At 40.8% G+C, this 137,134-nt stretch overlaps 1 protein-coding gene across 2 annotated transcripts; it reads left to right on the forward strand.

Moving 5' to 3' along the window:
• The first annotated feature begins 20,473 nt into the window (after positions 1–20,473).
• On the forward strand, positions 20,474–99,007 carry SEPTIN7 (septin 7). Of its 2 annotated transcripts, none has more exons than XM_058821123.1 (14): positions 20,474–20,763; positions 38,867–38,965; positions 72,172–72,278; positions 78,232–78,332; positions 78,933–79,067; positions 81,988–82,105; positions 83,740–83,832; positions 85,056–85,152; positions 87,195–87,246; positions 88,159–88,284; positions 92,348–92,368; positions 94,649–94,784; positions 97,337–97,476; positions 97,990–99,007. In XM_058821123.1, exons 2-14 carry the CDS (start codon positions 38,956–38,958, stop codon positions 98,027–98,029), a joined length of 1,176 nt encoding a protein of 391 aa, XP_058677106.1. In that variant the 5' UTR covers positions 20,474–20,763; positions 38,867–38,955; the 3' UTR covers positions 98,030–99,007. The 2 variants fall into 2 exon arrangements, with proteins under 2 accessions (XP_058677106.1, XP_058677098.1); XM_058821115.1 differs by lacking the exon at positions 20,474–20,763 and adding an exon at positions 36,163–36,179 and having other exon boundaries at positions 38,863–38,965.
• Positions 99,008–137,134: the final 38,127 nt, after the last annotated feature.

Raw genomic sequence — 137,134 nt, forward strand, 5'->3', positions numbered from 1 at the left:
TGCTTCTGTTGAAGGAAGGTTTCAAATAGAATATAAAATATTGGATATAGAATATAGAACTTATAGAAGATAGAATAGAATAGTTCAGCTGGATGATCAGTTTAGCTCCCATCCAGGAGCTAAAATTATCATCTTGTCCAACTGCCTGACCACTTCAGGGCTGACCAAGGTAAAGCATGGTATTAAGGGCTTAGTCCAAATAAATGCCTCTTGAACACTGACAACTGTGCTGCATCAACCATCTCTCTAGAAAGCCTATTCCAGTGTTTGACCATCTTCTTGGTAAAGAGATGCTTCCCAATGTCCAAACCAAACCTTACCTGCTGTAACTTTGAACCATTCCCATCCGTTCTATCACTGGATCCCGAGAAGAAGAGACAAGCAACTCCAAGGATATGCCTTCCTGTCCTCTCACCATCTTTCGTGTACTCTGGACACATTCAAGGATCTTCATATCCTTTTTAAGTTTTGGGGCCCAGAACTACACAACATACTGAAAATTAGGTTGCAGCAGCTCAATACAGTGGGATAATTATTCCTCTTGGCTGGTCAGTTGTGCTGTGTTTGATGCACTCCAGGATGAGGTTTGCCCTCCTGGCTGCCAGGGCACACACTGCTGGCTCCTTTTGAGCCTCCAGTCAATTGGCACCCCCAGGCCCCTTTCTGTGAGGCTGCTCTCCAGCACTTTATACTTGTACCCAGCAGTATTCTCTCCCAGGTGCAGAATCTGGTATTCCAGGTGGCTAAATTTCATCCCATTAATCATAACCCAATGTTCCTGTCTATTCATATCTCTCATCAAGGCCACTTGTCCTTCAAAACAGTCAACACTTCCCAGTTCAGTATCATCAGCAAACTTACTAATGGTGCATTCAACTCCTGCGCCCAAATCATTGATAAATATATTGAACAGAACTGTTCCTAGGATTAAGCCCTGAGGAGCACTGCTGGTGACTGATCTCTCTCTGGATGTAGTCTCATTCTCTACAACAGTCTCAGTTCTACCCTCCAGTCAGTTAAAGCTTGAGTAAAAAATGTGCACCTTGCCATCTTTTTGAAAAAAGCAAGCAATGATTTGCATTTTGAGTAAAAAATATGCACCTTGCCGTCTTTTTTTTTTTTTTAAAGCAAGCAATGATTGCATTTGTTTTTCTTTGCCAGATGAATTTCTGCAGTAGATGTGTGTTCTTCACACTCTGTCCCCTCAACTGATCTGAGCTTCATTTCAATTTTCAAGACAATTACGTCATCCTCTTTGAGCCAAGTATCCCTGGAGTGGTAAGGAGGGAAATACAGTCATTAATGGGGTTAAACCCTATCCTGCAGAAAGCCAAAAAGAAAAAGATCATTGTTCTGGCTTAAAGCAGTTGAATGGGGAATCACTAAGCTGCAGGGAGACATGTTCTGAGCTGTATGTATTTGCCTTTGCAGCTCAAGAGATGCATAGCTGTACAGTGGACTGGTTAATGCTTCTGAAAAGCTTTCTGGACATTTCAAAAGATAGAACATTCCCATCTTCCATTTTAGAAACAGATACAGGGATAAATGCCCCAGCCCCAAGAAGCAGGTTGGATTAAGATGGAAGGTGTGTAAAATGGCTTCATGGGTGTTCAAATCCTTATCAGAATTAAGTATTACCTGGGTGCTGGTATTCTTGATACTCTCTTATATATAATCTCTCCTTAGCAACTGATGGAAGAAGGGGAAAGTCGTGATTTCCTTGAAGTGCTGTACCATCTGTCAGCTCTACCCATCTTTTCTTCAAACTTATTTTGAGACAGCTTCTTTTCTCCTTCTGACATTCTCTATTCCCAGGCTTGGCTATAGCTGGATGATTGTTATGTTCAATTACAGATTATGAGATACATACAACTGTTCACTTGAGAAATCTGAGGTAGCTCATCAAGTGACATCCCATTGACACAAATGTTGACAACCAGCTTTCCACGAGGGGATGTGAAGCCAGAAGATAACCAGCATGATTCTTTCAGATGTTTCTGCAGGGAGTGCAGATATAGCATGACCCCATTGATCCCAGATAGCTTCTGTAGACAAGCAGCCAGATCTGAAGTTCATTTGTGTGGGGAGCTGATGATAAACCTTGCAGACTTTCACCAGAGATAAGAGGATCATATTCTGCAATGGCCATAAATCATGCTAAGGAAGGTTTGCTTTCCTCTGAAAGCTTTGAATTACTGAAGCTGTTTTTTTCATATTTTTCTTGAACTTAAAAAATACAGTGATTATGCAACACAATAAATAGATTCTTTTCTATTTAAATGTGATTCTTTCATTGAGTAATATCTGGACCATGTATGAGGGAAGAATTTATGCATCTTTTAAAACTCTGAGTCTGTTCTGGTAATTTTAACCTTGCAAAGACTGGTTTTTGCTTTTAAATTTTCTTCCTGCTGTTAGTAGGACTTTATTTAGGGTTTTAATTATTTTACTTGCCCTCTACAGTCTCTCCAACAGAGCATTAAGGCAGAAGAAGTTAAAATGACAAAAAAAGGCACATCCTTATACATTCAGGATGCTAAATCCAGCTGAGCAAAGCAAGCAGAGTGCAGATGCAAGACAGAAATAAAATATGCAGCAGATTCAGAAGTGAAAGAATAAAGAAGTCAGTGTGGCAGACAGTGAGAAACTAAGCAAACACTGAAAACACAGCCCATGAAAGAAGCAAACAGGCACCACGTATAATGAGGAAGGAAAAGTCAGGCTCAGGCCATCCCCACTCACTGGCAACACATGAGGAGAGTCAGCAAATGCAAGCTGTATGGGTTTCTCTGAAAACAAAGGCTTGATTTTCAGAAATGGAATTTTCTTCTTCCCATGAAGCAGCATATCACTTTGTAAAACTCAGTCCCTCCAAAAAGTCAGTGTGAATAACAGAAACTGGTTTAGGGTTTTGTCTTCTGGGGAAATGTTTATCCTCACTAACTGGGGGTAATTGGAAAGGACTGATTATAAATTATCTGTGGAACTTTGAAATTTATCTCTTGCATTGTGTCATGTTCTGGCAGTAAAGTGAAAGTAAGTCAATGCTGGTGCTTCCAGAAAAAAAGCTGGAACAGGAAATATCAGGAAAAGTGAAGGCAGTGAGTAAGTACTCAAAGCATAATTTACAATATGTGGATGTTACACACATACCTGGAGCAAGATGTGCACATGTACACCTTTGCCATGCAGACACTGAGGCAAGAGGCAGAAAGACTGAAGCAGAAAACAGCTTAAGCACTCTGAGCCCATGTCCACACGTGTTAGACCTCTGTCCCAAGCCCACCCACACTGAGCCCTTTTTGTTCACTCTGCTAGTCTTGAAAAATATGATGAAGAACCCTGGCATGTGGGAAAAAGCCAGTGGTTTGCTAAAGCTCTTATGGCTTTGTCTGCTTTTTTAATCCTTTGTTAAATGTGATTGCAGCTCAGAATTCATCCTTTTTTGTGTTTTGCAAATTGAATTAAAAATAAATAAATAGCTAAAAGGAGCTTTCTGGCAAATTTATTTTATGTCTGTGTTGTTATAATTCAGCTAGCAAACACCAAGTTCTTCAGAGGAAAACACCCAGGGCTCATGGCTTGAAAGATCAAAAAGCAGAAAAAAGGGAGAAAGGAGCTATATCCTTTGCTAACCAGCCCAGCATCCATTACTAAGATTTTTATTATTAAGTTATACAAAGGCAGCAGTGAAAAATTATGAGCTCAGGAAGATCTCATATATCACATTGATGGAACTAACAAAATTTTAAAATATGTGTCATTTTAAAGGGCAATGAATAAAGATAAATGTGTCTTGTTCCATACTCCAGAAATGAGCAGCTATTCAGAATGGGGAACTGAATAAACCTATCGTTTCACATCACTTTCAATTCTTCCACCATAATTTTCACAGCCAGAATAACTTAATGGGAAAGTGACACAGGTCACCGATGTAATAAAAAGCCGAACGTCAGATGGTGAGAAAAAATCCTCAGTGGTTTTAACAGTATGAAGAGTATCAGAGCCTGCCTTCCCTGAAGCCAGGGCTATCTGCAGCCAGCTCTCACAGCAGTTGCACTGGGGGAACTGCTGGTGCAAAGCAGGCAATGCAAAATGAAGTTCAAGTAAAGACCTGCTTCTGAAAGGTGGAAAGGTCTGGGCACAACAGATGCCTCAGCTTGACAATGTAAATTCTGTAAGGACTCAAACAGAAAGGGGCAATTACTGCCTTATGCTCAAGGTTTAATCTTAAATTATAGGATAGTTTCCTAATGAGGGGGAACACTGCTGGAGACAGCTGTGGTGGATGGAAGGGAACCCTGCTGTAATTACAGATCCTTGCACATCAGTGACAGACAGTCCCAAACTCCAAGGGGAAACACCTTCATGATGTTTGTTTTTACAGAATCAAATACCATTCTAAGTTTGCAGTGGAATGGAAACATTCAAGGATGGGAACCTTAAGACTGGATTTCAGCCCTACATGATGCATGTTAGGAGCTGGGCTGTTTTGGCAGTGGTGAATTAGTGTGCTGGGATCTTAACTTGGGCTTGGGTATGATAACAATGGTCAATTAGAGAAATGCAAGATTTGTTAGTGGCACTGGAGAGGGAGAAAAAAAAGAAAGACAGCAGACAAGTCTTAGGCAGAACATCTGATATGGCATAATCAGAACAAACTTGTTCCCTTCTTTCAAGATGACTGCTAGCAGCAAGGGTGTTGAATATTTCACACGCTTTCTTATGCCACAGAGCACGTTACTGGACAGACTGAAAAAACGATTCTTGGTTTAACACTTTTTTTTTTTGCCTTTGTGAGCTATACAGTCATAGACAGCAGTCTAAAACATGTGGTCTGCAGACTCCCAGGGTTCCACAGATGACTTCCAAGGGCTGCAGCAGAAATAACTAAAGAACAAGTTGTTGTCTCGTCAGTGTTCAAGGATCTGCATGTCTCCAGTAAGGTTTACAGTGGTCTACAGATGAAGAAAGCTTAAAATCTGCATTTACACTATTACTATTACATGAGAAGAAATGGATGATATTTTTCCAATTAGTACTTCCATGGATGACTCGGTTCCTACTAGCATGATACACAACTTTATTTTCAGAGTATCTTTGCTTCAGCCAGTACACAGAACAAGGCCTGATTATGTAATTAGCAGCTGTTCAATGATTTGTGTTTTACTGGTTGTTTAATGGGGCTTTAGACTTTACTTTGCTGTATTCTTTTGTAATGAAGGAAGGATTTTTTGTTTCCCAAGATGCTTGTTTATTGGCATTTAACAGTATAAAATCTGAGTATTTCACAAATATTTTTTAAGAAAACCTATGAGTGGATAAAAAATGTGGGGAAAAATGGGGGGAAAAGTAAAATAATCTTGGCAACTAATGTGAGATATTAAAACCTGATCCTTTTAAGCACTTAATGTTTGGGATTTTTTTTTTCATGCACAAAAAACATAGCCCCCATTGACTTTGGTTACAGCTCTGAACACAGCACTTTCTCACATCAGGAGTCACACTGACCACTAGGGAAATTAGGAGCTTCCGGGTAAACATATACAAAGTTTGCCTGGAATGCAAGGAGTTCTGGAGCAGTGGGACAGAGTCCAAGGCAGTATTTAAACCCCAGGGGCCATTTATCCATACCATATCTTCTCTTTGCCCTCAGCTTTGAGTCCTTTCTGACTGATCCAGTCCTTACCTCCACGCTGTAAACTTCCCACCCAGTCCTAATCTTCTTGCACAGCAAAACCTAGGCCTTACTAAATCCAAGATTAATGGCCCACAGACATCAGCCCCATGTACAGCTTGTTTCTTGGGCCAGCACTGTTTCCCCTCTTCTTGTCTCAGCATCAGTGTTCCCACTGCCTTCCTCCCTTTCTCCTGTGTCAACTCAGCCAGGTTCAACCACAAGTTCTCCTTGTGGGTATTCCCAAGCTCTGTTGGTCCCTTCCAGCTTCTGCCTTGCACTTTACTTCATCACCAGTGTTCTCCCCCATCTCTCATTCTGGTCTAAAACTTTCATCCTTCCTCCTGCCACCTCCAGGATCACTTTCCACTATTCTGAGGCTTCTGCTGTGCAGCAGCTTCCCCTTTCCTCCATAGTGCTAGCCAGGGGAAGCTGGCTGAAAACCAGGCTGTGCCCCTCTCTCAGTTCAGATCTCAACATTAGGTGTGACCTGACACAGAGCCAGCCTTGTAACAACTATACTGGGGGAAAAGTTATCTTAAATTTGGATTGGAATGTGCTCAGGGAAGACAAGTCATCAGGGAGGTTAGCTGCTGTTTCTGTTGAATATTTGTGAGTGGCAAACCTTCAAGGGCCTCCCTCTGACTGAATGAACTGTAGCTGTGTTTGCTGAAGGAGTGTAAAAGAGAGAGCTCTTTCACCAAGACCACTTCTCCCTCCTCCCCTCAGCCCTCCTGATGGCAAAGGCCAAATCTCCACTCCAAATGCCTTTGACCTGACCAAGCCTTCCAGGCTGGATCTGAAAATTACAGCCAGGCGTATGTAGGTGTATCCCATAGAGCCAGACAGCTCTGAACAGCTCAATTCTAGGAGCTGAATTCAGAAGGAATTATAACTGGCTGCAAACAGGGCTTTGTGAGGTGTTCGGACAATTTTAATAATACCTGGAGCCACCAGACTCACCTACAATAACTGATTTCATTTGAAGAAATCTATACAAAAACTGTTTTGGTACAGCCTACAGTAAACAAGCTTTTGTTTTATCTTCCTCCTCCCCATGTTAATTGTGACAGATACAGCCTGACATCATTGTAATCTGGGAAACAGATAGTTAGGAAAGGAATTGCAGCCACACTAGCACTTAGCTTTCATCTGACTTCTTTCTGCTCTTTGATCTCTTAGCTGGCTAATTAAGAAGCTTGAATCAGCACCCTGCCAAAATAGGTTGTGCCTTTTTTCCATACCTGTGACCCTCAGAAAGAACAACCAGTGTACTCACGTTCAGTGAAAGAGGCATTGCTTATGAGTCTTTCAGCTCTGCTCATTTAGCTGACCATATAAATGTGTGCTGTGCTCTACTGTGGACCCTCCTCTTTCTGCATTTCCTATTCAAAGATTAATTGAGGGTGAAAAAATACAAGCATTGACATCACATTTTGCAAAGGAAGCAAATGTGCTCCTCCCTACATCTAAATGAATGGCCTTTTAAGGTGACTGCTGAATTAAATTCCTGTATGATGAAATCAACAGGCATGAGAAAGTTCTTATTTCCGAAAAAGAAAAATGCAGCAGGGGAGGAAAAAAAAAAAAAAATCAGGCAGTATGTGATTGCAGGGCTGAGAGCTGAATAGGAGCTGTTTACACTAACTCAATAAAGATACTTTAGTCAGCTTTGGTAGTAAGGCAGCTTCACAGGCTGAAGGGAAATGGGGATATACATACTCTGAGCCTGCTAAGCTTCTCTAATGTAAGACATGTGCATTTCGCTGAAGTCCTGAAATACCTCACTTAGAAGAAAGATGATTGAAACCCCAAGCCCATCTTTCTGTTTATCATACATTACATATTTCTGACATACTTTGAGCAGTACTGTATACAACCAACACCAGTCTTTATATATATATATGCCTGTAAGGTATGCAGCTAAAACTTAATTTCTGTGAAGACCTAAAATACCCTTAAGACAGAGTAAAAATAATCTCATTAGGGGAAAGGGGCACGTCTGGACATTCTCAGGAGAGAAGCTCTACCCAAGCACAGCCTGTCACTTTACCCTTGCAGGGGGAAATCACAAGGAACCAAACCACCATGAAATGCAAAAATTAAACAGTCTCCTTGAAAAAAAGAGCCAGAGATCTCCACGAAGGCCATAAATTTTGTAGCACTCAGGAGGTCACTAATGGTTAATTAACACTACTGAAGCACTTTTCTCTCATTTTTTACAGTAATATTGCAGAAATATGAGAATACAATGGACATGAAAATCTGGCTCCAGTTTTTCACCTCTCTTTATACCTGCTGCCCCAATGTAACCCTAAAACTTGGGTCCTTCCTCCACATCTTCCATTGTTGGGATTTCTCCTGTGGCTGCGTTGTTGATAGAAATAATAGCTTTGGGGCAGAAGAGGTCCTTTAAGGTGTTGTTATTTTTATTATTATTCCATCATCCAGGCTTGCATTAAGTAAGGTTAGACCAAACAGTGATAAAACACTGATGCCTTATCTTAACTATTCTCAGTGTTGCTACAGGCAATGGTGCTACACCAGAGATAACTGAATGTTAGGGGAGGGTGGCTATTTTAGACAAGCCTACATGTGCAGGAAGGAAGGGAATGTGACACCTCGTTACAGATTTAGTTTTAAGATAAATGAAACAGAAAGCAATGATTTTCCTTTTTTGAATGCAATTCCTCCTCCTATCACAGATTTACAAGTGGTAAATTAATTACTTGGGCAGTACAAATAAGGAACGGAGAAGGAGCTGAGTGATGGATTGAAAACCTTTCAGAGGCAAGTGACTTCTATCACAACAGGCAGGGAAACACTGCAGTCAAAGCTACTTTCTGTGTCATAATCTGGAGCTACACCTGAACTGGATGTCTCAGCAGGGGACATGACAGCACTACACCCTTTTAACTTCTCCTGTCTTCTTTGCTCTCTGTCTACTAAAAGAATGAAATATGAGTTCTGAACCCTACATATATCTTATCCATAGCAACCACAACACTTCCCTCAGATTTGCTAAAATGCAAATCTTGAATTTAGATGAAAGAAGATGGATCTTGCTCCGATACTCTAATTCTGAGCTTGACTGAAATTGAGAGGTAAACATCTTTGTCAGCATCAGGGCTTCCTGATGGCCCTTCCCATCTCACAGCCTGCAGACTCTGGCTTAGCAACCTATGACCTTTGCTAGCAATCAGTGGGAAAGCACTGAAGAAAAATTGCTGAGTGATGACTCACTCTACCAGAGCTTGGTTGCTCTATCATTTTCTAATGCTGCTGATGGGAAGATATTTTCTATTGTGAGAGGCTTGTTTTCCTGCTCCATAGGAACAATGATCCATAAGGATTTCCTGAGGAGTGACTTCTCCTTAGAATAAGTCTGATTGTCTCTTAGCCTCTGGAAGGCTAACTGAATTACCCATTACCCAGTTACTTATAACCCTCCTTTTCCCTCCTGTGTTTTCAACACCTACTTTAATGTAGAGGATGACTCCTCATTGGACACAGGCACTGGGGAACAGAGAACTAATGAAAAACTTCTATAAGTTGGCAGAGGAGGTGGAAACATGTAGGACCCCCAAGAGGAATCAGAGGACACATGTGGAATACAGCATGGAGGATTGAGTTGAGCAACACAGTTCTGGCAATGCTGGAGTATGAACTCCAGCTTGGAACAGCTGACCCTGATGAGGGTCATGGCAGCAGATTTCTTTCTTCTCTGATCAAAAATAGCACTTGGGGCTTCTTAAGAAAGCAAAGGCACAACAGCAGTCAAAGTTTATCTGCTTGGGCAGAAGTCCCAAAGCCACTACATTCTTCCCCTTTTATTTACAACCTTTGGTGACAACTCCTCTCCTCTGATGGCTGCAGACTGTAATGTTTCACTGCAAGCACAGCTGGCTGTTTGGGGTGGCTGACACGCAGAGCTGCACCTGCTAGAATAGATGCTAAGAAAAGAGATGTGTTCTGTGGGATACAAAGGCATTGTCTGACCAGTGACCGACTGCATGGGCAAAAGAGTTTGTTAAGACCATCCTGTGTGACCTCCTGCATTGACCAGCTGCTGGCTCCTGGCTGGGTGACAGAAAGCCTTTCAAGATGCTACCAAACCTATAGAAATTACTCTGATTTGATGGTGAGTATTGGTAAATATGTGTGTGTGTGCCTTTAGATTGGAAGAGATGTCAGTCACACTGCATAGCTCACTATTGTCCCTTTTTCTACTCCCAGGAGGCTGGGAGAAGCAGCTGTACTGCAGAGATGCCAACCACCAGCAAAATACAGCAATTGTTTTATGAGTTTAATGCTATTTATCTTCTAATTTATTTACCAGAGATACATGAAATCTCAATGCTCAATGAAAGCCAGTTTGCTGAGGAGAAAAGTCTTTAAAACACCCTTCCATTTGCTAATGTACTTTTCTTATTAAATAGATTGTTTTGTTTGTTTTAGAATATTTAAGCATCATAAAAAAAAAAAAAAAGAAACAAGCAAGTGAGGGTGGAGAGCTCAAGCTGAGAGAAGATGGGAGCAGGCAATGGAAAGCAGGCCAGCCAGGTCTCCTCTTATTGTTGCGAATTTCTTGCCCTACCAAGGACAGGGTCCCCATTGGCCTGGAAGGGTTTGGTGCCTGCTTCAAAGGCTCACAAGCTTAGGGGTGAATGGTCACTTTGTGCAACTGTGTCTGAAGGAGCTCACTCTGATCTCCAGACACATGTGAGAAAGTTGCTGGCTTGGTATTTGCCAGCACAGGTACTGCAATCTCCTCTGTGTTTACCACAGGTATTTGTAATGGCTGGGAGCACACTGCCAGCCTCTGCACCACGTGGAATTTATGGCAGGATAGAGGCCCACGGCGGAACAGATAAGGGGGATCTAGAAAAATGACAGAGGCCAGACAGCATGAGATTAATGGTGGTGAGAAAGCCTGCATTAATTGCAGTAATGTAGCTGTGTTTCCTGAAATGAGAGCAAGAAATTCCCTAGTGTGGATACACTTCTTGTTGGCCAAAACATTCTGAATTCCTCAATAATCAGGCAGGAAGTGGTAAAATCCATCAGACAAAATGAACAAGATGTTATTTTTTCTAACATTAAAAGTACATTTTAGGTCATAACCATTACAGAAAAAAACATTTTTATGGTGAATCAGATTTATTTTTTCTGCCATACTTAATTTTTCAGTGATGTACAGCAAGTGGAATTTCTGCACACAAAGATGTGTTTTAGGAGCTTTGTTTCCATCCAGATCAGTACTTTACCTAATAGGTAAAATTCAAAAGTACTCACTGCTCTTTCAAAAATTTGCTCAAATAGAAATTATGTTTTAGTAGCTTCTCAGTCAAGTAACCAGAGAGAAAAGCAGAATTATAAATGCCAGGAGTTTTGTGCTTTGTCTAAATAGCTGGAGGTAGGTAATTTCGGATTTATTTTTGTCACTTTGTGTGATTTTGTCTAGTTTGCACCATGACTGAAGTCAGTGTTGACTCTGTACCACAACAGATCTACAGCCTTGTACCTACCTTGCCTTGGCTGGCTGTTCTGAGAGCCTCCTACCAAGATTTCGTGTTGCCCCCATTTTAGAGCAGTTCTGTCTTTTCTCCAATGAGTGGAAGTCAGTAAGATCCAGCAGATGCTGCTGCCTGAGTTCAGTCAGCAGAGTAACACTCTGATTCCTTCCAGCTTCTCTGCTTGTACATCAAGAGGAAGGAGGATGCTAACTTTATAACTTCTCCCCATTGTGCCCCAGAGGTTAGGCACCTTGCCATACACAGATGTTATCAAAAATGGAATCATTTTATAAATAAACTGTGAAATAACAACGGACTACATAAATGTATGCTTTGGTTCAAGACCACGTATTCCATTCTTTGAGAACGTTCTCTAAATAAACTGAATGTTTTCACTTTATACTTTGTTATGATTTATCACATTGTGGTTTATTTAAGACTTTCAATGTTCTCTCTTCCATTTGCTGAACTTTAGATATGGAATTAAAATACACTTGACTGCATGGTCTTCCTTTATATTCAAAGAAGAAGCCATGTAGCTATCACAATGGATTAAGACATCCTACATTAAAACCCTGTCACTTTTGCAACTGCATTTATGCAAGAAGACAACAGTAGCTAATGGGTCCATATAAGACATTGAGTTGAAGGGACAATTTTTTCATAGCTGTGGTAATCATGAATACTCTGAAAAAGGCTGCTTTGCCAGTTATAGCCCAAGAAAATTGAATACTGTTCTCTTGCAAAAAATGCTCTGCAAGTATTCAGCCATCTTATTCCATTACACGCCATTACAAAAAATTGTGATTTGTTTATTCATTGGAAGTTCATGCACATACACTACATCTTTTGACAGTCCATAAACACTGCTTTAGCCTGCTTTCTGTCAGAGGCACAGGCTCAAGCTAAGAACCTTTCTGAAGGATTACTTCTCTATTTGTCCACGATGGACAGACCATAGCACTAATAGATGCATGACCCCAAAATTAAGTGATCCACATTCCAGCTGTGCTGTCTGGACTCAGGCACAACAGAGTTATGGGGTGATCCACCCATCTGCAGGGAAAGCTTTTCTTTTGGGGGACATCCCCCAAAACATCAGGATCAAACATTCAAGTCTGTCCAAACCAACTCTTTCAAGAAGTAGGGGTTTCCAGGAAAAAAATATTAGTGGCGTTGAGGTATCTTCACAATAAACTCTTTCTGCTGTTTCCAAACCTATTGACTTCCATTTGGTATTTAGCTATGCCTTAAATAATTTATTTACTGTCTTGTAATGATTCATATAACTATATAGTGCTGCCAAGTGAATTCCATTACCACGGGGACATTTGCAGACATTTTAAATAGTTGAGATAAATACAATAAACTAGAAAAACCACCAAGAAATAAATTGATATAAAATGGGAGATCATTGGCTCTTGGAACCAATGAAATACACCATGAAATACCAATGAACTGGAATGAAATACACTACATTTTTGAACCAGCTAGCCAACTCAACAGTAACTGCACAAGCTGCTTAACAATACACTACAGGTAGAACAATACTACATTCTTTCTGCAATAAAGCAGGCAAAACACTTTTTAAAGAAAGGTAATGTGGACAAGTATCTGCTTCCTACACAACTGAACCCTCTTTCAATAACATTCAATTTTTCAGCTAGGTCTTTTAGGGAAATAAAGAACACACAGGAACTGGCATGTACATGTCAGTTCAATAGACTATTTCTATCACAGTATCTTTGGTCAAAGTGAGTAATATTTGAAGACAGTCATGGCCATTACAAATACTACTAAATTCATAAAACATGAAGTCATACATCTAAGCATTTCTGGTCTATCTATCTATCTATCTATCTATCTATCTATCTATCTATCTTTTATTTAGTTTATTATATAACAGAGGCATTCCCATGCACTCTAGGAGCACAAGATTAACTACCAAAAAGTACTATCAATTTAAAACCAAACAGTATATGCTTCCCATATATTTGACCAGTTTTTTTACCATAGTTTTTTACAGAACTTTGGGCATTACATGGGGCTGTTAAGGGGAAAGGAAAAAAAAAGCATTGGCAAGGAACTTGCCAACTCATCCTGTGTAGGAAGAGTCCATGCTGCCAGTTTATCCAAGAAAGACACTTAATGAGCGCATGACCCAGAAGTTGTTTCAAAAACATGTATTTATGATATTATGTAAAAAACCCTAACCCTTATTTTTCCACACTTCCATGCAGATTATGTGTTTTGCATTAAAATTTACACACTGTAAGGAGTATGTCTGAAGTCTGGCTCTGTAACAAGCACATAATTTCTTCAAAAACTTTCTTACATGCTAACTTTCTGTTATTGCAACAACACAAGAACTTTCCTTATCTGGAAGAATAAGGATAAGTTTTGGGTTATGCTAATGGATCTACTTTGAAACAAGCTCTTGAAATATTCTTGGCTTATATAGTGTATTCATCATCAAAAAGACCGTCATCTCCCATTATGAATCCCAAATGTCTATGTAACGGATTCTTTCAGAACTGTGCTCTATTTCTAGTATTGCTCAGTCATCATAGAAAAATCACTCAGTATTTTTCTCCTTATGTAAAATAGAAGTTCAGAATGTTGCAATTCAGAATATAAACAGAAAGAAGTAATCTGAATTAAGTTGCAGCATTTTCCTTGTTCTATGTTTCTAGGGTTTTTTCCACATTATGCACCAATAATTTAACTAAGTGGATTGAACCGTAATGTATTTTGAGTATTTCTATAATGTTATATTAATATTTTACCAGTTTGTGGTTTTCTTACAAAATATAGTTTTGAGATTTTTTTCTGTTAATAGTGAGCTTTGATTATTCAAGATTGAATAAACCTTAAATTGCAAAATTCCTACTATCACCAATGGCAGTAGCATTCAGTCAGGCCTACGTGTAATCAGATGCCAACTGTCACACATGGTTTAATTAAAAAATAAAAAAGAATTTGCTTTTTACTTATTGCTAAGTATTTCATGTCACCTTTTGTTGCAAAAGACAAGTGAGTAGCTCTACTGGATTAACTGGAGCTATATGCATTGGTGTGTTCAGCTTAATGACTGTCACTAAATAAACTATCAGCAAAGCCCAAAAGACAGGTACAAATAAGTCATCTGCTGACAAAAGCAGGAGACAAAACCAAGCAGTGACCTATAAAAGCTTCTGTTCATTGATTCTAGCCTAGGGGTTCAACAGCTGGGTTTAGGCTGGAACCTAGAGATCACATGCATAAGGAGTACCTGAAATTTGCAACTGAGTGTCTGAAAAGTGACTTTCAGGAGGTTTTGTAGGGCTGATGCTCTGGTGCCAAGACACCAATAAATTTTTTCATACACAGCAGCTACTCAGAAAACCCAGGAAGGATGGTCTGACTACCTTGGATAAATGACACGTGTTTGTGTGCTAGATTAGACAGGAGTGGTGGTACAAGTCCTACTCTGTGTGAAATCCTTCGCTCCTAAAGGTCGTGCCAAGCAATTAATTTTATTTAATCAATTCATTGAAGTGCCAGGTGCAGTCTCCAAGGCCAGATCTGGGAGCCAGATCACATGCTAAGTAAGCACAGTGGCAGAGTCCAGGCTGGTCCAGCCTGAGGCACAAAGGGAGAGACTCGTCACTTCAGAATGAACTTGGAGAGGATTCCAGATTGTAGGCATGGCAGTAACTATAACAGAATCTACAGTCACATTTTTACAGGTAAAGGAAACAGAATGAAATGACAAAGTGATTAAAATGCCAGTAAGTGGCACAATCTGCAACACTTGGCTTCAGCTGTTCCGCTTTTCTACCCAAGGCCTTGATGTGCATACTGCTACCTCAAGTCTAGCGTCAAGAACTAGATGTACTGCTGCTTTAGTATGTGCAAAGATAAAGCCTGATTCAATGCTCCTAGGCTGATACAGATGTCCTTTAATCAAAAGGTGACAACTACAAAACACAAAGCCAGACTGCTGGGGCCACAGTGGCACAGGGTACATAGTACTTGTTTCCCATCAGAACCTGTCATTCACTTTACTTTTTATAGAAACAATGTCCTGATATGAGTAAAGAGAATAAATAGCTGACTACTGTACATACATAATTGATGTTTTAATTAATTATGTAATATTTGATTTATTATCTAATATTTTTCTTCTGTAATTTGAAAAAAACCCACCGTCTAGTGTTTATGCAGGAAATTAATTTTTAGCTCATTAATTCATTTTAAGAAAAAAAACCCTTTTCTTTGGGAAAGCATAACTCCTTTCCTGAAATTAAAAAAAAAAAAAGCAATAAAATGTCACATTGCATTGCATGTCTAAGTATTTTTTCCCCCTAATCGAATATGCAAAGTGTGACAGCAGCACCTTATTCCAGGCTGGGAAGCAGTTGCTAATGTAAAGAGGCAGCGAGCCCAGCTGCCCGAAGGCCTGGCTCTCTCAGCAGTGGCAGCCTGAGCAGCCCCTCCTGTGTGCCCTGCTCAGACACAGCAGTCCTCAGCCCGCTCAGCTGCAGCGCTGCTCTGAACAATTGCACAGCTGGCTACAGGGAAAGCCTCCCAAGGATCTACCCAGACCTGCCCAGCCCCAGTGGGGTTTACTTATTAACAGATAATCAAAGGGAGAACAGGAATTACAGGACACGTGGCACACACCATTGCCTTGCTGTTGGTCATACAAGCAGCAGCTGCTACCTGCAAGCGGAGGGGTGGAAGGGCGAGAGGGGCCTTTGCTCAAGGCTCTGATTCCCTGGAGTAGGAAATGTATTTTTCAATCTGTCAGCTCACCAGCTTGCATCTGTGACTCTTGTACAAACAATACATTAGATGGTGCATTTTTCAAATAGCTTAACACTACTGGAAACCTGCTATGTCTCCCAAGACAGGAGTCTTTCACATGGATGAAGGAAACTGCCATGAAGGCTGTATCTCACCTCACTTAAGGAAGTAATAGTTGTTAGTGTGTGGGGCTAAGAGTTAGGCTGCCTTCCTGCTTCTACGGAGCTATATTCCCTGCTACACCACTAGAACTGCACAAAGCAACCATTTTCTACCTTAAACAATAAGTGCATGTGTGTGCCTCTCACAAGGATCACATCATTGGGTCGTAATCTATCAAAGCCTCTTTCTTTAGATAATTGAAGTAATGGATGTATACCAGGACGATACAGTAAACACACTACAAAACAAGAGATGTTGTATTTTTCCTGTAGCAATTGTTCAATAGAAGCCTGTGTTCATAACTTTTACAGCATTCACTTGCTGGTGAATGTGGCTCTTTCCTATTGCTGCAGAGCACTTTTTAAAAAAAGCAAATGGGAAAACTTAAAACGGGAGCAAGAGGTGCGTATCTGCAGAATAATCTTATAGGGGGCAGCCAAAGATGCCAGTCATGATGCAGCAGTAATGATAGGATAGAATAACAGAATGGCCTGGGTAGAAAAGGATTTTAAAAATCATCTAGTTCTAAACTGCCTGCCTTGAGCAGGGACATCTTCCACTAGCCTGGGTTGCTCAGAACCCCATCCAATCTGGCTTTGAACACTTCCAGGGATGGGGTGGCCACAATTCCCCTGGGCAGCCTGTTCCAGTACCTCACCACTCTCACAGAAAATAATTTTTTCCATATACCTAATCTAAACCTAGTTTCAGTTTGAAGCCATTCCCCAATGCTCCAGTGAAAAGTGCATCTTCTTCCTTGTAGGCTCCTTTCAGATACTGAAGGCTACAATCAAGTCACCCTGAAGCCTTCTCTTCTCCAGGAAAAAACCCAATTCTCTCAGCCTTTCCTTGCAGGAGACGTGCTCCATCCCTCTAGCTGGTTAATGTGCTGCTTGTGAGTTTGCAAGGGTTGTTTTATGACAGCCCTCCTCCTCTGAGAACAGAAAAGTGCCATAAATACAGGACTGACTCTGGAAACATTTATTCAGGCAAATGACCATACTGACTTGGTATGTTCACAAAGGACAGGGTCGAGGGACAAGACAGATGTGACACCTGATGCCTCACATTACTGTTAGCATTTGTATTACTGCTGTTTCTTGTGCTAGAGAACAAAGCAAAATGGCAGCATTTACAAAGAGATCATCCAACGCAAGGGGCAACAGGTGTCCAAGAGGCAACACAGTACAAGGACAAGAGACACTTCTGGTCAACATGACAAGCAGGGGTCAAAGAGTGGTCAAGATGCTTGTAGGCATTATTCCAAATCTGAAATTTAAGCATGGGTTTGAAGGAGGATGCTGTGCTCATTATTCCCCACTGAGTATCCTCAGCCTCCTACCTTGCAAGAGTTAGACTGTAGACAGGAGCAGGAATTTGGGACTTCACCCCGTTGCTATAAAAAAACTGTTGTTTCAGCAAGACATTGCTTGGTCCACAAAGATCTGTCACACTTGCACAGCAGCTCCAAAGGATGCTGCATACTTTGGACTGCCTGAGCAAGCATGATTCAGTCTGGAGATGCACCGTGTGCCCTACAAACCCAGGAGGGACTGGAGTTGCCATGCAGGAGCAAATCAGCACACTACAAGCGCAGTTATTCCACCACATCTCCTGCTGGAGCTAATGCTGTGTGCAAATTCACCTAGTGAGTCACGTCTGCTTGCATTAAAAGAAAGACAAAAACAAAATAGTCTTCCTATGTCTCACTGGTAAGGAGAGACTGAAACTGGCTAGGCTGGTTGGGAACCAACCTGGAGGCAACCCTAGTTAGTATATTTTCTAAATGTGGTGAGTAGCTTTTGTTTCTGTATCTGAGGACAAGAGGGACAGAGATGAGGGTTGAGTTATGGCAGGTAGTGTCCTGCATTTAATTTAGCAAAGCTTTTTATTAATTTCAAAAAAAGCAGTCACAAAATTGTACCTTCAATATTTGAATCAAATAAACACAATTGACAGAATCCTGAAATTTACTTGAGTTCAATTTTTTTAAAGTTCAATGACATATCTAATGAAGGCTTTGCTTCTGAAGAGGAGCAGCAGATCACTACAGGAATGGAAAAAGTTTGGCTTTTATTATATTGTACACAGAACACAGTATTTTTCAAACCTCAGGGACCCATTTGCATTTGCTTTGTTTCTCAAAATGAACACAATTTTGCAGAATCTTCCGAAGCCTGTGAATTGCTGTATGAAAAGAGACACCCCCCACACTGCTATTCACAACCCAGAAAAATGGGACATTAACCTCACATAAAACCCATTGGCTTGCATCTTGCTTCCTCATTAACCCTGTGCCAGTTTTGCAGTAGGTTTCAAAGGTGCAAGCTCACTTTTGTTTTTCCAACAATCAATACAAAGTAATGTTTTACTTAAAAGGGAATTCCCCAAAATCATTATTTCCTACTTGAAGATATCCCCTTCAGTTACATGCTATTTTCTCAATATTACATATCTGAAAACCAAGATAAATATTTTTAAGGAGTGTGAAGCCCTTACTACAGGAGAGAAAACAAATATTATTCGTACTGTTTGTTTTCCCACAATGTATTTTTATGGGAGAGCTGTGGGGACTATATTTTGCATTCAGTGAACAACTTCTGTGGTGTAAAATGTCTCTCTTTGGTACTCGAATAACCACAAAAGCAATGTAGCTCTATCTCATTCCCATGGTCATTACCACCTAAACCAACCAGAATGAAAGAAAGGTTATTTCTTACCTCATCCATTGTGAAAGACATGGATTTACAAGATAACATTTGGCAGTCCTGTGACCAATGATAATAAAAATCTCTTTCCCTTGGGCACCCAAGAACCACAGCATATTGTAACATTTCCAGTTCTTAAAGAGTGCTGAACCACATTGTGAAGGGCTGCATACCTTTCTGAAAAGATTATGCATTTTCCTAGTTGTCATAAAAAGTATTTGTTTAAGTATTTGTTTATCGAATGGGCAAAAAAAAAAAAAAATACACTAGACAGGAAAGAATTGGATGGAACGCTGTGAGAAACAAAGGCAAACTTTGTGTCTTCATTGTTGCTCCTGCCTGGCTATGAGTGCATACAGAAATATTGCATTATTGAAAATTTTCCTTTTGCTGCTGAAATGAAAATTGCTATTTTCATCCTCCCAGTACCAGGGCATGATGTTAAGATGTACTTTTAATAATGGCAGCAACAAATTATATAATAAACAGTAAATTAACGTAGTTTTACCTTTTTGCTAACCACCTTTCCTCATAAGAGAAATACACCGTGCCTCATGTGAAAGAAAAGGCCAGGAACGAACCATACTTGAAAATCTCCAACACAAAAGAAAGTATGCTAAGTTTCAAATCACACATCATAAATACAGCTCTCCAGTATTCCAGTTTGGGCATAAATATCCCAGATTTTAAAAGGCTCTTGGAACCTTTGGATAGATACCCGTCCAAAAAGTAAAATGGAAATACAACGTTGAGAGCTCTATGTGAATAGGAAAGGCAAAAGGCATGTTTCTCCCTCTCTTGGAATCCATGTGTTCTGTACTGCAGTGGACGTTTCTCTCGGCTGGCAGCAGCATTTCCGAGGAGCCAATGCAGGAACTCAGGGACGTACAGGACAGAGCAGCCCAGGCGCAGGGCTTGGGCACTGGGATTCCCAGGGCACCCAAGCATCCCTTCGGCCCCCTAGAAAAATGTTACCTAGCGCCTGCCAACAGCTGCGTTCAAATGCTTTGGTTGTGTTTTGGTGTTTTCTCACCGTGTCCTCATTCATTACGGGGGACTTGGGCACCCAATCGTGACTATGTGGGGGGAGCAGCGAGTCGATCGCCGCAGTGCCGCAGCCCGGGGCTCCCCGGGGCTAAGCGCGGCTGAGGGCCTCGCTCGCTCTGCCCATGCCGGTGCCGCTCTCCCGCCGGCCTTTCCCTACGCCGCCTGTGTGGGCGGCCGCGGGAGGCGCAGGGGCTCCAGCCTGGCCCACCCCGGGCCCCGCCAGGCGCGCACGGAGCGGCGCCGTTCCGAGCATGGCCCCGGCGCAAGGCGGGGGCGGCACGACCGCCTCGCCCCGCGCGTCAAGCCCGGCGGACATCTTTGATCCGGGCAGAGCCCGCCGTGCGGCCTGCGCGCTCCCGCAGCGTGCGCCCGGTTCCAAAATGGCCTCCGAGCGCTTCCTCTGTTCTCCGGCGCGGCGCGGGAGGAAATAACAGCGTGACCGACCCCGGGCTGGGAGGGGCGGGCGAGAGACGTGGGGACAGCGCCGGGCGGAGGGGCTGAGCCGGAAGCCGCTGTGTGCTCGGAGAGGCGGGCGGGGAGCGTGTGAGGAGCTGGGCGGAGGCGGCGAGGGAGAAGGAGGAGGAGCAGGCAGAGGCGGCGGCGGGAGCGGAGCCGCTAAGTCCGTCCGGCCGCGGGAGCGCGTAGGCGCCGTGTGCGGAAGGGCCGCGGCCCCTCGGCGGAATCGGCGTAGGGGGCGTTGGAGAATCGCCGCCGGGTTGGCTGGCGGGAGGCGCTCGGGGAGGAGGGGGCGGCCCGCTCGGTGCCGCCGCGGCTGAGGGAGGCAGGGCGGGAGGACGAGCAGCCAGCCGGAGCCCAGCGTCAGCAGCGGCAGCCGCACCGCCGCCGGCCAGCGCCATGGGTGAGTCTCCAGCCCGGGGCCGAGGCGTGGCGGGGGGGCCGTGACAGTGCGAGCCTGCGGCCGTGGGGTCTCCGCGATGGGTGGGCTGAGAGGCGACGCGGGGAGAGGGGAATACAGCGGGCACCGCCGAGGCTCCCATCCCGGCGGCCCCGCCGCGGGGCCCCCCGTCCCTTTGACCGCCCCCCGCCTTCCTCGTCCTCCTCCTCAGATGCGGCTCCAGCCCCCCTCGCCGCCGCCTCTCCCCCCCACCCCCCCAGTCACTTCCTGCCTCGCCGAAATTGTATAATGCCTGCGCGGGGCTTGGGGAGCCGGGCGGCGAGAATGCCGGAGATATTTCTTCTCCCTAGCTTTTCTCCCCTTCCCCCTCCATCCCGCTCCCTCCTCCCCTTTTTTTCCTTTTGCGCCCAAATTTGGGAGGGAGGAATTTGCTGCTGCAGGAATTAAAGCAGCCTTTCGAATATGCGGGAGAGGAGCGGGTGGGACTGGAATCGCGGGAGGAGGGGGAAGGAAGGAAGGGGGCGCCCGTGCGCGGGTGGGAGCGTGTGTGGCAGCAGCGGGAGCCCGCCAGCCTCCTGTCCGCCTCGCTTGCTGCCTTCTCCTGCCCTTTTTTCCCCCCTTTTTTTTTTTTCTTTTTTTTTTTTTTTTTTTTTTTTCTTCTCTAGAGCATTTTCTGGGGGGTATATCTCGCTTGGGTCTGGATTTTAGTGGCCCGCCCGCGCTGCCCCGCCGGCCCAGCCCGTGCCCCTGCAGCCCGAGGGCTCCTCGGCCGGTCGTTCGTAAAAAAGAGAAAGTAGACATTACAATTTTCGAGCAGCTGCCCCGGGAGTCTGTATGAAACGCGTTTTTGAGCAGTTTCTGTTTGATCCGCTCGCTTAGCGAACCAGTCTTGCAGAATAAACTGGAGGGGTGCTTCGTGTTTCAGGAGGGTGACTGGGAAAAGGGGCGATTATGCACGAAGATTGTTTTAATGGGCGACTTAAGGAAAAGCAGCTAAACTTATTTTAGCGTGAAGTTGTTGGCTTCACGCTGAACCAGTTATGTGCAAATGTAATTCCAAGAAAAGGCAGCGTTCAGGAATCTTCTGCGTGCAGTTTGTGTGCCGCCTCCTGCAGATGAAACATCGCTGAACAGAAGACTGTCAGAACTACCCATTCACTGAATGTTTTTTCCTGGCCATTGTAATCTCCCTCTGACTGACAGTGGCTTCAGGTTGGGCTCAGTGACAGAAATGCTTCTATATGCAGAAATACCTATGGTCTGTATTAATATCATGACCAAAAAAATGTCAGTTTATGTAATATATGCAGGTTTAGTTCCCATGAAAGTTAGATGGGCCACTGCAGTGTATCTGCACTTAGAAGGTAGACCATACCTTCTTATGGAAGTGAGATTTTTTTTTTTTTTGGTAGTAATAGCTGCTCAGTGCTAAATGGTAATTTAATTTATGTCTAGAACTTTCACTGAGGTATCAAACTAGTATTATTTCTTCTTTATGATTCTCTATATATAATATATATAATAAAGTTTTTACCTGCTGAAATGTTAGGAAATAAGGAAAGATGTATTTTTGTGTAGTGTTTAGCATCTTTCACTTGATACCTGCTTAGTTTGTGGGATTACTAGCATTTTTAGCTGTTGATTTGTGAACATAAGAACAGTAATTCAATCTGACTTTGGATGACTGCATTTTTTTAAGCTGACTCGAGAATAACAAAAATCAATAAATAGAAATTCTTTATCTTGGGAGAGTGGGTTTCAAGAAGCCATTGCTCTAAAGGTTAATTACTACCTTGTCTGTGTTGAAACCTGAATTGGAATCCAAGAGTGTCACCTGTTCTGTGTTTGCTACTATGGCAGAAAGGGTTGTTACCTAAGTCATTTTGAAACTGAAGCAGATGTAACAAGAACTGTGCATCTCATCCATGCACTGATAATAACTCACAGCATTTCCCTCTGCTTACCCATAAGGACAAGTAACTGGTCTCAGTTAAAACAGTGCTTCAGATATGTACTCGGTGCATGTGTGTTTCTGTGTGTATGGATAAAAACTTGATTGTTTATCTTGTGCAGGAATTAAAGGTCAGTTTTGTCTGCTTTGTAAGCTAAAATACAAGAAGTTTTGCTTTTTTTTCTTGCATAGAAATGTCTAAATGTGCACAGCATATTTTTTTTTCTTTCACTGGCTGTCAACTTAGTGGTGTTTGGTCTCTTTCATGGGGCAGGCTCATACTTTGTGTGCTTTATTTTTTTTTATTTCTAGTAACTCAGTGCTGCTGTGGTGGTTTTTTTTTTTTACTACCTTAAAATACCCATTAAGACAACAAAGATTTACAAATACAATGGCTGCAGTTTCAAAACCTCATTTTAAGCATAAAATCAGTGAAGGAAAATTTGCCTCTGAGAAGGTGTAGGAGAGAGGACTGTAGTATGACACCCATTTTTAGCTTCAATTTACTGCCAGACTGTTCACTTAACCTGTCTAGACCAGAGATGTGTATGTATGTATGAGTGACGTTCTGTTTTCTCTAAGTTGGTGCTCCAGCTCCTGAAATGAGCTAGTTAATTGCAAATGTGTGCTCTGTAATTAGAATGACATTTAGGCAACATTTAAGTAGTTTAGTTAAGCCTCGTTTAAATTAGTAATTCAAATTTGGGGTAGTGTTAAACTATAGGCAGTCGCAAACTATTCCCTGGGAGGGTGTGAGAGGTAGAGTGTGGAGTAGATGTCTTGCAGAGGTGGGGATGGTGGCACAAGGAGGTGAAGGCATTTCTCAGCTGCAGGGGCCAGGAGCTCAGCTCACAGAAACCAGTGATTTCCTGTTCGCCTTGCTAGAGTGAGTTTCACGTATGTCAGGGATGAGTCAATTTATTTTTTTTTCAGCCCTGGTTTAATGGCTGCACATGGATAACTCTGTAATGTCATCAGGCGGCTCCTTTCTATTATGTGGGGGTTTTAAATAGGAAACAATCAGGTCAGTATTTACTTTCATAACTTTAGTTTAATGCAGCAGCCCTGTGAAACCAGGTACTGGCTTCATTGTGTGGATGTCGCTGTGAAACTCCTGTAAGGCATGGCCTCCTTACTTTACATTAAAAATGAAAAAGTAGCCAGTAGGTTCACAAGCACTTCAGAAGCCAGTATGTATCCACTTTCCTTTTGACAGAGTTTGAGTTAGAGCAATGTAAAACACACGCCTGACTAAACCTTGCTCTGATGTATGTCCTGGACTTCCTTCCCCCAAAAGCCACTTAATCTGCTTTTTGTGCATCAGTGCAATCCCACGCCTCAGATGTGCCTTACAGGAGCCTGCTGGTCTCAGGGGCTGGCAGGGCTGCTGCTCACAGTCACTGCCCAGCAGCCCTTCTTAAAGCCACTCATGGGGAACAGAGTACTTCTGTATCTTATTTTCAAATGGCTCTTTGTGTGACTGTTTTCACGCCACATTTCAATCATTTAACGCAGTGATAGCTCAGTACGCATTTGAAAATAATTTTGGAAGCAGGATTGCTGAACAATATCACTCTGGGTGTTACATTCAGAAGCACTTAAACTAAAATAGAACTGAATTATTTCTTAGTGGTGCAGAAGATTTAGAAAATTTTTTTGGTCAACATTGAAAATAACAGCTTTTCTTAATTGCATTTATTTTCTTTTTTTGCTTATTACTATTATTGCTCTTATTACTTAAAACTATTAATAGTTGGTGTGCTTCTTATTTTTTAATCTGAATACTTTAGATGTTGACTTACAACCAGGGGGAGGATTGATTGAAACTTGAGGTAGTTGCTTCCTCCCATGACCCATTGTAGCTCTAGAGGGATCAATATTAAGATACAGAACATAGTTTTGGTCTGACACTTTCAGAACAGAGCTTTTTTAATGGGAAGATTGCATCATACTCACAAAAGATGTGAGACCTGAAGAAAAGAAAAATTACTTAAACTGCTCTTTTGTGTGATGAAAAAGATCAGAGGATGACAGTGGTCTTTAGAAGTGTACTCTTAAAGTAGAAAATACTCCATATGAGGCTTCTTTCTAGTGCTGTGGGGTAAAGCATGACAGGAGAATGATCAGAAAAACAGAAATACAAACTAGGTGTATGAGGTGTGCTCTTCAGCGTTGTTGGTGCATGATGAACTACGAAGTAGTAGTTTATCAAATTCTAATCAAAGCAGTCTCAATATATGCAGAAATCAGCCTGTCATACAGTGATGTTATTACAAAGAAACCTTTCAGAAAGGCAATTGAAGTCCTTGATGGCAGAATTTCTGGAGTGACATTTGTCTGAGGAAGCATTGTAGGTCATTGGAGTTGATGCTGAGAAAAATGTAAGATGGCATGAATGTTGGTACTGCTACCAGTGATTGTCACTGAATTATGGGCAGGTAGATTCTTAAAAGAATAATGCCTGGCTTTATATCTTGTACATTTAAAAGACCATTCTTGTAATAATTCATACTGAACTTTAAATAAAATGAAACTTAACCTAGTGAGGTGGTCAAAATTGCCAAGAATACTTAAGTTAACATTAACATAAATCTTAAATCAAACCTTTTCCAGTGTTGGCCAGTTGCCGTGTTTGAATTTCATTTATGTGTAATTCTGTTACAGTGTGCTGGAAATTCTAGTGTGCCCAGCAGTGTCCTCTGCTTTCCTTTTTGTTCTTTTGTAAGAGCCTTACCATATGATTTTATATCCTAGACTGATGTGTTACTGCACTGCAGTTGAAAAATCCTGTCTTGATTGAATGTGTTTTCTGTGCACAGTGTATGAAAACTTGTGTGTTCATATGGTGGTGTGATTAGATGAGCTTGCTGATGTAATGGAAAGTTAACCTTACAGCAGAGTAGTTTTCAGCTGGGTGTGTGAGCTAATCTCACTTGTTCGATGTGCACTTATCAGAACTGATAGGTGGAGAAGTTCCTGGGTGAATCTAGGCCAGCTGCTTGAAAGGAGGCAGTTCTGCTGCTCTGCCCACCCTCCTGCCTCTTCAGCCCAATAGTGAGTCAGTTCAGGGAGCTCAGCTCACAGGGTCTGCCTGTTTTTCTTCCTCAAAATGGGTTTTCTTTCTATTAGTTGAGCTCCCTGAACCTTTTATACCATGTGATCACAGGAGTGTTGGCATGGAAAAAGAAATGCAGGTGGGGTTGAGGCAAGAGCTGGAGCTTGAGCTGACCACTTGGGCCGTAGAGAGCTGCGTGCAGCCTTGGTTTAGTGTGTGCTTTGGGCTGGTGAGACACGGCAAAGAGAGGAAAGCTCAATTTGCTGTTCCCACCCAAACACTGAGTCCTAACATAGGCTGGCACTTGCTGTGCTGGGGTGCCCAAGGCAGCAGGGATATGTGGTAGTTGGTCTCTTTGTACAACTTGTTTCTTTCCACTCTGCCAGTGGTTGAGATAGGGAAGGAGGAAGACTGTATCCTCCTGTTGGAGCAATTAGTGCTCGTGGTTGAGAGTGTCGTACTCTCCCCTTGGTGAGAGCTGGTGACTTACCCCAGGATAAACACAAGTGGGCAAAGTTTAATGGCTTTGGTTTCAGCTCCTGTCGCTCAGTCCTTGATCACTGATTGGGTGAGGTGAGGCTTTTTATTGCAGGCTGTTGAATCATTGCCTGTGACATTTATGGTAATATTATATTGGCATTAGGACTTTTCTAGAGTGATTTGCAGAACTGAGGCCTTCATTAGTGATGGCTGCAGAAATCTCACAGTACAGAGGGTCTTGTAGTCATGACCAGATCCTGACTGTGGTGGTATCAGAGTTTTACCTGACTTCCTGTTATAAAAGGAGAAAGAAAAAGAAAAGGAAAAAAAAGCAGTTTTGAGGCATTAAAAGCTGTTGCTGTAGAAATGTAATTCTCTGGAAGCTTTCTGACAGCAGAGGCTTTCCTGAATGTGTGATCTTAACAATATGCACTGTAGTAAAATTCCAGATGCTGGCTTAAATGTTTTACATTTGGGACAGTGAAAATTTCTGAAGTAGACCGATGCAAAGAAACACATCCTCTTGTTCCTCCCCATCCCTTGCTTCTGGGAGCAAACATGTCCTTATTGTAGTTAGTAAAGGTGTATTAACAAACCAAGAGATTCAAGATTATCTTAGTTTCTTCTTGGGAGGCTTTGCCAGATGGTGTGAAATCAAGGTCTGAGTAATCCCTTGATGATGGGTAAAGGGAAGGAAGCCATCCTGTTGCCTTCTGTGTTCTTTATTTTTGTAGCTCTTAGCTGAGGTAGAACTTAGAGGAGAATGGTCTGCAAACTGCTGCAGTATGGTTCTGAAGTTTGCAGTCACCTCCTACTGTTCAGCTGTGCCAAATATTGACCTTCAGTGCTCTTATTTGCAATTCTGTGGGCATCTGCAAACCAGTAAGTTCTCAGAGCAGAGGAAAGAACCTGCAGTTTCTGTCTGAGAGACTGAAACAATGAGGAACAAAACCTTAAAGAGACTGGGGCAAAAACCATAATATGTGGTTGTTGTACAGTTGAGGATTGTGAATAAAAAAAATCTCCTTTTCAGTCAGTTAAAAAATGGCTAAATGTTGCAAGTTCAAAACAATGCTGAAGACTAGATGCTTGAAGGGAGGAGAAGGTCGGGGTAATGAGCCCCACTCCCATAAAAATTTGGCTAGGAAAGCTGGGAATTTCAGCCGGGAGTTTTTCCTTACCAGCAGTTTCAAATTTAACAAGTTAATTTTTGAGCTGGGTGGTGGTGTTCCTTTTCATGTCTTTAACAAGAGGGACTCTATAAAAGGTGTTTTGAGGTTTATTCTGTTTAGAATTCCTGAACAGTTGAAATTTGCAGCTGGGGAGGTCAAAATCATATTAATATTCAGTATTTTGTGCAGACCCAAGCTAAGTTATGTGAATGTCATTATATTGGTAATATACTGACAGTCAAATGTAATATACACTATTATATACAATATACATTAGCAATGAAGGGTCACTGATGTGTTGTTTGTCCAAACACATGCAAGAGTTAATTTGAAGAAGACTTTGATAGTGATTAAGACACAGCTTCTGCAAAGGAGTATTAATGGATGGCCTCTAACCTGGTTGCTGAATGATTTTCAGTTGTCCCTGGCCTTGTGATCAGCCTGCAAGGCATCCAGTGTCCCCCTAGGTAAACATGACTGGTTTTTGGTATGTTCAGTTCTTTGTGGCTGTGGGCATCAGGAAAGATCCTGGGTTTCCTGTGCTTTGAGTTGTGTTTCTGGCTGTGCACCTTGCCTGCTGAGTACTCTGGTGTGGCAGCAAGGTGTGGAGAGGATTTAACTCCCACTTGAAAATTTGGCAGGGCTAATCATGCAGGGTAGCTGCTCAGCTGATGTACATGTTGGACCATGTACACCATGCTCTTCACAGCCAGCTTCCTCCCTAAAGCCAAAACCAAAAGGATTTGGGAAGTTGAGAAATCAACAGCTTTGGTGCTGTTAATCACTGGGATGGTTTGCAATCCAGCTGTGGCTTCACTCCTTACTCCTCTTTAGTTCTGTCATCCAAAGCAGTTTGACTGCTGGTGATTTGGTTGCTCTCAGATGTGTTGCCTTCCTCTTTGAAAAACATAAGCAGTAAACACCAAGTTAAAAATTAAATCTTTGATGTAGAATAAATGACATAAATCTTTAGGATTGCAAAATGCCAAACTATTTTACAGATGAATGGTAGTTTTTTCAATTATATATTGTAATTTATTAAACGTGGATGGTAAATTTTACTGTAGATATGGGCCATTCTTTGTATCAGTTGCCATTGCAACTCACAGGGAAACAATCTTAACTTTTACTTACTATCTTCCTTACACAGTAATTATAATGGGAGCTATCTTTCTGTGGTATCTCTCTAGCTTAAAAATAAAGATAATTAAAAACAATGCAGCCAGCCAGCTGTGTTTCATAACATCTAAATTTAACACATGAAGTGGTTTTTAATACTTGACTTGGCATAATTCTTTGAAATAACACCTGGGTCTTTTTTAAATCATCTTGGTCTCATTAGAATTCTTTATATTCTAAAGAGAGAACTCAGTGTGGAAAGTTAAAAGGGAAAATTCTCCAAGTATTAGTAATGTTATAATATCCCTATGGACTCCTCAAGGTTTGATGAACCTTGTATTACAAGAATTGAAAAAAAAATATTATTTCAACATATCATGGAAATTGTAATTAAAATGCCTAAATTCTGTGTTTTGGTATCATTAAAATATGCTGTTATAGGGGGAACAGGGACACGTGCCTTATAATTTTAGCTCAAAATACCTGCCATGGTGAAACCAGCAGGACTTTGGAAAGCTTCTCTATGGCAGAGGGTAAGGAGTTCAGCATAGAAACTACTATAGGAAAATATGAATATACAGAAAACCAGGTGACTTCCATATTGGAATGATTTGCACCCAGTGTACAGAAATGTGTGATAAAAGCCCTTCACCCTAGTTACTTCTCAAAGGAGAATTGTGCACGTTAACAGAAGAATCAGGATGAATAGTGTAATTTCTCTCTTTAAGGGGAGCACACTTCATTTAGACTATGTTGAATGTGCTCGAGTATTTTTGCATGAATGATTCACCTCTCATTAGCATTTCTGCACCTACATGTTCAAGAAATTTTACTAGATCTGATAGTAACCCTTTGGGCTGGAACTGTAATAATGCTGTTTCTTGTCCTGCCATCCTTACAGCTGCTTGATGAGGAGGCAGGATGGGATGTGCTGCTGGGGAATTCACTTCTGTGGGGATTCCAGGCATTGAACAGAAGGAAGTGCAAAGTGCACACCTGCAAATGCCTTTTTCAGAGTCCCTTGGTTGAAACCTGCCAGCTGGATTGCAGCAATCTGCTCTTCCTGAGAATCTGACTTCTGTGCTTGGGCTAGTGTGAGATACCTGTGCTGTTGCTGCTGCTTCACCCAGAGATTGGGTGGGGGAATCAGTTGGTTTGGATTTGTTCTTGGGTTGTTTTTTGTTTTTTTTTTTTTTTTTTTTAATTTTGTCGACTTTTTTATCATCCCCTGCTGAATCTTTCAGTTAACTGATCCATCTGTCTGCAAATTTTGAAGGAAAATGCAATGTTAGGGTGAACATGAAGGAACTGAAAAAGGATATGACAAAGGAACTAAATGGTACATTGTGGCAAGGCATGTTAGTTTGTTTCTCAACACTTACTGTGCTTTTTTCCTTCTGTTTCCAGTGCTAAGTGAGACTCGAAATGGACTCCATGTAGAGGTGCTGACCTACTTGGGGGAGAATATCCATTTTCTTAAAAATGGCATTTTCAAAACCATAATTTAGTTGATGTCATAGGAGACGAAAGTGTGAGATAAAAGTGTCTGAAAGATGCTGCCGTTTTGGTATTGATTGGTAGGGTTTTTTGGGGGGGGGGTTAAAATTATTTTAAATATTTTTATTTACTTGTCTTTTGGGAAATATCCACAAGCTAAATACACATGAGACATGTTAAATATGAAGTTGAATAGCAAATAGTTTGTTTTCATTCTTGCTGGAGTTGTTTGTGTTCAGTGGTTTTTTTTCCCTTGGAGGCTTTGTATCCTGGGATCTTCCATACTTGGGTTTGGTTTTTTGGTGTTTTTTGAATTTATTCTTTTTCTTTTGTATCTTTTACCTTCAGCCCTTGGTTCAGTGTTTGTGTTGGAAAAAATATTTAAGGACAGCAAAACTGAGGAAGAGTTAGGGAGGTTAATGGTGGTGATTGATGCACCAAGTGATGTGTGCTTGGTGCTGTTCCTGCCACGAGGTCCCCAGCTGCCATTTCATTTCGACCCTGACTTTATAGAGTGGAAGATAATCGGTCACTTCACTGTCAAATGTGATTTCTAGTCGGTCATTCCAGTTGGATGCAAGTTGCTGTGTGATGGTGGTTTGTGTGCTGCTCTCTGCAGGCAGACTAAGGGTTTTTTTAAAGCCAGAATAAAGGGGAAAATACACACTCAAGCAGCTTTAAAATAGTGGTTTTGTACTTTAAAATTCCATCTAAAATGCAAAAAAGGTTTACTTTATTTTCAAGGAATTAATTGCCTAGCTAGTTGTAGTGGAGGTTGAACTATTAAAAAAAAAATCAACATGTGTGGCTGGCCTGAATTATTCTGTAGTTATTGTGGGTAGAACTTTTTAATACTGGATGTTTTAGTTATACAGGCCTGCTTTTATAGTTTAACAACTTTCCTCCTTCTCTGCCCCTTCTATAACTATAATTAGTTACTGCTTAACTGGCTTCATTTTCCTGTAGTTGTCAGCTTTCTTGCACTTTGGCTGCTCAAAGAAGTGCAGCACTGGCTGTGTTGGCTGTAGCTGCTGTGCATATTTATTGTACACTGGCTCTGAAGTCTCTCATATTTTTTTTTACTAGAGAACTTAAGCTTTAGTAGTGTGCCTGTAGCTCTACAGACAAATTATACTGTCTGCTCTTTCTAGTGCAGAGTCCTTTTGCTCTGTATTTCAGCACTATTTTTAATTAGCCAGATGATGGTGTCTGATATGGGAAAAAAAGAGGGAAGCCTAAAGCTCATTCTTCACCTGCTCACTCACTATGCCCAGTGTGATTTTGAGGAACAGTGAAATTAGCGCATTCAGTGGATCAGTGCTTGAAATTAGTACTTACTGACTTCTTCAGCTTGCTACTAGAGACCAAAAGAGATCCTCATTTCTTAATTGTGGTTATGCATTGAAAGGATTTTCTTTTTTTCAATCCTTTGTGGAAATATTTTTTATTTTTTCTAATGTAGGCCATGCCCTCAGTTCACACTTGGAAACCAAGTTGTTGCCTTGCAAAGAAAGGCTGCTGCTGATGTCTCTTTGAGGGAATAGAAGTGCTCATTTCCTTTCCATCAGTGCTAGACTTCTGCCATGCAGATTACAGCAGATGTTACTGACCCAGCAAATATTTTTACTTTATTTGAATAGTGAAAGGACAAATGTATTCATAGATGCTTAGCTTAAGTTTAACTTTGCAAATAGATCTGATGAGTTTCCCTTTTATATTGTTATTTCCATACTTTGTTCTTTTGTTATTTGGATTTTTTTGTTAGTTGTTTTTTTAATATGGATTGTGTTTATTTTAAGGGGTTTTGCAGACAAAAAAGTCAATGCTGAGGTACTACATATTATCTTAATGAGTGCCCATGGATTGTAGAAGCATTATTACACTAAATACTGCTACCTGAAGCCTCTATTTTAAGAATGCAGTAACAAAAACTCTAAGTTGCAAGGTTTGCAGTTGTCTCCGAGATGTGGGAGGACAAGATGAGGAGATGTCTTACTTGTTTTATGTATTGCCTCTATATTGACAAGTTGAAAAAATGCAACGTTAGATAAGCTGTAGAAAATTTGAAGATGTTGGTAAGGCTTTCCTGCGAGTTTTGGAGGCTTCTCTGTATTGATGTGGACACTTCAAATAACTAGCAGTGTTAGAAAGAAGAAAATAAAAAGTTACCGTGTCAGGGGTAGTGGAGGAAATATGGGTAAACAATGCTTATAGACCAGTTGTTATGCATAGAACCAGAAACTGTCAAACTGGTCATACTCACAGCACAGTGGTAGGATATTGCATAGAAATATTGTGGCTAAAGGATTTGCAGAAATTCAGCTAAAAGTTCTAAAAATACTATTTTAATTCTTCATATCATTGTTAGAGCAAGTGCAAATTCTTGTGTCTTAGCAGCACTGAGTAAAGTAAATTGTATATAAAGAAAACTTGCCCTACATCTAGTTACCTTACCAAAATAAATTGACACCATAGCAAATGTAAATTGTAGAAAAAATACCGTGTTCAGAGGATGCTCCTGGTTCCAGCTGTGTGAAATGCGTGAAGAATGATAAGCTTTTCTTTTCATTGTTGATGACAACAAACATTGCTATGCCAAATGCAGAGGGTATCTGCCCTTTCTAATATCACTTTGTGTTATGGTCAGATTTCAACAATTTTTGGATTTTCTGTGATTTTCTGGATACTTTTAAAAGCAGTATTTCCTAGGAGTGACTAGAGGAAAAATAAGTATTTCTTAGAGTAAGTTTGATTGAGAAGTGCTAAAGCCAGCTTTGATTAGAAAGGACAGTGACTCCTTGATGTCACACTGCTTTTCTGTTTGCTCATCTATTTTCTGTCCAGCTGTCTTCATTAATATTTGCTGCTAGTTTGGCTATGTCATAAATCCTCAAAGAGTTCTCATAACATCCTATTACAGGCTGTTGGTTGCTACCAGTGCATAGAAGCTGCACTTACCTGTGTTGAGTGTGAGCTGAACTCTCAGAGGTAAAAAATGGCTTTAGCTCACCTTGGAGTTCTGTCTCCTTTTTGTCAGAGAGATAAGGTGTGCTCTTTTATCAGGCACTGGACCTTAGGCCAGAGGCTCTCATCTTTTGGTCCAGATGGTAATATGTGAAGAATGACTTTAAATTTATCATTCCTGAACACAGTCATTCCAGAATAAAGGAGAAAGGTAAATTACAGTGTCTGTGCAATAATGAAGATGACAGACTTATTTAAAGAGAAACTACTTTTTTTTTTTTTAATATCAGTGATCTTCTTTAGAACTGCTTGGGAAGCCACTGATGCCTTGTTTCTCTTTTCACTCATTTGCATAGTTAGAGTAGTTTGCTGCTTGCTATTAATTCATTGATTCTGATGATGGATCCAAAAACACCACCAGCTCTGCAGCTGGTTTATGTGGGCTGTGACATTTTGCTTGAGGGAGACGTACATTAAAGCAACATTGAGTACACAGAGTAGATGCACTGAAAGTCATCTGAGGCCAAGTTTATAATTGTATTGCTTGCCTTCATTTGTGCTGAGTTAGATTGGAGATTGCTGACAACTACAAGAAGATGAAAATATTAGAATACTTGATATACAATGATAGCTGGAATGCATCATGGATGATTGTAAAATGATACAAATGGACTGCTGTGCTGTATGCTCAGTGACAAGCTGTGAACATGTTTTAGAGCTCAGGAGTGAGGTCTTGTGTACAGTTCACAGTATCATCAGCTCAGTGCTTGGAAGGATTCAAATACGTTACATGTTGGGAATTGATAAAAGGGTGAGAGTAAGAGATAGCACATGATCAGACATTGGATCTGTGTTTGCCTCTTGGACACTGTGTGTAGCTCTTGCCCTGGCTTCGTCAGAAGAGTACAGAGCTAGAGAAGAGTTATGTAAGAGCAGCAGGAGCAATCAGAGACATGAAATGGCTTCTTTTGAGCACAGTACATTAGATGATTAGGGCTGTTTTCCAATGAAGATACTACTGTGCTAACAGGAGGTAATTTTGAAATGATATTCATCCTTTTAACAATGTACAGGGGCAGTCCTTGCTAGAGAGACTTTTGTGGATGCTGTTTGTGATTATAAGAGTGTGCATGGAAGAGAAATTGGTCAAATGCTGTTTAAGTGAAGAAATAGCCCATCCTAAATGCTTGCGAGGTGGATCTTTGGTGATTGTGGAGGTGTTAAGAGAAACACTGCTCTGTTTATTCTGCTGTGTGTGCTACCTTAGATGTATGTTTCTGGCCTCAGGTGAAGGCAGAACTTCGGTGTGACCCATGTGGCTGTTCTTGCTGGATGATAGGATTTCATACTAGTACTGCTTTTGTCCAGGAAAGGAGGCGCCTGTGTTCACTCAGTGAACTAGTGCTTGATGATGTTACCCTTCTTTCACAGTTGAAAGCAGTGATGTGCTACATGATACCTGATAGTAATGTATTACTTAGGGTGGTTGATATTAAAATCTTGGAGTACTGGGGCTGCTGTGGGATCTGCAGTATCAGTTATGTTCCAGGCTGCACAGCTCGCTCCAGTTCTGCTTCATATGCATCTGTCTTCCTCCCAAAACAAAGGGAGCTTCCTCCCAGAGCATCTTGTGCCACCTTTCTGCGAGGCACAGAGAAGGACTGGCATTGATCCAGCAGTGCTTTGCTTTTTTGTCCTTTCAGAAGAGTACAGCAGCAGTGTACCCAATGTGCTGAGCTAGTATGGCTCTGGGTGCTGATAGACCATGAAGGGGGCTGTGGAAACAGAAAGCTTATATTGCATTACATAGACAAGCAGAAGGAGACTTCAGTGCCACTTTGAAGTGCAGTTTCCATCACAGTGTAGAGTTTCTAAAAATAAATTCAAACTCTGGAACTATGGGATTGATTAAAAATTAGGTATTAAGATGCAGAAGCATCTTAACTGCTGGCCTAGAATTTGCTATTAAGATGGGGTTTTTTACTTACTTTTTTAGTATCTATGTATTGAAATACTCAAGCCTGGGAAGATGTTTAGTGACAAACAGGATCTTTGTGATACAACTTTTAGTTAAGGTATTGTAAGTGGTGTGTTGGAGAACTGTTGTAGACCTCTTATCACGCACAGAGTTAGATGTTGTTGAACAGACACGTAGCTTGTGTTCCCTGCTTTGTTCTTTATTTTCTGGCTGTTGAACCATGACACTTGTGCCCAAGGTTGCAGCAGTGCTCTAATGCTCAGTGTTGCAAATGAAGTGAATTGACGCTGTTCACTGAATGTGTAAAGTGACTTAGAAACACAGAATCCTGGAAGATATTTGTGAGGATGATGGCTTTGGTCTTTGTACCTTTTCCAGACTAAAATAAAGATGCTGTGTAGTAGTGTGGTGAAATGAGATTGCATATTCTAGTGAACACCTCAGAAGAAGAAACATGCCTGAACCCATTACAGGTTCAGATAGCATATGGCAATCAAAAATGTGTTGAATACCTGAAGTAAAAAGAGCTATTGTTTAAGCTGCCTGTATTGATGATTAAATGGCTGGAGTTTGTGTAGTATATTACCATGAAATTCGGTTGTTTTATGTATAATCCAAACTAAATTAAGGTTACTAACAAAGACAATTAAGGAGGCCTGCAAGAAAGGTGAAGAGGGATTTTTAACAGGAGAGGACGAGGGGAAATGGCCTTCAGCTGACAGAGAATAGGTTCAGATTAGCTATTGGGAAGAAATTGTTTATTGTGAGGGTGGTGAGGTGCTGGAACTGATTGTCCAGAGAAGTTGTGGATGCACCATCCCTGGAAGTGTTCAAAATCAGGTTTGATGGGGCTTAGAGCAGACTGACCTAGTGGAAGGTCTCCATGCCCATGACAGGGGGTTTCGAAGTAGATGTTCCTCCATACCCCTTCCATCCCAAACCATTCTGTGATTCTGCTTAAAATGCTGCATCCTAAGCATAGTAGGTGGAAAATACTGTGAGTTATTTTGATCAAATGTAAGTAACGTTTTCTTCTTTTCTTTTCTTTCTCACACTGCCCCTCTTCCTCTCTCTGGATTGCGGCTGCACCTGCATGGACTCGTTGCTGCAATGGTTCAAATTCATCATTTTGCTGGACTACTTCTGGATCTATTCTCCTGATATCTTCAATTGTGAAAATGATGGAAACGTGTTGTTTACAAAGTAGCTGTAAGTATTACCTTGATGCAGATGTTTTACAGCTAATGTAGGAATAGAGGCAGCATGAGGTTTTTATTAGATGAACTAAAATTGAGCTTAGGTAACAGCTGGTTGAAAATCAAGAAGGGGTAAAAATTAAGGGGAAGGTATTGTAAGTATTAGAAATGTGAGATCTCATTTGGCACCGTGTTCAAGACAGTGGAAGTCAACTCTTTTACCAAAAAAAGTACTAAGTTCCTTTAAAAGCTGTTGCAGGAATTAAAGAAACTCAATTCCTAATTTGTTTTGGTCTCTTTAGAAGTGGCAAATTATGAACAAAGGCAGCCATTTAAGAACCAGTATGTTGAAATCTTCAGTTTTAATTGGTGTACCAGAAATCGGAATCTGGCATCCAGCTGCAATTTTTTAAAAGGCTTTTTCCTACTGAGGACAAATGCTCACATTAAACACAGCATTAATGCCCAATGTAACATTTGATACATCTTCATCTTTCTGGTTACTACCATTTTTATTTCGTTATCTAAAATTGTGGGTGTAATTAATGTAGACCCACTTAATAAAGCAAACAACCCAAAATTTGCCATCTCTTCTTTTTTAGCATTTCATACTGAGTGATCTAGAAGTACAGAGGGGTAAAACTATCTGAAGTGTGGAGCCCTTTATAAAGGGGAAGAGAAATAACTTTAGTTCAAGACCAGAATTATATGGAAACCCATTCTTTTAAGCAAAAGAATTAGCTAATGAGGCAGTGAGGTGTTTCTGGTAAACATGACACACATTAAAAGGTATGTAGATACTAAAAAATGCAGGTGACTGACAAGTAAAACTATTAGGAGTGCCTGACTGTGATTAGATATTTCATATCTGGTAGGATGAATAGGAGTTCCACATCCTTAATGGTTATTAAGGACCTGCACTGTTAAGGAGCCCTTTAATATCTTTAACAGCACTGACCTGCATGTCATGTAATATCTCTAAAGCATTGGCTCCAGCTCAGGGTTTCAGATTGTGATAAATTCCATTCCTTACATGCAGTAATAGATTGGAAAATTAAAACAAATATTTGGATTTTAAATTCCTGGCAGATTTTTAAAATACTTTAAAACCTTTCAGATGAGATTATAGCTGCACCAAAGCCTATATTGAAACAAAAAGCTTTAAAGAAGTTCCTTGATGACACAACACAAAGATTCCTACATTTAGGGAAGTAACAACATTTGTTGCATTATGATTATTTAAACTGAAGCCTCTAACTTAGTCTTTGCAATGGTGTAGTTTTGTTTGAGATTATTAATAGTTTATTTGCCAAATGGAGAAATCAGTTGGGTGACTTAAAACACAGAGTCCATTTATTGACTAGTGCTGTTGGATTGCCAAGAGGTTAGTTCTTGCATTCAATGCTTTAAAGGTGATAGTGGTTTTATATCCTTGCTTTAATTGAAGAAATATTTTTAATTTAAAAATTCTGAGTTTATTACTGCTTTGAACTTATTCTGTCAGTTTTAGAAAGAAAGAATTTCAAAATAAATGACTCAACCACATACCAGACTTGAATTAACCAAACTGTATCCCATACAGAGAAGTTCTGAGCCAAGAGTGCCTGCAAGAGAAAAATTTTTTACAAATTATTTTTTAGAATTCCTCTCTTCTCATAAAGATAATTTTAGGCAGTGGAATTTGAACTTGTAGACAGCACTTCAGCTGTGTGGGTATGTACAGCTCTCAAACTCTGAAACTGAGGCAGTACCACCATCACATGACATCCTCTCAACTTTGCATGGACATAACGCCTAAAGGCTGAAATCACTGCTCCGTGACTAGCAGTGCCTTGTGTTGCTTTTAGTAGACAGTTTTCTCAAGAAAGTGTTTTCAGAATCTTTGTAAAATATCTAAATTGCCCAGTCTCATAAGACAATCCTCAGAGCTGCTGCATTAATAAACAAACAGTTGTAGGATTGTGCTGGAAGAGTGGTGTAAAGGTAGCACAGTTGAACTTTGAAAGATTGCTGGGTCTAGTACAGTGAGGAGGAGGCATTTTAAGTACCTCCAGCATTTTCATTAATGTGGTGAGAAGAAGTAATGGCTAACATCCAGAATTCTTCTCTTGTTTCACAGTAGGCACTATTTTGGGTAAGTTTTGCAGAGTACAAGGCAACTGAAGTTTTGCCTGTATGGAGAGTTTATGCAAGGCATGCTGCATTAGTGTAAGTCTGGGTTTGACATGAAGGCCTGCAGTTGAATGACACAGAAGCAGAGGTCTCAAGTTGATTCCCTTCATGTTGAGGCAGTACCACCATGACTTGGAAATACAGGAAGGGTGCATTCATACTGCTGGCCTGTGTGTCAAATGGGCATTGGTACCAAGTTGATTATGTTTTAATTTGTTTGCACATGCTCACTGTGCAGGCATAATATGGCAATTGCATTTGCCCAAAATACTCCTAGTGTACCTGAGTTTCTGTGCCAGTTTTTCTGACCATCCAGACAAAAAATTGTTTTTTGTATTTTTTGCTGCAGTTCATTATACTGTCTTGAATGTAGACAGCTTGGGCTGTTGAGAGGTTGGGTAGATAGCGCTTTTCTACAAATGTGAAAATGAAGTGAACATTTCATTAACTAAGAATACAAGCCAATTAGGAAATTACTTGCTTTCCTTTTAACTTTTTCTTTTCCTAAATATCTCTTGCTTTAGCAACAGAAGAACCTTGAAGGATATGTGGGGTTTGCAAATCTTCCAAATCAAGTTTACCGAAAGTCTGTGAAGAGAGGATTTGAGTTCACGCTCATGGTAGTAGGTAAGTTTCCCTCTTTGTTTTGAGTGTTGATAGTTAGAAGTATTTTGACATAGTTCTTAAAATCTGTGATGATGATGTAAGTATGTTTTGCATGATCTCAGGAGAAAACATGGATCTTCCCCTGCTGGACTGATAAATTTAATGAGGAGACAAATAAATGATGAGAACTATGTACTTCATATGGTCTTAGGAAAACAGTTTGGTGTGGATCTGGTCTAAAATGCTACTTGCAAGTATGACTGAAGTAATTTGAATTTGATTGTCATTTGAATAAAAAAGAAATTTTTGTGGTTGAGTGCAACAACACGGCAAACCTCGTATATAACCAGGCAGTAGGATCCTGTCTGTCCTGCCCTTCTGTGGCCACAAAACTATGCTGCAAAATCAAAGCTTTAATTTAAACAAACCTTTCTAGTTTGTATGGTTGCAGAGAAAACCAAATGTAAACAGTTTGTTCCCTATGGACTGCAGTAAATGGGAAATTATTGTTAGTTTGAATGAATAATGCCATTCAGAGCAGTTCATTTAGGCTTCAGTGATGACCCAAATTTGTCATCTTTCCTGCTAAGGAATCTCATTTCTTTCTTTTTTCTTGCTCTTTTGAGTACTTTTATGATAATAGACTGTTAGTAAAGTTGGGTACATTCACATGTAACTGATGCTACTGGATATGTGACCTTGTTTTGGCATGCCAATCAGCAAAATAATAATAATAATAATAATAGTTTAGAAAGTGTTTTATAATAGCCATCTGTCACTTTGTTATCTAGTTCTGTCTTTTGTAATTTGGCTAGCTTGTAGTGCTTTGTTTTGTCATCAACACAATAGATTTCTTGTGCAGGCTTTATGTGCATGTAGCATAACAGTACTATTGACAGTTAGAAATCAAGGGCAAATTGGTACAAACTCATTGTATAGGTCATGTATATTTTTCTTTTGATTACAGAAGTGAGCTAGAATTTTAAAACTTGAGGGTTGTGTTCTTCTTTTGGAGCTTGATGACAGGTTCCTTTACAGTCTAGCATCCAAGTACATATTTAGTACAAAACTGTTCAGTCTAAAGTAAAATTTGGTTTTCTGCTATCTACAGAAAATAAAAAGGAGGAAGGGATGAAACTGTCCTCATAAGTGGTAGATGTAGGGATGTGATACAACTGGAGAAAGTCTGCAAAATTACCTCAATATTCTCTTGTTTCCCTGTAGTATAGTTTAAAGCAATTACATTTAGGAAAGTTGTAGAAGATGGAAGAAGAGGAATTGTTCCAAAATTAGATTGAAAATGAGATGTTGACTCATTTTTATAGTTTTACTAAATAGTTTTACTATTTTTTTACTAAGACTTCATTTGTTTGCATGGAAATTTGTGCCACTGTCTGGAAGCTTACTAGGAGAGGTGGCAGTATTTTCCTAAATTAAAAATGCCACTAATTCTCTTCTTTTGACCCCCAAGTATTGAAATCAGATACTTGAAAGTGAGTGTTTAAACAAAATGGTGGCTGATCTTTTAGTACTCTGGAGACATTTGGGGAGGGGTGGGTTAGGGAAATTTTTTTTGTTTCAAAGTTAAGTGCCTGGTAATAGTATGCCCTGAAAATATGTGTTTGTTTTTAAATATGAAGATGAAATAGTTTGTGTATTACTGATCACTTGTGTTGGTAAACACTGTAATGTAATCTGCAAGTAGATTGTTAGGATTGTAAATACTTGTTGCTGTATTCATCCTGTGAGGTAGTGTACTCTAATGTGGTTTGAAGTCTTTAGCTGACATAATGATACAAATCTGTAATAGCAAATGGAGTTATCTATAATCTACTTGATAAAGTTTAAAAGTCAGAATGTAGTGTTTATCTGTGTATGGTCAATGCTGGGAAAATAAGAATACTGAATGTATTTTCTCTTGGAGATTATCTAAAATTTTCTCTTGGTCTTTCTCCTACTAAGAGTTGTGTGTGTGTGGCTACCTTTTACTGCAGATTGCACAACTACTGGTCTGCTGGCTCTGCTCTATTTGGAGGTAGTTAGTGTGTTACCCATTTGTTCTGAGAGGCAAAAAGAGAAAAAATATGCTTGTGTTTGGTAAACAGGTACAACAAAGACAACAAATCCTATTTGGGATCTGTGTCCAGCTATTTTCAGGTGTCCATGAGGTTTGATATTGCAGCTAATGCATTTGTATAGAAACTGTTTTCCTGTTGTACCTCTAGTCTGGAATTATCAGTTAAACTTAATAGGTGTGCATAGTGGTATATCTGACTTTTTGGTCTTTGGAATGTGTGGTATGAAAATTGACTAGAGCAGTGTTTGGGGGGAATTTGCCAGTATGGTTATACTATTGTGTGTGTTTCTAGTGCTGTAGAAACAATTCTGTTTTCAGTTTAACAGTGTAAGATTTTTGTGACTGAGCAAAAATCAGTAAGTACAGCATCAAACAGATCTGTTGTTTCCAGTAAGAAGTTTTGCAGGTAAGTAGATTAATTTTGCAGAACATTTCCTGTGCCTAAAGCATGAATGTGAGTACATAAAATGCCTATTTCCCCAGTTATTGTCCTTGCCCTGGAATGGTGGAGCTGCCCATAGCAGTGTGTGGTGGCTTCCTGCTCTCCTTTGTGCCAGGGAAGTTAGACAGTGGACTTTTAAACATGGGCATGCATAAGGCCTAGAAGTTGTTGAAAAGCCTAGAGAATGGTTTCTGGAGCAAGTTTTCTCCTCCTGAGCTAAGTTGGTTGGTGGCATTGCTTTGGACCCATGTGGACAATTGTCTGTCTGTAACTTGCTCTTTTGAGTTAGGGCTTGGTAGGATTGATGTATCTGAGGCTTGTAAATGTTAGTGAGCTCTTTTCTAAAAAGTACAGTTGCTGATTTCCAGATGCTATAGTGTTTACTTTAAATATAACTAATAGGTAAAGTGATTATGAACTACCCACATACAAGTATAAAAAGAGGATTTCAAAATACCTTTTTTATATCAACTGTTTTAAGAATCATTGAAAAGTAAACCTTAATAGAAACTGGTGTTACTCTATAATATTTAGCCACAATAAGCATTTTGACATTTCTGTCTCTGTTTCTTTTCTCTAAATTGTATTGATTCTTTTGTTAGTGTTTATAAACTTTTCTTGAGAAGCTGAAGACTGAGATAGCCTTTTGTTTTCCTCATTAATCAGTTTTCATTGATTTGTCCTTCATCTTCATGAGAATTTCATATCAGTTATATTCTCAAAGGCTTAGCAGTAGTTTTCATCATGCTGCTTCTGCAACGAGATGGTTTTGCAGAATGAAAACTCACAAGCACCTTCTCTCAGGATATGGCATAAAGTGAGCAGAAATATACATTTAACTGAGCTCCATTCTTGATTCTTTCAATGTAAGACATTTAAGTAGTGGTTTAAAGCAACTGGTTCTGCATCTGAAGCATTAAAGCTCAGCAGTGGAAAAAATGTCAAGTTTGCCTTGGTAGCCTGCTTCCTTCATAATCTTGTGTAATTTCTTCCAAGTATAAGACATTTGTTGAAACACTTGAGAACTCGGCATAAATATTTAGTCTGTCTGAAATCCAAAGAGTATTCTCTGTATTTCTCTACTGTACGGGTTTTTTGGAGGAAAGTACATGTTTAAGTCAGATGCTTAAGAAAACAAAACTTCCAGAAGCACTACCACTGTGGTTAGTAACTCACAATTAAAGAAAGTCTTAATTGTGGAATTGTAGTTCTGTCTGTTTGTTAATATAATTACACTTGCTTAAGTAGTGGGTGTGTGTTTTTGCTTTAGTGTATATGAGGTGTGGAACAAATAGTTATTTTTCAGCATGTCTTCCTTCTAAACTCTGAGTCAGGAAATCCCTCTTTTGTTGTTGCATTGAAATGACGCTGGAAACGGGATTTGAACCAATACCCAAGTAGATACAAGGTCATAATTCTTAAAAATTCATTTCTCCTGTAGACCTTATGTACTTAAGAATATGTATTTGTGGTGACTTTTCCTAGAGCTGTGTATTTCAAAGTGTTCAGGCTTCATGAGTCGCATTAGAAGATGGACTTTCAAGTTTGGGGTTTTTTAAAAGTGATCTGATTTCCAAAGTCAGAACACTTAGAGTTGAGTGGTTTCCACAGGACCTTTCTGCGCAGTTCCTAGTTCTTGAGCAACTGTTTGGTAGCTGTGACTTTGAAAGGTGTTTTGAAACCTCTCCCATAGTAAATTGCCTGTTTTGTTTCCAAATTGTTCCTTTAGCCTTGTTGATCACCTGTAGATTACAGCTGGAAGGAAAATGCCATGCAATATTGTTGGAGTCTTTCATTTGTAATTATATGCACACTCAAGGGGTTTGGTTTAAACATGGTTTTTTGGCATGGATGCAAAGAAAAGGACTGTATTTTGCAAGACTTGAAGTTACATTAAAGAAGCAGCACACCGTAATTTTAAAATGCTTTTATTGTTCACTGGAGAAAGCTGGGACTGATTTAATACTTGTATCTTCTGGTGATGGGTCATGTTCTAATCAGAAAGGGAACAAGTGAAGGGGGTAATTCTAAAGAAATTTATTTATCAAACCAACCAGTAGTACTAAGACACTCAGCTACTCACAGATACTTATTCTTTACTTGCTGTCAATTTTAATGCCAAGAACAAAACCATTTATCACAGGATAGAAAGAATAATTAAATTAAAAGTAACCTGTGTGTGGGCAGGTTACAACTAAGTAGGAAGAGTTTTGGGATGTTGCCAGTTCTTGTTGATCTACTGTGATTTGAAATGCTCCTAGTTAAGGTTTCAGTCGTGTCTCTACCACAGTATCTGAGTAGGTGTTTGGCCTTTGGTGTCACCTTCATTACCTGGCTGGTGAGGATCCTGCTCTGCCCTTGCTGAGTGTGCAGTGCCTTGTGCATCCAGTCAGGGGAGTGCAGGACTGGAGTAGTTCCCTCTTGTTTTTACAATGAAGCAGCATGTGATGGAAAAGAACTAGCAAGATTTCTTGCAGGTATCCTGCCTCCACTCCCCTGTAAGTTCCTTTCTTCAGAATACCTGAATTCCTCTAGTTCTCTCATCCTCTGAAAACTGCTCTGTGTGCCATTGGACATCTTTGGCTGCAGCCCCTTTTGGGCTACTTGCATGGGGACTGCCTGGATGGTGCAGCTGTGCCAGTGGGCTAGGGCTGGGTTAGGCAGCACTCTTCCAGTTCTCAGGGGACTTTTTCTATAACGAGATGTTGGAGGCTGCCTTCAAGTGTTGTGCTATAACCCAAATAGATCCTTTAGAAAACTAGCTAATAAATAAAATAAAGTTGCAGAGATTCTATTCACAGGATTATGAGGTTTCCCTGAAGTATACATATAGAAAAGGTTGTTTCTAAGGTTACTGAATTCTTTAAAGAAGTAATTTATTGTATTCCCTCGATGATGCCTACAAAGTATAAAAGTTGATGGCTGAATATGTTAACATGTACCTGATGGGGATGCCAAAGCAAAATAGGTTGAACATAGGAGAATTGGCAGAGGTAAAACCCAAAGAAATTGGTGGAACTCAGAATGGAGCCAGTGTATGCCCACAGATGACATGCTCCTCTGGAGTAATCTCTGTTTTGGAATAATGCCTCATCAGTTGCCTATTACTCCTTTTTGTGGAAAGGAATAATTTTTTGAGAGGGCAGAATAGATGAATTCTGAAAATCGTTAATGAAGAAATAAGTGTCTCTCCAAGATGTGAAAGATCAGCAACTTAACAGTGAGTTTACTGGCCTGCATGATTTTCCAGTGAGTTACTTTCAAGTGGGAGCTTGAGGTACATTCATGTGAATACTTGGCTTCAGTTAGAAAATTTTCTCTCATACTTTTTTTTGCTTTATGGATGGATTTTTTTCTTTTTTTCCCCTCCTCTTTCTTTTGTGAACTACAACTGGCAACAAACTTGCTGCTTTCACCTATTTTGTAGTGTTTTGCTGTTTCTTTTTTCTGTGGCTGGGAAAAGAAACCTGCACAAGTGTATAACCTGATGGAAAAGAGGAACTTTTTACAGTGGGTTGTTGTTGAAACTTATTGCCAGGGAAATGCAGCTAATCAACCTATTTGAGCTTATCAAATAGTTTCAAATACTTTCACAGATTGCTTGTAGCATAGTGGCTTTTAATTGCTCAATAGGAAAAAAAAAATCTTAATTTTTGTTAAGCTCATTTTAAACATTTTTCCTCTCTGTGCAGTAGCTTAAAGGTTCTAATGAACAGAACTAAAGTTGGCATTTAATAGGATTGGTCTTCAATTCTCATTTTTAAATTGTTTGCAATTACAACATTAATTGGAATTGTAGTGCTTACTGGATAACTTCTAAAGAGCCTTTGGATTTTTGTTTTCTTATTAAGTGTTTGGATGCAAAGCTTCTTGAGTAGATTATATGAAAGCCAACTACAGTAAGGTACTTTTTATTAGATGCTTGCTGTTACATGACTCAAGTTCTGACAACTAACCTTAAGTACCAAGTATTTGTATATTAAAATATTACTTGGAAGAACAAGGAAAATGGTTTTGTAAAGCACTGGTGATTGTAAGTTTCTCATGTGGCAGTATTTTGGTCAGATCTTAATTTATCTATTAAAATTCTTTGTTTACTGGCAAAGTTTTTTATTGAAAGAGACCTATATTTCAAAGTGTCTGGATGTGAACCCATAATTTGGCAAAAATCTGCCTGTAATCTAAATGGCTTTTATTTGAAAAAAAAAATGATGATTCTGTTGCAAACAATTTTTTTTCTATTCCATAAATTGGTTTTTTGTCAGTCCCATAACAAATGCTGTGGATTATTTTACTGGATCTCTAATAGATGAATTCAGGAAATTTCACAGAAAACATCTAATGAGAGATTGTGCTCTGCATTGTGTAGGTGTCATTTTCAATTTTGAAGCTTTGTGGATTTTTTTGGTGGTTCTCTGCATCAATCCTGTCACAATACTAGCTGTCTTCAGGCCTTCTTTGCTATATTCCTAACTGCATAAATATTTTTTCAGCTTTTATTTTCTTCTCCTACCTTTTTTTGTTTTATTTCTAAATAAAAATGTGCTTGCTGATTTTACACATCCAGCTATGTGTGCACATGCGCACAAACCCACAGTTACTCTGCTGATATTTAGTTTTTTGTAGTAAGCTTGTTCATTATGGTGAGATCAGCATTTGAATTGGTCCTTGTTGTTGGTGACAGGTCTGTAGATCACAATTTAGCTGCAATGAATGTATCTGGCATTTTGATATTAGAATAAGGATAATTAGCAATGTGTGAAGTTGAACACATCTTAGAGAAGGTACCAAACGAATGGAATGTTTTATTTCTTAAATTGATTATCAGGTGGCCAACACTTGGTTTGATGCTACTCCACAGATTGTCCTGAGCTGTCACATGCATGAGCAGAGTGTGAACTAAATGTTGCAAATCTTGTAAGCAGTGACCTGTTAGAAGTCACATTAATACTGTTTCCAGTTCCTTAGCCCAGGATGATCAGGTGACACTATACTGCAGCACTGGTTTTTGAAGCCATCATTGCTACAAGCCCAGAGTGAGATTCAAAGTAGGAGCCAGTTTTTTGTACAGATAAATATGCAGTATGAATTTAAAACTGCTTCTCATTCTCATTTCTTGTTGGCTGAAAATATTAGTCTTGCCTGCTGTATCAGGAAATGCTGACAACTTTTCCAAGGAAGAGGTTCATTTTGTAAACAAAATAATATTCTTGGATGGAGTATTTGTGGTCTGAATATCCAGTTGTAGTAAAGCCTATGTGACCCATTAAATGTGATTCAATGTGATTGTTTTGCCTCTGGCTGATTTTGCAACAGTCAGTTCAGATCTTCCCTGTCGATCCATTTGAAACAGTTTTTCTTCCTTTTCCAGTTTTTTTCTTTATGTAGTATGGCTGTTACATGCAACTGTTTCATTATGGGTTTGGATATTTTTCTATTGAGGTTCTGAGCACATTTATTGATAAATTAGAGTTTATACCGTATTCTTGTCTTGAATTTCTCTTATTAAATAGAATGAGATTCTTCTAATTTTTTTTCTCACTTCTTATGGTGTATCTGATGGTATTTTCTAGTAATTTTTACCATAATGCAATACTTTAAACAGACTGTTTAGATTTATCAGTATCTGGAGGGGGGAGAAAGGCTGCTAAAGCTGACTGTTTAATCAAATTACTTTTTTCTGTTTGAGTTCTTGTCATCCTTTACTTTCATCCTGATTTTTCTCTGTAGGTAGTTTACCAAGAGAACAAATTTGGGAACTTTTACACTCCATCTTGGAATAGTGCTAATTTTCTCTCAGTGTTGATTTAAGCTATGTTAAGTTTGTAATGCCATTTGGTATAGTTCCTTCTTTCTGTTAAACTTGAAGTGAAGGGGTTTTTTGAGGGTCCTGGTTTCCTAATTTCACAGTAATTTCTGGCTTTTTATCAGTGAAACTTTGGTTTTGGTCATAGATGGAACTGTAAGTCAGAATTGTGCTGATATCTTCAGACTGGACCCACGTGTCTGTCAAAGTTAATGCAGAGTGCATCATTCTGGTCCCTCTCATGAAGCTTCTCCTTTGAAGCCCAAACAAATGTGTTTCATGGGGCAGAATCTTCCTCAGAAGGGCAAAAATGGTCTGTGATTTGAGGGGATTAAACTCAGCCTTCCGTGGAGTGAGAAGCAATGCAATGGAAGGACACAGATAAATGTGGGCTGGATAAAAACATCAAGTGTCAGTTCTAACAGCATCTGGCTACGCTGTTTTACTGCTTGGGATTTGTGAAGTGGTTTTGCTTTCTGTGTAAGGTGACAGCTTGTGTTTTTGAAAAGAATCTGCAGCATTCCCAGGTGACGTCTCAAACTGCAAGCAGCAGTGCCTTTTAAAATAACAGTCTGAGGTCATCATATGTTGAATTTTGAATTTATGGGCAAATCCAGAATTTCGGGTCCATTTTCTGTTGCTCGGATAGGGATAAAATAGTAATTCAGTGGTCTGAAGTGGAAAGAAGTTGTTGAATGATTGTGGAGCACTTTTTAGTACAGAATCATGAGCATTGTGTTAAAATGAACAACTGTGAAGCAAACCACTGCTGAAGTATATAATTATCAGATAAGCAGTTGCTGATGCTTGATCAGATCAAATGGCATGGAGTAACAAAGGGCATTCACTGCACACTTCCATCGGTTGTTCTTGCCTTCATGCACATTACCTGTGTCATCTGTCTTTCAAAATAGAAATGTTATGTGTTGAATTCACAAGTATGATAGGGAGGAATCTCAGGAATATTCCAAGTTTTGCTCATGAAAAATATGAGTGGTTCACCTGGGATGTAATAATCTGGTAAAGAGCTGGTTGTTATTTCATCTGTAACTGTCTCCTTGGACCCTATGCTGTAAATCTGTAAAACGTTTACTTTCTCTCTGTGTTAAACTGTGATCCATTAATTTGCCTTCACATCTACATGATTTTTCTGATGACAAGATATTGTTAAAGTTTCTGTCCCACGCTGCGGAGTTTAAAGGGAGCTGTAGGTTTTCTGAGAGGCAACTTCTTTGTCTCAAAAGTCAGCAATTCTCGTTTTACCATCTGTTCTTCCTTGGTTTGATGGATGGAGACAGTTTATTGTCAGTTTCCGGTTATTTTTTGCTCTGCTGTTTTCCTTATTAGCTATTTTCATCTGACATTGATGAAGATTATTTGGTTTGTTTTCTTTTTGTCGTCCAAGAAAATGCCTTACATGACGTTAGCACAGTCTGTCAAAGAAGCCTTTGAGCAATTAATGTAATACCCTGCAGTAAAAATATCCTCTCTTCATGTAGGACTGAATAACAAAAATAACACAAGGAGATTTTTAAGGACCTGAAGATGAGTTTTCTTGGCTCTTGGATGAAGTGTGATGGTGCTTTGCTTGATAGGTTAGCAACATAATGTTCAAGTTTACTGTAATTATTTTTAAGGGGATATCCCTTCTGAACACTTTGATCACCAGATTCTAACCTTGTATCTTCAGACTTCTGGCCAAAACCTTTGATGTTTGCGCTGTTTTATGACTAACCATTCTTCAGTGCTCTCAGCAATGGTAGTTATGAAAACAAATCATATGATCTCTTTGTATAGGTCCAGTGTATGACATTCCTAGCTCTGAAAAAGCCAGAGGTAATTTTGTTAGTATGAATCTTCCAGTGCAGAAAAATATAGCTTTAAACAAAATCACAGCCACCTTGTTTCCATGTGCTCTGAAGCCTGTGAGGGAACTGGTGCAGAGGTTGGTTTGAGCAGGACAAAAGAAGCCGCTTGTCCCACAGCCCACCTATGTCCCGTGGCAGCATTTGTGATGCATTGGTTAACCTGAGTGAAACTCCAGCCAAGTCAAACCTTGAAGAGCATGATCTTAGTTGCTCTGTCAAAACTTCTCCTATATGTAGGTTACTGTATCAATAAAAATAGCATTTTACATTTCCTTATTCTGTAAAGTTGTGCCGGAATTTTTCAATCTTTATTCTATTACTATCTTAGAGTGAGTAAAATTTTTATTTGAATTTTTATTTCAAGGATATATATTGTCTCCTATTTCTTTCTGAGTAACTGAAACTAAAAAACTAAACCAATTGCCACTGCAGGGCAATGTCTTCTGTCATTGATTTTGCAATACCCACTTCTGCTTCAATGCAGGTAGACCTTAATCCAATAATGCACGGTGCTTAGTAATCCACGTAATAGACTAACACTGTCTAGTGGTTAAAAAACTGAATCCACATTCTTAAGAAGAAAAACATGCTGTGTTTCTGAAATACTGTTCTTGGTCTGTACAATTTGATCCTTTTAGCCGCTGTTGTTTAATAGTGAAGTCATTCTATAATCAGATACTTTTTAGTGACTGAGTGCAGAGAAATTAGTTGAGACTTGGATGGTTGTGTCACATTTTACATTTAAATATTCATCAAATTTAAATAGTTTGGCTTGAATTATCACAGTTATTTCAGTCTAAAATAAGTAAAAGAATGTGATTTTTATATGCTGTTTGGCTGTGGTTTGAGCTGAGGACAGTGTCCAGATTTTTGACTGTGAATTTATCTGCTGTGGTTGATTTGTGTCAAATGGCAAGCATTCAGATAGCTGAATAAAATAAAAGTGACTCAGAGGAAGTATTTTATGAGCTTTGCAGATACTTGGACGGTTTGAGGTTCCACTCAAAAACAGCTTCTGCTTTAAGTAACAGTAAAAGCATTTATTCTGCAGCTAGTTGTATAACATTTTTATATACCTGTCTAATTAGAAAGGAGTTGAGACCTACCATTCAAGGCAGCAGCTGTGCTATGTAATCAACAGACAAACTTCTAGGCATTGTGTGTATATATATGTATGTATTCATTCTTATTCCCTATTTTGGCACTCATATGATGTTTTCTATTTGGTCTTTTTTCTAGAAATAAATTTCATTTATAAGAAGTAATTTGCTTTAGGGTGCAGTGTAGAGTGCTATAATTGTATTTCTAGTGCCTATTAAGTGGTGTTGAGTGGCAGACTAAGACCAGGCGAAGACACAGACAGCAGGAGAGGTAGGAAATGGGAAGGAGGATCATCATAATGACAGTAGCTGAAATCATGTCATGGTACTAATTTGGAGAAAACAGCTCTCTGTAGAGATGGATGAAGAGGTCTCCAGTTTCGTGCCTCCTGCAGTTTCTTGACTCTTCATCTGTAGAGCCCTTTTAAAAGGCTTCAAAGTAGCCCTCCTGCAAATAAATGTTAAGCCATTTTGTGCTTGAAGTTTGTGCCTTGCTGAAGTCTGTGCCTTTGGTTTTTGAGAAACAAATTTTGAGTTTAATAGTGTGTGGGCATGGCTGTTGATAGTTTCTTGTTTACTATTTATAACTTTTCAAAAACACATGTTGTGAAGAGGTCAAAATAAAGATTACTGTAAACTAGCACCATAAAGTTAGGGAGGTAAGTGATATTTCAAGGAAGCACCACTGTTTGCTTGCATGCCTTTTTACAGAATCACAGAATGATTTGTTTGGATGGAATCTCTCAAAAGTCATCTGGTCCAACCACTGTTCAAGGCACTTTCATGTGGTTTCTCTTGAACATCTGCTTTTGTCCACTCTCAGGAGGAGGGTGCTGGATTGGATAAAATAAGCACAGTCCCATTTTGGAGTCACACTTGATGATAGTGGTCTGGTGTCTGTTGCCTTCTTGAACTTGTGGTGAAATGTAGGCTCTCTAGTCTGATTATTAAAATTACTTGACAAATGTTTCTGTCAAATCAGTCCTTAAACTGATTAAAGTCCAAGCCTTTCCAGAGACAACATTGTCATGTAGAGATTCATCATGTGGGTGAGATGTTGCAAAGGTATCTTTGCCATTCAGCTTTGTCACTTTACCACTGAGGTCGTTTGTTTAGGCTCAAAAAAGGCTGAACTGCAAAAATGCTTTTATACCATTTCAACCAGAAGCAGAACTCAGGAAGATGGAAGATGTTGATAGCTTTATAGGACTCTGAAGTCTTTGTGAATCTAATACCTTTCAGATTTGGTCTGTAGTTAAATTTGTGTCCTGACATGCTTTGCAGTCGCTAATCAGGTGAAGTTAGGCCACTCACAGTATTGGGTTAATGAGAAAGTGAAAATATTTTACCCCAAATTAGATTTTTTTAGCCAAAGATGAAATTGAATTGCCTCAAAATAGATGAAAATTAGTAGAAATTAGCATTTGATTAAATAGCATAAAATGACAGTTCTTATTTGAATTACACTAATTTGAATATGCAGATTGTGAAGATCTTTCAGTTGATTATCTTATTTTTCTACCATCTTAAAACTGACATGTTGTTGCATCTTTTCTTGCATTTTTTTTTTGTGTTGCTGAAAAGCAGGGAGACAAAGGCTTCCCTGTTACTAGCAAGGTGAACTGCTGGCAGATACACAAAACTTTTTCTGCTTACTCAAATAAGGCTGTTTGTCAATATGTGTACTTACCAGTTTCCTTAAAATTCTTGCTGTCAGCTTAAAAAAATCCATTTAATGCATGTTGAATGTGATTAATATTTAAATAAGTAAATTATTACAATGAAAGACTAATAATATGAAAAAAGCCCAGTAGCCATGCTTCACTACTTCACTAAACATGTTGTGTTTTTTTACCTGTTTGCATATTTCTTAGTGGTTTGATGTAGATATATCACATTAAAGTCAGGATAGCCTCAATTTGCCAAATGCAAAAATAAGCACTCAGGTTCAATCTCTAGCCCCAGTAAAGATGATTATTTTCTTACTGCATTCAGTGGTTTTGGGGAGACTTTTCTTAACTTCTATGTGCTCTTCATATTTGTGCTTTACAGAACGCTTTTATGGATTGTGCTTCTTCTTGAGAAAGTGCCCATATCCAAACATTAATAAAGTGATGGGATTCTTTTTTTTCCTTGCTTTTTTGATGCTGTTATTTGTAGGTTTTTAATATGGAGCAGGATACTGCTTCCTAATTGTCCAGCTGCTGGGAACTATACCTCTGCAAGTAAAGTAGAAGAGTCACATCCTAGAGAATTGTCACATCTTAAGCTGCTTGTTTTTGTTCATACACAAAAAACCCCAAATGTACTGTTCTAACAAACCTACCATGTGCTTCAGATGAAGCTCAAGGCTGGCTCTTCTGGTAAGAAGAGAGAGCCTCTTAGCACTTTTAACTCAACTGAAAGATAAAAGATGAACTTTGACACAGAAATACTGCAGATTGATATGTCTTTTAGAGAAGTGGGTGTATGTGCCCAATTTAGATTGGCAGTAATTGCTGCATATTTCCCCATAAAGTATCCATCCTGTTAAAACACCTGGGTTTTTTCATGTCAGATATGGCTGTCATAGTGCTATTCATTACTATATGAATAGTATTACCTGAGTGACATGGACATCTCAGTTAATGTTACCTGTTTATTACAAAGAGGCATAAACATGCAGTTTCTCTTGCTTGTGATAATCTGTAGCCTCAATTTGATGATTGGCCTTTTTTGGCTTTTGTAGATTAAGTTCTGTGGTGAATTCTGCTATGTGGAAGTGCAAAAAGATGTAAACTCAGATGGGTTTTCTTGATACAGTGAGAAGCTTTTAAATGAAGTGTCATTGAAATAATTATTAAAAATAAACCTAAAAAAATGGAGTAATTTTTATTTTTCAGCTAAGACCAAGATAACTATAGAGACAGTTTTTGGTTTTTGTAGATATTCACATGTGATTTCTTTGTTAAATTGTATCTTGAATATGTTTATGCTTCCAAGATGGAAGATCAAGGGCTGTCTCTTGTGTGCCTTTCTACCTGTTTGGTTCAAGCTGCTGTGTCATAGCAGTACTGTTGAGTGTATTTAGCATTCTTTCATGCCAAATAACTTGTAGTGCTCTTGTTTCTGATGTTTCTGGCTGCAGCTTTTTTGTTGATGCACTTTGAACCTTTTCCGGAAGGCTTTTTATTACTTACTGTTCAGAAACCATTTTTAGCTTTTTCCACATCTTCTGACAAAGTGACTGCATATGTCAAAACATATGTATAGCTTCAGAGCTATCTGCTTCTAGCAGCAAGCAAAAGCTGTGGTTCTTTGAGCTATTCTTGGAGAAAGTGAGGATGTTATATGCTGGGTGTGAAGGTGGGAAAGTACCAAAGGGGAAGGTGAAAACAGGAGACATAGGAAACTTTCTGTATTGTTCTTGAGATGTAAATTTTGATTTGCAAAAATAATTAGTAATTGAATTTCCATGGATAAAAAGGTGGAAAAATGTGACTGGGACAGATATACCTGCTGTGTGCTGCTCTCTTGTTTTGAATCCTGTGATTCAAATTTAGCACTGGGTGCTGCTGAGGAGCTGGAAGCCATGTGACTGGCTGGTGATAAGGTGGGCAGGAGCAGTAGAGAGCTGTGGCTCATGGAGAGCCTTCTTCCTTGGCTGAATCTGCTAACAGGAATTTCTGCTCAGCCTCTGGCAATTTGCCAAAAGAGGTTGTCAGATGGTACCCCATGCCCCACAAGGATTTCTCTTATCTTCAATCTGCTGAATACCACAGCATTTTTAAATCAAACTTTGATTTTGCAATCACAGACTTGTATGAAATAGAGGTGGTAGGTTCCATGTTTCCCCTAAAAGATTAGGAAAAATGAGTTGCCATTTAACAGGTTGTTACAAAGCAAGAAGGGGAGGCTTGTGACCTGTCTTCAGTCAGGTGTGCCTGGGACATTGTGCGTAGACACTGTTCAGAATTAGTGCAATTCCCTATATTGTACTTGAGCTTTTTGGAAGTGCTCTGAATATTGTATCACGGGGAATTTTTGAAAGCATGAATTCTCTCTACCCCTTTCATCAGAAGCTTTTTTTTGCTGCTTTTGTTACATGTGTGCTGGTGGGTGTTTTGAAGCCTTAGATGAGTTTTGGTCCTGCCCTTTCTGTCATCAAGTATCACTAAATCCACTCAGTAATCCTTGGGGTAGCTCTTCATCTGACTCATGTGATTCACGTCTCACAAAGACAGGCCCTGTAAAAGGTTAAGTGCAGAATTGGTTTTGCACAGATTGAGTGATCTGTTGGCTCATGGTCATTCTATGGATGTGTTGGCTGCTGCTGTTCTGAAGGGCTTTCTCACTTTTTGCTTTGTAACTCACTCACAAGTTGGTTCAGTTTACTGCTTTCAAAGGGTGTCTGGATCTGAAATCTGTCTAAAACTACAGATGGCTGAAAAGAATGCAAAAGAATGTATTAGAGCTATTCTGAAGCTCTTTGCCCTCATTAGCTCTCTTGACACGTGTAATCCCAATCTCATTTATTTATAAAGTCCCTGAGAGCAGGATCTGGATTTTATATTTTTTTTTAATAAACAAAACCTGGATATGGAAATTATGGTTCTGTGTTTTGGCTGTTCTTTAAGAGTAACAAAGTAGCAAAGAAAATTTTAAATACTTTGTTGGTAACCTTTTTAATGTAAAGTTTTGCTCAAATGCAGTAAAATCTTTCCTTTTTTACTTGCTTATATAAGTTGTTGTGTAATGCTGTTTTTGGGTGGTTTTTAGGATTTTTTTCAGCATGACTCCATTTGCTCTTGGGCATATTTGAGTTTATGCATAATGACTATGACTTGTACTATGTTGATAATTTATCTACTCAAGCTTGTCGAAACTACTCTAGTTTGCCTTTCAGAACAGGCTTTTTAATATCTCTGTTCTAATCCTGCTAATTAGTAGTCAGTGTTGACCATAAATCAAAACTAAGCACTATTGTGTATGCTCTAAACAGGATGAAGTAAAAGAGCTTTCTGCCTTGTTACAGGCATGTTTTTCTTGGCACTTCTTGTTTGAGGATATACCAAATGTATTAGTTGTTTAATGTTGATCCTTCTCAGTTAAATGCACTGAAGTTGTAAAACAGTGTTTCTCCTATGCTCTAAGTCCAACAGTGATTATGGAAAGAATCAAGTGAAAAAGATAGATGACTTAAAAGCTGCACTGTTGTGGGAATTGTTTATTTTTTTCAGTAGTACTAATATATTTACTTTTATATAAAACTTGTATGCAAAAGGGTACTCAAACATGTTGTTTGTTATGAAGTTTCGTGAGATCTGTTATATAATGATGCATTTCATGTAGGAGTATGTTTGCTATATATTCTGTCATCCTTCTTTTTCCAAATTTTAAGATCCAGAGGTACTAAATTCAGTTTCTTTTAAGACATTCATGCGTTATTGCCAAAATACTACTGAAAATAGCCTAACTATATTCTGCAGCATATTGCTGCCTGGGTCAATGGACCAATGTTAGAATTGTAAATAAAATGTATTCATTGGGCTATGAAATCTCTGAGGGTAGAAGTGTGGTTGCAAAAATTGCATAATTTTATGTAGACTCTTTCAGGTTTATTTTATTGAGTGGGATTCATTAATAGAATGGAATAGAACTAATTTCTCATCCCTCCCTAATTGCAGAGTCAATGGGTGGCTCCCAGTAATTACATTCCAAGGCACTCATATTAGAGTTCTCAGCTTTGGCTCTGGAAGGGAGAGTATTCTGCTGTTTTGTGTGAATGCTGCTGCTTTGGTTGGCAAACCAGCACTGGTTTTGGTGGGCTCAGTGAAATATCTTTTGACTCACTGGTGGCTGCTTTAGGCTGTCTGAGGGTTGAGGACTAAAAAGTGCTGTTCTGCTTTAGATGAAACAATGCTTCTGCACCTGTAGGGAAAAGAAGTAAACAGCAGCAGCAAGGCTCCATGCAAGGAAGCTGGAGTCAAAAGCATTAATACAGATATATATGAAATAGAATATAAGGAAAAAACTGTTTTGGGTGTGTTCCTGTTGGGTTGAATAAAGCTAACTTCCTCTCTCCCAATTCTGGGTGTGGGAAGACAGACCCTAAAGTTTCGAGGAAGAGGGGAGAAGGGAGGTTTGTTTCCTTTCTGGATTGTATAAATTATGCCCCTAAAATTAGATACTTTATCTGTGAAAAAACTTTGAGATAACTAAGGCCAGCAACAGTGGTCATGCAAAACAGCTCCTTAAGACTGGGGAAGTATTCTGCATTCAGGTTTTAAAATTACTGCTTTGATCACCTAATTCAGGATTATAGATGTTTGTGTGAAGTACTGGAGCTGTTTTCTCCCTGTACGTTTTGTCTGGTACCAGAATACTTGTTGTTATTATTATGTTACTCCTTATTCCTTGTGGGTGGAAGTCAGTGGTCAAGCTGCCTGTTCTCAGATCCCTTCTATTCTATTGCCTCTTGATGGCTCTCAGAGTATTTAAAATACTTAAATACTTGAAATACTTAAATATTTAAAATATTTAAATACTCTCAGAGTATTTAAAAAGGTGCTGAAGATTAGAAATGTCAGATAATTACATGGATGCTGTTACTGCACATTTTTTTTTGTAGAATTGTGTGACTTTCCCTGGGAGAGAATATAAATAAGCTTTTTCTATTCTACACTTGATGTTAGTTGTACAATTAGCACAAGTGTAATGGGCTAGCAAGTCTCACTTGTGTGCTAGATGGTTGCAATGCATGCAATTCATTTTTAGCTAAGATGTAAATTTATCTTTTAAGTAGATCTCTCAGTTGTTCCCATTTACTGGGATTTCATTCATATCATGGCACAGCCTGGCAGCATGTGAACCCAATTTCTTTCAGAAAAAATATTAAATCAGAAGGTCCTGTCAAGGATTACAGGTAATAGGGTCAGTTTGCTGATTAGAGTTCAGTCCATCTGCCTTGAGGCTTTCACCCAGAAAGATAAAGAGTTAAGAGGGCTTAAAGAGGAACCTGTGCTAACTGCTTGGGAGGAAGGGATGGCCACTGATGTCTAGAAAACTTGGTTTTGTCAGTTGTGGAATAACATGTGCAATAATAGAATTTATAAACCTTTTTATAAGTCTATATTTGCAGTTAAGCCCATAATAAGTGCTTACAAATGAGGGCAATTTTTCTGGGCATAGCTATTTCCAGTAAAAGTGTAAATGTGGCCTTAGGTGTAGTAGTAAAGTCTTAGTTCCTGTAGTACAACTTTTCATGCAAATTTTGCAGTGTTTGGTTCTTCTTGTTTGTAGGAAGTAGTTTGTATTTTCTGTTAGGTGAGGGTGATTTCTTTGAAAGGATATAAGGAAATAAGATGTCTAGGACAAGCTTTAGAAGTGTGGGGGATTTTTATGTGTAAAAACTCTGAGAAACCATGAAAGCATGTGACATGTTTAACATGCAGGGTGTAACCTATAACTGGAGCAATTGAAGTTAGATTGAATTAGCCAATGCAGTTCTGACTGCATTTTATTAATAACTTACTTTCTCAAGTGTTGCAAACCTCTCAGTGGTAAAAGCTTCAAGCTTGTTCATCTTAATTCAATAAATGTCAAGGTGTTTAGCATAAAACAGGTTAACACTTCAAGGTTTGCTATGGATTTGCTGCATTTGCTTTTCCTAGTGAGGAAATAAGGAGCTAGTCTCTCAGATGGATGGTGGGATTTTAATGATTGCCCCAATCCCAGGTTGTTCCCTTTTGTTTCAAGACTGTTGAGTAAGCATGAAGACAGATGCAGGAACATAGGTGTGGTGAGTCTGTAGAAGGCTTGAGGAGCTTACAAATATTTTTAAAGTAATATTTGTATAGTCATAATGATCTGTAAGATAAAGAAATTGATTCTGACAGAAAACAAAGTCAGTAAAAAGCTCTTAAAAATCTAGTTGGTATTAAAAATAAGACCAGTTTACTTTGTGCTACTGTACAAATGCTGTGAAATGAATGTAGCTTGGAGTAGATCTGATCTGATTTGAAATAACAAATTTAATGCTAAAAGAGTATCTTGTATCAGAGTCACTATAGCAGAAAATGACTTTTCCATTTCTTCCTGTGCTGCAGACATCACTGTTGTTTATCACATTAGACATCTTAATGTAGCTTATTGTGGGCTATTTATACTTAAATAAGAAGTTTAAAAAAGACATACTTTGGGACTGAAAGATCACTTTGTGGTTTCCCCCAGTCATGGTAATTATCTCTTTTAATCATTGAAATGAAGCTTTTCAAGTTAACACTGTGGGCCCCTCTCACCAAGAAAAAACAAACCCAAAATATACCCAACCTGGGGAAATGATTTTGTTGGAGTACCTTTAGTACACTTGGTACAAGGACTTCAGAAGTAGTAATTGAAGTACTTTATTTTTCAAGAAATATTTCAGTTTAAATCTTCATTGCTTATCTTTTAAAAGGCTGCTTTCAGAGTCAGAGCTGGGTAAGTTTTAGGAAAAAATTTGATGCAGGAATACGCCAGCATTGCATCCAGTCCTTCAAAATTGTTTCGAGCAGCAGAAGAGGCACAGCTTGTGGTCATGATGGGGAGGACAGGAATGCACATCTCATATTGTTTTTGTAGGGAGCTAGGGACCCCCTGGATGTTCTTTTTCCAGTAATTGGGCAGTCAAATAGCAGAGAAGGATAGTTTTTACTTCTTTTTGAGTTAACTGGTATGTTTGGAAGAAACAATGCAGCATCCTGATAGAGATGACAGCCCTGCCTCTCTGACTGAGGGGGTAGAACAGGTTGTGAAATGTAACTCTGGTGTACAAGTAGCAAGTTGGGGCCAATTACAGATAACTTCTGTCAGTCACTTCAGTGCCTCAAGTACTTCTGGAGCAATTTAGGCCTATAATTCAAATGAAGCATTATTGCAGATTAGTGGGGAGGAAAAAGTAAATCCTAATGGAAATTGGGAAGAAAATACTATGTTTTGCAGGGGTCATAGTGCCAACCTTGGTCTTTATTTTATAGACTAGGAGAATTACGTTCAAACTGTAAAAAGTAGTTAACCTGAAACGCATTATAGAAAGAGGAAATTTGTTGAGGTTGTTTATGGTGAGTTTATTTTTGGAAAGAATGCTTTTGGGAGGAGAGGGGTTATTGTTGCACACTGATGTACACAGCTCAGCACAACATATTTTTGCTGAAGTTTGAATCTTGCCTAAAACCATTTTCCACAGCTTTCCAATTGATTTTTCTGCAGGACTGTCTCGCTGCAGCATGTAACTGGATGCTGGTGTGACTGATGCTGATCTCCCAGTATTATATTCAATTTGGGACTCTGTCCATGTTTTTTCTCTGACCACTGTGCATGACTTAGATGCTTCACTGTTGAGAAGTCTTGTTCAGAAGCAGATAGGTTTGGGCTGCCTATGTGTAACTACTGTTTTCAGATATAGTTAGCAGTTTATTTTTCAGTTTTATTCAAACTGTCTTGTACTTTTTGAACACTTAGCAACTTTTTTTTCTCACCATTCTCCTCATTCCAGCCCCAGGTTTTCTGTTGATTCTGGTATTTGCCTGCATGCTGGTTTACCTTTGGATGGGTATCTATGTTTGAGGCACCTTACAGTGCAGCACAATGACTGAATCTACTGGCTTCATCCTTTTAATTCCCTATCCTTTAGGGTGCTTAGTTACATTTTCATTTTTGTGATGCTGACTTGGCTGTTGTTTTGCCTGTACTTTTGAGAATGGAGTTCCCAATAGCACTATAGGTATTCAAGTACAAGAAACTATGCTGTTTTTTTTATCATAGTAAATTTGAACAATACCTGATGTTACTGAAATGGTAAAAGCCTCCCTATTCCCCACTCTTTTTATAAGGCTGTTATACTACTAGTTGATAGCATTTGGAAGTGACTAGGAAAACTTCAGAACTGGATTTTCCTTTTCAAAAATATTAAATTCAGCAGAAAGTCCTTGTCAGTCAGTGCTTTAGGTGCAACTCTGTTTGGAAGTTCTCTGTGCCATCTGGCTGCTTTTTTCTTTTTAGTATCAATACCTGTGGATTTCTTTGGCATGGCTGTTTTTTCCACCAACTAATGGGATGGTGGCAAAGGCCTCCTTCAATCACTTCAATGTTGGTAAATCTGTAATGTGACCAGCATGAAGTTACCACTGGAAAATAAAACAACCAGAGCTGCTGGGTCCTTTGAGAGGTTTCCCATCAGAACGTGGCAAGGATGTTGAGCATCACAGATGTTAATGGATAAAACACTGTGAAGAAACAAAACCACTTTTTTATTGTGGCACTGGGCTCACTGTTAGACTTGTCTATTTCAAGGTCTGTGTTCTTCTCAGTTTCTTCTAGCTTTTCAATAATTGCACATCTTAAAAAACTATAAAACTTGGATGCATATTTTCATTTAAGTATCATGTGCTTGTCAGCTGCTTTTCCTAGACCACGTTATGGTGGCTTTTAGGAAAATGAGACTTGTGTACTTTCCTTGCCAAAAGAACTACAAAACCAAAACAAAACAACAAAAAATACAAACACCACACACAAAACAAAAACAAACCCACATAAAACCACCCCAAAACATAAAAGGTTTGCTTGTTTAATGAAAACCAGAACAAAATGAAGGGGGGAAAAATTATACTATACATGCCATATGTGGTCAGCCTCCTTTTGACTAGTTCTTCTGTAGAGCTTTTTTTTTCAAGTCCCCGATCTTTTTTACAGATGCTGGAATTCTCTTTTTATGCTGTTTATTAATGCAGTGGACAACTGTTTAAAGATGCCTGGATGGGAAAATTGAGTTGATGTAGAGGGTGTCAGTGGCATGAGTAAGAGAATGGAAATGATTCTTCATAATTTTTAAGTACTGGAAAAATCATAATATCTTCAGTGGCATTTATAAAATGTCCTTCTGGTTTAATTAGAAAAGCTGTGATCCAGCGATAGCAGCTGTTCCTCTAGGCTGAAGTTCAGATTTTAACCTGGCCTAAGTCTGTGCTGCTGCTGGAAGAACTAATAGCACTTGGCCTGAATTGGATTAGTGTGCAAATCCAGCTGGAGTGTTTTCTGGGAGCTGCAAGGAACGTTAGTCTTCAGTCTGCTTGCAGCACAGCAAAGGAAAATCTTGGGTCAGCACAAAGGAGGAATGGCTTCGAGGCTGGGATTTAATTTTTTTTTCAGTGGCAGTACTGGTTGATATAATAGTCATATGAGGCATTTGTTTCAGAAAGTTGTCAAACTGAGCCTTGGTTGAATTGAACTAATGTTTTGGCTAAAAATCTTGAGCATTATGTAGTGTTGTGGTTGTAACAAAGGGTCTGTGTTTATGTCTGAGATTTTTTTCCTTGAAGAATTTTGACTTCTCTAATTGGAAGAGTACTGTATCCTATGGATAATCTTCCTACTAAAAATACTAAATGAGGCTATGCAGAAGTCTGTAGGGTGGAATTGAAAAATATTACTAGATAAATGTTTAAAAACTGTATTTTTTGAATTCTGTATGCATCTGAAATTTTTGAGAGCTCGGGAAGAGCACAACCTGTAGCACTGTTCAGCTTAAGTCACACATCAGATCAGCTGATATTAGTGGATGTACATAACTTTGGCATCATCCTTTTGAGTTGACCCTTCTTTTAAGCACTGGTTGCTGCAGCTGCTGCTCGGTGTGGTGTAGGATGAAGGCAAATATTTGTTCTTGGTTTTAAAAGTACAACTTAAATGTTTGTAAATGACACATCCTTTAGCATAGTGCAGTCTTGGCTTTAAATTAGTTGCATGTTTCCAAATCAGGATGTCTGTTTCCAAATTAAACATTTGTGGAATATGGAAATCTTAGTAGTATGCATTTTCAGATGGCTCCCCAAATGGGGAGCTTTCACATATAAACTATAAATAAGTAACTACATGTTAATCAGGTCTATCTCACTTGGACTTCCATGCCTCACTGAAGTTTAATTTAATTTCCTTTATTTTTTAAAGTCTTATTACTAAAATGACTGTTTCAGGAGAAATGTGTATCTGATATAATTTTGGACAACAAACTTGAATAGGAATATGATAATTGCACAAATTAAGGATGGCACCTGAGGTGTGGGAAGATTTTTGCTATGGGAGAGCAACATTAGACTTCTTCAATTCAGATTTTGAAGTCTGGATAAAACAAAAATACATAGTGCTGCAAAACTGGTATTGTTGTATTCTAATTTATGGAATATAGAAATTATAAGGCTGTTTCATGTCCTTCTAGCCCTGTAGAGGCAAATAGCTTTGAGATCTACAGTGCAACTTGGCCTTAGCGTAGCATAAATATTGAAATAAAAGATGAGGTGAAACCGATGTTTTGTATAAAAGAGGTTAATTTAGAGAGATACCATGACATTGTTGTGGAGAAGAAATTGCAAGATTTTTTTATTTTTGAGGTTTTAGAGATATACACTGCTGGCAAAAGTGTGGAATATATATGAAGTTGCTAACTTTAAGGAAATTGGCTATTGACAAGTATTTGTTCACCACTTTTCTGCTACATCAGTGCCAGGCAGAGCAGAAAACAATAGCTGCAACTCAGCAGGCATTGAGACAGAAAAAAGTATGTCACATTTTCACTCTACTTACATGTTAGGGGTTTTTTTGCATTTTATTTGACTGAATGATTTAAGAATTTATGTGATTTATATAAGAATTTATGTGAAAAATATTTTAAGAATTATCATTTGTATCACTTTTGACTAAACTCAAAAGAGAGTATCATTCTCACCTTCTGTAAAGGACAAGCCTATTGCTTACCAGATTCAGCGTCCTTGGCTCTGGGCTGTGTCCTCTGTAGCTGGCAGGAATTCCAGAAGGATTCCTGGTCCACCTCCCATGTCTGTCCTTCAGACTTATCCACTGCAAAACATAGCAAGTGTTCTAGACAGGTCTTAGGACATGACCTTATCAGACCTGGCTGTTTTCCTTTCCCCTTTGTAAATGGATGCTTCTGTTGACTACAAAAGCAGCTCAGTTTTCTTCTAAATCATTATTAGAAAACTGAGCAGTGGTGGCAGCAGTTTGGAAACAATGGTTTAGCACTTAAGCAGAACAGTTGTTACCATATTAAAAAGGGTGTAGCCTTGACAACACAAGCTTATTCCACACCCTTTTTTAGAGCTAAAATACCCATTTTTAGAATTCCAGTAAAAATATGACAGTGGAGGCTGTCTTAGGGAAACAAAAGCATGTTTTGCCAAGGTTGCTTAGAAGTGGCAGCAGTGTATCCAGGAGAGCACATCTCTGTGATCCTCTTGCTCCTTGGTTGGCTAACACCAGACCAAAGAAGCAGAATTATCCTAATTTGCAAGCAACATTGCCCTAATTTCCTGTTCCTTATTGCCACTAGAATCGTATCACTGGGGTGTATTTTCAGAATTCTGTCTAGCTGTCTGTATCTTCCTCTTGCCACTTGTGCAAGTTAGGGGGTTTGTCATAACATAGTTTCCTGTTATACATATCCTTCCAAGCATATTAAAGAGAGAAGGCAGTAAGAGGGAGGGTAGAAGGTAGTGAAAGAAAATATTCTAAATATTCTACCACAAGAAATATTCTAAGTCCTCTGACAAAGTTTGGTGGATTTGCTTAATAGTACAGTGTCTCATCTGGGGTATTTTGAGAGCACTCGATATACTTCCAGTAGCTTTTTTTCTGTTATAGTGTAAATTTTCAAGGGAAGATATGATGATGATTTGAGTAAGTCAGTATAAGTGCTCTTTGTACTGTTCTGTAGAGACTTACTAGGTTCCATGTAAATAAAAACAATTTTTGTTTTTGTCCTTCTGAAATTTTCTGTGATGCTTATGCCTTAGATGTATCAGTTTGGTGTTTTGAGGAAGATGCTGCCTAAAGTGCTTCACATTTCTCTCCTTTTGCTGAGGTTGATGTCTAGAGCTTCTTGTTCTTGAGTTACATGCATGTCACATTCAGATGTTGACCCTGTATCTGTACCAAGTGTTTTAATCTTAAAGATTAAGTAAACCCCATCACTCTTGCTTATATCTTCATTATCATTTTGATGGCAGTGTCAGTTTTGTTTCTGTCCAAGTATAGAAGGAGCCTAATGTGACTAATCTGCAATCTCTGTTCATTAATATATTTTTTATTCCTTAGTTAGCAAATGTTAGCAGTTATGTACTGGAAATGCTGTACAATTGGCTGTCAGCAGTAATGTGGAGATGACAAATCTCACGTTCCTATAATCTTCTCCTCTTTTTTTTTAATGAATAATTTGTATAATCAGGGAATTCAATTCTATTTATCCCTGTATTTTCCTCCAGAGAATAAGTCCAGCTCTGCAGCAGTGGTGGTCTCAGATGTTTGCACTCTTGCCTTAAACAGACCATCCTGCTTTATCATTTTTCACAGCAGTTTCTGTTCCTCTTGATTTGATTTTTGAAGCAATAAGGTTTTTTTTCTTCTCTTATGAAGGCTCTTTATTTTTGCCTTGTCAAAGCCTGTGAAAATTGAAGGTATATCCTGGTTGTGAGATTTCACCATAGAAAATTTGTCCTGGAACTCTTCAGCTTCTGTCATTTCCAATTGAATTCTTTAACCCAATTACTTCACAAAGAGCTTGTGCATTGAGATTGCCCATGTAGGTCAGTTTTTACAACTTCTTGCTGCTTGTAATGTCTCTAAAGCTGCATTGCAGTATGACTACAGCTTAATCAGTCATGGGAGTTTTATTTCACCTAACACAGAAAACAAAGCAAGGTAAGCTATGGCAAGCCTGGACTGCTAATGTTGGGCTTGGAACTCTGAAGCTCAGATTGTTACATTTCAGCTGTTGTAGGTACTAGGTAAGAGGGGACTAATACTATGCAGTGTTTTTGTCATCTGCAGTAAAGTTGGAGAACTGGAAGTGAAGAGAAACTTGTGGTTTTGGTTCCTTGGTTTTTACTGAGCTGTAAATTTTTGTCCAAAATGCTGAAATATTTCTTTCCATGCCTCATGTTAAATTAGGTAACATGTCCTATTTTAAATGACTACTTTGCAGACATGCTGCTTATCAGGAGCAAAGTCTGTATATGCAATTAGAGGAAATAAGACTTTCTTCAGGAAGTGCCACAAATTCTTTGACTTGTGAATTGCTGGTAATTCTTTTGTGACAGAGAAGAGATCTAGTTTTAAATGCAGATTTTTACACTTATCCTTGTTTCCAGAAAGAGAGGAGAGTATTTGACTTAGCTCATCTGTCTGGTGTCATCTCCCCCTCATTTTTTCCATACTGAAGCCCTGTGTGCCCTAGTTTGCTGGATTGCTTCTTGTTTCTGATGCTGCATTGTGAATTCTAGTGCAAGAGTTGGACTGGGAGTAGGGGACCATTTTTCTTGGCAGTAGTCAAAATTTCACCTGTGAAGTTGAACCACTGTTTCATGGCAGCTTTAATCTGTCAGTTGTAGAAAGCTAGTCCTGCTTCTGCTTTGAGAAGAAACAATAGTACTTGGAAAATGCTGTGTAGGATCTGTTGCGATATTCTTCTGAGGTATTTCCCATCTCTGCTAATGGCTTTTCTGAGTTGTTTAAATGTCATCTCTGACAAGAATGATATACTAAGAGTCTGCCCTCAGTTATTGCACTTTAAATTCTGCTCTAAGAAAATTGATTAAATTGTCTTGCTGTATCCTAAATGCTGAAATTATGCTGCTGTTGATGCAGTTGCTGACAGGCAGAAATGGATTTATTGCTGCTAGACTTCCTTGTTCTTCTGTTTTGTTAGGAGCATCTTTGTGGCTCTAACATATGTTGCTTCCATAATTTATGCTTCACATTCAAGTTGTTAAATGGTGGAGCTTTGACTTTCTTCCCCTTATAAATGTCTGTAAAAGACAGAGTTGATAATTTGCAAGATTTCACATGACACCATCCTACATGGAAAAGCAGATATGTGGTAGCAGCATGGTCCTGCTCCCATCCTCCTCCTGACAGGTTTCATTTGGATGTTCTTACATGTTTGTATTTTGTATAGCACTTAAGGCAGGAACTAGCTTTTACAAAAGCTTCTAAAATCAGACTTGAAATGAAAAGCATCTTGTAGTCTCCATTTTTGTGGTTGTCTATAATGACATGGCAGAGCATCATTTCCCCCTGGCAAGAGGAGAGTTCTGTCATACCACTTGCTGTAGTTCAGGCTCTCTGATTATTCCTGTAGCTTGCCTTCTGTATGAAAGCAAAAGCCTGCATGTTAGAGTGCCATCAAAGCCATTGCGCATTTGCATAAAGCTGCAGGTGCTGTCGTGCACATAAACTGTGAATATACAAGGATGAAAGAAGATGAAATGCATTATTTTTTATGCCTTCTGACAAGCTTTTTGCCCTTCTTTGAGTCACCAGCATCAAACTGATGAGATTATATTTTAAGCAAAAACTGTCACAATAATTAGAATTTATAAAATTGAAAGATTCCAGGAAAAAACTTGCTCACCAGCTAAAAAGAAAATATACTTTGGCGTAAACATTCTGTGTAAGTAGGTTGTGGAGAAGTACAGCATTTTTCTGCTGAATTTGATCCCCTTGGGATAACTCTTTGTGGCTGTCAAATGTGCTATCAAATGCACTTCATCACAGAAGAAACATGTTGTTGGATATCTTCATTCTGAAAAAGCAGTGAAGTAACTGCAGATTATGCTTGACTGTATCAAGGAACTCGAAATACAGATGTCTACTTAAAATGCCGTGGAAGCTTCCAAAAACCCTGTGCAATTTGTGGAAACCTGGTTACCATGGGACTTACTGGCAGCTTTTCTCTAATGAGCTACAAGTGCCACTGAGATGAGTTACCTCCTCTCAGCCATCAGAACTAGCAGTTAATGCTCTTTTCAATCTGCAGTTCTTGCTGTGTCTGGTTAATAGAGACAGTGACAGAGAGACTGGGCCATCTTCTTGGTGGTGATATATGAAGCAAATCACTTTGAACAGTTTAACTGAAGTCTCAGCTTCCCGTGCTGCAAAAGATTTTTCTTGCTGGTGGGTGGTTCCTTGGCAGTCTTGTAGTCCCACCTGGAGCCTGGGAAAGCAACTTGAAATTCCTAAATACACGTAGCACTTGTGGTCATGTTCCCAGTGGTGCAGTTGACTGTCACAGGTCATAAGCATGAAATACTGTTTCAATGGTAGATAGCCAAGTAATTGTCAGTGAAGAGTAGAAAACTTCTGGTTGTTTCTGCAAGAGTAACTTAAAATGAAGAGGTAGGAAGTCATGCAGAGAATGAGCTGAGAATGTTAAAGATTGGTTACTCAGCTTGATCACTTGATATGTTTAATGAGCTCTCATGTGAGTGAGGTCATAAATCTAAGAATGAAAGTCATTCTTTTTTTTGGTGTTTGAGTTTTAGAAACAAGATTCTAAAGATATAGAAGAAAACCTATCCTGGATTTTTAGAATGATGTGGTATCTAGAAAATGTAGTGTGATGCACTATTGAGAGGGGCAATATATGAATGAGAAAACTGCAGTCTCCATCAGAAGTTACAAATAAAGCTGGAAGAAAGAAACCTAGGTTGGACTTGTTGTCCATTTTTCTCATATATATTTGAGTGTGAATGACACAGGTTAGAAAGTTGGAGGAGGTTGAAAATATGCTACGTGCTCAATGTGCCACAGCAATGAACAGTGAAAAAGCATCATTAAAGGTAACAATTCACTTCTGTTATCATAGGGAGCAGATGCTGGCAGTTTGAGGCTTTTTGTAGTAATAAAGTCATAGCAAGAACTGATGGAAACAAGTTAGCTCTGAGTAGATTTTCTAGCTGATTGTCACAGATTAGGATTTCTGCTTCATTTATGAGGAGGGATTTGGAAATGAAGATGAAAGATTTATGTAGTTCAGTTGAGCTAGTTACTTGTATTTTTACCTGAGCACTGCTTTCCTCTATTCACAGGGATTGTACACTGTTGTTCCAGTATTTTTATTATTCATTGCCTTTGCTAACTTGCTTTAGTACTCTTCTGGACAATAATTACACGGTTCGCAAACCATCCCAGTGGTTTCCTAGTGGTCTTCTCTGATCCCTAGCAGAATGTTTGAGATCTCTATGCTTCAGATATAAAAGAGGAGACTGAATGTGTTGTTTTTTGGGTTTTTTCCTTGGTCTGTTTTCTCATGTTAACAGCTGGTCTTATATGTGTAGGAAAAAAGGAAGGTACTTGGTCAGTGTTCTGTTCACAGGAGAAAAAGTTTTGCTATCCAGGGTTAGTAAAGTGATGTGCTATGAGCCATCTTTAGAAATATGCTAATGGTCAAGAGGTAATTGTTAACCCACATGTATAAGAAGAGTTCCACTCTATTTGTACAGCCATTTAGAAATTCATGGACTTGAGAAGAGTTGGAACTTCTGCTAGTCCTGTGAGGACTCACAAAAGGTATTCCTTCACAAAAGTATGTTAGTACAAGTATGTGCTTATTTCTGCCAACAAGAGTGGCCAGCTTCATGTCTTTGAATGTGGCTATAAAAACAGCCTGATAAAATGTTAACATTTGGAAACACTAAGCTGTTCATAAATATGGGACACAAAATAATGAAGAAAAAGAACAATATTCAGAAGAATTTGAAGCCTATGTGAAATATTTAATGGGAGAGTGAAGGCAAGGTTAAAGCAGTACCTGGATACCAGAAATAATTAACATTGTGTATTCGGGATTACCCCGCAAAATAAATGTTTTCCTTTTTTTCTTCTTTTTAAAACAAATTTCTAAAAATTGCTCACTCTAAATTAGTTACCTAGGTCTAACCACATCATAATTCATTAAGTGATTGGAAGTTATTGCTGTTGAAAAGTTTCTATTACATTGCATTTTTTTGCCCGTTCATGCAATGGTTAAAGGGCAAAATCTCATCAGACATGCCCACTGAAAGTGGGAAGATGCATTTTATTTGGGATGTATAATTTTTTTTCTGTAAAGGCAAATTAAATTTCACTTGTTTTCCCTTCTCCCTTGTGGTATTGTTAGTCATATTCAAAGCCTGTTCCATCCGTGGAAGCCGATTTCCCAGCCTTTCCAGTAAACAATCCTTTTAGGTAATTTTAGGAAGGACAGAGGGTTTTGTTTGGCTGTGGAGCTCAGGGTGTTTTGTGTGTGTGTGTTTGGGGAATTTGTGGAGGTTGTTTTGGTTGGGGTTTGAATTTTTTTTTTTACTGTATTTCTAATGAAAATTACAATATTTTAGTGTGTCCAGAAAGGCTGATAGAATGTTCACTTACAGTTGGTCTCTCTAATTCTGTTTTCATTGCAGTTATCAGAGAAACTCTTGTTTTTATTACAGTGGAAGCAGTACAACTTCCTATAATACAATTTTAAATGGTCCAGTTAGTGTTTTTACCTACAGTTTCAGTGCAATTGCTTTATTTGATGTTATAGCCTCTTACTGCTGTTGCAGATGTTGACCCTTTACATGGTCTAAGGCACAACTGCATCCAGGAATGGTGCATTGATGCAGACTCTTACATGTGATACCTCAATTACTGCTAGCAGTTAAGCAGTTTAAACTGTTATAATCTGCACTGGCTGATTAAAGTTAGCATGATGGGTAAGGATATCCAGGATGCTGGGCACCTTTGGGAACAAGACTGAGCATAAATATCTTTAGCATACTTTCTTTTCACTAATTTCACCTCAAAATTGTCTTCACATCCTTGCAGCTGCGAGGGCAGTGCAAGAGGGGAACAAACCTCAGCTCTCTCAGGGTGTAATGCTTCAGCAGTTCAGAGACTGCTTGGTATGGCGTGCCACAGCTGCCCAAGCCGTCTAGGGCAAGCTGCTGGTTTTCCATTACACTCTTTTGAAACTGAAAATCTTATTTCTGTATGTTGAATTTCAATGACAACTTGACAGGCACTCATTTTCAGGAGAAGTGGTAGTTGTCAGTGTTTTTCACCTGAAATTCTTCAGCATATTAAGATTGGCAGTAACCCTAATAGAAGGGAGAAAGAAGGAGCAGCCCTTGTTGTATACTCGAGTGGAATCTGATGCTAAAATCTTTCTTCAATACTGTAGTAGGATGCCTTTTACAAGATTATGGTCAAGTTAAAAAGCAAAGGTTACTGAAAGGATATGAATTGTACATTTGAAAACCAGACCACCCTCTTGAGGGCTTCAGTAGGGTGGATAAAAACCTTCAGTTTAACTGGAATGATGTCTGTCTCTTGAGTGGGGTTGTGAGATGGAGGTTAAGCTTTAACCAGGATGTATCTATGAGAATGGGAAGTTGGGCATTTCAGAAGCTTCTTTCTGTTGCAGAATTGGTGGGGAGGCCCCTCGGCTGCAGCTGTCCCTGCCCTTTAAGTCTTGCAGATACAGAGCAGCAAACGGGTGTCTTTTATAACCAGGCTTGGAGGCAGAGTTCATAGGTGTCTCATGCATCTGACCACGGAAAAAGGCAAAATGTGCAGGGCAGTGATGAAATCTTGTCAGCAAGCATGTCCCTGCTGGCTTGCCTAAACTTGTCCTGGTGGGGTTAGTGTTCATTGCTCTTTTGACACCCATACCTGGAGTACCTATCTCCCTTTCCATCAGCCTGGCCGTGGGCAGCCGCTGCTCTGTCGCAGCACGGCTTAGCTCGTCTGTCCGAGAGGGTGGGGTTTGAGGAGCAGGCGCTGCTGAGAGCGCAGACAGCCGGCAGGAGCTCTGCTTGCAGCGTCTCATCAGCTGCTAATCCCTTTACAGGGTAGCTAATGAGATCCTCTGCTCCGTGCTGCAGACACTCTGTGCTGCACCGCGGTAATCGAGATGGCTGCTGTGTGTGAGCCAGCTCCTGTAGGAAACCCAGATACCCATTACAGGGGAGACAGCTCCTGACTGCTCCCTGTTACAGAACTCTCTTGCATTAACCCAGGACACTTACCTCAAGACAGGGTTGGAGGTTTTCTCAGTTCAGTCTCTAAATCAGCACAATGTTGTTTGGGGCTGGAGTGATTAGTCCTTTAGCTAAGTATTACTTTTCAATTATGGGCCCAGTTCAGCTAATTTTCCCCCTCCCCTTTACTGTAGTGAAAGTACATGGTTTACCATCAAATTTGTTAGCTTGAAAGCAAATTTTTCTGTGACTGTTTCTGTTTAGGTCAATGAACTGACAGACTGCATATGAAATTTAAACAGAAAAAACCCATTTTTTTATACCTTTCTCATTAGCTCTAATGCCATTGTGAATTGTTGAGTTGAAGCAGTTTCTTAACAAAAAAAAAAAAACCTAAACAAAAGACTTTTCTTTTAGAATACTAAATAGTTGATCTGAAATTCCTGCCCTTGTCTCTGTAGAGCTGTAAATAGAGGATAACCTTTGCTGTGGTGTCCTTAGCTGTATTTGCTTGGATTGTCATGGCAGTTCATTGTTTAGCAAGGCTGATTTACTGTTGGTCATGAAGAAATTATCAAAAAAGGCCTAATAAAATCCAGCCCCCTTCTGTACCCCAACAACAACAAAATTTCCAGGCAAACCATGTAGTTTGAAACTTCATTTTATCTCTTGTGGCTTTAATAGTTATAGCCAGCTAATCTCAGTCTTTCTCCCTCCACCCCTACTCCCACCCTCACCCTGATAATAAAGACTCTCAAATAAATAATATTTGAAATAAAGGAGACAACTTAATCTGCTTTGGCATTATGATGAGTTATACCAGGAAGATAGCTTGTGTATAAAATTCAATGTAATATCATCTCTGTATCTTGTAATGGGAGAAATGGACAAAAGTGCTCAATACACTTAATATGATCAGAAAAATTAATGTCTATAGAGCCCAACAGTGGCAGTTGGATTTGAAAGGTTTCCCTTGAAATTGGAAAATATTATAGATTCTCAAGGTCTTAAGAGTGCAGTGCATGTTTTCAGGTACTATGTTTAAAGAGCGTTTGAAATGTGGATCTAAATGTTTATATTTGACATTATACTCCTGGTTTTACTGAAACTGTTCTGTTTTCTTCTAGGTGAATCTGGACTGGGAAAATCAACATTAATCAACTCATTATTCTTAACAGAATTGTATTCCCCAGAGTATCCAGGTCCTTCACACAGAATTAAAAAGACTGTACAGGTATGTCTGGGGGAAAAATGGTACAGCCTGAATATTTTAACTTTCAATTTAGTAATGTAAGGTGATACAAGTTGTCACACTAGCACCTGAGTTTCAAGATACATTTAGTCGTTATATGAACCACTAAGAAATATTCAGTGTCTCTGAACAGCAAAAATTTCAGGTTCTCAAATCTGTAGCCTGTAGAAATGTGGGAGCCCTGAAGTGTTTTGTGTTTTGCCTGTAGATTAAAATGCACATATATGTGCAGAACTCTTTGAAAATGTATTTTTTATTATCAATTAAAATAGTGAGGAAATCTGTAGAAACACACAGATCTGCAGTAAAACCTGACTGTTAAAGACAGGCTTTTAGAGACCAAATGGTAAATGATTTGACAGAAGGGCGGCGACCTGGGTATAAAAGTATCTGTGAGTCTTGTGCAGACTGTATCTTTAGTGGCATAATGGTACCTTGTTTGTTTACCTGTTACAAGTTGTTACTGTAAAACATCAGGGACTAGTGCGAACCTACCTGACTTTAAGCACTAGACCTAGGCAAGTGCATGATCCACATAAAATATTAAGCCAAAGACTGGAAAACTGAAGCTGATCCATTTTTTTTTTTGTGTAATAACTTGTTACTTGCTACTTTCCCTTAAGAAAAGGAGTATGTTTTCTGTCTTATAAAAAGATTACTAAAAATGACAGCTACCTAATGCTAAGAAGTAATAATGCTATGGGTAGTTTAGGAATTATTGTGTTTGTGAGGTACTTTCTGCCTCCGCAGCTGAGCAGCTGAGTAAGGATGAATGAGCTCTGCTCACCTCTCTTGATGTGCACTTGCCTAAGACTTTGGTGAAGATAGCTTGTGATAATCTGACTTTCTTCAGGTGAGGGCCATAGGTGCTCACCATTGCTGCTGTTGTCCAGCAGAGTTCCTCCAGCTGCAAAATTCAACTGTGGCTGAAGGGACTGGGCAATTGTAGAGTTGTCATAAAGCGATTAAGCCCTTTGTTGTGTTAGGAGGGTATGCAAGGTGCTAAACAGAAGCTGTAAAATAGAGTGCTTTTTTACGGATTGGAATCAAGTAATTAGGCTCCAGTGTCATGAACCACTGTCCTTATTGCTCTGTGAGACCTCAGGGGTTTTTTTGTTTGGGGTTTTGGGTAAGACATTTTAAAATCCAGTATCAGAACACAGAATCATTACCACAGTAGAAGGAAAAAGTTAGTTATTATGTCCATATTGAGACGTTTAAATTGCATTGCTTGTCAGTTAGCTCAACATTAAAGCTTGAATACTATTACAAAATGAATTCATTGCAGAATATAATTTTTGTCTTATTTGAGAAAAGCTTTTGAACATCCAGGGTTTGATTAACAATATATTAATAGTTTCTTAGCTTTGTTCATATCTGTTATGCTGCTTTATCAGTTTAATGTAAAACCATAGTGACTGACAGAATGGACTTCAAAGCTTGTTATGAGGGGCATCAGACCATTATTTGAATAAGGTCTTGAAACAGCTTACTTGTTTCAAAGAGATGTTAAGTGGGATGGAAGAGGTGTGCAGAGAGTTAAACTCTCATATAACGTACTTATTACTGAGCCAATCAGAGACTGCTGGAAAACTGAATAGATGGGTGACTTTTTTATTGGAAGAGAGATGTAGCATGATTTCATTACTGATGATTACATCTTAGGTTAGCAGAAGCTAAACCAATTCAGGTTATATTCATTGAATTTTAGTTTAAATAACTGTGGGATGGATTCCCTGTCATTGGAAGATTTTTGGTTTTTTCAGATGGGAAAAATCTTTGGAAGAATTTGTACTTAAGCTAACAAAAAAAGCCAAACCAAGACATCTTCCAGAGAACTCACTCCCCCCCTAGTTCAAGATACATCAGTGTAAGAAAAAATACGAAAATCTGTGTGGAATTTCTGGAATTTGAGTTAAGTACTTTCATCTGTTAGGGGGCAGGATTAGATGATCTGTTGTTCATTCTGACCATCGAGATGGTTTGATTTGTATTGATTTACTGGTTTAAGTAAAAGAAACATACTTTCCAGAAAGCCTCACTTGATGATTTTTTTTTTTGTATGTAAAGCTGGAGAGGGGAAGAAAAGGGTTTGAACAGAGCTCAGGCTGAAAAGTCATTGCATTTTCTTCTTACTTCCACTATGTGGGCTAAAGCTTGCCAAAGCTTTCTTGAGGGTAAGAGCTTGCCAAAGCTATTTTCAGTAGTGAATTGGAGTCTGACATGACTTAGAAAATAATATGGTGGGAATGAAACCGATTTAAAGACTGTCTTCCCCTCCATAAATTAATATTTTGGCTTCATCTAATAAGTACTTTTTTTTTTTTTTTAATATACTTACAGTGCAGCTTTGCTTTCAGTTTCTTGGAATGAATGAAAAGCCAGTGTAGCATTTTAAGAAAGAAAGTGAAACTATCTTATTTCATTGTCAGTGTAAGTGAGGATAAAATTGTTTCCCCCCACAAGCTTGAAAATCGTGTGTGGTAGCAGTGTCTATGATGTGGAGGTGTTTCCTGTCAAATATTAAAGAATAAGCAGTGGGAGTTGCTGTTTGGATCCACTGGATTTGTACTCTGCCAGCGAAAACCTTTTTAAGTTGAGGACTGATAAAAGGGTTTTGTAGGGTAGGGATGAGAGAAACCACCTCACTTGAGCGTCCTCAGATCTTGGTTGTAATAATCATCTGTTGTTATATGGTGGGAACAACTTACTGATCAAGAATTGTGTATGAGGCTCTCACATAGATAAACACAAACTGTGGTTTGGGCTTTTGCAGTTTGGAGTTGTTGGCAGCTCCTTTGCATTAATCTCATAGAAAATGCAGAAAAACTGTTAAGAGTAAGTGATTTGGTGTCAGATGAATTCAAAGGAAACACACTGAGAAATGAGAGGGTATTAAATGTGTTTTCTCTGATCATTATCTGACTGCTTTAACTGCAGGATGGCAAAGGCATGTTTCATCCAATAAAAAGCAATCAAGCTGTAACAAGCACCAAGTGATGAACGCTGTGTAGTAGCTGCCAAGGAGACCCGTGTGACCCAGCTGACTGGAGTGCATGGGAAAATGTGTCTTTGGAGGAGACTTTTCTTTAAAAGTCTTAAATTCCAAGACTTGAACTAATGTTTTCCATGAATCCCTTGGGAATACTTGTAAATCAGATGATGGGATGCAGTTGGATGCTTAACTGTGAATGACACTAGTTTACAGTGATTTTCTGGATCTTTTCCAGATGTTGCTGCTTTCTTTGACTTTGACCATGTACGGACACATCCATTTAGGTTAGAAAAATGCAGCTTTGCAGAGGCTTTGTGGCAGGGTCTTCGTCTACTGTTTCCTACCAGTAGAATCTACTGCTTACAATATATCCTGGATGTGGTTTGATTGTCCACAGCACAAGCACAGGACTTTTAATTCATCAGCTAATGTCTCTTGTTCTGTAGGTTTGTGAAAATCCTGCTCTGATAGCGAGATACCTACATGAATTTATGAAAAGTAAGAAAAAAATTTAAATCCTCACAACCCAGTAATGTATTAGCACTGTCTGCAGAGATTCAGTTGCTGCAGACCATTTGTCAGAAGGTGACTTCACAAATTCAGCCGCACTTAGATTTTACAAGCATGCAGAATCAGGGAAAATGCTTGGCGTGACATTTCTGAGATCTCCTGACCTTTCTTTTCCTTTGTTATGAACATATGTTCAAGATAATGTTTTATTAATTGCTTCTTTTGTAAAAGCATTCCACTGTGAGCCCATAATAATTTAATGGTTCTTGCTGGGAATTTTTGTGCTGGAGAATAAAGCTGATACCTTGTAGCTCTTGGCAAGAGTGCATCTCTTAACATTATCATCTCTAGTATTTTGCAAGTGTTGTGGATTTTGTATACTTGCAGAGAGCTTGGTAATAGGAGGGCTGTGTGGTTACTATATGCAAGATAGCCAAAAGAATGCAAGGAATCAGAAGTTAATCTCTTGTGTGCCAAAGCTTGAGAGTAGTAAACTCTTGGCTGAGTTGACTATGGCAGGGGATTACTGTCTCGAGTTCTGGTATCAATTGAGTACAATAAAATTTTCTTGATAGAACTCTAGAGGATGGAGGAAATACACTCACCGTAGTTAAAATGTACGTTTCTGAAGCAGTGCATGTATTCCTAGGTTCTCATGGCTTTCAGCTGCATGCTCTTGGAAGGATGAGAGTTGTATAGTTTGTCAAAGAGTAACTTGGTGGTGGCATAGGCTGGTGTGTGTACTGTTTTGTTTGGTTGGTTTTAATTCCTGGTTTTTGTTTTTTTTTTACACCTTCCTAACCTTGTACTAAGGCCTGTTCATGTTGGAGTTGAATTGGGTGGTCTTGAAGTCCAGCCCAACCTGGATACTTCTCTGACCAGTATCCTGGTAGCCATTAACTGTTTGAGAACTAGCAGCGAAAGGGACTGATCCAACTTGGGTAGGATCCCTACTGATGAGTAGGTAAAAACAGCATCCTGCATACTCAGAGATGAAATAGGAAGCTTTCTTTGCAGGTAGTTACTGTTTTTTGTGATTCTGGATATTCTCTTCTGAATTGGAATCAGTGTTACACTTGTGCAAGAGGGATTTAGTTTGACTTTGTGCAGTGGTAGTTTATCTTGTGGGTTTACAGCGTGTCACATAAGCAGTGACTGCAGAGCATTTGCAATAATGTTCAGGTGTGGCTGTGGGAGTCTTGGGAGTCTGCTTCACTTGCATAACAATCAGAGATGTGCAAGAGCTTACGAAGCATTAATATGATATTTCTCAAATCTTGAACTGGTCAAGAGACCATCCAGATAGGGTTTATTATAAATAGAACTTTGTTTTCTCTCCCCAGTTAGGGTTTGTGAGGCTTAAGGAATGTTAAGCAATGAGCAACAAGATGGCATTACCTTGAGTTTTCCAGCTCTCATGTGTTTCTGGATAAATGGCTTACATGGCTGATTTCTTGAATCATATCTAGAAAATGGTGTGATTTAATAGGAATTGTTTTAATATCAGGGGGAAAAAAATGATGATTAAATGTTTGAGAAATTGGAAAGAAGCCAACATGGGTTTGTCATTTCATACTGCTATGCATCTCACTGATAGTACAGTGGGGTACAGCACTTTCTCAGATGGACTGACATTGGCAATATCAATAATTACTGAAATATTAGTAGGGAGAAGAGGGTAGCAGTCCATGTGCTGCTTAGCCTCGTTCTTCTCTGTCATGACATGCCTAATCTGTTGGGTGACATGTTCAGTGCAAGCTGCCTGAGCTGTGCTGTGGGTGGGTGGTCACAACTGGAGGCATGAACTCCCACACCCCGATCTTGCATCATTCCTTGTGCTGATGCAGTTGCCTTCTGAGGAGGGTTTCCATCAGTGGCTTGAGCTAACAGGAACCCAATGCATTACAGTCACATGAGGTCTAGCTCAGCAGATTGCAGCCAGATTGTATTACTTTCCAGTATAATTCTGTAGGTAATAGGAAACCATCACTTTGAGATGGTTCCCAGCCATTATGCTAGCTGAAAAATAAATGTATTCTTAAAAATACATTAACAGGACTAGAAGTGTCTAAGGTGCTTGTGTGGAAGATTAGTTTTGAAAAGTGTCATTTTCTTTGAAAACTTTATCAAATTTAATGCCTGGTTAAGGTTTTTCCTGTTTATCAGGAATTTAAGTATTAAGATATCCCGTATACTTAGAGAATTCTTTTATCACTGACTTTATTTAAATAATGATCTTTTTCTTTTAAAAAATATTCATTATTGTAAAATTATTGGGATTTTATAAGCAGAACACAGACACAGCATACCTCTGAAGCAGAAAAGTTAGCAATTCTTTGTCAGGCTTCTTATTCATTGAATGCTTTTCCCAGTGTTTAAGATAGTTGACTAAACTGCTAAAAATTTAATCTTACTGTATTCATTTTACAGGTTGAGCAGTCAAAAGTTTTAATCAAAGAAGGTGGTGTTCAGTTACTACTTACAATAGTTGACACACCAGGATTTGGAGATGCTGTGGATAATAGTAATTGGTAAGGCATTCTTTGTATGTTCTCCCATGATAATTCTGCATTGCATTTTGTGTGTGTAAGAATACCTTGTGACATATTTTAAAATGCAGGTTTCAGTATTCAGTTAAAATACTAACACTTCTAAACTTTTCATTTAGCTGAAAACTTCTAACTACTGTAATTCCAAGTGCCTTTATAACTTGACTGAAGTGCAGTCAGCCTTTCCCATTAAACTGAATGGTGCATTTGGCTCTTTATCCACACATGCAGTGTGCAGAACCACCTTCTGTGCTGTCACAAGATGTGATCAGTGAAGCATATTCCTTTAGCTACAGTTCTTAAGTATTCTCTTTTTATGCTTTTACAATGAAGGTGATTGTGTTTGAAAGGTTTTTTTCAGTGGACTCACACATTGTATCTTCAGAACTATGTAACTCAATTTTAGGTTGAAGAGTTGATCAGTTGCAGTGTTGAAGTACCTTAATTAAAAAAAAGCAAATGAAAAGCAAAAAAACCCACCCCAAGCTGTGGAGAAATTGTGAACATCTATTTCTTAGCAAAAAGAGGTTTCTTTATGTGAGTAATGTAACTTACGGGTTTTTATTCATGTAATCTCTGCAGCTGGCAGCCAGTTATTGACTACATTGACAGTAAATTTGAGGACTACCTGAATGCAGAATCTCGAGTGAACAGACGCCAGATGCCAGATAATAGAGTGCAGTGTTGTTTATACTTCATTGCTCCTTCAGGACATGGGTTTGTATTAGTGTATTTTATGTTTTCATTCTCTTATCTCAGATAAAAATTTGTCAATCTGAGTTCTAAATCGAACTTTCTCAATGGCCTGCAGATCATGCTTAATTTCAAAGATGAGTTTACTTTGGCTTGTCAAACATTAGCAAGCCAAACACCAGACAGTACAATTGCACATTAATTGCATAACAAGAGAGATAGAATTCTAGCAATGAAAAATATAAAGATGTTCACAGGTGCCAGGTCTGTTTGTGATCTGTATGTCCTTAGATCACATTAGGAGAAAGTGGTTCACATGTCAAGCAAAAGGATTTTTCCTTTCCATTCTTCCTCCCTCCCATTAGTGTAAATTGAAGATGGAAAGTTTAATGCCTCCTTGTAAGCACACCAATAATTCACTTGGTGTGTAGTATTTTGTCTAGTGGCACTTCCAGTATAGGCATTGCAGATTATTTTTCAGTTATAATGTGATCTTCCACCCCTGCACAGTTTTTACTAGATCAGACTTCTATCTAGTGGTAGACAGGGAGAATTGCATTTCCAGAGTGTATTAGGTACAGATTAACTATCTGAAACTGGTTGTTTATCTTTTTATCATGGTATCATTATTAAATTTGTCAGACTCTTGAGTTACACCTTCAAAACCAGAAGGAGGCGAAGATAAGTTTAAGCCTATTCTATTGTGTTGGTCAAAAGTAGTAAAACCTGTTGAAGGGAGTGATGAAGGAATTTAAAGAGTATTCCTCAGGCAGTAAAAACTGCCAGCTATTATACTTAGCTTCTGTAGCTAGCACTGGAATGGGTCTAATAATTTTGAACTGTACAGATACTTCCAAATATGGAAAGAAATGCCAGAGGGTGGAGGTTTTTTTAGGTAGACTTGCCTTTATTAAGTATTTTGTTGTTGTTCAACAGGCATGTTTGTAATGCCAGTTTTGCTCAACATGCATGTCAGTTTTAAATGCAAACACTTGAATTCTTGACATGCTGTTTTAGTAGTGTGCAAAATCCAAAATGTAATTTAAATAACAAGAAGATGATCCCTTGTGTTAGTCAGTTATTTCTGAGCTAATTTTCACATTCTTCAAAACGCATGTCTTCCCTGCACACCCCCATGTCTGTTAGCACTTCCTAAATCAGTGGGAGGTACAAGTTGTTCTTAAGCAAAAAGAAAAGTAATGTTTCCAATGGATTAAAATTTAGTCACTAAATTTGTGAGGCTAAAAGCTGTAAAATTATATTCCTTGTACAGGTATTTAATGTTATTTTTAGGGGAGAAAAAGGTGTACAATTATGCTAGGTTTTCATACTATTTTTCAGTTCCTGGAATAAATGCTTAAAATTGTCATCTCAGTAAGGAAGTTAATGAAGAAAATTGGTGCTGCTTTTAGCATTCGTTTCCTCTTTTAAGATGCTGCCCTCTCTGAAAGGACAGAGCTCACTTCCTACCTGGTTTTTGTGGTGATGCAGTCTTTACTCCTGTTCCCTCTGCAGACAGCAGCACATCTAACCCACCAAGTAGTGTCCTCTTTACTCTTAATGCATGATTATATTTATGTTGAATTTAAGCGTTTGTGGGTGAGCTTGCTTCTGCTTGTCATTTTAATACAGCTGTAAAAACCTGCTTTAGAAATTTAGAAATTATAAAAAACAACAGTTAAAGTCCTATTTAATACATCCCACCATTTTAGCTAGTATTCCCATAAACACCTAAAATGATTGAATTGGTTTCTGTGGAAACAGGGGGAGAGAGTGGAGGGGCTGGAGGAGCCTTCCAGGTAAGTGAATGGGATGATGACAGAATTCACAATCTTTCTGCAATTTTGGAATCTTTATATAAAGCTTTCCTGCTTCAGTCTCCTCTGTAAACACTGAAGTCCTTAGTTCAGCAGACCTCTTGAACAACTGTGCTTTGGCAGCTGCTCTTCAACCCAGTGTTGCTGCCCTAGGTAGCTTTTTGAAGCAAGTAGGAGGAAAGCATATTAAGGTGAATGGATAACCAAAAGAGTGCTTATAATGTAGATGTGCTTTAATGTTAGCTATTTAATGGGCACATGTTGAGAACTGGTGAAATCAGTGACAGGTAGAAAATGTAAAAATGAAGCTAAATATGCGTTCTTGAACATTTTCTTCATTCTTTTTTTATGTATGGTTTTCAGAAATTTCAGTACCAAATTAATCTGGTTTTAATGTTCCTAATACTAATTTTTTTAGGATGAAAAATAATCTTGTTAAATCCTCTAAGTGAATCCTTTAAGCCTGACTAAACTTGCTGTCATTAATGCATCAAAACCTCTCTAGTTTTACTTCAGGAAACAGGAAATACTGACCACTTTGATCCACATAGACGGTGAATATACAACCACACTGCCACCCTATACCCATATGATGGTTTAGTTTTTATCACTGTCATCCACTTTCATAACTGTCTTTTTGTTTTACATACCAGTTTAGAGGTGAGATATTTCTAATTCGTTTGTACATAGGCCACAGGGGTTAAATAAAAAGTCTCCTAGCCCACTCTCAAGAGGAAGTATATGGAGACTTTCAGAACCTGCAACTCTGTGTGAACAGAGCATAATTCACAACTGTGAGCTCTTATCAGTCAGGCTTTAAGTGGGATTATCTTCCAGCTAATAACACAAACTTTACTACCTTCATAGAGTTCTTACATCTTGCTTAAATGAGTGTACTTTCAGCTAGCAGAAGACTTATGACAGCTAGTAATACTAACTTACCACTTATTGCTCTTGTATTATATAATTTAGGGGATTTGCTGTAATAATTGCAGGTAACCTTTTCATTTTCAGTCATCTGTCACTCATAGTTCAGTGTCTTAAGAGTAGTTGTCAGGACGAATCTCATCATTTGTACAGTCTTGTTTAATTAATGTAAATTGCAAAGCTCTAATGCTGTATTTCAGACTTAAGCCTTTGGATATAGAGTTTATGAAGCGCCTGCATGAAAAAGTGAATATTATTCCACTTATTGCCAAAGCAGACACACTTACACCCGAGGAATGCCAACAATTTAAAAAACAGGTGAGTTGAAAAATTAATATTTACAACATAGGATAATTTAGTAAGTTGGTCCCTATGGAAATGGTGAGATTTAACTTACATGCAGAGTTTAAACCCTGAAGCAATAACTTGAGACAGCAAAGCTAAGTAATTTATATCTCTAGATTTAATTATAATTCTTGGTGAAATAATCTTGTTTCTGTCCTCAGGGGAAAAGGTTTCAAGTATAGTATGTTTCTTGGCAAGTAAAATAATTCACTGCTGAGATAAAAATCAGTAAGGGAGGAAAGAAGCTTTCAGGATTTAGGTGCCTGACAGAAGTGTGTTAAAAAAAATAAGGTATTCAACACTGTGTGCACCACTTCTATGTTGATGCACCGTAATTATTAAAGATACCTCAGGTATTATATGAGAATCAGTAAACTCGTTTACTCTTGGGTGTGGTAATGCATTTTAAAGATGTTGAGATAATTCTAGCATTGATACAACTGATACTATGTCTTTGTATTTGTAGAATGTATTTGCTGTGAGTGTCTACAAGTGGTTTATGTTTTATTTTCAGCTACATTATCAGAGTAGAACAGTTAAGCTTTGTAGTATTGTATGAAGAGGACAAGGAGGAGCCAGAACAAGACAAGACATAAAGTTTTTTTTTTATTGAACTCTGTCCAGTCCCAGTTTAGAAGAACAGAGTTCTAAAAAGGTGGCATTAAGAGGTGTTGTGTGTGAAACTCTTGATTTAAATAGACAAGATTAAAAATTAGATGACAGAAAGGAAAAAATGGTAGATTTCTAAATATATAAGTAGCTTTATGAATGAGTGGATGTTAAACAGGGGGGACTTTCCCAAACCAAACTATGAAAATAAGTCCTTGCATGATTTGGAAACTTAACTTCTCCTAAGGCTGCAAACCCATGAGCCAGAAATATTCCCCAGGGCTCTGCAGTGCAGCTGTCAGCTAAGTGGTCTAATATTTTTCCATCCTAAAATTCTGCAAAACTAATCAGCTTGTTTTTAAAAATATCCTTCAGACAAATATAGCTTCAAAACAGGACAGTCACTTTATTATTGCTTGTGAATGTTTTTCAACAGTACTAACTGCTAGAGTTAGTCCATCAGTCACAAGCTCTATTAAAATAGGCAGGTGATCCTGCTTCAAGCAAGTGCTGCTCAGGTATGATGGAAACAGAAAAGAATAGGAGTGACAGCAGTAGCTGTTGTGGGAACTCAAAGGGATAAAGTGTGCCTGCAATTATCTATTCAAGTATCTGGTTTTTAAAGAACCCAATTGCAAAACTAGTCTGAAAGTTTGTTGTATTAGGTTTTGCACCTAACTCTATGTAGACAGAATTTCCTTTAGAGTAAACCTCTTATTTGTCCTGTTGTAGAAAACTGATATTAATTTTTGCTGTCTTGTGTTAGTGGATAATATTTTGGTAGCTGGGAGCTCTAGCTCTGATTGTGTCTTCTCTTGGCTAAGGAGAGATGATAACACTATTAACCTGAGGTCACCTGAGGGTGTTAAATGTTATGTTGTAATTTAAGTCAGGGTAATCGAAAGGATTTTATGTATCTAACAAAAGGAGGAGAATCAGCAAAAAATCAGGCTGTTAGAAGTATGAAATCCTCAAAAATATAATAATTTTGTTTCTAGATAATGAAAGAAATCCAAGAACACAAAATTAAAATATATGAATTTCCAGAAACAGATGATGAAGAAGAAAATAAGATTGTTAAAAAGATTAAGGTAAACTAATTTTCTTTTGAAAAAGTGCTTATGGAGGGGCAAGGGGGGGTCGAGTTTGAAAAGCATTCTGTCATTAATGAAGAGCCCACTAAAGTGTTTAGAATATAGAAATCACATGTAAAGCTGTCCTGAGGGTCAGTGTTCCTTATCAGAAGCAATGAATGACATTATTAAGTCATCTATGTCCTTCAATAGCTAAAATTCAGAATGAGAGCACTAGATCACATGTTCATTAATGAACTCTTAAAGATCACTTTTTAAAATTCATCCTTATTTGACTTCTGTCCACCCTCCACAGCTTACCACTTTTTTTTTTGGTTCTGAGCTTTGAAGGAGGCAAGGGTTTTCTTTCAGACAGACATGTGCAGTGGCATAAAGTGTGTGCATTACAGCTAATAGCTCTCTGGCTGATTGATACACTGAAACCTTAATGGAGATAAATGACTAAAGAAAATCAAAAGGACTGTCAGGCTTTTGAAAGGCCTTTTCTTAGTTTACTCCTGTTTTCAGTTTGTTCTTTCATGTTGGAGTCCATCTTGTGTATGTTTCTTGAGCCTTGCTTCTGTTTGTTCAGTAGCTGTAACGGCTTGTAAGAGCTTTTAAATTTTTTTGTTACTGGGGAAATCTAGGATAGATAAACACGAACAGGACAAAAAATGGAAGATATTCTGGGACTAAGCCTAGAGAAGAGCAGAATAAAGGCAAAGACAAAAGTGCAAAATACTGAGCGTAGTACTCTGTCCCTTTCTGCCCCTGGAAGCTGCTCTTGGCTCCTTTGTTGCTTGTTACACTGGAGGCATTCTCAGTTCAGCTGAAAACAAGAACTTGACGTGGTTCTTTGCCAAACCTTTGAAAACTGGGTACAAGATCCAGTCAAAGTAACAGCCCTTGTAGCCAGTGGGTATATGACTTGGTAAATAATTGTGCAGTTATATAAATAGGAAATGGTTTGCCTCTTGCATAGCTTACTGAGTAACAGTAGTGTCTGTTCCTTAACTAGATTCACAGAATGCAGCAGCATAAGGAATTCAGAAGGAGTGTGTGTATATATAAGTCATTAAACTGGGCAGAGGTCAATAAACATCACTATTCTTGCACTTCTGGGTTAGCTGCATTGCAGTGTTACAGCACTGACCTAGCTTATGTTAAGTTGATACATGGGCATGCTTTCAGTATCTTTTGGCAGCAGATTTTGATTTTTAAAGTCATACTTTATCTTGTAGGACCGTTTACCTCTTGCTGTGGTAGGTAGTAATACGATCATTGAAGTCAATGGCAAGAGAGTTAGAGGAAGGCAGTACCCATGGGGTGTTGCAGAAGGTAAGGCTTTCTTGTGATTTTTTAAATCCATTTAAAACTTACTAGACATGAGTCTGTATTTGACATGTTTGAAATGCTTAATTTCAATGATCTTTGGTCTGGAAATTATTGGAATATACTATTTTGTTATTCTGACAATGTTGGAACAAGGTAAAGGTTTCAACAACATGTAACTTTGCTAGCAGATTTCTCTTGAAGCCTCAGTGAGAAATTGTAAAACCTGTATTAATTTATTGCAGGTGATGATGTGACTTAAATTACAGTTGTTTTCTAACTTTTTTACCTTAATTATCTTCATCTAAAACCTGTGTATTAAATTCTTCTTTCTAGAGCATTCACATTATAAATATTAATTTGATCAGTTCAATTGCTATAAATAAAATTTTTCCCAAAACATCTGATTCTTAAGTACTGGGTTGTAGCAACAGAAAGTTACCTGGTAATGAATAGAGTACTTTGTTTAAAAATTTGTTTAAAACTTACTTTCTACTATAGAGACTTGAAGATAATTGCACGTTCTTCTGGCAGCCATTTCTTGTGCTTTAATGCTGTTCATATATTTCAAATGCCACATGGCATGACTTGCACCACACTCTGTAGTAAAACAATCACTATTAGACTGTTTTTCCATGATCATTGAGTTTTTTCCTTTGGTGTGCATGTGTTGAATAAAGCAGAATTTTTTTTCTCTCACTATTTCTGCCTTCCAAGGGCAATGGACTATAAATTGGATGCAGTGTAAAACAGACAAAAAAGCCCCAGCCAACAAGCAGTGTATGGACCAATATTTAAAAAGGAATGCTGCAGCACTTTGAAGTGCATGTCTGGCAGGAAATGAGGTTTGGCAGAAAGTAAAAACCAGCTGCATCAGAGAAGATCAAGCTTTATTTCAGGCTCTTCTGTTGGCATTTGGAGATGTGCAAAATTGTGCTGCTTTTCTTTATTTTAAAACAAATTTCTGAAAGGTTTCGTGTTCACAGTGGTATGACTTTTGGAAAGGAAGAGCTAGCCTAACTAAAAGGAGCCTCTTGGAGTGGCTTTCAGTCTGTCAGGACAGAGATGATGCTTTTTTGGGAGTATGATTTCATGTACCATCTGAGTGGAATTTACCAGTCTGTGTAAAACCATGGAATAAAATAATGCAGGAGTGCAGATACAAGAATGAACACACAAAGTGGCAATGTTCTGCATTTTTCTGTAGGATTCACTGAATTTACTTGAGCTATTTTAATTCCTTCATCTTGGTTTTTTCCCTCCTTGCCATGATAATGTCTGTCTTTACTTCAGAAGCACATTGGAAGCTGCCCTATGCCTTTCTTTCGTGTGTGCTAAGAGCTTTGTGTGTTGCCTTCTCTGTCTGCACATTTGAGAGTTCTGGGCTGTGCATTTTTCTCCAGTGTCATTTCATGATCTCTCAGGGAAATGCCACTCACAGAATCAGCCTCTTCTACTTCAGTGGGGTGATGGGCACAGTGGAATAGGTGGCATCTGTAATGACATCATAATGGCAGCTGCCAGCTCACTCTTCATCTGTAGGTTGGTGCATCAAATTCAGTACACAACCTTTGCTTCAGTAATGAAGAACTAAATCCATATTAAAATTAAAATGGAGACTTCTGCAACTTATTGGGCAGGGACAAACCGGTTGAGTCTGTCTTTTAAAGGTTTTTGGATATAGCTGGATCTAGACTGAAGTCTTCCCTTAGTGTCTGATCCTTACACAACTGTGCTGTGAGGCAGCCAAAGGATGAAACAGTTAAACTGGCAAAACTGTGCTTCTGTTGTGATCAGCAGCTTATTCTGCTGCACTGACTCAGAACAGTTTGCCAGTAAGGCTTAGGGGAGCATAGGAACTCTGCTGGTAAGACACATTATTATAGTTATGTTAATGCTTTCCTTCTGCTAACACACATGTTGTTTGAGTAAGGAAAGGCTGTGGGAGTAATTTGTTGTTGGAGTGAATGAAGACGGGTGACATTTTACCTCTGTGTAAAGCACAGATTTTGGTTGACATCTCAACAAAAGCTTACTTCTTCTTGCAGTTGAAAATGGTGAACACTGTGACTTCACAATTCTGAGGAACATGTTGATAAGGTGAGTAACTGATAGGTAACATTAAGTTTTCTGGTATATCTGAGAGATTGGAAAGTCATATATTGGAGAAAAATGAATTTGAGACAGTGAGTTCATATGAATTTCCATATTTTTTAATTGTAAACAGTTATCTTACATTTTATGATAATTTGTTTAACCACATACTTAGCAAGCAGTGGTGTTGATAGTGATTTTTTTGTGATTGCTTTTTCTGTTACTAGTTTATTCTGTTACTAGTCCAGAGGAGCCTGATTATCTCTTAGTGCTGATGTGTACGTAGTTGTAGGCATTTTCTAAAAACTTTAGCACTGAAAACTTACCTAAAACAAGACTGCCTGTGCTTTATGTTAGGTGCTGAGTCCTGTGCTCCCAGCAGTCCACTAGGTGACATCTGCTGTAAAAACTGTTAGTTTGATTCCTAAGCTTTGCTTTTCTCCTGGCTGACAATGGAAAATTATGAAAAGAAGTGAATTCTTTCAGCTTAGTCTTGACGTTAACATTTAGCTTTTGTAGAATTAAAAGATGGAAACCACGAAATTTTGGCTTGTTGTTTCTTGCCTGACATTATTTTTCCCACCTACTACAGTAGTAATATACACTTTTCTTATCTGCCTGTCAAATTACCTGCAAGTTTATCCACAGAACTCAAACTTTCCAAAGACTGGTCCTGTAAGTTAGTGTTTGGGATATTGCAAGCTTTAGATAGTTTGGTGCAAAATAACCTGATATTTCTGTGCCTCTGCTGTCTTGAGAGCTCCAGTTTAAGTGGTAGAGTAAAAATATTGTGAGAAATGGGACATTATTGGAGGGATATAATTTAATTCAAGTCAATCTGCAAAATGAACAGGGACTGATTTTTCAGGTAGTATTTTGTATTTGTGCACTAAGCTGATAAATTACACTTATTGACAGAACTCATATGCAGGACCTGAAGGATGTTACTAACAATGTACATTATGAGAACTACAGAAGCAGAAAACTGGCAGCTGTTACATACAACGGTGTTGACAACAACAAAAATAAAGGGCAGCTAACAAAGTAAGTTCCTGTTAAGGCTGAATTGCACTTTAATTTTTTTTTTTTTTTTTTTTTTTTTTTTTTTTTTTTTTTTTTTTTTTTTTTGGTTGGCTGGCTGGTTTTATGAGTGTGTGGTGGTGTTTTGGGTTTCTTGGGGAGGGGTGCTGGTGGGTTTGTATGCTATAGCCTTCAGTCAGTTGTCTCTTTGCTGTGTTTGGAAAGAGACAGCCTCTTGTTTACTTGTAATTTGGAGTTTTTTCCTCTTTCACTAAGACTGACACTAGTTTCACTGAACATGCTAAATAGTAGATTCAGTTTTGAAGAGAATTGTTACATTTACTCAGAGTTTTACACTGATACCACAAAGTTCTGGTGCATTAATTTCTATTTTGGTTTACATGTTACTTGTGGAATTTTTGGTTCTTCTGCGTGAATGATCAATACTAGTGTGTCAGGGATGTTTTTGAGAAGAATGGGTTAATATTTATTTAGAAACTCTGAAAAAGCAGACCTGCTACTGTCATCTTTGAAATGCTGCTCTAGCAACTCATATGGCTGCCTATCATGGCAGGGGAATTATTGCAACATCATTATCTCTTGTGAGAAGGGAGTTGCAATGCAGTGTTTGGGGGCTTCTGTAGCTGTTTTTTCAAACTCATTTTTATTACCTGTGACAAGAAGTTACTTGCCAACCAGATGAAGTTAGTCAAAGATTTAAAAGTAGGCTCTACTGTATACTGAATTGTATAATGCTATTTGCGAATAGCTACATTCAAATATTCTGCTCTGCATGTAGTAACTGCATCAACAGTAATTAGTGATTAAATAATTATTAATTAATGGTGCTCTTATTTAGTACTATATTTAAGTACAAATTTCTCAATCAAAATAGAGGGTACTGTTCTTTTCAGCTAATGGTATGCAAAGTTACAGCTGTTCTTCCTGAAAAAGATCCCTGAAAATAGTTGGAAATACCTGCTATTTGCACCCATATGACAGTTACAAAGCCATTTTTTACTAAAGAAATGTCTATTCTACACTCTCTTAATGCTTTAAAAGTTGTGAGGGAATGATTTAAATGGACGTGATTTCGTTTCATCTATTGTGAGTCTGCATGAGACTTCCCTGCATGGCACTGACAAAAAATGTAATAGTTTATGACAGTTATAGCAACTCTTCAGAAGTGTACTTGCACTTAAGTAGCATTTCTAATGAGGTCAAGTCTTAAAAATACTAGTTTTCAAATATATGTGTCCATCACACTGTGGTTTCTTATCACTGTCATGTTTCTGCCATCATCTTATTCCTGACTTGTAGCTCAAGGCTTCTGAGTGCACATAGCAAGTATGTCAGATGAAAATGTAGTAATAGGAGTGCAGAAGAGAAAATCCTGCATTTTCTCCAGGACTTCTAACTTGCTATTACTGTGCTTTTTACTGTATTATTATTTGCTATTACTATACTGAAAAGTGAAACTTTTTTCCCCCCCTCATTGTTATTTGGGATATCAAAGGAAGTTGTTTACATTTTCCTGTGTGTGTTATTAAATACTGGGGTTTCTTATATACCTTTCAAAATCTTAGTATGTTTTTCTTAGATTTTGGAAAATCTGAATTTTAGTGACAGTAGTTTTACCATTTTTGTTTTGTGTCTGCTTAGATTTGTGTTAGTCTCCACCTACAAACTCAGTCTGTTACCTCATCCATGTAAGAGGGCTGGTTATTCTGCATTCTTTAAAATAGCAACAGAGTCACTATTTAAATTTTTTTTCCCATATTGCAGACACAATAAGATGTTACTTTATACAAAAATACATCTATGAGTAGATTTTAGAACTCTTTGTGACCTTCATTCACCCCTCCACCCCACTCAGTTTCTGATAGCATTCCTGATACTTCTTTTTGAGCCAGAACTTACATACACTACCAGGGTGTGGAGTTACTTTGCTTTCTGAAGCATGCTCACTTTGCCTCTCCTGTCACTTCAGATCACTGTGCTGTCCCACCTGAATATTTCCAGGTGAATGTGCTTTCTGGAACTATTTTCTCCTCTAGAAATCTGTTGCTTGGAGCACTGCAGTACTGGAGCTCAGAGATGAATAAATACAGTTGGTGCTCTTTGCTATCAGGGTTTTTTTTGTTCAAGAGAATGAGTAAATGCAGTTTGATTCAGCCATCTGAAAGATGGCAAAGTCTATTGCAAACTTAGGAAGACTATTTGAACATTTTGTAAGAGTTTGTTCCCCAGAGCACAGGGTGACTTAATAAGTAAATACATTAAATTCTTGAACATGTGCTGGTTATGAAGCAGCTGATGCTATTTTTCTGTTTTTACCTTAACCATATGTTGAGTTGCAGTTTTTTGGGTGTTTTTTTATGCTTTAACATGCATTTTTTTACTTCAGTGTGGTTTTGTAGCTTTTGGTTTTTTAATCTAGTATAGTTGAAGCAGCATAGAAGGAATCTTCCTAATAACCATGTGCCTCCTGGAAACTGAGGGGGAGGAACAGATATTAACAGTTTATCTGTGCCTCCCCTTAGGAATTTTATGCTTGCCTGCTGGGCTTTTGAAAGCAGCGTCTGTGTCTCAAATTGGGACAATATTGATTCTTGCATGGGAGACAGATCCTGTATCTCTGTGTGAGAATGGAGACGTGCTCTGATGCTGTCTGGTGGTATTACAAGCACATGGTTAAACACAGAAACACCCCCTGGCTCTGGAAACTCCTAAGCTGCTGTTTTTTGAGAGACTGGGGGGCAGACATACCAGGAGACATGCAGTGGTGCTTGTACTTTGCCAAAAGTATCTCCTGCTGGCAGCTGTTGGAGCTGTTGGACTGACCTTTTGTAGCTTTAAAACAGCTGTATTTTTATGATCCTAGCAGATCTCAGTTTTTCATGCAGCTGTTAACATATTTCTTTAGACAAAAATGCTCATGTGAAAACAAATAGAAGTATGTGCTACAAGTTTTAGTAATACTGTGCAGATTAATTGAAGCATTTTTCTGTCCAGTTAATAATCTTAACGCTGATTTGGTGAAACTTGACTGTTCTGTAAGTAACTTGTTAACTTAGGAGCAATCCAAAGCATGTATTTTCCATGGTTATGGAGGGGTTTTTTGTATTTTAGGTTTAGTCTGATTTGTCAAATTTTCAATATCATCCTAACCATTGAAAAAATTAAATGTCAAGGTAATCTTCGCATATGTAAATAACTTGTCTCTTTAAATCATGTGGTAATGGTAGTTTCACATGTGTCCTCTGTGACATGTGAGAAAATTGGCATTTGCTCTGAAATTGTGATGTTGTAATTAGAGAAATCTTTTTGATTTGCTGTATGAAGCTGCTATCTTTAGTGAATTTAAAAGTCAAATCTTATTTTTATTGCGAGTCATACTGTACCTCGTGAAGATGGGTCTTATCCAGGATAACAAAATACACACTGCTAAGCCCGACCACTTGCATCTCCTCTTGCCTGTGTTGTTGGCGGGTTCTGTGCCATGAACCTGGAGCCCGTGTGAGAGCTCGGTGGGATCAGAGCCTGTTTGCAGCCCCTGTTCCGCTGAGCCGGGCGCTGCTGCAGCATCCCGGGGCCCGGGGGGTGACGCTGCCGCCGCTGAGACCCCTGGTGGCCGTGGGAGCCGAGTGCTCTTCCCGCAGTGTCAGAACATTCCCGGCTGCTCCATACGCGGCTCTCTGCCGGCTGACAAATTCTAACCCAGGAGATAAAGCCTCCAGGTGGCATTGGTTTCCAAAAACTTGTATAGAGCAAGTGGTGCTTGGTGTCACTAAAATATTTTAAAAGCATATGTGTTGTAGGAAAACTGTTCCTGAAAGCATCTGCACATCAAACCTGCGTTAGTATTGACATGATGTAGTGATCAACTAACTGAATTTGAAATAAATATAACAAGCTTGAACTAACAATTTCTTCCTTTTAGTATGAAAAATTTGCTTTTGGGGGAGCACATAATTAGCTTTAGGAATCTAATAATATTGAATTTACTTTTTTAAATTATTGCTTTTTGGTTTTGTGGTTTTATTTAAGCATGCTAAGCTAAGCCTCTGTATTTTTTGTTTTTTAGATTTGACACAGTTGAAGGCATGTAAGTGGTGATTTAAATTTTTCCAAAAAACTTAAGACAAAAATTCTATAAGCACAAAAAGGATTTCACTGTTTGATGTTTCAAATTTAAAACAGTTTCCTGGTATCCTGCTCTTGGCATTGTTTTTTCCACTAGCAGTTGGTTTCATTTTTTTTTTCCTAAAGCTGTGCTACTGTAAATTTTAGGCATTTGTAAATGCTTACAGTGACAAATACCTCTGTAAAAACCCATCTCTTTAGAAAACTTTTGGCTAAGATTCAAGTCAAATTTGGTCAAATTTCAGAAATTAGTAGAAGTGCATAAATTATGGAATTCCCCCCATTTCTATCCATGACTGAGGCATCTTTATATAGACGCTTATAAAGAATTAGTGCAATTTTTATCCTTACCTGTAAATTTACAGTTCTTCATTGAATTGGGGATTTAGTAACTTCAGTAATTTCTGACCATGATTTTATCTCATTACCTGCTTGCAGAGATTCTACTTTGCACATATCTAGAATAATTTTTAATTTTTGCAGAATAACTTAGAGGACTGTTATTAGAGCATGTCTTCTGAAATCAGTTAAATGTTTTACATCTTTGTTTAGTGGTTTGTGGGGGTTTTTTTCCCTCTTCAGCTCTTTTTTTTTTTTGTGTGTTTGTGTCTGATTTTTTGTTTGTTTGTTTTTGTTTAAATCCTTGTATCATTTTGTCCTGAAATAGAGAGTGATGTGCTTTTACCCGTGTCACATACTTAGGACCTAATAAAACCAGTTGTGACCTATGTTGTAAAGCTCTCAGCTGTAAATGCTCACCTGTCAGTTAATCTGATCTTCTGTGCAGACTGATTTGTACCACTTTCTCAAATACAGCTTGCATGGCATCCCCATTGGATTTACTAAGTTTTCAATCAAAGGACAGTTCTGCACCCCTTTCAAGTCAAAACTGCAGTCAAAATATGATTCCTCAATATTTATTCTCCTTTGTAGATTAGTTTTTGAAGAGCAGATGCATTTGAGAGCTTTACATCTCTAGAATAAAATAGTATTGTTTTGACAGCTGCTTAGCTTCCACAAGTACTGCTACTTACCTCTTCTTTCACTTCTTTAGTATTTTTCTGCATTATTATCTCACCTGTGTTTAACCATTAATTTTTTCCTTGTAAAAGATTGCTAGCAGTTGGCCTTTTGAAGGACTAAAGTAAAAATTAAACTGAAGATGCATTTCAGCTCTGTATATTATACAGCATTTTACTCACAAGTCCAAGCATTGCAGCTATTAATTCAGATTTGGTTTAATATATAGATTAGATGTCCTCTGCTGATTGATTGTAACAATTCCAAATATAATCAGTTCTTCATTTTTGCCAACACAATAGTTAAAACTTTGTCCTTTTAAGCCTTAGATACTCAAAACTGAAATAAGAGGCCAGTGATTTGGTTTGATTGCTCCTTGTGGAACAGCAGAGTGTTAACAAAACTCTGTAGCAATCATCACTAGATCTCAATCATCCTGTTTTATTATATGTTTACAGTGAAACTTACTATTTAAAACCCATATCACCATAACATGGATAGCAGGCTTATACAGCTTTAAAAATTCAGTACAATCCAGGGAAGTATACCATAAAGTATATGGAAAAAATTAAAAATAATGTACATTATTTTTATACATTACATTTATTAATAGCTTTCTAAAGGAAAACCTTCCTACTGACACTTGAAATATTGATGTTCAGTTGCCCAGACCTTTTTTTCAAAGCTGATCTCTCTTTAAAACTATGACCAGAGCTTTCAACACAGTTGCAATGTTAAGTGTCTCTTTGGGCTCACTTGGGAACAATGAAGATTTAGAGAGAAAATAGAACTTTAGTCTGCAGTGCTTCTAATTTTCTTATTATGTCCATTATTTTTTTAATATATTTGAATTATGGGGAAGAAAAAGATGCCTGAAGATCACTTGGAAGATGCTAATTTTCTTTTTCTTGTTTTAACATTTTCTCTCTTTCCATGACCAGGTGGTTCTACATATAGAAAGTCAAGAGTTTCTGTTAACTTAAAAGTAGTATAAATCAATTCTACGGGGGGAGGAAAAGATATTGTATGAAATATCTTTTTGAGTAAAGCTTATCTAAACAGTTAATATAATAATGTAAATTGAATTTAAGCTAGCAGTGCCTACAGCAGTGTGTTTATGTTACTGCTTCAGCATTTTTATCTTGCTTTTTCCAGATGTCCTAATGTAACAGACAGAGAAAAAGTTCTTACTAGCTAACTGCTTCTTCTGGATTTCTGGCAGGAGCCCATTGGCACAGATGGAGGAGGAAAGGAGGGAGCATGTAGCCAAAATGAAGAAAATGGAAATGGAAATGGAACAGGTGTTTGAGATGAAAGTCAAAGAAAAAGTGCAGAAACTGAAGGACTCTGAAGCTGAGGTAATCAAAATGTTCTAAACACCAATATAACTTGAGGCTCAACAAGTGTAGAGGTGGGACTTTTTGCCAAGACTTTGCAGCATAATTGACTCCATAGTTGGTTTATATGTGTAAAGACAGCACCGTTCTTCTTCCTCAGCTTGTTGCCTTTGCTGGAATGGTATAAATCTAAACTTAAAATGGAATTTAAATGTTCACATGTATTCTATTTTTATTTTTAGTCATAGCATGTTAAAATACTCCATAACATCCTTACCGTCTTCTTCTCCCTTTTCTTTGGAATATTTTGTGCTTATTCTTCCATGTGATTTTAAAAGTTCTTGTGACTTTTATGGCTTACATAATAAGCTAATGCAATAGTGATCATTTGTTGTGTGTATTGAAAAAGCATTTCAGGAACTGGACACAATGCCTATAGGGATCTCACCTAAATGAGAATTACGAGGCTAAGGAAGAGTCAGGGATTTGTTTTTGTCAGTGTTCTGGTACCATTTAAACAAATTTTATGGATACTTAACTCTAATTTCTGTCATCTCCAGGTGAAGTCCTCACAGTTGAAACCAGTTTTTTACAGGCTTCAAGGGGCTCTGAAAATGATCTTTTTAAGGGACTATTATAATTAGAAGTTTTACTTAAAACTTCTGAAATAAAAGTAAAAAATTAAGTAATTTTTAACGTTTTGGGAAAACAGTTTCTCACAAGAAGCCTAATAGAGAAGTTCAGAACTGTCAAAGTTCCTTAAGAAAGTTCGTCTCCAAATTTGAGGAAAAATGAGGAAACTTGGAAGAGTAGTTGAAATGCTTGGCAGCCTAGGCTCTGTAAGGTGCCAAGGCATACTGGATCAAATGGAAAAAAATTAATCTAGATTTTTTTTTTTTTTGAGAACTGAATAGACAAGGATATGAATAGTAAGCTATGCCAGTCAGTAGTTTGAGGATTTTAAAGCTATATGCTCTATCTGGATCATGGTTTTTGTAGCCACTTGATTTATCCTTTTTTCAATTTCTGTCTTGAATCTTTTTGAACCCTTTAATACTTCTGGTGTCCACATTTTCCTTGTTATGTGAAATACAGAAATACTTCTGGTTTTCATGTACTATCTCATGACTTTTTGACTGTATCCTGTGATACCAGTTTTTTATGTTCATTGCAATTAATTCTTCTTTTTTCTTCACCATTCATGGCTTTGTAAGCTTCTGTTGTATTTATGTAAATGTAGAAAAGTAGGCAACAGACAGTGCCATGTAAAAATGTGTAAAAGGAAATAGGTTTTCAAAGGCTGTGTAGAATGGGATTATGCAAGAGAATAAGGCAAGAGGGAGTTTTATATCACTTTCTCTGAAGTGTGGACTTCAGGTCAAGGGAGGGGATTCTACCCCTTTACTTCTCTGTGGTGAGATCCTGCCTGCAGTGCTGCATCCAGCCCTGGGGTCCCAGCACAGGAAGGACATGGGAATGTTGAGTCCAGAGGAGGCCACCAAGGCAATTAGAGGGATGGAGCAGCTCTTGCATGAGTGAAGGCTAAGAGACTTGGGATGGTTCAGCCTGGAAAAGAGGAGGCTTCATGGTGACCTCCCAGTACTGGAGGGACCCAACAAGAAAGATGGAGAAGGGACTATTTACAGGGGTATGGAGTGACAGGACAAGGGGAATGGCTCTAAACAGAAAGAAAGTAGGTTTAGGTCAGATATTAGGAGAAAGTTCTTTATTATGAGAGTGATGAGGCACTGGAACAGGTTGTCCAGAGAAGTTGTAGGAACCCCAGCCCTGGACATGTTCAAGGCCAGGCTGGATGGGATTTTGAGCATCCACATCCCTGCCCCTTGGCAGGAGGGATGGAATTAAATGATCTTTAAGGTCCCTTCCAACCCAAACCATTCTATGACTTAAATCAATTTTAAAAAGCAGTATACCACATGAAAGCAATCATGTCTCCTGACAAGTATTTCCATCCTTATATACAACACATTTGATTATCAGTCTGTCCCATCAACTTGCAGGAGAGAATTCCTGTTCTCTTTTGGAATGTAGACAATTCACTTTCTCAATAATGGTAATTCATTTAATTAGTGAATAAATTAATCCCCTTAATATTTTTTTCCAAATAGATCCACAATATAGTTAATGCTATAGGATTAAATCAATATTTTGGGGGTTTTTTTCCCCCACAGAAAAACAAAGATGTTGCTCTTTTATGCATTAGTGATACTCAAATGTTCTGAAACTTGCTGCTTAGTGTTTGCATCAAATACCAAAGTATTTTTAATTTCCTTTTATTTACCAAACATAGCTGCTTACAAATTCTGTTTGTAAACTGGGTAGCATTTGGGGCATTTTCTGTTACCTGTAAAATGAAGCTGTTGGATTAATAACCTTTTGGTTTCTGTTACTGGCTGTACCTATCACCTTAATGTTTTAGTCTGAGCTACTTTCTCTGAAGAAAAATAAAACACATAATTTTGTCGCATTAGTAAGTTTAGTTGTGATATTTGTTAGTTCCAAAAGTTGCTGTGTTTTCTGCACCTACTGACTCTGTTCATAATCTCCTACAGCTGCAGCGACGCCATGAGCAAATGAAAAAGAATTTGGAGGCACAACACAAAGAACTGGAGGAAAAGCGTCGTCAGTTTGAGGATGAGAAAGCAAACTGGGAGGCTCAACAACGTATTTTGGAACAACAGAACTCTTCCAGGTAAACTGGAGTCTTGTCCTGCAGTAAAAGTTCTGGAGCTTTCTGACACAGTAATGGTCCACCCATGGTTGTAGACCACTATGGAGGTCTCACTTAAAAGCCAAGAAAAAATTTGAACTGCTTTTAGTTACAAATGACCCTATTTCAGCAATAGTGGGAAAATTATTAGCTTCTAAAACAGATTTTAGCCTGCAAAAACATGGTATAAATGTATCTATGTAAATAAATAAATAAATGTTTATATTGATAGATTGCATCAGATTTCTGGGGAGATGAGGAATTAAAGTTCTGAGAATTAAAATGTTTAATTCCTTAAGTCCTTGGGAGGGGAAATCTGATGATAACTGCACTGCTTGATTCACACAAGTTCTGTGTACTCAGTAAGTTTCATCCATTGTGTTGTAACCACTAAAAGCCTTATTAAAATGCCTGTTGTAAAAGTTGTATATTTTTTTTTTAAAAACAGAACTTAAATGCATTATTTAACAAACTTTTTTTTTAATGTCATTTTAGAACCTTGGAAAAGAATAAGAAGAAAGGGAAGATATTTTAAATGCATCATTTTGACCACCAGTTATGTATTAGTTGCCAATATGCCCGCCTGGACATCAGTGTTTGTTGGATCCATTTGACCAATTTTGCACCAGTCGTATCCATAGTAATGGATTTAACAGCATGACAAATTTTTGTTAATTTTGATGGAGAATGAGATGCCTTGAATTGTCTAGGGTGTTGTGTACTTGGAAAAATAACAGCTCTAAGTACCTTTTTTCATTCTTTTTTTTTAAACAGGTGTCATTTTAATGCAAAAGAAAACATTTTACTGTTGTACAATCATGTTCTGGTGGTTTAACGGTTTACAGGATATCAAAAAATGCAGGACTCTAGACGGTTTTTAGTGAGGATAAATTGCCATAATATGATGCAAACAATGCTTCTCTATTATTATAATAAAAATTCCATTCAGTGCAGCATATACAATAATGTAATTTAGTCTAACACAGTTGACCCTATTTTTGACACTTCCATTGTTTAAAAGGACACATGGAAAAACAAAAGTTGTAAGCTTACAGTGCACCTAAGCTTTTTATAACAACCCTTTTATGTTTTGGATTCTTTAAATATATGCTATTCTCATTTAGTAACTTCTTTAGCCAGAAGGATCTCATTACTGCTTCATTTTTTGTAATAACATTTAATTTAGATATTTTCCATATATTGGCCCTCCTAAATAGAATATAGCTTCTTTCATATGGTAGGAACCAGTGAGTAAAACTTTCCTTTAACTCCCTTTTTACATTTTATGGTAAGTAGCAGGAAAACGCATTTATAGGTCATTTCTAGGCAAAATTGTGGAGTTAACTACCAACCTGTTTCTACCTGTGTGCAGTCTTTCTTTATTTTACTAGAAATGGGAATATGGCCTCGAGAAAAACATCACCATTTTGCATTTAGCTGTATTCATATACTGCATTTCTGTATTTTTGTTTGTATTGTAAAAAGTTACATAATAAACAATGTTGTGATGTAACACGCTGCTTTGTCAGGAGTTGTTATGGAGTTGAACAGCTGAGTACTTCTCTGGAAATGTGTGAACTTTCTCTCTGATTACCTGTGCCTTTTATTTCATCTGAGGAATCAGTTTAAGATGTAGAAGATTCCAGTTTCCATGGCCATGCTGTGAATTGGCTAAACAAGGATCTTTCTGTCGTGCCCAGGAGAGGGCACCAAGTGCCCGCACACCCTGTGCTGTGTCCTACCAGCTCCCCTTCTGGCCAGTCCTGCTTTTCCTGCTGTCCTTACTGCCTTCTGCAAGTTTTTAGGAGGATCTGGTGGATGGGTGGGAAACAACACATTTGTAAGTTGTTAAAAATTGATGGGGATTTCTTATGTCTATTTGACTATGGAATAATGAAGAATATCTCGTTTTTTTGCAATGTTCCCTGTATTATCCCTGTTATCACTCTGTTTCTGCTCATTTTTTAACATGAATTATGATTACAGAAATATTTATTCAGCTTGCTTCTCAAAGAAATTGCATTTTCAGTAGCCTGCATAAAGGCCTCCTTGTAACTAATTTCAGATATTCTGCCTGTCTCTTTTTCAGAGAAGACACTGAGTATCAGTAAGTGAACATTTCTTTCCCTTGCAGGTAAATAGAATTGCAAAATCTGGTCTGTGATGAGTCTCAGAGGATGTACACTGCCTGCATCTGCCCCTCAAGTTTCATTTTAATTCAGTAAATTGAATAATTTAATAACCAGGCAACAGTCACCATGTAGGACAGAATTCTGAACTGCTTTTTGGACTCACCAAAACTGAGGATGCACTCTATGTGGGTATATGCTGGTACTTTAGCATCCCCATTGCTCTGCAGTAGAGATGTCATTCATCAGGAAACTTGGTTTCACTGTGCTGGTCTTCATTCTCCTCACTGTTACACTCTGGCCTCTCACACACACTCAGGGTGATCAGAAACTTGTGTAAGCTTGTTAGGTCTCCTGTATTAATCATAGAATCATGGAATAGTTTGGGTTGGAAGGCTTCTGTAAGTTTAGTTCCAGCTCCCACATCATGGATAGGGACACCTTCCACTATACCACTATGCTCAAAACCCCATCCAGCCTGGCCTTGAACACTGCCAGGGATGGAGCATCCACAGCTCCTCTAGGCAATGTAATCTATTACATGGCATTTGATTTGTATATGTGTTTGGATTTCTCTTCTGAAGTATTGTCCTTTTGGGGAAGACTTCTGTCACCTCAGCTTTTTTTTAAATGCTTTGGCTTTTCATGGTGAGTTTGGGCTGCACTAGGGCTTTTGTATTAAAAAAGTAAAATTGAGAATGATGTGTGAACCTCTGCAATAGTAGCTGTGTAGCCAGTACAAAATCTGTAAGCTAAAGAAAAACTATGAGTCAGCCCAGGTTTGTATTTTTTTTCTTCTTCCACTGACAAATCATTTAAATGTGTTATTTCTGCAAAGCCAAAACTCATTTCACTTGCTAATATCTGGGTACTAAAATTTCCCTGAATTAGTGTCAGAACTCTGAGCATGTGCAGCAGAGGTTTTGTGGTGTTTTTGAGGATCAGCCAGAAACCTGTTGTATCCAGGTGCCACTGGATAGTACTGGACTTGTCTGCTGTTTCTTTTAAAGTGTGCAGGAAACACCACCAACTGCAGAGGCACAGGACAAGAGCTGTTAAGGAGCAGTTCTGAGCATCTGTTGGGTGTTTCTGTACCAGGACTTGCTCCAATAACATAGTCCCAGGTACTTGTGGGGCTGGAAATTTTGCTGCTTTCATGTGAGAATGAAGATCTCCATTCAGCTTAGTGTATGTTCTGTGAAAGAGGTAGTGAGGGAGAGAAACTAATCCTGTTCCTGCCAAATGTGGCACTGCAAACAGCCCTGTTGAATGTGCAATTGCACTTAAATATGGGGGATAGGTATATTCCATTTTAGATAGATATAGGTGTGAAAATGCATTTATATTTTTATATATGAAGAAGTGAGTAAAGACTGCAGACTTGGGATTTTCTTCTGGTATAAAATACATTCCCACATTGGGTAGCTTATCTGGTTGACTGCAATGAAGATTCAGCATCCTGATAGCCAGGATGCTGAAATTGCTGCTTCCAGCATAAAATAGAAAGTTTTGAGAGAGTGATGTAGTTCTTTTGGCTCTCACTGCAGTTTTCCCATTTGATAGGCAGTGAGCTGCTGATGCCCTGACTCCTTGAAAGGCCACATGTTGGACCTCTTTGGTTCAGGTGACACCAGAGTACTTTTGTGGTCAGGCTGCCAAAACCATTCCTCAATTGGGCACCTCAGGGAATGAGGCAAATCTACATTTCCCCTTCATAATTTCCACAGTAAGCTTAAGAGATTCTTAATTGTTAAAGGATTGCTTTTGTCTTCATTGATTCAAGAAACCCCTCAATGTGATTTAAATATAGATGGCTTAAAATAATGCTTTCAAATGTTTCAATACAGATAAATCAATGTAGGTGTCAAGAAGTGGGCTGGATCCCTGGTTCATGCTTTGACAATAAGCAGAAAGTGTAGCTGAAGTTGTGGAGCAAGCCAATACATGGAGGGTTCATTTTCCTGTCTGTACAGCATTGGCAGGCTGATTTGTCTGTGGGTGGTGAGGGCAGGCTGTGTTAGTGCCCAAGGAAAGGATGTACTTTTCCCTGCAGACTACCTGATGAGGTTGTTTTGCACACAGTTCTTGGGTTTCCAAGCCTCTCTCAATGCAGTTGATGTTTCTCCACTGCCAACATCTGTGTTTCCTGACATTAAGCTGTTCAAGGCTCAGCAAAGGCAGTCACTCTCTTCCCCACAACCCACACCTGCCTCATCCCACATTCTGGTGAGTATCCTGTTCTGCTGGGTGCCTGGTGGGTTTGGTGGCAAGCCATCAGGATAGCCTGCTTTTCACACCAGGTTCTGCTGTGTTACTCTTCCTGAAAATGGGCTGCTCCTGCCAGCACCCTCAGGAATGGAGCATTTCTGGGAGCTTTGCTCCATGCTGTGGGTTTGCCCAGCCTGACCTCCTGTTGCTACATGGTTACTTCTCCCAGGAACTACTCAGCTTGTTCCTCTTGGCAGCTTCCCTTGCTTCTAACTAGTCACAAGTGTTCCTTGTTAGAAGTGTATGTTATATCCTGGTAAAAATGGCACAGGTCACCTTCAGGGGGTGCCAATTGGATTCCTCCCCCACACCCACATCTAAATGCCTGCTGGTGCTGGAAAAAAGCACTGTTCCCATCCTATTGGCTTGATGGAGGTTATTGGCTGTTCTGGGCTCTGGGCAGCAGGAAGGAAGCCCAGTGAACAGAAGGCTGTCCCTTGCTGTGGTCCCTGGAATACATAGCTGTGAGCCTGGAGAGTTTGATCCTTTCACTGGGTATCCACAGCTGCCTGGGGTGTCTCTGCATGAGCAGGAGGGCATCTGGGACTACAGCAGCAGCACTGGGGGACCTGCAAGTGGCCTGGGGTGCCAGACAGTGCTGCTGTGGTGGCTGCAGCTGCAAATAATTCCTGCATGCTGCACCCTGTTCTCCTCCCTTGCACTATTAAAAGGGGATGACCACTGGAACAGATTTTTGAGCAGTATCATAAGGAACTGCTGACTGACAGGAAAACAAGTCCAAAATTTTTATCCATTCCCCTCCTGGTTGAAAAAGCAGCTCTGGTTCTGTAACATATCACTTCTGCACTGTCATCTGGGGAGGTTTCTGAGGCAGCCAAGATGTTTGCTTTGTGCAGACTGGGCAGTTTTTTAATGAAGGTGATCATATTTCAGCTTGCCCTGGGACAGCTCGACCACATAGGTTGAGATAAAACTTGTGCTTTTGCTTTACTAAGGGAATATAATTCTTCTGGCTTCTCAGATACCCCTACCCCAGTCTGCCTTTCACAATGAAGGGAAATGGAAAAAGCAGTCATGTCACAGTGACCAGATTTTTGTAGTGCAGCAAGATTATAGAGAGGCAAGAGGAATCCTTTTTCTGCTCTCAAGACTTTCTCATTTGGAAACATTAAGAATTTCCTTCTCTCCTTGGGGAGCTGCTGAATTACTTCTCCCCAAACTTGACTCATCTGAGGTCCTGCATGTGTTGCAGCAGTCCCAAGCAAAATTCAGGCTGGGCAGAGGAGCAGCCCTAAGGAGAAGGATTTGGGGGTGCTGATGGGTGAGAAGCTGGGTGTGATCCAGCAATGTGCCTTTGCAACCCAGAAAACAAATGAGTCCTGGGCTGCATCCAAAGCAGCATGACCAGCAGGGAGAGGGAGAGGATTCTGGCCCTTAGCTCTGATGAGACCCCACCTGCAGTGTTGCATCCAGTTCTGGGATGCCAGCACAGGAAGGAAATGGACGTGCTGGAGGAAGTCCAGAGGATGCCACAAAGATTATCAGAGGGATGGAGCACCTCTCCTGTCAAGACAGGCTGAGGGAATTTGGGATGCTCAGCCTGAAGAAGGTTCCAGGGACACCTTAAGGTCAACTTCCAGTACCCATAGGGGCCCTACAAGAGAGCTGGAGAGGGGTTTTTAACAAGGGCATGGAGTGATAGGAGAAGGGAGAATAATGTTTTTTAACTGACAGACAGTAGGTTTAGATTAGGAAGAAATTCTTTGCTGTGAGGGTGGTGAGGCACTGTCACAGGTTGCCCAGAAAAGTACTTCATCTCTGGAAGTGTTCAAGGCCAGGCTGGATGGGGCTCTGAGCAACCTGGCCTAGTGGAAGGTGGCCCTTCCTGTGGAAGGGGGGTGGGGCTAGATGGGCTTTAAGTTCCCTTCCAACCCAAACCATTCTATGGTTCCTGGTGAAGAGGAATGCTTACTTTATATGTGCCATGCCTGAGAGCTGTGTTGACAGCATTCAGGCCTTCACACGACTAGTAAAGGCCTCTGAGAACTTTGGAAGGTCACCTAAAATTGTTGTTTTCTTCAGTTTTCCCTCTGGAAACAAAGATTTGTGCCTCCTTGCAGAAGCAAAGTTTTCTTTACTTACAGGAGATGTAGGCAGGGCAGTGGGGTCTTGGCAAAGTAGATGAAGCTAATTTAGCCAGCTCCAGTCAATGAGTGTTGGGTCACCTGGCATGGCATGAGCTCCCTTCCCTTCCCTTTCTGCTGCTATGTTGGTGATTTTATACCCTGCGTGGAACTGGTTGAGCCCCTAGAAAATGAACCAGTTGCAGAGTAATTTCATCATGTCTGAAGACCTTACAGGAATTAAATTCAGATTAAATCAGTGGGATTCCCAAGGCTTTGCATTTCCATTCCTGTGCACCGGACCCTGGTGAGGTTCCTCCCCTGTCCCCACAGATGGTGTAGCACAGTCCCTGCTGTTCCTTCCTGGCCACAGCCACTGTCCCCAGTATCTAAACTGCATCTGCAGCTGAGGCTCCTTTCCAGATGGTTGTGATTAATAGATTTTTCCCCAGAGGCATTTTACCAGGAGGAATAGAAATTCAGTGCTGCTGTTTCATCAGCTCTGACTGCAGAGCAACCCAGGCTCATTTTATTTCACTTCTCATTGTCTGCCAAGCTACTGTCTCACAGAAACATCAGCATTTTTATTTAATCCTGCACAAAGAATATATGCTCTAATTCTCAACGTTAGAACCCAATTCTTTGAATTGCAAATAGCAGCAGTTTCACTCCTATTCCTAGTGTGTGTAGGCCATACACTTTTCAACAGTTCTTTGAAAATAATTTTAAAAGTCCCTTCTGTCTTTAATTTGCTTTTGGGTGCTCAAGATTTGCACCAGGGAAAAAGTGGCAGCTAAGTACACAGCTGGGCTCATCTGAAGGCTTTTCAGGTGATGTTTGCTTGCTGTGTTAGCCCACCTGATGTGCGAACCTGATTACAGTGAAGAGTGCAGAGAAAAGAGTGGTTTGTGGTCTGTTGTGTTTGTCAGCAGTACAGTGAGCACCTGAGTTATGAGCAGAAAAAAAATAACCCATTAGTCCCTGCACAAAAATTCAAATCCCAGGAATGACCCAAACCATAGGGAAGTGATGTCTCTCCCTATTTAAGCAGCAGGTGGCAACATCCTCTGCCTGATGAAATTCATCTTAGGTTTTTATGAAGGGTTTATTTTTCCTTCTTTTGGAACAAGAGAAACCTCAGGCTCTGCTTGCAGCCTCTGCCTTTCTTGAGAGCACCTTGCCAGTACCTCCAAAGGAAAGTCTGCAGAAGCACCGTAGGAAAGTGTCTTGACTTTTGTGCTCTAGTTCCTGTTTAGAAGAGGTGTTTCTTGCCCTGTGGGTTGAATGGTCTTCACTGAGCGTAACCTGCAGTCGATCAGTGATGTGTGCAAGAGCACAGAGGAATGCCTCCATGTGTACTGACAAATGCTTTCCCTACATGCTGACTTTAGTTGGTTTGGGAAAGATGCAGAAAAAAAGATTTCCCTAAATACAAGGATGTGAGCAGGGATGTGTTTTAGTGGCTTCTCAAATCGGCAATTGAGAAAAACATCTCCGCTTTCCTCTTCTTAGCATTTCCTGCAGAGCAGCTTTGAGCCCCAGGACTTTCCTCATCCTGCCCTTGTTTCCTCAGCCTCCTGCTGCCTTCCCAGTGGTCATGCCCTGATTCTCCTGCCCCAGCCTCTTCTTCTGCTGCTCCTACAGTGACTGATGTGTCTGTGGAAAAAGACCCCACTGAGCTGCCTCCTCCCCACTGCTGCTCTTCTCCTCCACCTCCCCACTGTCCTCTCCTGCCATTACCTCATCTTTCTTCTCCACACTGTGCCTCCAAGAGCTCCTTGTACTGAGGGGTTTGCTGCTCCAGTGAGCAAGGGGATAATGAGGGAAAGCCACTTGGGAATGGATTGCTGTGCTGGACAAGCAGTGCTCAGCCCTCCTGTGCTCCAGCTCGCCACCTTCTTTTTCCCACTGCTGGGCACAGGGACAGCTCAGCTGTCCCAAGGCTGGCTCTGGCCTGCAGGGAGAGGTGTCCTGAAGCTGAGATGGGAGGTAGCAGAGCTGCAGTCCCATGTGTCTGGAATGCATCTGATTGCAAGCTGGGCACCCATTCTGGATGATGTTTTAAAGCATGACTCCATGTGCCTTGTTCATCCTACCTTTAATGAAGCATCAAGTCTCTTGTTTAAAGGGTGTTGCTGCTGCTGTTCTTTCTGCTCCCACTGCTAAATCTCAGTATGCTCCTGAAGCCTTGTGTGGGCCTTAGTGGGCCACAAACAAAACACTTGTAAATATGAATTCAAGCCCTAGCTTGAAATACCCTGGCCCCACTCTGATATCACAGTGGTAAGGCCTGAGCTATGGTGGCTTTATTGCAATCCTTGCAACCACCAACTCATAAATAGTCCACAGCCTAATTCAGGCATCTTTGAACCTCAGCTTCTCAAAAAAACTTTTGTAGACCCACTGACCCAATTCACTGTTTCTGTGTGCTTCATCCACCACTGCTCAGTCTCAGTCTGATGGGATGGGGAAAGACATTTGGGGTTTATCTCCAAGCGGGGAAGGCTAAAGCTAATTTTCACATGAAAGCTGCTTGAAGAAGCCTAAAATTATGATATTCTGGGCATAGGAGGGCCCAGAGTCCAGACTAAGTGGTTTAATTGTATGATTTCTGATGAATCAAAGACAACTTCAGTAATTTCTTCTATGTGCTGTCTTCATCCTACATCTGTGTTCTTATGAAGCATATTTGGTCTATGTTCTCAAACTCTTCTTATTGACAGAGAATCGTGAGGGCCAGAGCTAAGGTTATATATTGTTTTAAACACAGAGGGACTAACAAATGAAGTGAGTCTATTATGGAGAAAGAAGCAGCCAAAAAATTATGTCAGATCACAAGATTGTGGTACAACAAAGATTATGTCTGTAACTGTGCAGACAGTAAAGGCAGCCCAGAAATTCCTGGAAATTGCAGAAGAGACACACATGACACTGATTTAAGAGATACTAAAATATTTCTGTCTGTAAAGACAGATGATCAACAATAAATGCCTGGAAGCTCAGGGGATTTCATTTGATCTGGGTGAGGAGGCCAGCTTATGAAGTCACAAAGTGACTGTAAGCAATGAGGATTGCTGGGGGCATTGGCAACAGACCTGCTTCCACTTTCTATTTCACCTTCTGCTCTTGTTGTGGTTGTATTTCTGGTGTGTGATTCATACTGCTCTTTTCCATTTGCTTTAAACTTTTCCTTTTTGAAACCTCCTCTAACCATTGTTCATATAAATTCCAGGTTTATATGTCTTCCTGTCGTTCTATTTACAGGGACAATCCCTAGCCACATGAAGCTAGAGAAACGCAGTTGCATGGAGAAAGCATGCCAAAAAAGTGGTCTTGTGTACTTAGAAATTTAATTTTTCACATTCATAAAAGGCAGGAGCAGGTGTTAACCTGCTCCTTCCTACTTGCAGCAAGGGGGAAGGACTAATTCCTGAGACCACAGCTGGGGCGGGACTGGCCAGAGAGCAGCGCTGTGGAAAGTCCTGGGAGTGGGACAGGAGCTGAGTGTGAGCTCCCAGCTTGGAGAGTGGCACCTCCCACCCCTGTGGTCAGAAACACGGCCTGTAGGTCAAGGGAAAGAGTTGTCTGCCTCCACTTGGCCCTTTGTTAGACCACATGTGGATGCCGCATTCCACATTTCACATTTTACTGATACCTGATGGATGCCAAGGAACTGCAGTGAGTTCAGAGAGGCCCCACGGTGGCTGTGCAGGTGCCCAGGGGGTTGGGAGGGCTCCATCCCTGGAGGTTTTACAGCCCAGCTGGATACAGCATCCCAAGCACTCTGCTCTGAGATTTGAGCAGGGGGTTGAAACACAATCATGATCCTTCTGCTTGTTTTACTCTGTGCCCCTTGGGTTGCTCCAATGGAAGTGGCAAAGACAAAACCCTGAACTAAACTGGCCTGAAATCCACAGCCACACAGAGCAGCCCAAGCTGGCAAGAGCATTGCAGAATGTCAGGAAGGGTCCACCTGGCAGTGTTGCTTGCTGCTGCTCTGCAGTCAAGAAAAAACCAAACACACACAAAAAAAAAAAAAGACAAACAAACACCAAAAAAACCCCCCCAAAACCCCAAACCAAAACAAAAAAAAAAAAAACCACAAAACCCCCCAAAAACAAACAAACAAAAAAACCCAACAACAAAAAAAACCAAAAAAACCAAAAAAAAACCCCAAAAAAACCAAACAAAAAACCCCAAAACCACACAAAAAACCTAATTGCATTCTCATGACTGAGAAACGAGGAAATTTGAGCTGCTTGAAATGCTAATCAAGGGCAATGTCCTGTATGTCTTTATTTATGTGAGTTTATATAGAGACACTGTGTTTATATACGGGATGTAAAAAGTTGGCCCTGGTTTTGCATGGTGAATGGGAATGTCCCTCAGCAGCTGGTGTCCCCCCTGCCCATGGCCTTGTCCCATGACTAAGTCGGGTTTCCTGAGTTCCTGGGTAGCTCTTTTGGACAATGCCTCATTTCTGGCAGTTTCTCCCCGTTTCCCGGGAATGTTTGCTCACGTTTGCGACTCCTCCCGAGGTGCTGCAGTGGCTCACAGGTGACTGACCCAGCTGCCGGCCAGGGGAAGGGCAGTGCCCTCCGAGCAGCCTGGCCGGGACAGCACCATGGGACACGGGAACGCCGTGTCCCTGCCGGGAGGGAGCCCCGGGCCCCTCGGCCACAGGGAGAGCACAGATGTCCGACCCCCACAAGCTGCATCTCGGGGTGTTTATGTCGCAGTGCCTGCGTGGCGCCTGTGCCTAATCCCCGCAGAGAGGCAGCTACGGGGCCAGATGTTCCAACTCCATTGACCTAATTCGGCATCTGGGCGCTGGCGCCTGCCCTTCCTGCCACATCTCCCAGCTCCCCGGGGCAGCAGCTGCCAGAGCAGGAGCAATCACCGCAGGTTCAGGTCCCTGCAGGGCACCTTGTCCCGGGGCACCGCTGCTGAGCCCTGGACTGTGCCGCCGGCAGCATCCCGGCTGCGGGGACAGCCGTGCCCGGCCCCGGAGGATGGCACACGCCGTGGTTTCCAGCGCCCTGAGCCGATTTGCTGCGCGCCGTGAAAGGATGGATGGCGTGCTGGGCTTTCATTGAAGGCTGATTTCCCAGAGGAGGGATTTCTGTCAGGGATATTAACTCCCTGCTGCTTCAAGCTGAGTGCTTTGAGTGGCTCTCGCTGATGTCTTAAAAATAGAGATATCCTTATTAATATATCCCAAAGAGGGAAAAGGTTCTTGTTCTCCAGCAAAATATGTAGTCACTCTTGCATCAAGCATCATCCTTCCTGCCTTAAGGAAAGAAAGAAGCCCATCCTTCCTTGCTGGCCTTTGGCTTTGTCCAAATGAGAGTCAGGAGACTGCATCCTTTTCCTCAGGATCATAGCTTTGTCAAAGAAGGGTTTGGGCTGATAGAAACCCCAGGGGTTTTCACAGACCTTGGCTTTATTTTGATGCCTCTCAAGGAATCCAGTGATATATACCCCTCTGTTCCCCTACCCATCAGCCTGAATGAACTAGCATCCAGCATGGGCAGGGCAGTACCTACCAAGGAATAGGTGTGCCTAGAGACTCTCACAGAATCATCATTGGGTTGGAAGAGACCATCATTGAGTTGGAAGATCATCCAGTCTATGTGTCCACCCAGCACTGCCACTGTAACACCTAACCCACATCACCCAGAGCCAGATCCAGGTACTCTGTAAACACCCCAGGGATGGAGACTCCACCACCTTCCTGGGCAGGGGGAGGTGGTGTAGTTCAAAGCCTGACCACCCCAACAGTGATTTTTTTTCTGATCTGAATCTCCCCTGTCTCATCCTAAGACCATTCCCTCTCGCCCTCTCACTGCAGGCCCGGTAGAAGAGACCGGCCCCACATGGCCACAGCCTCCTTTCAGGTGCTCGTAGAGAGCGATGAGGAGCCCCCAGAGCTTCTTTGTGAGACTGAAGAAGCCCAGCTGGCTCAGCTATTTCTCACAGACGTGTTTTCTAAACCTTTCAGAGTCTTGTTGCCCTCACTGGACACGCTCCAGCCCTTCAGTGTCCTTTGTAAAGTGCGAGGCCCAGGCATGGACACAACGCTCAAGGTGAGGCCTCACCGGTGCCGAGTACAGGCCGTGGTCACTGCCCTGCTCCTGCCAGCCTCACCATTCCGATTTTTCTGTGAGGAATTAGCCTTGCAGGGACGCTTGCAATGCATGCCTTTCTCTGTCACACCAAGGGCAGCGGCATGGGGACAGGAAGGCTGGATTTGGAGGATTTGGGGTGGTGGTTGAGGTCTGACCCCCTGCCTCTCACTTGCTGTTTTATTGGCCAGCTCTACATCTGGAGGGGTCCATAAGAGCCCAGCTCTGGGTACAGGAGCTTGGGCATGTATGGGAAAGGGCTCTGCACAGCAGTAGAGCTGTGCCCAGCCTTCACCTCCTGTATCAGAACCCCCCCCCCCCCCCCCCCCCCCCCCCAATTTTGCACTGTTTTGGTCCTTAATTCACATTTGCTGTTCCTAATCTTCTCTGGTGTTGTTTACAGAAGCACTGGGGGAGGATTTCAAGCACACTGCTGTGCCTCTGACCCCATTTCCATGGGAAAATGGAAATGGGGTGGTTGGTTCAGCTGTGGGGTCCCAGACCGCTGGGAGCTGGAAGCTGGCAATCCTGGCAGCTGCTGGTCCTGGCTCACAGCAGCCACCATTGACTGGCTCACACTGCAGAGGCACCAGCTGTCCTGCCTGGAATGCTGAGGGAGGAAGGTAAAAATACCTCCTCAGTCACACGCTAGCGAGATTCTTGGATGGAGGATGCTAAAAACAGCACAATGGTTGTGGACATGGTGGGTTTCTTGGCAATGCTGTCAGCAATTAGTCTTCCTCCTGGCTTTGCACCGAAATGGAGGTGTGGGGGATTAGGGTTGGAGAAAGCAGTGCTGCCCTGGTGTTGCGTGCTGGAGGATGCATGGGTGGAGCAGCCTTTTCCCAACTTTCTTTTTGCCTTAATACACTCTGACAGAAGACTTTCATGGCCAAAAAATTGATGCCCTGAAATCATAAGGCTAGCTGGAGCAGAACAGAGGCAGGGCTGGACCATCCCATACTGGTTTAGAACATCATAGGAGAAAAGGCATTGTAATGGTCAGACATGGGCTGAACAGATTTGCCCCATGCATGTAGCAAAGGGAATTCTCAAGGACATAACATAATGGGGGAAAAGCTGGGGTTTTTCTCCACAGCCCTGAAGACCCTGCCTGTGGCTGCTCAGAGCCCTGCAGCTGGGCTTCCCCACAGTATAAATGCAAGCAGATTTGGTAGGTGTGCAGCCAAATAAGCCCTGAAGGAGATGGGTTGTGCTGAGATCCCAGTGGCTGGGACATGGGCAAGAGATGCCTCTTGACAGTGCTGCCCCACACCAGTGATGGCTGAAGCCCTGCTATGGTCACTTCCCAGGCCTGACAGGCAGCACAGAGCAGTGAGAAGTATTGGAAGGCTGAGCTATTAGTAGGCAGCTTCTCATCAAATCCTGGAAGAGGAGTGTGTCCCTCTCCCCAGCCAGCAGGGCTGCAGCCAAAGGAATACTGTGGTGAATGCCATTTTCTTGGCAACTCTGAATGCTGAGTTGCTACCTCAGGGAGGAAACAGCCTGTGAAAAATGTATTTGAAAACCAGTTGCTAGATAGTCATCGGGTGAAGCAAGATGCAGCTTTCGGCTGAGTACCAGAACTGCTCTCCACTGCTCATCCTCACCCAGCAGGTGCACAGCTCCCTTTCCAATGAGCTGGGGACACTGCTGCAGAGTGTCCAGCTCCCAGCAGCGCTGCTTTTACTCTCCATCACCTTGTTGGGAGCCCAGCTTCCTGCTCCTCATGTAGGGAAAAGGGTCTCTTGCCCAGTGGAGACAGCTGAGATACCATCATGGCTGAGAGCACCACAGCCTTGCTCTGTGCTTAGATATGAAGTTTCTCAGCAGTGCTCACCCTGGTTATCCTAACTAGCATGCATGGACAGGGGAAGCCAAATGGCTTTAAAAACATCCATCTACAGGCTGTGCGATGTCAGCTGGCTGCTGGCCTGGAACAGCTGCTATGGAAAGTTGTCCATCCCAGGTCTCACAGTGCAGGAATGAGCCTGGTGGATGGGAAGTCACAGGAAGGAATAGTAAATCAGGAACCAGCACCCTTCCCATCTATTTTTAGCAGCAGTATCAGTGGTGTTTATGGGAATTTCCGCCTCGTCCTCTGTGTTCCTGTTGATTTCCTTCTCAGTGGTGTTACAGCTTCAGTCAGAATGACCTACAACAGATGCAAAGCAATCAGCAAGTCCTTTCTGGCTGTGGGGAGGTGTGGGATGAGGGGCTCTGCCATGGTTGCTGGTGTGGGATGCTTCCATCTTTTATGTACCCATGCTTAGCCTGAATAGCTCAATCCTTGGTGATGCTTTCCTTAAGTCAGACATTGATAAGAGTTCAAATCATCCCTCTGGAACAGGAAATGTTCCCAAATCTCCATCCCCACCTGCCTGTAAGGGGGAGTGGGCCAAAGCAGTGCTGGTGGCAGGAGCTGCTCGTGCACTGGCCCTCAGTCACTCGTAGCAGGTGTCCACAGGGGATGCTCCATGAAGATGCTATTTCCAGGCAGAAGTGGAAAAGCAATCACAATTTTATGATGCGTTGGGCCCTGCTGGGTGTCTGCCACGCTGATCCAGATTGTGCAACTTCAGTACCATTTAGCAGCACAGCCTGCTCAGCAGTGGGAAGGGATGGCATTCACAAGCCTTGCACATCACCTCTTCTGGGCTCAACAAAGCCTTTACACCCAAGAGCTGGCAGGGAGCACACCAGGCAGCAGGATGATGTTCCTGCTTTCCCTACACTGGCAGGCCTTGCCTTCCTCCCCTACCAGCCCTTTCTGCTTCCCTTCTCCCTTTCTGGCAGGGCTTAGAAAACCCATGCATACCCATCCCTGGCACAACAGGACATTGCAATCCCTCCTCATCCCATGAGGGCAGCAGTAGGGCAGCCAGGCTCCCAGCCTAGCTCACACACCTTTCAGAATATGATGTCAGTCATGATTTGCTCTTTTACCATCTACCTGGTTTTACTGATCAAGCAGGGCTGACCTTTCCTCCTGGTGGGCTTTGCTCTGGGGGCTACAGAGGGAACAGACAGACTTAGGGCATAGTGAAACCCAGCCCCATTCCATCCTGGTGGGGCCAGGGTGTTCTGCTGCTGTCTTCTGGCTTAGTGCATCCATCCTCTCCTGGCACAGAGATCCCAGGCCCCTCCTGGAGTGGTAATAGTGAGTTACTGCTGATTTCCTTCAGCTGGGGCTTAATCCCCAGCAGCTGCCAGTTGTGGGGCCAAGTTATATAGGGAACTGAAGGCCTTTTCCCAGGTTAGGAGTTTGAGGTTGTTTTTGTTGCTGTGGATGTGGTTCTGGGCTGTTTCATGTGCTGTTGTGCCAGGGACCTCAGAAGCCATTTCAGCATCTGAGAGCAGGCATGTAAGTCAGGCTCCAGAGAGGAAAGAAAAGTAAGGTTTTAAACAAAGCATACTATTTCCCATTTTTATTTCCTATAGATTAAACCCTAAAATTTTAGGTGCTCATGCTCTTAACTGTAAATGCTTATTTGTGAAAGATTTGGGCTGTAAGATGTTGTGTTAGAGCTCCTCTCACAGCATGCTTTACCTTCTAAATATGCCTGTGGGTTCCACTGCAGTGGAAACCAAAAAAGAAGAAGATTATGAAATCTGGTGGAAAAATGAAGCAGTGAGAGTTAAGGTTTTAAATCTCCTCTGCTGTGGGTTAGCTGGCACATGGCTTAGAAGTTTGTCTGGGCAGATATTGGGAGGGAGGGCAGGATGATGGGATGAGATGCTTTGTGGCTCATCTGGAAACCATTTCAGAAAGATGTAAAGGGTGACAATTTTCTGCATGCAAAAGAGGCTGAAAATAACTTTTCAGAAAACAGCCTTGGGAGATGTATGGAACCCTAGGAACACAGTTTGACTGGAGGAGCACTTGAAGAGTGCAGCACTCCTGAGTGAGGGCTGTGCAAGAGCTGTGTACCTGGATTCTTAATTCTGTGCAGCTGAACTCAGGAAGCTACCTGAATCTGGATCAGCTGATTCATGCAGCTGTGCAAACTCTTGGTGGCCTTTTGGCCTCTCTGGAGGCTTCGTTATTCCCTTCTTTGTTTCTTTCCTCACATGAAACCAGTAAAAGGACATCTTCCAGCATAACAGTCTGAATGGTGAAGGGTGGGTGAGATTTTGGGGTGCAATTCTCTTACTGGTTTGAGCCTTTGAATACAAGCAGTTGTGCTGATGGCTGTGACTCTCTGACTACTGAAGTTTTTGCTTACTAGGCTTGTGCACAGCGCAGCTCCTAGACTCTGGCTTGGGGTGACGGTTTTAAGCTGCTTTTGGAGCACCCACAGCTACCAGCTGCTTGGGGTGTTGTGCACAGGGGGGAAAAAGTCCCGTCTCCGTGGAAAGAAAAGGGAGCAGGAGTTTCTCTATTCAAACATTGCCATGGCAGAGCTTGCTGCTGCAGTAGGAGATGCCCATGTGCCTGCCCATGGGGAACAAGGGCACATACAGGTTGTTTCATACAGTTTGGAGATGCTGGCCAGGTTACTGGCCCTTTCCTTCAAGTGGTTTGGGATCACTGTACGGAAAGTTGTTACTGATTTGAGGACAAGGGACTTTGAAAGACCCTGTGCTGAGGTGAGTCAGTTCCTGACTTGATAGGGTGATGAAATGAGCTTCCTCAAATCTGCTCAGGGAGACTCTGATCAAACATTGCCTCACCTTCTGTGCCCACACGACTTCTGCTGCCCTGCTCCCTACAAACACGTGCAGGGCTCCAGGGGACCTTGCACCTGCTCTTAGGAGCAATAACAGCAAAATCAGCCCCCACTCCAAAAGTTCTTGTCTGGGCAAGAACCAGAGACCTTCCACATCTGCCCTGCCCACTGGCTCCTGGCATCTTGTTGCCTCTCTCACGAGCGAGCTGCACAGCCTTGCTTTTCAGAAAACACTGGTGTTTTGTAATTTTTTTGGCAACTGGGACGAGTTCTTTGCAACTATCTGAACTTTGCATTTGTTTAAGCAATTTACTGCCTTGTCGCTCAGAGGGGTCATTTGTTCAAAGCTGAATAGCTGCGGGGCTGGAGAATAAACATCAGTCTCCCCACTCTTGCCTCCACAGGGTATTGGCCAGCTGTGGGTGATGCAAGATGGGCTTAGCTTCACCCTGTTTAATGAGTCAATGAACCCTGTATCTCTCCTGACATACAGGGTGACTTCTAAAGAGAAAGCTGGTTTCTGTCCTGCCCATTCCCCAGGCATCAGGAGCTGTGCCTCCATGCCCACCCTGCTGCAATAGGGCAGAGAGTTTGGCCCTGGGGTGCTGGGGAAGGACATGGTTTTGTGGTGGTGCCCTGTCTCCAGAGGCTCTGTAACAGTTGGGTGCTTTTATCCTAAATAAAGGTGCTTTAGAGATGGTGACCAACAGCACCATTGGGAACTTGCAGGCAGGAGAGGCTTGTGCCAGAACCATGACTGGAGGATCTCTCTCCTTGTTCCCTAGCTGAGACTTCTGATTCCTTCTGGGTCTTGTGGCTCTCCTTGTCTCACTCAGCAGCCTTTAAAATCTGGAGGAAGTCTCTCTTATCCCATTCTCCAAGACAGAAATAAAACCTCTGCCTGGTATGTAGGGATACTTGATTCAGGGCTTTTTCTGAGACACAGGATGAGACACCAAATGAAACATCTTTATCCATGCAATGGAAATGTCCAGCAGGTGGGTGTTCACTCTTTATAGGTGTATAATGTGGCTGAGAACTCTTGCTACTTGCTAGGGGTCAGGCAGCTTTAGGACTGGTGAGGTGTCCTGCTGCTTCACCCCGAAAAGAGCGCAAAGGCATCTCTCAAAGCACACAGTCAAGACTTCTGTTTGCTTCTAGTTTATAACCAGCAGAGCCCTGATGATGATGACTTCTGGGCTTAAAATAAAAGGGATTCACCTGAAACTGGTCAGCTCTGCTGGGCAGCCATCCCCAGAGCTTTGCTGGTGCAGTACAGCTTGGTGGCTGACAAGAGGTGTTTGCCAGGTTGGCAGCCCCTGTGCACCCCAGCCACACTGCAGAGCCCAAATTGGGAGTTGTGCTCCATGGATGAAAAGTGAGAGACTACCTGCCCTGACCACTGCCAGGCTGCTCAACTGATTTGTGTGACAAGAGGATATTGGGCTTCCCAAAATTATCTTCAGTGCATCTCTAAGGTTTCATTTCCTTGTGGTGGCTGCTTTCTCAGACGCCTACGCTTCCACTTGCACACGAACACATCTGCTGCAACAGCGAGCCCCCCAGCAGGCTGGGCTCTTGAGGCATGGAGCCAGACCTCTGGCTTTTGTTGGAGCAAGCCAAAATTTCTGCTTTGCACTGTGCCAGGTAGCACTGTTCCCATGTCCTGCTCCCACCCAAAATGTGCAGTGCGCAGCAGGGGAGAAACAAACCCAAAGCCTGTACAACCCTCCTGCCTGGCCAACGCTCTGCTCACAGCTTCCTTTTGGGTTCATGAAGCAGTGGAATGGCAACATCTTTGCAGGCACCTCTTTGTACCATCTGCAGTGGTATGACCTTTGTGTTTTTAGATTTTCCACATGGTGCAACACAAAAGCAGGGGCAAGACTTCCTTAAGGATGTGTCAAAACAGGATAGAAACTGCACCCCCTTTGGTCCCTGGAAGTGCCTGTAAGATGCCTGTGATGGGCAAAGAAGAATGTGGGAGGTGTTGCTGGCTCCTGTGGGCTGGCCTTGACAGAGCAGGTGTGCTACAGATCTCCCCATGCCACCAGTGGCAGGATCAGAGCCTCCAGCATGACTTGGGGCTGTGGAAAGGGTCCAAACCACTGGCTGGGTGGGAGCTCAGGCTGTGCTGGGTCTTGCTGGGGCAAGAAGGAAGCAACGTGAACACTCACCTCATTGAAAACCCCAGAAAAAGCCCCGGATTTTTTTCTAGTAAGACTGAAACCCTAACAAGCATAGCACAGCCCCAGCCTGGCACATTGCCCAGCACTGAACTGGCAGTGGAGCCCCTATTCCCCAGAGCATCCCTCCATGCAAGTTAGCCCAGCCAGCCCTCCTGCTGTCTCCATAGCACATGCATGTACCTGCAGCACTTGACTCCAGACCTTCAGCCTCCCACATGCCAAGAACAGGACCACACTTGAGGTACCCTTGGCTTTGCCAAAGAAAGGATGTTCTGCTCTTGCATGCGGTAAGCTGGGCTTTCTGTTCCAGCTTAGATGGGGCTGGTGACTCATGATCCTGCTTTGAAAACTATGGGTGGATTAGCAGCAATAGGCTAGTTGTTGTTGTTCTCCCATATCCTTTGTGCCTCATTTACCAATTTATTTCTTGATCTGAGGCTTTCCCTTTATTCCCACCAAGACCTTTGTTCCTGTTGTCCCAGTTTGTCTTTTCCTTGACAAACCTCATTTACTTGTTTCACTCACATCATACCCTAAATCATTCCAGACAAAACTAAATTTGAGGGCTTCTAAAACCCTTTCTAGGAAAGGAGAGAGGAAGCTGGAGTGCACTTGTCTACCTCCTGCCCCATGCAGGGACACACACAACCCCAGGCAGTCGTGGCAGGGGGCGTGGGGGGATGTGTGGGGCAGTGCACTGGCAGGGCTGTCAGCAAGGCTGCTTTGATTGTGTGGGGTTTAGTAGCAGCCATCACCAGGCTTGCTGTGCTGAGGAAAACTTGCTTTTTTTGCTTCCACCTGCTGCCCTTGTCACTTCCTCGGCTATGGTGGTGAAATGAACTTTTATTTCATCCTTCACATTTTCCTGTGTGTAAGGATACGGCAAACCCAAGCTATGATGTGATTTGGGAAGAGGAATGAGGCATTTCTCAAGGGAGTATTCCAACCCCTCTTCATGAGCGGAGCTGCTCGTGTCCAGCCAGCACTGCGGCGTGGTTTACTTCTTCTGCAGAGTAGGAAAGGGAACAGCATCCCAAAGTGCTGCTTCAGAGAGGAAAAACTTGCATGATTTTAAGAGAGTAATAAAAGAAATGCAATGATTCATCTGGGGGGTCTGGTTCCTGCAGAGATAGCAGCAAAAGCTAGCCTATGCTGTCCCCTCTCTCCAGGTGTTGGGCCTTGTTCCCCATCAATGGCTGAGGCAGGGACCATGGAGGTGATTGCTCACGCCATCATGAGCACCCCAGAGCTTGCCAGGGATGTGCTTCCTAGCTCCTACATATCCACACTTGAGGTACCCTAAGTGAACAGAGGACTGGTGCTCTTGCAGTACCTCTTGCAGGGAGGTTGTTGTCCTTGGTCTGGAGCACTGCCAGTGTTCAGCTGCAGCTGATGAATGAGCTGTTAGGGAGATAAATGTGCCATTTGGTGACTGGCCAGAGCATTATTTACCATTTATGCTCAGGACTGCACAAGGTGGTGCATGACTGGCATTACCAAAAGTGCAGGGACAGCCAGACCCAAAAGGCAGAGCTGCTGCCTTTGCCTGTAGGAGGTTTCTTTGTGAGCACAGCTGGCAGAGCTGGGACAGCTTGTGCTTCCCAACAGACTGGATCAGAAGCAGTGAGATACTGGATCTACAAACATGACGCAGGGAAGCAAAGGCCCTTCTGAGCTGACATAGCTACGAAAGAAGCCAGATGCCTGTGGTAAAGTTTAGCAAAATTGTGTTTCAGGAGTCCTTATTTCAAAAATTGTATGCTGTCCCAGAAATAAGCTAGGAACTCACCAGACCTACCTGTATTGTTGCTGCTGCTACTACAGTGATCCTCCAGAGTTACTAGCTGTGTGTAGCTCTGCAGCAGCTGAGCTCAGAGATGCTGCAGCAAAGAGGAGCATCTAACAGGTGGGAAAGCTGAAGCAGGCAGCAGTGCTGGTGCTCAAGGGCCACTAAACTCATCCCTCCTGTGTCTCTCTGCTCCACTGGGTGGGCTCTTCTGCTGGCTGCTGCTCTAGAGCCAGAACAGCTGTTGCCTGTCATGGGAGCAAGAGAGCAGAGTTGGGTATTGATGTTTCTTAATTAACAGGATTGTCTGAGTTTCTTTGCTGGCATCAAAATGTATTCCTCACATAGCTGTGCTCTCTGCATTGCAAAATGGACACTGCTGCTATTTTTATATGCATTTTCCCAACTGTTTTTCATTTTTCTGTGCATCTGTTCCTTGCATGATCTTCTGGGTAGCCAGGAGTGAAGATGAAGTAAGAAAATAGAAAACACTCCAGTTTCTCATTTGGGCAGCCATCTGGAGGCTTTCTCAAAACATTAAGAACCCCCTGAAACTTTGATCTTTTTGCAGTGTTTATGCTGGGCACCCCCCAAAATGGCATCATCTTAAATCACAGCTTTGAAAAAAGAAGGCCAATCTGTGGTGGTTGGCAGAGACAGCAGGCACACCAACCTTCCTCCAGAGCCCCTCTGCTTCTCCCACTTTCTCCTTGCTCTTCTCCACCAGCTTCTGCAGGATGGGCTGGAGGCAGGCAGAATTGGATGGGATCCATTTAATATTTTGTCCTTGCTCAGAGTGACTCTCTGAAGTGACAATTTGCTCCCGGCCAAAGGAAGAGCTGTGCAATGCAAGGCCTTTCTGTCCATGCTCCATGTCCCTGTCCCACACCCCTGCACCCTATCCAGCATGGATAGAACTGGGCTTTTGCTGGGCACAGGGTGCTGCAAAACCCTTAAGTTGCTGCTTGTGGGGAAAACCAACCCCAGCAAGGCTGTGCTACTTATTTCTGAGCAGAATGGCAAAACACAAAGAGGCCTTCTCCCTCCCTCTCTGTTATTTTTCCCTTGTGAGGGATTTAGATAACCAACAGTACATATGGCATTCCTTCAGTGTGGTGGTGCTTTGTGGCTGGCAGATGTTGACCCTTTAGGTGTGTGAGTGAATTGAGCTGCTCCTCATTCCATGCAAGCATTTGCCAGACAAATGTTTTTGTCTCAGGCTGCCTTCAGGTACAGGGTATACCGAGGTGACTTCAGCAGCTGATGGAGAAATGTTCCTACTGAACATGATTCCTGCTCAAAGTCACATTCTGGTCTATTTTCTCTTCAGAAATTATAATCTTTAATAAATACAATTATTAAAACCAATCTATAACAAGAATGATTAAATAATTGCCTTGCTGTAGAACTGCATGGCAAGAAAGGCTGAAGAAGCTTTAGGTGGAGATACAGGTTGTATGGGAGTAAACTCTGAAAACTATAGAGCGCAGGGAAGTTTTGGTTTTAGGCAGTGATGACAACTGGAGAGAAAGTGCTGGACTTTCTCTGCAATTCTGTCACCCTCTGACATCTGATGGGAAAGCTATTTCTTCATTCTATGTTGCTATCCAGGCTTGGACTTCCAACTTAATTCAGAGTGAGTAGGAAACCTAGACAAAATCCAGAGAGGTGCCTTAGCAGAACACCCATCACAGGTAAGATCAGAGATGGACTTTCTCTCCCTGCTCTGCTTGCTGGTTTGTTTGGTTTTTTTTTTTTTTGCATTCCCTGTGTGAAGAACACTGTTATGAAGCGTGCTCAGGTTGCTTTCTTCCCTTATCCCTTCAGAGCTGTGCACTACAGTCTGGATAAAAGGATCCTTAAGACAAAAGGACAAAGGAACTGAAGTTCCTCAGCCACAGACCATGGATAGTGTCTGTCAAACTCCGCTTTTCCCTTGCTGGTATTTCTAGTACTGGGTTTGGGCTGGTTCACAAGCCAAAGCTTCAATCTAGGCTTTGGTCCCAGAGGAATTCAGCAGTTAAACTTCTCCCTGCCTTGGAGGGAAGGAATAAATCCCATCCTCTTGAGTGCCATGCTGTGCAGTTCCCCATATTTGGGGTGTTAAGGCAGGAGGATAGCATGTTTCTAACATCAAAGAAAGAGTTTGGAAAGCACAAACCATCAGTAGGCTCCACCAGAGTCAGGTGTGTAACTCCAGCTGAACTTTCTGGAGACAGTGCTAGGTCAGTCCCCAGCAGTTTTGGAAAAATCCCACTCCTTTAAAACTATCTCAGTTGTGGGTATCTCTGTTCATCATGCAAAATCCTCCAAGCCTTCCCAGTCTAAGAGCAGTGAGGAGTCTGTGGTCCCATGGTACAGGAATGCTTGAGGCTGGTGGGTCATGTGCTCCTCTCCATGAAGCATGACATGTGCTCAGCCCTGGATGCTGCAAGGCTGGTGGGGCTGAATGGGCTCTGAAAGCCCAAAACTGTTGCTGAGGCTCTCTGTGTCTAAAAGAGCATGGAAGACTCGCTGTTTGGCTGCAATATTTTCAATTAACACCAGGCTGTCATGGGTTGCTCTATAAGGTTGTTGAACATGCACATCTTCACATGGGCTGGGGATGATTTGAAGGTGTCCTTGAGCACGGCACTTCAATTGGTAGGGAAGCAACCCAACTGTGCAATGTTTAAAGCAGGTAAGAGAAAAGGGGAAGCCCTGCTGCTTTGCAAGGAAGGCAGGCTTTCACTGGGCTTTATTTAATTGGAAATGATTAATATTCCCTTGTTGCTATAGCTCCTCTGGGGCTCTTCCTCCCTGTCAGGATTTTCATTTAGCATGTTTTTAATGCACTCTTTGCATATCTGCTATCACATCTGAAAGTCACCTCTGCAATATATAACAGGCAGGTGGAGGAGGAGGATGGAGAGGAATGAGCACAGATGCCTTTTCAGTATGCACCAAGTGCTGTCTCTGGAGAAGACCTGCTGGCAGGTAGTGCTGGGAAGCTGGGAAGGCTGTGCCATAAGCCAGCAGGCAGGCAGTTGGGAGGATGGCAAGCATTTCAGCATGTAGCAGTTGACATCTGGTGCAGGGAATGAGTGGGAGGAGAGGAGGGAAAAAGGCAGCCTGATTTCTCAGAGTTAGCTGCCAGCTTCCTCACCCTCGCCACCTTGCCAGCTCCCGGAGTTCAAAGTCGTGAGGCAGCCCATCCTTTGCCTGAAACTATGAGTTGTTTTTACTCCATAAAAACATCCTCATCTCCTCAGCAAGAAAACAAAACTAAATGCCTGGCTCTTTTTGGGGTGGGGGTAAGAGCATGTTTTCAAGCACTGCTCTGCAAGCAGGTAGGCCAGAAATGCAGGGCTGATGAGTGAGAACTGATGCCCTCCCACACTGGTCATGGGGACTGAGCTGCCACTGCTGGGATGCTGCCTGTCAGCTGTGGAGGCAGCAGAAATTTCAGGCAGTTTGTGTTCCATCAGTGTCCAGATCCCTCACACTTTGTGTGGATGTTTTGGGTTTGGATGACCCCAACTCAAAAAGTCTGGCATGGTAAAACACCTGTCATGTATAGATGTACTCCAAGCAGGGATTGAGTGGGAGAAATGTGGCCTCACTTCTGTGTTAGTAACACCAACACAAGTTATGACTGGATTGTGGGTTTGTTTTTACATTAAAATTTGTCTTTGTTCTCAACGAAAGTTAAAGAGAAGAGGATTGGGTTTTCAAGTGTTTAGGCCTACCTATCCTATTGTGTTTTGTTTCTAAGCAGTAAACACTGCTTGATCAACTGTTCCTGACTGCTGCCACCTCCTCATCTTATGTTGCTAACACCTGTCAGCTCAGCCAAAATCTGTCAGCAGAAGTCCAAGTGCACTTCCTGACTTGCCAGCCCACCCAAAACATCCTAGCCATCCCAGCTGGCTTTCCTCAACTTTCACACAGTGCTTACTGGATCAGGTAAGTCTTTTTCTATTGATGACAAAGTGTCTATGTCATCTGTGCACACCTTAAAATTATTAGAAAAAACCCCTAAACCCATGTTGGCCACTGGGAGGAAAGGGGTTTCTTGGTAATTTCAGGAACAGTCTAGCATTGCAGCACTCCCCATTTGGAAGAGACGTGGATGGTCAAATTTGTGACCCCAGCACAGGGTTGTTAGCAGTGCCTGTCATCAGCCCTTCCCACTCCCTGCCAGCAGAGACAAGTCAGGAGGGTTCTCAACTCCCAAAAGGAGTGGGTCTCTCTTGCACTTGTAAACCTTTTTTGATGTTATAACTGTTTCTGTGTGGATATTTTCACCTTCTTCCATGTGTGCTGTATTTTAGCAGATGCATTTGCATGTTACAAACCACTTTTGCATGTGGAACCAAGTAGCACACAATAATCTGTTAAGCAGACCCTTGTACTATTAGAGTCCAAGGCAGCTGTATAGAGAGACCAAGAATATCTCAGTGACAAATCTCTTGTCAAAGGATTTGCAGCCACCTGCAAATCAGGTGATAGCCTTACATTTGTCATCGATTTCTAGGCTGAAATACAGAGAGCAAAGACTTGGTTCAAGGGACCATGATGATTACAGTTGTTGACTACATACTGAAAAACAAGCCTATTTGGTCAGTCATTAACCAGAAAGAAGAAAACAGAAGATAGTTCATTCAAGAGGCAGTTTGTGCTCACTGAGTTGAAACAAATGCCTTTATTTAATTTTGTGAAGTAATTTTCTAAGCAATTAGTTTCATCCTTACCCCTTGTAGTTGTGACATGCTGACAAATATTTTTCCACAGCCAAGGAAATTGCAAATAGCTTTTCCATAAAAACTTAGCTGGTCTTCTGGGAATTTTGTTTTGAGAAGAGATGGCAGTTGAGTGAAATGGGTTTTTCCAAATCCTTTTTTCCAGCTTTAGCTTGGTTGAACACCACTGCTGGAGACCAGAAGTTTGGTCATTGTGGTTTTAAGAATCTCTGCAGACTTGAGCTTGTGGGATAATGAGTCAGTTTAACATGGTTGCACCCATCAGAACTACCTACTGCTATTCTTGTCAGAGCTTTGAGATGTAGGAAAATATTTGAGGTTTTTCAACCTGAGTGTAATTCCTGCACTGAATAAGGTCTTGGAGTACTGAAGCACTTGAGCATACTCATTGACCCAAGTCTTATTAGTCAAGATATGCAAGGCTGTATTTAGAGTCCAGGCTCCAAGAAACATTTATTTCTAAGAAACCTGATTATGGAACTTTGGAAACCCAGAGTCTCTTTCACAGGGAGGCCACTTGCAATCCTCTTGGTTACAGTCTCCTGATCAGAGGCATTCTTAAAGGTAGCCTTGTGTTGAAGTGTTGTCTTGGATCAGGGCTCAGGAAGACACAAAGGAAAGAACACTTTTATTACTGAAGACCACTGCAGGAGCTGTGTGGGGAAGCTGTTTTCACTGAACAATGTGTGTTGTATGTAAATCATGATTATGGCAAGGAAAATGTTATTTCTTGCAGGCCAAGTGCTGGTGCCCCCTAAGGGATAGTGGCCTTGTCACAGGCAGTCTGTTCAATATTGATTGTCTGTTAGCTGAGGCTTCCTATTGATCTCACATATCTGTCTTTTAAAGAAGATTAGATTTGAGCAACTTTCAATGGAGGGGAAAGCAGAAAAGAAAGGCTGGTTCCAGCACTAGCAGCACTTCTCTGTGCAGATTCTAATGTCCATGATTCTAGCAAATTATTAGTGCTTTAACTTGGCTTTGCCTAGAGGCTGGCAAAGACATGACCTGTGAGGGGTTTGCAGGATCCCTGTCTTACTTTTTTTTTTTTTTTTTTTAATATTTCTTAAGTTTGTACCAATGTGAAAAAGAAGCATCTTGATCTCTTCCTGACATTAATGGTGGGGAGTTCAAGGAGCAAATCCAGCCCCATGTCAGCTAACCTTACAGGGGTGGGCAACAAGGTGAAAAAGGTGAAACAAGGAGCCCCAACACTGGTGTGGGGCACAGACTCTGCAGAGGGCCCTACAGTAGAGGCAAAGGCATTGTCATGGGATGGGCATACTACACTGCAGCTGACATCCATTCATAATCCAACTGCTAGTAGCCAGCCAGGATGGATTTATTCCAATGGCATGATGTGAAGAGGTAGCATGGACAGTGAGGTTTGGGCTCCTTGCTGAGGACCCCCTCCTGCACAGCTTGGCTATGGATGTGTCCCCCACCTCATTCCCCTGCCTTTCCCTCAGGCCACACTAACTACAACCACCAAGTTACCCATCCCCATGTTCTTCCATGCTTGGGGATCTGTAACTAGACAATGATGGCTCTGTAAGGGTGTTGAAGATCTATTTTGGGGAAGCAGGTCAGATTTGAGTGAGAGTGTGTTGGATCTCTATGTGTGTCTGCCACAGCAGAGCCCACGGATGGGCTGACATTTCAGTGCATCCTGTTTACACTGCAGCCCAGACAGCAGGAGAAGTATTTTTAAACAAAAATGCAGATTGCATTGTAATCACCCCATGTTAAGGAAACAAACATTTTTGCCACAGTGCAAAACCAAACATTTGCTCAAGATTTAGGATTCCTTTCCCTTAAGCTATCTGAAAAACATAAACTCTGACTTTTTCTCTTTTCTTCCATTGATTTCCTCACCACTGTCCTGTGATACATTAAATGGAGAAATGTTTGCCATAGGTAACAGTTTCACATTTTTGCATTTCATAGCATGCCAGGAATTTGGTTGCTGAGCATTTTGTGTTTTGAAATGTCAGGCGTGTCTGTCTGAATCAACTGACTGCAGCTTGCACTGCGAGCAATGCCTGTATTTTGACAACATCTTTACACCGAAAGGGAGGGGGAAAAAAGCCAACAGAAAAGCACAGGCTAAAAATTACCCTGGTTGCTAAAAATACTGAGGACAGGAATAGAGAATTCACCACGCTGTTTTTCAGACTCACGTGTACTTTGATTTTATTACAGGATTAGAGCTGCCAAACTATGCCAAAGGCTGCGGTTGAGTTTCTATTATAAGTCTGCTTTCTGGCTTCTCCCCCTGACTGTGAAAGGCTTCATATAAGGAGGCAAAATCCATAGGTAGGAAGCCTTTAGGATGAAGGGGTAGATATAAGGGACTTGCTTTGCTTTCTCCTGAAAATTTTGAAGTAGGGTGTCTGGAGCAGCCCAGGTATTGGGAGCATCACCCTGGTGTGTGCTCCCCTGGTGGCCACTGGAATGGGGAGCAGCTGCTCTTGGCCACCTTGGCTTGGAAAAGGTTTATTGTCACTGAAATGAAGGGTGGATTTTACCTGTCCCACATTACAGCCCTCGCTGTGCAGAACCACAATGGCAGAAACACTTGTCTGAAAACTGGGCTTTCTCCTAGCAAACCTTTCTGTCCTACCTTTGTCCTCCTAATGCTGGTGAAGAGGATTGAGAGGCAGGTGGGACAAAAGAGCGTTTTGTAGAAGACACTAAATGGGGAATTAAGTGTCTTCTACAAAAGTTAAAGACAGCATTAGCATTTAACCAAAATCATATAGCAAAAAAACCCCACCCAATCTATAGCTGCCTTTTCATGTGATAGGAATTTGAAAGAATAAAAGTTTCAAGATGAGTTCCAAGCAGGGATCCCCTTGAGGTACTGTGTTAGGCTGATGCTGCCTCATCATACATTCCTGCTTTCTCCTCTTTTTTAATAGTTTCATGTGGTTTTATTCTTCAACATGCAGAATACATTATTTTGGAGAGCTCAATCTATAAAAAGCAACAAGTAAGTTGGAGCCTTGACTCGGCTGGGAGCAGCTCTGCCACTCTGAGTTATCAAGCTCTGTTTGCAGAGTGTGTGCCAGGAAGGAGCAATACCTGAGGGGACAACCCAGATAATTTGAACAGCACCATCTCTTTTGCTTCTAGCAACAAGGAATGGCTGCTGCAGGTCATTACTGTAAAGAATCAAGCAGGCAGACAGGTCCCAAAGCTGCACACAGAGGCCAGCTCGTCACCTGTGCTGGCACCATCGTGTCTCTCGGTCAGGCCACATCTGCAACACATGACAGAGCCGAAACACCTTGCAGCTAGCAGTAGTGATAATAAGGCTAATAAATAGACTGGTTGCTTATGAAATGATAATTTGTTCCAAAACAGTCCTTATTAATAGCCCACGGATGGCAGTGGCCATCTGGGGCCTCAGCTATGCAAACTGCTACAAGAATTTGCTCTGCAGCTGATGGGGAGATACAACTGCTGCTGGGTTAGTCCTGGGTGAAGTGCATGTGAAAATGGGGAAATGCTTCTTTGGAAAAATCTATTTCCAGTCAAAATATCTACTTGTTTCCTTGAATATTTCATAACACAGTTACAAAATAGGCAGAAAGAACATTGACCCCCTAGAGTGCAATATGGCTGACTTCATGAGACTTACTCCCTTCACAAACTTGGCCTGCTTTATTTCTTAATGACATTTTTGAGCTAATTAAAACCCTCTCATGCAGATAGCTTGCTTCCCAAGCAAGAAGGAAAAAAAAAGAAAGAAAATTCTTTGAAGCCTCCCCCAAAGGTCAAGCAATGCCACAAGCTGTGATGAATGTGTCCATTTATCACCTCAGGTCTGAGGCTATCCAGAGCTGTGACATTTCCCTGGTAGAAGTCAATAGCAAGTCCTCAGTTTGTAGCACGGTGTGAAATTTGCTTGCTTTTCCTTTTTCCTTCTCACATTTCTGTTTAAAGGATGTGATGGTCTATAGCAATCTCCATCTCTGTACCAGTGATATCAGCTGGTCTCAGGCATGCAAGGAACTGCAGAACCATCCCAACAAGATCTGCTCTATCGGGAGATGATGGGACTGAGGGACCAGCTCCTGGGAGAGGGCAGATCCAAGTCTGCAGGAACCATGTTGCATATTAGCAACAGTACAGAGCCAGGCCAGCTGTCTTTGTACTCGACCCTCCTTTTCCTCCAGCACAGAGGTGCAAGTCTGAGAGTCTGAGTCTGAGTCTGTGCCTGCTGGCCTCCCGCTCACCCAGAACAGATGTGTGCTGGAATGAGAGGCTGGATGCACCTGCAGGGTACTTTGGCTTATTTGACCCAGGTGCCTGGGAAGGAAGCCAAACCAGAAGCTGCCTTCATGTGACAGGGACATTGTTGGGGAGACCAGACCTCCTCTGAAATAAAACCTTTGAACTGCTTATAGCGCAAGGGCGCCAGCTGCTTTGGTCCACTGATCCATTCCTAGCATGCTGAATGCTTGCTAATTATAGCCAGGAGGCAGACCTTTTCCCCTGGCCCGCTGAGCTATGCTGGCCTCCCAGAGAGCTGCAGGGAAGTTTTAGCCCTATCTGTTACCATCAAGTGCCAGGACTTCATCCTCGCACACAGCTGGCTCTGGCTGCTCTCTGCCAGCAAGGGCCTGTTACATTTAAAACTTTAGTTTTAGTTTTAGAAGCAAAGGCTGGAGCTGTGGTGTCCTCCTACACATCCTGCTTCTTCCTGGCTTGTGGCTTTTTGGGTGTCTCAAGAGGATCACAGGGAGCCCATGGCAGAAGGGGAGACTGTGTATCCCCACAGTACTGGTGCAGGATAGGGAGGGGGGAAATTCAGTGGCAAGTGAGTCATGAGGAAGCTAATCCAGAGCTGTTTCACTGCCCTCCCCCCTTCTCTGTACTCTCAGTGACTTTTTTGGGAGATGTTAAAAGATTCAAGCTCTTCTATAGCTGAAGTCAAACTGTCTGCCAATAATAGACATGTTCTTTCCCTTTACTTCACCCACGCAGGTTGATCTGTGTTTTTTATTAAAATTTTATGGAAGGCACTTCAAACTTATAATGATTGAAAAAAAACCCCAAAAAACTGTTCCTTATGTTGTAGTTGTTATATTTGGGAGTTTATTTGGCTCAACTGTGTTTTTGGCTTGGCTTAGAAATTTCTTGCTTGCCTGGTCTGCTTTTGTTGGCCTTCCTGTGAATACATGCTTTGTAGATAGGGAGAAAAAAATAATAACAAAGTGTAGTTTTCCCTAAGGGTTCTGAGCCAGGTGGAAGATCCTGTGTTTTGTTCCTAGCAGTGAGAAGTGGGTTAGCTGCTGCAGTGAGCTGGCAGGAGGATAAATCTTTATTTTTCCTTTCTTCTGTGGCTGCTGCCTGTGCCACAGGTGTAGAGAGCTGCTTTGGGACACACAGCACCCCTGGGAGTTGTATTCAGAGGGGTATGAGAGGTGCCTAGGCAGGGAGGACAGGAATGAGAGAAACTGGGGAATGAGGATAGGCAGGTGGAGCAAAAGGGAAGGAGATGTGAGTAGGAGGATAAACAAAGGAAAAAAAATGGGGAAGCTGGAGCTGCATACCATGCTTCTAAGGTGAGGCTAATGGAGGTGCCAAGTAGACAAATATATGCACAGAACTACATATAGACACACCTGCAGATGCACACAGATAAAAATGTCTCGTAGGAGTTTATAAATGATGTGAGCAAAATATAGTTCTCTGTGTGTGCATCATCTAAGAACAATTGACTTCTGAATTTGGTACTCTTCACTGCTCATATCAGTACTGATCTATAAACCCAGCATAACAGATCCATTGTTCTCTAAATAGACTCTTATTTTGAATCTGCATAAGGTCTGCAAAAATCAGGAGGCAAAATGTAATGTATGTTAAGTGAATTGTATAGAAAGAGAAGTAAATGGTGTCCTCCAGGGCATGTGCAGGAGGAGACTTGACACTTGCAACTCTCTTTAACTCTGGATATTCTGAGGATGAGGTTTCTAATTGCAATGACCACTTTGTGAGAAAAGGACCTGTTGGGACATTAGCTGGGCATTATTTTAGTCTTCCCTGCTGAAGTCTGTTCTCTAGCAGCACACCTTGTTCACCTGAGCATCCCTAGTACCCTTGAATTAGAGGAATTAAAATAATTGGGCAGGGGGGAAATAGCAAAAAAGGAAAAAAAGAAGGGCTAGCCAAGCTGAACTCACTTTTCAGATATTCTCTGGTGTTTGCTGACAAGGAGTTATGTTAGAAAAAGGTGAGACAAGGAGCCCCAACACTGGTGTGGGGCACAGACTCTACAGAGGGCCCTACAGTAGAGGCAAAGGCATCGTCATGGGATGGGCATACTACACTGCAGCTGACATCCATTCATAATCCAACAGCTGCCAGTTCAGTAGGATTTGAGTTCTTTTCATAGGATCTGAGGAAACTCCCAAGCCAGTACTAAATTACCCCTTAAAAATTCAAAGGTTTACTATGTATTGCATGTGTCACAGTAGGATGTGGGAACTGTGCCAGGGCCCTCATCAAGCAGAAAAAAAAGATGGCTTGTACCTTATATCAAGATCGTATCTGGGGGCAAAAATTGATTGGTATATCTAATGTCACCTGCAGAGAGCTATGAATGCCCTGAGCAGTTTCATTCCAGTGAGTGCAGAGTAAATGCTATAGGAAATGGAAAAATTTTCCCTAAGTTTTCTTCAAGTACTGCTTTCTGGAGTATAGAAATTATGTGTCTTGGGGACTTGGTGGATTCTTGTTTCTGGACTAATGGTTTCACAGCAAGGACTGGGGCTCAGGGCATGCCCACATCAAGATCCCCTATAGAGAGGGAAATCAGTATGGATGCAGAGGTATCATTTGCAGTGGGGTTTGCACAAAAAAATACATTGTTTTTGCTTTGTCAGCTTTTTTTCTTTGCAAAGAGACACTCAGATTGAAAACCTTTTGTTTTGTTTTGTTTTATTACAAACCTGAGTTCTGATTCAATACCCACTTCTGTAGAAAAGGAGCCCAGTGCTTGGCTGATGCCTTTATCTCTTTACCAGCTGAAGGCAGCAGTAAAACATTGAAATTAGACTGGAAATCACAAGGTACTCCTGACCCAGCAGCTGCCTGTTTATCACAAGAAAATATATAAGGTTTCAAATAAATATGAAAGACCCTAGTCTCTCTAATCTTGTACTTTAGGACTTTTAATGTATTTTTTTTAAAATGTTTTAATGCCTGTCCAACTCAATCTGTCCCCCTGTTTGGTTTTTTTTTTGGCCATGGGTCAGCATTTCCCTTCTGGCTTGAAAGACTGATGTCAAAAGCTGGGCTGCAGCCAGGTAATCAGGTCAGCAAGGCAAAATTCAATCAAGTGTTTTTTCAACCAGTGTCACTGTGGCCTGGACAGACCCTGGAGCCACAGCTGCCTGGCAGCCCTTGTCCCCTGATAAGCTCAGAGCTGATCTGCACATTGTTTTCAGCATATGTTTAACTCTTTACATCTTGCTGTGTTCATTTTGGGGATGGGCTTGCCTTGCTTTCCTTGTGCCCACACCAGTGGCTGGCTACCAGCGTGGTCCCCATTTTTGTGCTGCCCTACCCTCATGTGAGAGCCGGTCAACAGGTATAAGGATGGGGTACTCACTGGTGTTTTCTGGGTACTTCCTGGCCCTCAGGTGCTCTGTCTTCTGGGCTATCTTGCCATCCTTGCAGTCCTTGTGAACTGACGGGGTCGGTACTATGAGGTGACAAAGCTTGATGAGGCTTTGCATAAAGGGTTGCTTCTTTTTCTTCATTTTAAACCTACCACCTTCACTTAATATCCAAAAAATAAAAGGTAGCAAAGGGGCTGCAAGGGTCCTGTGGCTCAACAGGTTTCAAAGCAATGCTTTCTGCTTTTGCTCTCCAGGCTGGCCCTGATGGGAAAATTAGCTTCTCCTGGTAGGGTCAAAGCCAAAGCTGAAAGATGAGACAAGTCGATTTTTTGCTGGGTGCATCTTAATATTTCATTGCCAGCACTGCACAAGCAGCACTTCCCCTCCATTATAAAATGGCATAAGAAGGAGGCAGAATCCCAGAAACAGGCATTGTTAATTTACATTTTACAAGTGTTGTTTGTCAAATACAACCATTGTAATTGCTTGCTTTCCATTTCTTAAACGTGCTAGCAATAAACTGGAAGGAAATAATGGGATACAAGTATTTGGCAAGCTTTTTCCAGGGTTTTATATCAGTCCACTGCTGGATTCAATTACAGGTGATTTGAATTTTTCACACAATGCCTTTCTTCTTAAAAATGTCTCCTTTCAAATCAAAACCCTCAAAATAATTTGTGAAAATGCTCAAGTTGTTTTAAGTTTTCTTCCAAAATTTTTCCTGTAGTGTGAAATTGGATTTTTGTGTTATGTGGAAAATGTTGCTCTTCTTGAAATAAACTTCTCCAGCATTTCTGTGTAAATGGGTACATACTGAGCCAGATCAAAATGGAACTAATTTTTTTTAACATCCCTCTCCTATGATGCATTGGGATAAAATTGCCAATCCAGCTGCCCTGCTCTTTGCAGCTTGAGCATTGTCCAGGCACATACTTCCCCAAATTAATTCCTACGGCACCCAATGGAGTCAATAGAAAACCAGGAACCTGTGATTGTAGGACAGCTTCTCTGAGGTTTGAGGATCTTTCACTTACCAAAAATCCCAGTGGCTGCTGGGATTCTCAAAAGTATTATAACTTCTTTTACTGAAATAGATGATACCACTGGAATTGTGCACTGGGCCATGTGGCTGTTTATCCCAATTCCCTGAGTGTGGCTTGGAGGACATCTGAAGCATTGCGATCTGCTTTTCCTTCTGTTTTCCTTTCTTGGGCAGACTTTGAGTTCTTTTCCTAAAAACTGTTTCAAGTGAATGAAGCAGCTGTTGCTTATCCTAATTGATTTAGCTGAAGTTAACAGTGCTAATTATCTCTTACACCTCCTTCCTATTTTTATCCTCTGCTGCTGAACACAGAGGAGAAGGCATTGGATGAAAATCCTGCAGCATAGTGGATTTCTGTCCCAGGGGATTAATAGTATATGGTGTTATTAACTGTAAATCTCAGTCCCCAGGCTGGCTCCACTTCAGTACATGATTGAATGTTCCCTGTTCCCGCTCAGGAATTTCTGCCTAATGCCACCCCACCCTTGGCTGATCCTCTTTTGTACTGGGCTGTCAGTCACAGCAGAGGTGGCCAGGGAGCTGCAGGGTGGGGAATGCAGTGAGGGTTCTTCACTCTGCACTTGCAGACTCTGTGCCAGGATGTCTCTCCAGCTCTGGGCATGCAGCACAGCTGCTCTCATCTCTTGCCTTGGTAGCCCCTCCATGCAGGTGTGCCCCACAAGGCTGTACTGCTGTGGAAACCTGTGCTTCAAGCTGGACACATTCCTGCTTTACCTTTTTCCTATCACTGGCAAGTTATATTTTTAAAGGTCATAGAGGCACAGAGTGAAATATGAGCATCCTGCCCATTGCAGCTCTGGGCAGGAGATCTGTACTTTCTGTCTGGGGAAGGGGAGGAGAGGGGAGAGCTGCAAACTTCCCTTGTAAAAGTGGAACTGCCTGGGAGAGAAAATGCAGGAAAAAGAGAAGAAAAATAACATAGCAGGATTGCAGAATATAGCAGTCCTGCAGAGACAGTCAGTTCTTGTTCAGCCTTCATTTGCTGATTGATATCACTAGTGCTTCTCGATGGGATATTCCAGTTTCCTACAGCTCTCCCTGCTCATATGCCATGTGTTTCTTCACAATTTATCCTCACAGATGTGGACACAGAGGCAGTAAAAGGTGAAATGCCTTTGCTAAGGTTATGGAGCAGATGTAGGAATTGGGAACAGATGTTTTCTCTGATACTTTCTCCTTTCATGCAGGACAAGGCAATGAATTTTGACCAGGGTCCTCTAAATGATTTTAGTGGGGCCAACAAAGCAGCTACAGCTCTGTTAGATTCTTCTTGCTTCCATTGTGCAGCTTTCTGAGACATTGAAAGAAAGGGTAAGAATAAGGACAGTCCCACAGGCACATAAAGAACTATCATGCACACCTGGAAAATACAACCTTGGGCCAAATATTGCAGGGCTTACTGCTCCCTCCTGAGCCTCATGCCAGGTAGGAAACAGGATCCCATCCAGTATATGGGGCTCTGGGCATGGGACACATCCAGCATACACAAAAATATTCCAATGAACAGATTTGGAGGAAAAAAGCTTTGAGTTTTCAGCCTCACAACAGCAGCAGTTTGCCATGTCACAGGCTTGGTCCTTTAACTTGGTCTCAAGTAATGTAGGAAGAGTGTTTCAAGGAGTAAAATATCTGGGGAGAAGGATCACTCCATTGGCCCAAATAAATCATGGGCTGTTCTGAAACACATAAAATGTGTGTTCCTTCACAGGAATAGGAGTAAAATGTCTATCATCAAAGTTAAGCATATTTAATGGAAGTGGCAAAACTTACTCAGAAAGATGAGCCCTTGGTGTAATTCTTCCCTGAGACTGCCCCTCAGTTTTGTTTGTTTTGCTGTGTGAGATATTTTTGGTGGTGTTTTCTTTTTAATTCAAAGCTGGCGCACATGTTTTGGGCCACCAGCAAAACAATGATGAAAAGAAGGACAACATGGAGAAACCCTGTTATCCACTGACCTTTCTTGGCAGAGATTTGGCTGTGACAGAGGCTGTAAGAACTGACCCTGTGACTTTAACCAGCTAACCTAAATGGCTTGAAACTAGACTTTGTGCACCAGTTAGGGGCGTAAACTTCAGTGCAGCAAAGCCAGCAGGTACTTTTCAGTTCTGATGTCAAAGCAGCATTCAGGCATCTCATTAAGCACTGGAATATTTTTTGTGTAGTTTCTGTCAGATGTAAGGGAATTTTTAAAATCTAGTTCACAGATACACGGGGAAGTACTCAGGATATTTAAAAAAAAAGAAAAATTAGAGTAGCTTTCTTGTCCTGTATCCCTTGTGACTGCAGATATGTACATGGGAGAGCAAGAGAGAGTTGAAATAGGCACCCAGAGCTGTGAGGTTGGTCCCACAGTATCTGTTCCACAGTGTTGACATTAATGACCAAATTACTTTCCCCTTTCTTGTCTGGCTCCTAGCAGTACAAAGGGACCAATATCTCCCTTGAGACGTCACTTGATGTGGCTTCATAGGGAAAAGGGCTGTAAGGACAAGAGCAGTGTAGAGGTTTCCACCTTTTGGCACATTTCTGAGTCTGGTTCTTGGAGCTGCAAGAGGGAAAAATGCATGGTTGGAAATCTTGAACAACTCATTTTTCTGGGCTGTCTTTCATCCCCTCATGCTGCACCCTGAGGTTAAGGTCTGTGATTCCACTGTTTGTTGATCAGGTTCTCTTTAAAACAGTGTAATCTGTAAAGAGTTTTAAAAAGGAGAGAATCTGCCAAGTTGGGCAACGCCTCCAAAGATTTATTTCCATTTGTCCCTATGTTAAACATTTTCCCTTTCAGCCACTTTCACTGGACTACCAGTGGCAAACAAAAAGAATAGGAGCACTGCAGGGAAATAACTGGCAGTAGTTTGAGTCTTCCTTTACCTTGCACATGCTGAGCTTAAGAAGTGGTGACTTTCCATCAAGGACCTGCTGGCTCTTTCAGTTGGGTTCAGAAAGTCATGTAAAGCTCAAAGAAGAATGCATGTCTGGAAGATATAAAACAAGCTGTGGAAAAATGGGGGTGAGGTGGAAGATACCCAGCTCTCTATATTTAGAAGTCAGAATATGTGTGCTCCCCTAGCAGCTGTGATAAATAATATTATATGTGAAAAAACCTGGCCTAATGGGTTCCAGCCTGTCTGGGGTGTCACCATGCTTTTGAACAGCTATGGTATGAATTCCAGCAGCTCCAAAATTTCATCTATAACCCAGGGGCCAGCTGGAAATTACCAGGATGTACTGAAAATGTACAGCCATACATTAGCAAACCCTAGTTACAGGGGAATGGCTCTGAGGTGGGGGGGTAAAGGAATTTTAAAATCCCACTGAGCAGATCACTGATGGCAAAAAGGCACCAAACTTTATAACTCTCTGTAAATTAGAATATTTTATAACATGATAAATGGTATTTGACTAGGATCCTTGGGGCTAAAGCAGCATCAGGAGCCCTTGGGCCTGCATAAGGATAAGGGTTTCTGCAGGATTTAGCCATCAGAGCACCATGGGTCATTAGAAAAGCCACCGTAGGTCTTTAAATAGTGAAGCACAAATGTTGTGTGGCTTAAAATTAAAAGGTATGCTTTTATCTAGGAAGGGGTAAGCCCTAGGGATATGACTGTATGATAAGGGAGGAATTTAAAACAGTCAGTGCTGGGAAGAGACCTGGAGAGGAGAATTTCCTACCTGCCTAAATGAAACTTTACACACTGCCATCTGCCCAGGTAGACCCATATTTCAGGCAGGTGTTAGAGCACAGATCTCCCTTTCAACTTCAATTTCTTTCATCAGAAACACAAGGCTCTAACAAAATATATTTTGGAGAAAAATATCTCTGGCATGGAAGAACTGAAGCAAAATTGCTTCAATCATTTATGCCCTCTATTTCTAAAAATACAGATGACTAATCCAAATAATAAAATATTCACATAGTCAAGAATCCATGTTTACAGTTAATGCTGAATTACATCCAAAGACATTTTTCAATGGGAATTTAATGGATGTCTTTGAACAGAATAAGAGTTTATTTCTCAGTTCACTCCTCGGAGGAGGAGTTTTGGGAAATCATTTTGGAAAGCCCTTCATTGGCAGCCTTGCCAAAAGCCGCCATGCAATCCTGGGCAGCACATCCCTCTGTGTCTGCAGAGCATTTCCCCTGACAGCAGCTGGCTGCCTCCTGGGATGGTGCTGTACCATGCCAGTGATTTTGGCAGCATGCTCATTTCCTGCTATCCAGGAACATAAAATAGCATTTTTCTTTTTTTGGTAGATGAGAAGGGTTTTGGGCCAGGGACTCACCAGAGGAGAGACTGGGAGAAAGGAGCAGGTCTGAGGTCCCTCTCCATCCTGTGTGGCCCCAGGATTGGTGTGAGATGGGAAGGGCTGTGCTGCTGAAGGATCCCAAGCAGAGGAACGAGTACATCTGGCTCTCCTGAAGCAAGTTCCATTTCGGAGCAGAAAACACTGACCTGGTCTTGAAAAGCCTGGGATTTGACATCCCCTTCTGTCCCTGACTAGGTGAACATCCTAAAGCAAGATGTTTCAGTTCCCCACTACTCAGTTTTCCACCTGAAAAACCTATCTGCCTGAGTTTTGCATTCCCTTGTCAGGGTGAAGGAGTGCCCAGAAAGCACAGGTGACTTTAGAGCAGGTAGGCAGGCAGCACTGCCATGGGTCAGCACACCTTGAGGGAGCAAGCTGGCCCAGGACTGCAGATATTCATAAGCAATAGTCTCAGAACTACTCTAAAAATAACCTTAATAAAAGGAAAAAAAGGAGTGAGTCTTCTATGGTGAAAGCCTGGTGTCATTTGCTGCAGTCTCTGAAAATTCTGGTACCGAAAGTAGATATTGAGGAACACAGAGCTTTACAAACTGCTCAGTATGTTTTTGAAGAGGTTTGCAAATCTACCCACCTTTCAAAATGTTACATTAGGGTTTCTAGGGCGGTCCATTAATCTAGATTGAA

The sequence above is a fragment of the Ammospiza caudacuta genome, chromosome 1 (genome assembly GCF_027887145.1).
Source record: "Ammospiza caudacuta isolate bAmmCau1 chromosome 1, bAmmCau1.pri, whole genome shotgun sequence".
Classification (NCBI taxonomy): Eukaryota; Metazoa; Chordata; class Aves; order Passeriformes; family Passerellidae; genus Ammospiza; species Ammospiza caudacuta.

Excerpts from the sequence above, each read along its gene's own strand:
- SEPTIN7 (XM_058821123.1), top strand. Across the intron at positions 79,068-81,987 it reads ATTGCTCCTTCAGGACATGG|ACTTAAGCCTTTGGATATAG; the intron begins GTTTGTATTAGT and ends GCTGTATTTCAG. Across the intron at positions 83,833-85,055 it reads AGATTGTTAAAAAGATTAAG|GACCGTTTACCTCTTGCTGT; the intron begins GTAAACTAATTT and ends TTTATCTTGTAG.